Raw genomic sequence first — 124259 nt, 5'->3', positions numbered from 1 at the left:
TAACTCTTAGGGCCTAAGAGACCCCACGTGTGCGTTTGAGGGTTAAATTCTCATTTAGAAACAACATGGAAACATTGAAAAGTTGATAAACTGTATAATTTGCGTGGGAACCAAATATGTTTATTGAAAACGTGTGAACCAATTGATTTATTATACATTCTCACCAACATTGTTTTTGGTGTGTTTTGTCAATAAAGTGATCATAAGCTTATAAATATTTAAATCTTCAAACAACTTTCCTTCGATATTTTCAAAATCAATAACATTTGAACATAGAATTAGGAACAGCGAGTCCCTTATGGACATCGAAAATGTTTCAATACGGAACCATATCAAAGAAACAAACCAAAGTTATATATTTACGCAAATAGGATCAATAACAAAGTGATACCCGATATAAAGAACTTCAATATCCAACGAAATGAATGAAACAAATGTGATGTTATTTATTTATTAATTAAACAAACCAAAGGTTTATTTACGTTGATTAAGAATGTATAATTTGAGTTTTTGAATTAAAAATCGACAACAATTTCAAAATTATGGTGTTGGACAAAAAAGTGGAACAAAATTCGACAAACCTAGTCTGTAAACATGTGTGTACACTCTGGTTAATATATCGCTATATTTACTTAATTTGGCGAAGAAGCGTGTAATATGAGTATCCTCCATTGACAACCTTAAATGCAAAAAATCAAAACAATGTTTAATGTTTAGTCTTGACATTTGGTTGTCACATTTTTTAAAATAACCTTTTTAAATGTTTCGCGTGTCAATGTAACATTTGCAAAGCCTTTAAAGACGACAGGTTGTTGTGTAGTCATCATGATCATCGGCAGAATTCTTTGAATGTCAATTGGGAGCACATACCATTCACATTCAGAAATTGTTTCATCGATTGTTTCAAATTGATTAACAACTCTTTCGCCAAATTCACAATAAACGAATACCACAGTGAATGTCCAAAATATCAAGGTAAGCGGAAGAATTAGATCAATTAAATTTCCAGAGTTTCCAACCTACATTCAGTTTGGATAAAAATGTCGTTATATGTCCCTTTACTCATTAACTTTAAATGAAGTTTGAATTGAAACATTGTACTCCACCAATTCCATTTGAACGACCAAAATGACGAGTGTGCAGCTAATCGTCAAAATGCCCCAAAGCAGAACGAATGTGATTATATACTCATAAAAATTCGATATAACATTAACAATTCTGAAATCATCGAATGCAGACTTATAACACTTGAAAGGGAGTTCTAAACATATGTACACAACCTTTTCGCTTCCCAATGAAATTGAATAAATTCTACCAATTGTCTTTTGTAAGACACGCCTCCCTCTTGATTCTTGATACATTCATTTAAATTGTCGGAATATCCATTCAGATCGATGGCTAACGATACCAGTAGTTTAAATAATCCAATTGTTAAGCTCAAATGACAAACAGCAATATGCATATGATAATATATAATTGAAAATTGAATTGCCCAAAAGGCCAAAATATCCGAAAATTGATCTCCAATCGAATGGGAACCTTTAAAAATGCAGCGAATGAATTATGGAATATTTTAAAATTTCTTTTACTTCCACTCACCACATTGGAAAAGGTAAAATAAAGGCATCAGCAGCCAAATCGGTTGTAAAGTATACATAAAATGTCATGATGCAATTTGGCAATATTAAACCAGGTACTGTTACCTTGATCATGGAAAAATAAAATATTCCGGTCCATTTCTCCACGTTTTTAATTGCTTTAATGTAAATAACAGCTGACATTGGATTCTTTAAACCTAAAATACAAATTTTTAGCCATACCACATATATTTTGTTGCCAAAAAAATGGTACCCACGTTTTTCAATGATACTCTCAACATCTTCAATAAATTTGAAAATGTTTCGAATTAATTTCAGAAAAATTAAAAGTAAAAGGAATTCAGTACTGAATGCATAAAATGATTCAGTATATTCCATAACACTTTTTCCTCTAAAAGAAAAAAATAACGTACAGCAAATGCAGCCGAAACCGAGAAATGTCGAAATACAAATATTTTGCAAATTAAATGGGTTTCCTTCAAGAACTTGACTTGGGTAGATCCCCAAGGTTTGAAGTGGTTTTTTAATCAATTGAAATATTTTCATCGCATTTGGATTTTCACGTCACTTTCTGTATGCTTTCGAATGATGACTGATGAACAAATGCTTGAAATGCTCCATTTCAAATGCCCAGCTTGACATATCGAGAGATAATTATACTTTTTTGGATTCCCATTTAGAAACCATACGGAAACATCGAAGCTTTGACATAATTCTCATTTCACACAGGAACCAAATATGTTTATTGAAAACGTGTGAATCAATTGATTTATTATACATTCTCAGCACTATTTGAGGTGTGTTTTGTCAATAAACTTTATTGAATAAAGTGATCAAAATCTTATTAATATTTAAATCTTCAAACCTTCCTTCGATATTCTTAAAATCAATAAAAATCCAATTGAATCTAGAATTGAACACACGTTACATATTTTCCTATGCCAACTGTAAGTCCTTAATGGACATTGGACAATGAAAATGTTTCAATAGGGAACCATATCAAAGAGTAAATGAAACAAACTAGAGGTATACCTTTACGTAAATTAAAACAATACACACTGCAATTATATTCCATAAAAGACTGTATAAAATGCAAAACTGTAACACAACTAGCGCTACTATGGAGCAAAAGTATTTTTGACTAGTTGGCGGCAACTTAGTATAGATTACACTGAATTCGGTAATGGCGCTAGTTATATCGCATCATCCCCCGATAGCAATTGTCAAAAATATGACTTTTCTGCAAAACGTTGCCAGCGCCATCTGAGAAGCATGTGACAGCTGATATTTCAATGTTATTTCGATACAAAATGCGTAAACAAACCGACGAACGCACAGAAAAATTATTTTTATGTTGCTTCTGTGGCATAGTTATTAAGAAAAACAAAAATAATCTAGATCGCCATGAACGACTTCACGCGGATAAAGTCAAAAACTATAAATGTTGTGCAAAAAATTGTGAGTCAAAATTTACAAACAAAGAGAACTATTACGTGCATTGGCAGAAACAACATAGAAAAAGTGTGATACCGGACTGTTTAATTTTTTTTTATGAGAAACCAAAATTGAAAAAACGATTATTTAAAATGCGTGAGGCCAAAATAAAAATTAAAAATTGTGAAAAGCCAATTAGCTATGAAATCTTACAAGCTGTTGGCTTATTACAAAATGCTTGTGTTTAAATTGAAAATCAAATTTCAAAATGCTTGGAATCAAATCCATTTTATGGAGAATTAAAATAAACAGTGCTATAATATCTCCTTTAATGTTTAATTTCGATGTTAGCAGCTATTAGTTTTCACTATTTAAACAATTTGGACATATTTGGAATATTTATTGAATTTTACTCCTGAAACGCATCTAATGCATTAGATGCGTTTCAGGAGTAAACTTCAATTTGCGCCAGTTTGATTTAATTCTTAATTAATTGAAGCTTGATTCAATTCTTCAGGACGCAATGCGGAACAAAAGGAAATACTATGAGGAGACCACTGACTCTAGAACCTACATACCTTTGAAGAATTAAATATGATATGTATACATTGAGAAAATAAGTTTCCAAAAATTACGAACGAATGAACGTGTTCGTTGTTCGTCGTTCGTACGAACAATCCGAACAATTCATTTTCTACGAACGAACGAACGAACAAAAAGACCAAAAAAATATTCTACGAACGAACGAACGAACGTTCGTGGACAGCTATGGCCACAAGATAATTTGAGTTGAAAATCGACAAAAATGTCAAAATTATATCATTGGGTCGCTATATTTATTTAATTTGGCGAAGAATCGTGTAATATGAGTATCCTCCATTAACAACCTGATTGAATTCAAAAATTTAAAATACAGTTTAATGTTTAATCTCAACACTAAGTCATCACATTTTCAAAATAACCTTTTTGAATGTTTGGCGTGTCAATGTAGCATTTGCAAAACCTTTAAAGACGACAGGTTCTTGTGTGGTCATCATGATCATTGGCAGCATTCTTTGAATTTCAATTGGGAGTTCATACCATTCACTTTCAGGAATTGCGTTATCGATTACTTCAAATCGACCACAAACTTTTTCGCCAAATTCACAATAGATGAATTGCAACGCAAACGACCAAAACATTACAGTAAGCGGATGAATCAATCCCATTACATTTTCAGAGTTTCCAACCTACATTCGGTTTGAATCGACATTTAGTTAATGTATTTACAAAGCTTTTGGTCTAAGATGGTTTCTATATACTAAATTAACTTTGAATACTTAACCTGGGTTTGAAAGACAAGAAGTGTCGAAGAGATAGTGAAAATGCCCCAAAGTAAAGCAAAAGTTATTATGTATTCATACATATCCAAATAGCAGTGAACAAGTCTAAAATGATAGATGTAGTGGCATTGATAATATAAATTAACAAAATGTGAAATGTTATTACCTTTTCGTATCCCAATGAAATTGAATGAATTTCACCAATTGTCTCTTGTAAGACACTTCTCCCTCTTGTTTCTTGATGCTTGTATTCAAATTGTTCAATTGTCCATTCAGATCGATTGCCAGCGACATCAAAAGTTCACATGATCCAACTATCATACTCGCATTACAGACAGCTAACTGGGCCAAATAGGACAACATAGAAAATTGAATTGCTAAAGCGAAACAATATCCGGATGTTGATCGCCAATCGAAAGGGAACCTTCAAAAACACAGCAAGTGAATTATGGAATAATATAAAAATCCAATTACTTTCACTCACCACATTGGAAAAGGCAAACTAAAAGCATCCGCACCCAAATCGGTTGCAAAGTATAAATAAAATGTTTTGATGCAATTTATCAATATTAAACCAGGCACTGTTAACTTTACTAAGGCCAATTCCAAAATTTTAGTCCATTCTTCTACCTTTTCGTTTGCTTTAATGTAAATCATAGCCGATATAGGAGTTTTCGCACCTAATACACATAATTATTGTCATTCAATGATCTCATAAGGATTTTTGTTTTGAATTTCCCAAATATAATACTCACGCCTTTCAATTACACTCCCAAAATTCTCGATCACTCTAAACACTTTTGGGGTGAATTCTAAGAGAATCAAATTCATGAGAGATATAGAAATTGACATATAAAATGATTCACTGTATTCGCTCATGGTTTTTGCCTCGAAGAGCAAAAATAACGTAGAGCAAATACAACAGTAACCCAGTAATGACAAAATGCAAATATTTTTCAATTTAAATGGTCTTCCTTCAAGAGTTTCTCTTGGATAGATCCCCAAGTTTTGAAGTGGTTTTTTAATTAATTGAAAGATTTTCATGGCACTTGGGTTTTCACGTCACTTTGGGTATGCTTTCGAATAATGACTGATGATCGAATGCTTGAAATGTTCGCCTTCAAATGCACGGCTGACATATTGAAAGATAACATACGTATTTAACTTTTCACTTAAAAAGAACACGGAAACATCGATTGTTGATAAGCTGTATAATAATTTTCGTGAGAATCAAATATTATCTTATTAGCACTATTTGTGGTGTGTTTTGTCAATAAAGTTATTAAAATCTTATTAATATTTAAATCTTCAAGCCTTCCTTCGAAATTCTCAAAATCAATAATAATAGAATTGAATCTAGAATTGAACATATGTTACATATTGCTATGCCAACAATAATTTCTTTATGGACATTGGACAATGAAAATGTTTCAATACGGAACCATATCAAAGAGTAGATGAAACAAACTAAAAGGTAGGTATAATTAACTAACATATGTTACATAAAGATTGAGACTAAATCAAACGACCACCATAGGCAATCCGAAAACAAATTTAAAGTACACTCAACCGGCCATTGTCTTCGATTTTACGCAGTATGTATCGAACCTTCAAAATCATGCTTTGGCAGATCGATTTTTCGATTTCTTTCAACTTTTGCTTAATCCTACCAACTAATGGTTGCTCGCTTTTGGCTTCCCAGCCCTTCTCGTACACCTTACGTTTGAGAGTCGACCAGAAATCTTCGATTGGACGTGCCTGTGGAATGATTGGTGGGTTGTTCGGTACAAATGGTATATTTAGATCAGTGAGCTGATTCAATGTTTTTTTCGCATAATGACTGCTTGCAAGATCAGGCCAAAACATTATTTCGTCTCGGGCGTGATAGATTTCAATAAATCGCTTCAGTTGCGGCAAGCATCGATCGATATAAATGTCTGCATTGATGGCTTTGGCTCTTTGTGGCCGAAGCACTGGCGTTGAAGCACCTTTCGATGAGATAGCCATAGCCAACCATACCAACACCTTCGGCTCAAATTTTGACTTACCGGCAAATTTAACATTGTCTGGTGTTGCTTCAATGTTGTCAGTGTAATAGCCATCATTTCCACTCAGTTCATGGTGTGAGAAGGTGAAGTAAGATTCATCATCCAAAATGATGAAATGCCCATTTGAAAAATGTTTGTCACGAAGTGCACGGCAACATTTTGGTATTATTTCGAGTTGTCTCGGTGTGTATTTTGGTGCTCGCTTACGTTTTCGATAAAAAACGTTGTTTTTCTTCAAATTGCGATGAATTGTAACATTGGAGACACCAAATTTCCGCGATAATCGACGTATTGATTGATCAACCTGTTTTTGACACTTGTCAGCAGACTTTTCGTTGTCCGAACACTTACTTAGTTTGGATGGACGACCCGGGACCCAAAACAGTTTGAGGCAGACTTGCGCAAATCCAATTTGTACGCCATCGCGAATGGAAATTTTTCTGCAAATTGTGTTTGACAGTAGTAGGAGTCCCGTTAAGTTTCCTATGTGCATTGGTTGACATTTTTATTTTTGTTTATGTAGCGCAATGTAACGCCTGAATTTAGTCTTAATCTTTAAGTAACATATGTTATTATAATTCATGTGCCAACGCATCTGTCAAACATCTGAGCAACACTGACATATAAATCAATAGCAAATTATACAAGTTCTGTATAGTGTATCTGTATAGAATACGTAAAATGTTAAAAATCCTACAGATTCTGACGCAAATGAGAGATATGAAGGACGTCCAAGGAAATGAATAAAACAAAAAATGTGGTTTCATTGAATAATTTGTATTTATTATTGCTTTTAAAATAGTACAATGTTTGTCAACTGGTATTCAATAATGTACAGCGTCACTTCTGGTAATTTACTAGAGATGTGTGTCTCTAATACAACTACTGCGTTTATCACAATTGCATGAATGATCGTGCCAATTGGGCTCTGTAAACATTGAATTCCAACACAATGTCTACTGTTTTCTCGAGTTCCGATAATAGTATCTGCTGAAGTTCATCCATTGTCTCAAAAATGTTTTGCATCGAAGCAAGAGACATAATCTGCATTTTTGGGAGTATCAATTTTATGTATTCAGCCCTTTCTGTATTTACTACATTCATTTGATTAATTAATCTGCTGCATATATCATTATAATCTTGGTTCATACCAGTTATCATATCTTCAGTAATCCTACTTATATAACTATTGTTGATGGTTTTACCGCGAAAAGATTCAAGTAATTGATCATAGCTTAATTCTTCCTCATCGTCGTCCGAATCTATTTCTTCAATAGTTGGCTCATTCAAAATTGAACTACGAATTTCATTGAACATTCCAGAGATTTGTCTGCAATTTCCAAGAAAAGTGTTGGGAACTGGAAGCGCAGCATGTCTTCTTGAAGAACCGACCGGATTATCGGCAAATTCTATCAATCTATCTTCAATTTTTTTACAACGGGGTCGCTTTATGTTATTAGGCACCATGTTAGAGTCAATTTGAAAAACAATGTGCAAATTATCTGTTTCATTATGTCCTCGATTACCCCGCAGAGATTCAATTTTTGTTTGCAAGATGTTCAAAAATGTTGTGAACGCTGGATCAGACGGCGCACCATTGGTCAAATCGAACTGGAAATAAAACACATCATTAAAAGTTCACTATTCGACTAATACTTTTTACCTGATCGAAAATTATCACCAACAATAATGGGAAAATTAAGAAGAACTTCATCACTATAGAAATTAGCTTACGTGCCGAAATTCAAGTTTGTGAAATAATAGTTTTCAGTTATTAAAACACGGGGTTTTATACACATTTTCGCTTTATTTCTTTAATATTTATCTACTCTTTCAAATTATAAATGTGGTTATCATTTATGACAATACACGTGTTTGAAAAGTAAATACAACCAATTTATTTGTTTCTATTCCAGATGTTTCATACATAGCTGTCCAAGAACGTTCGTTCGTAGAAAATGAGTTGTTCGGATTGTTCGTACGAACAACGAACACGTTCGTTCGTTCGTAATTTATGGAAATTTATCTTCTCAATGTACACAAATATTGCGATAATAACTTTAAATCGATTTTTCCCACTTTTCCGACGGAAAATCGTGAAAAATAAACAAAATGTACACATTTGAAAGTTATCGTGTTAACAAATTTTTGCGTACAGGATACGCACATACATTCGGACATTGAAAAAACGCAAGATTCGTGTTCCCTGACTCCGAAAACACATTTTTGATGGGTGTTAATTTTTCGACCGATTCCAATACTTTACCTCACACACTAGGTGTGTGCGGAAAAGTAAAATTGCTCTGTACTATTCCATTACTGATAGGTTTTATCTAGGGGGCATTCACGTGGAATGGGATTAGACTTTTAGTGTAAAGATTCGAGAAACTGCAATGAAATAGCAACGTCTGTGAATGGATTCGCGTGGAATAGCGAAACAGTGCATGGAATAGGAAAAATAGTTTCGATTTCACATTTGTCTTTTTGGATTAGTAATTTATATAGAGGATTTGGAATTTATTCTTTGGTGTCTCCTCCCTAGGGTTTAACAACGTAACTTTTATCCTATTGTGGTACTCGTTTTGTAACTGTTTTTCAAAAACAGTTTCGACGTCAATTTTTTTCTGAATCTTGCCAATTGTTAACTGTGTTCCCTGGTCTGAAACAATTTCTTGAGGCGTTCCAAAACGAACGAAAATTGATGTTAGTATGTTGATTGTTTTACTTAATGTTATTGATGTGGTTTTAATCACTTCTATCCATTTTGAATATGCGTCAACAACGATGAGAAAATAGAAGTTCCGAAATGGATCAGCTAAATCGATGTGTAACCTTTCCCAAGGTTCAGATGGAATCGGCCATGAACGCAGTTCAGTTTTTCGATGTGCCTTTCCAGATAAAGCACAATTTGAATAATGGTCGATATTTGCCCAATAAACGTATGAACGAGCAATATTCACGATAATTCACTTCGACGGCGATAAAATTGAGAAAAAATGTTGTTGTCAATTGTAGAATATGATGATCATTGATCAATTGTTCGAAATCAGTTCAATTAATGTTTGAAGAAATTTATCTTTCGAATATTCGTCACAAAGTTGATTGTAGTTCACTGGTATTTATTCAATGTTTCGATTGATTATTGCCAAAATTTCTTCTTCCAAGTATATTGAAGCAATTGTAAACAAATCATTTTGAAGTTTTTGTTGGTTTATTAATCTCGATAGTTCATCAACGTATGCGAATGATTCTGTGTTGACATAGTTGATTGTGAAATCATATCCCAACAGGATAATGGCCCAACGAAGTAAACGATTTGCCGTGTGGATTGGTATGCCCTTTTTGTTATCAAAAATTGATAATATTGGTTTATGACCGGTTTGTAGAATAAAAAAATATTGTCTTTTCGACACACAGAGTAGCTCACAAATACTCAGAAATACTACTTATTTATTTGTATGAGCGATATTAGGTATGTTCAGCCATAGATTTGTAGTTTGTTATAAGTTTGTACAAACTTTGTAATGAGTAGGGTGGAGCGATTGATCTTTTTTCATCGAATACAACGTGGACATGCATCATATGAGAGAGGACATCAATACAAACAACTTTTGTTCTACGACTTTGAACCCGGACGAACCTCCGTTCGCCCCGGTCCATTTTCATATCCCATGTGATTCCCCTCTAGATCGTTATTTTTTAGGGTCTACACGCCATTGGATCGCATTTTTATGGCCTTAAATCGATTCCCCAATTGTGTGAACCAATTCCATAAATATTCATTTTCGTCAATACTATTTGTGGTATGTTTTCTCAATTAGACATTAACATTTTTAATTTGGACATTGAAATCGTGTATTATTGTAACAAAAACAATCATGTGTAGACCGATTATACCTTTCCAACTCACCCATACGTATAAACAAATAATATTGTTTAAATTTTCAAATATCAACAAGAATTTCCTTCGATATTCTCACAATCAATAACAAATATAATTGAACCAAAAATTTGAAGCTTGCCAATTTAATTGGACACAAGTTTCGTATTGAACACATAGGAAGAAAGATAGAAGACTTCAAAAATATGGTTTCTTTAAATAATTTGTATATTTATTATTTTTTTTGAAGTAAAATGTATGTCAATTGTACTCTGTGCTTATTACAATTGCATGAATGACTTTGCCAATTGAGCTCTGTAAGCATTAAATTCATTTAGAATTGCTACTGTGTTCTCGAGTGCCGTTATCAATCTCTGCTGAGGTTCTTTCAATGTTACAATAATACTTTGCATCGATGCATGAGTCAAAATCTGCATTTTTGGTATTGCCAAATTTATATATTCACGTCTTAACGCGCTTGCTACATTCATTTTAGCAATCAATCTGCTGGTTATATCATTATATCTATGTCTTATATCATTTATCATTCGGTCAGTAATTCTTCTTATATAACTTTTATTGATGGTTTTTACGCGAAAATTTTGGAGTAATTGATCATAATCTAAGTCATCATATCCTTCATACCAAATAACTGCATCAGCAGTTGGCTCGATTAAAATTGTACTAGCAATATCGGTGAAATATTCAGACATTTTTTGGCAATGAATAAGAAAACTATTGGAGTTTGGGTCTGCGGTAAATCTTCTTCTCGAACTCATCATGTTATCGGCAAAATCTGCAAGTCTACCTTCTATTTCAACACAACGTGGTCGTCGTATGTGATTTGGTACCAGGTTTGAGTCAATTTTAAAAAATTTGGACAAGTTGTTTGTTTTACGATGTCCTTTGTTACCCAGTAGAGCTCTCACTTTTGTATTCAAGATGTTCAAAAATGTTGTGAACGCTGGATCATCCGGTTCGCTATTGGTCAAATCAAACTGAAAATAAAATACAGGATTGAAAGTTCTTTTTGTAACTATTCGACTCATTCTTTTTACCTTAGCGAAAATTGTCACCGACAGTAATATGAAAGTTAAGTAACCCTTCATCGCATGTGGAAAGAGAAATTCGCTTACCGTCAAAGATCTGAAATAATAATTTTTCATTTTCCAAAACACAGGTTTTTTATACCATTTACCTATTTGTTGATTATTATGATCATATTTTCTTTGTGATACTTGATAATGCGCGTGTAATAAAAGTCAATACAATAGTTAGAAAAACAAATTCAGCAAATATAACAGGTAATAATTAATTATATTCCAGATGTTTCATATACATGGGGCCATTCACGGCATTCTACTTCAGTTAGTTTTTGCTTGTATTTTACTTTTCCGCACACCCACTGTGTGCAGTAAAGTATTGCAATCAGCCCAAAAGAAGCGATAAGATTACTGCGTGAAATCATAAAAAAATAAAATTCACGTATAGTTGGCGCTACATTCTATGTAATAAGCGTATACTTTCCACTTAGTCCGTTGCAACGGAAAACAAGTTTGCATAGAATGCAGGGCCAACTATATGTGAATTTTATTTTTTATCGTTTTAGGCAATAAATCTATGGTTTTCTTATGGCTTCTTTTTTTTTTCTTCTCTGAGTCTTTACGCCGTTTGAAAGGCTTGAAAAATCTTTTTAACTAGCTTAACCTTAGACATGTCTCTCGGGTCAAATTGACCCAAGGTATATTCTTTTGCAAATTAAACATACAAAAAATAAAAAATATAATCAAATATCGTTTTTTGTATGTATTGGACCTTTATCTTTGTAAACACAGTGAAAGTATTACAAATATGTGACATATGTGTATGGGCGGCCGATATGTAAATGGCCGACCGGCCACTCTTTATTATTCACCAATGACACCATGACAATTTTGCATTTTATAAGCACAAACAGACGCCAATTGATAGTTTATTCCAAGGCCATTCCAACGATATTCAAATACCAACTGTAAGTCAAGGGGTTGAGCCTCAGTGGCTGTAGAAAAATTGACCATTATTCAAAATTGAAAGGCCGGCCACGGCCAAAATGGCGGCAGGATCAAAAAGTCGTAGAACAAAAAATGTTTAGCTTATCTTGTACTATAATCCCTGAAAGTTTGAAAAAGATCGGACTCAACTAAGTTTTGCGCATATGTAAAAATACACATGTGATACATAAAAGTATGTACATATGCGATGCATATACTTATGTGAATATGTGATACTTGAAGTATTAATGTATATTAATTGTATAATAAGACGGGATTAAGTTGTAAACACCACAGATGGGTCTAAGGTTACTAAAATAAGCAACTACCACCGTGCGGAAAAGTTCGTCTTACTCCCGTAAGACTTTTTAGTTTTGCTTATAATAAATTCTATTAATTATTTTCGTTATTACTATTGCAAAACTTATTCAATTTATACAATTTTACAATTTTGTTTGCAACAAAAATAAAAAGGAACTTACATCCGTAAGTCTAACTTTTCCACACTGTTTCCAAATTTCTTCCTTTACCGAACTGGTACTGCAGTACTAATTAAGTACTAATTATACTCAATTGTTTTGAAATCTCTTCAAACTTTCAGAATGTTAGCTTTTTGTGAAAAAAATACCGTCTGCAAATTTTTCACATGATAACGATATCATACAGGCATTGAAAAGTCCAACAAAAATTATTTGTATCGCAAAACTTATATCAGATTCAGTTTTCTCATGAATTCATATTTACGGTAAAAGATAGGTAATAAATGCATTTTGTGGATCACAGTGCGGAAAAGTTCATCTTACGGATGTAAGACATTTTATTACTTTTCCGCACACACCTAGTGTGTAAGTTAAAGTATTGGAATCGGTCGAAAAATTAACACCCATCAAAAATGTGTTTTCTGGGTGTTTTTGGGGCCAGGGAACACGAATCTAGCGGTTTTTCGATGTCCGAATGTATGTGCGTACCCTGTACGCTGTACGCTGTACCCTGTACGCTGTACGCAAAAATTTGTTAACACGATAACTTTCAAACAAGAAAAGTAATTCAAAATCTGACTTCACAGGATGATTGGGGGTGCCGAGGAATAGAAACCATTAGATTTTGAGCGACTTTGGTTGACAGAGTGAAGTGTCATGTCTGGTGTGATGCCCATGGCCATCTATGGAAAAAATTCAATTTTTCTTCCAAAAGTGATATTTAATGTATACTTAAACACTCAAAAATGTGTATAGGGGGGTTTTTGGGTACGAGAAAACCGAATATGACCTTAGTTTTGCGATACAAATAATTTTCGACACACTTTTCATACAAAAATTTCAAAAAATTTGGATTTTTGTATGGAAGCCATGCCTGTATGATATCGTAATGAGATGAAACTTTGCACAGGTTATTTTTATCACACAAAAATGCCATTCCGAGAGTTTGAAGACATTTCAACGCATATTAGGGGTACTTCCCGAACAAAATTTTGGATTTTTTGTTCAAAAACGAAATTTTGTATGGGAAGTACCCTTAATATGTATTGAAATTTCTTCAAACTATCAGAATGTTAACTTTTTGTGAAAAAAAAAACCTCTGCAAATTTTCACATGATTACGATATCATATAGGCATGGCTGCGATATAAAAATTCCCATTTTTAGTAGTTTTTGTATGAAAAGTGCTTCGAAAATTATTTGTATCGTAAAACTAATGTCAGATTCAGTTTTCTCGTGAATTCTTTGAGTGAAAGATTTGTAATAAATAAGATCTCTAATACAGTAGCTTTTTTATATGAAATCTCTCATACTAACGCCTTCACTTTATCTTTTGGCGAACTAAACAGAATAAAGTTTAATATAAAAGTAAAGTCTCCATCAGGATATTTTATACAGCCGGTGTCAAGATCAATAAAACTGTTAATAGAATCTGCCATTTTTACGCAATTTTGCGATGTGATTGCGAGATTAAGAATATAAATAAAATAAATGAACGGAATAAACCAACTTAACAGAACAAAATAATTCGCACGAGTGTATGACAAGTATGTAAGAGAACAATAACATTACGTTTTGTATCTATCTGTCAAATGTCACACTCACACTTATGAGTTTACGTATGGAGATTTTAACAATATCATTTCTACAAGATCTACAAACTCTACACCCGAGGCTTTTTAAGTTAAATTAAAACGCATATAAATTTATTTTTTTTTTAATAGAAATTATCTAATGCTAATTGTGCTAACTTCATTTTCAAAACAAAAAAATGAAACAATTTATTAATTTATTTTTCAACAATTTTTGGAATAACATATGCGCTCATTCTCAAACTTGTGAAATAATATCCCATTCTATATATAGATGGCACTGTCTATACGAAGTTCGGCAAACAAAGCATTACGCTTATTGAGCGCATTTCACCTCTTTAATAAATGCATGTTGTGGATCACAGTGCGGAAAAGTTCATCTTACGGATGTAAGACATTTTATTTAGATATGTTATTGATCTGTATGTTATTTAAACTATTGAATTTGGACATGAAGAGATGCTTGAATTCTGTTCTAGTTCTTATATAATTCAGAGGATGCCAATTAATTATATTGATGCAAGCAGAGACTATTACTCAGATCAATGTATGTGGAGCCGGAGGAGCAAAGTATTTTAAATTATGAATACACATATATTGCGCTAAGAAACAGGATGCAAGACATATTTCAAAATAAAAATGAAATCCCTTCCTTCATATCTTCCAATCCTTTCCCGACACTCTTTATTTCATTGTTTAATGGAAAAATACCAAAAATTAAGGTCAGTTATCATCGATCGAAAACAACTGCATTCTATTTATATAATATCTTAAATTAAAGTAATATGATAGCAAGTGCACATTTGAATTCTAATCGATTTTTATTTGGTTAATGTGATTTTAATGTCGTTTAGCCAAAAACGTGTATCAACTTGTGAATAATCACAAAACGAAATTACATTTTAAATCGATAAAATTGCCTAAACTCCACGTTACTGTTCATTAGCATTCAAATATGTTGAATTATTTTCAGTTGTGATTTGCGTACCAATCTAGGGGTAAACACAACGAAAATTCAAAATTCAAATCTTCGCAAATCCTAAGTCCCATTCTCAATCACTTTCAATTCGAATTTGTCAAAAAAAACATTCAAATTCAAATCTTTGCAAATTAATTCGTATCTTCATGAATCTTCTTCCAAAATCATATTTAAATATTTTAAATCTTGTGTCTGACCCCTTGGCAGTAATTACTGCATTACAAAAGAAAATGTCGATATTTTTCTATAAATATAATAGCTGAATAAGCATTTCCATGAAATGCATTCAATGCAAATTTAGTTGGATCAGTCATCATTCGAAAGCCTATTCAAAGTGACGTACAATCAAAGCATCATGAAAATCTTTCAACTGATTAACAAACCACTAAAAATCATAAGCATTTGTCCAACTCAAACTCTTGAGGAGAGTCCATTTAATTTGAAAAATATTTCTATTGTGATATTACTCGGAAATTGTGGCATTTTCGCCATTTTATTTCTTTTGTTCGAGGCAAAAACCTTGAGAGAATACAGTGAATCATTTTATGTGTCAGCTACTTTATTCACTCTTATGTTAGTTTATGTGGAATTAATTCGGCGAATTTTTAAAATGATTGCGGATTTTGAAATTGTGATTGGAAAACGTGAGTTCTAGTCCTGACAATAAAATCAAAATGAAATCATTGTGTGATTTAGGTCTGGAAACTCCAACATCAGCTATGATTTACATTAACGCGAACGAAAAGGTGGAGAAATGGACCGAGATAATAAACATTGTGTTTGTCAAGTTGACGTTGCCTAGTGTAATGTTGCCAAAATTGATAATATCATTTTTCTTATATTTTACAACTGATTTGGGGGTTGAGTCATTCAGTTTACCGTTTCCAATGTGGCAAGTTCAAAAATTACGTTTCGTTAAATTTAGAACGTATTTCAATTTTTCAAATTTTCGAAAGTCAGTTATTTTCACACTGTATTTTTGCCCCCGGGCGCGTGGTTCTGTCAAAATGACACTTGGCTTCCGAACTTTTAAGAAACTGAATCACTTTGAAGTTTTTACATAATTCATTGTTTTATATTAAAAGGTTCCCCTTCGATTGGAGATCAATTCATGGATATTTTTTTGCTTTCATAATTCAATTTTTGATGTTTTACTATTTGATGTATATTTCTGCCTGTAATATGAGTTTTCTAGTTGGATCATGTGAAATATTGATATCGCTGACCGTCGATCTGAAAGGGCAATTAAACGTTTTAAATGAAAGCATCAAGAATTCAGATGGAGACGTGGATTACAAGAAACAATTCGTGGATTTCATCCAATTTCATTGCGATGCGAAGAGGTGACGTACATATTTCGAAACCCATTTCATATGTTATTAAATTCGATATTCAGTATCTGTAAATCTATTATTTCAGACTCGTTTATGAGGTTTCGAATATGTATAAATTATCAATGACATTTGTTCTAATTTGGAGTATTTCCACAATTTGTTGTACACTTTTTATCTTTCAAATGGAATTGGTAAAGTTTAAACATTTATAATTTGTATTAACTAACTAAAAGTGTGTTCGAATGGAATATAGAACAAGAACTCTGGAAATTTATTGGAATTGATTCATCCACTTACGTTAATGTTTTGGTCATTTGCTGTGCAATTCATCTATTGTGAATTTATCGAGAGAGTTTGTGGTCGATTTGCAGCAATTGATGACACAATTTCTGAAAGCGAATGGTATGCACTCCCAATTGAAATTCAAAAAATGCTACCAATGATCATGATGGCCACACAACAACCCGTTGCCCTCAAAGGGTTCGCTAATCATATTTTAACTCGTGAAACATATAAGAAGGTAATTTTGTACATGTGATGACCAAATATTGAGATTCAACATTAAACTGTATTTTAAATTTTTGAATTCAATCGCTAGGTTGTCAATGGAGGATACTCATATTACACGCTTCTTCGCCAAATTAAATAAATGTATCGCTTATTGACCCGAGTGAACACTGAACACGCATCATAATTTTGAAATTTTTGTGAATTTTCACTTCAAAAAATGTCTTCACTAAATATTTTCACTCGGAAAGTGATTCGTTTTATATTCAATGGGCACCTTTAATCTACAATTGATTGGTGTCATTCAAAGCATATAGTAACATAAGAAATTGCTCGTAATTATTGTTATCAGAGTATTTCTCAGCGCTGCTGCCATTCACAGCATATTAAAATATCTTGCTGAGAATGCGTCGTCCGTCCCATGCGAACGTACGTAGCAGTTTATACATCACAGCGAACAAGAATGAATGCATTGTTCTCTTCACGATTATGTGACTCAAAACATCTAAACGATTGAATAGAGAACAATGTTGTTCGCTGTGATGTATAAACTGCTACGTACCTTCGCATGCGACGGACGACGCATTCTCAGCAAGATATTTTAATATGCTCTGGATGGCAGCAGCGCTGAGCAATACTCTGATTGTTATTAACACATGCACACTTTATAAATATTTTTAATTAGTCAAGACACCGTCCAAATGCAACTATTATCAAAGATTGTGAGCCCTATTCTTTTCTGTACTTTACTCATGCACAACGAAGACTAGATAAAAAAAATGAAAAAAAGAAAAAAACTTGAAAAAAATGAGACACGTTACACAATACACACACCCAATTGTAGAGGTCTGAATATTTTATTGTTACTTTTTTGGATAATGATATGTTTCGTTATCATTAGATAACTTTATTAGTATCTTTTACTAGATTTTTGGATATTTTATTGATCTGTATCTTATTTACACTATTGAATTTGTTGAATAAATGCACATAAAAACCATTCCATCTGATGTTTTTTAAACAAACGACATGAAAAGATGTCCAAACGGTGGACATGAAAAGATGCTTGAATTCTGTTTTATTTCTTATATAATTCAGAGTATGCCAATTAATTTTATTGATGCAAGCAGAGATTGTTACTGAGAGCCGGATATGTGGAGCAATAAATGGAAACTCATTCGATCGTTTGAGTGTTTTGGGAAAATTCCTAAATGTCCGTCGAATTTCCGAACAAAATAAATGTCCGTCCATCCGGACAGTCAATATTGTCAGTGGCAGTGTCAAAGAAAGGAGTACGTCCTTTTATTGACTAATTATTGCTGCCCTTGGAGTACAGCTAAATCATGATGACTTTTTAAAATACAAAACATAATTTCTTTTACCTTGTATTCTATCACACCAGTTACTTTATACATTGTGTTATACACAAACTGTGTGCGAAAAAGTAAAAACATACATAGACCAAGTTTATCAGCTGCAAACAGTCAGCGGTAAGTTATCAGAGATAACACTATACAGTATGTTTCATTATAGAGAGAGGTTGATTTTTTATAAAAAACCCAAGAGTTTTACAAAATTATTTTATATACATTTTATTTAGTATCTAAGCTACGGCGCCAAAAATTAATATTTAATCCATTCTTCTTCTTTCTCGATCACAAGGGCACATCTGTTGGGCATACTTTTGCTCAAATTTTCAGCATATTCACGTTGAAAACATTTCCACTGGCGCTAAATGAATGAACTGAGCTGCTTCAAATTGCGGTGTGTTTTACCACGAAGCCTTGCCTTAATAAAATCCCAAACATTTTCGATCGGATTGCAATCGGGTGACTGTGGCGGCCACTCCATTTGTTTTATGTCATTTTCCTCTTTCCAAGCGGAGCAGAGACGACTTTTGTGTTTTGGATCATTATCTTTTAGTAGAAGCCAATTCGAATTGCCGTTGCCATAGAACTTCTTAGCGGTGGGTAACAGTGTCGATGAGTAATGTTGGTTGATCCTCACGGCGTTTGCAAGGCCCGTGAATACGGTCAACCTTCCAAAACCAGCTTCACAGAAGCAACCATAAGCATGCACCTTTTTCGGATACTTTACCGAGCGAACGACCATTCTCTTTTCGGCTCTAGACTAGGCATGGGTAGTGCTATTCACCAGCCAAAAGAATGGCTCGTCAGTGTATATAACTTCTCTCCAATCTCTTGTTGAATTTTGCTTTGCCCAGTCAATGCGTTTTTCTTCTAGTTTTCTGTCAAAAGTGATTTCTTCAATTTACTGCGATAACGAACACCGGCAACATCTAATTTTTTCTTGATTGTGGAGCGCGAGACGTCTTTTTCAAGATGGCATAGCCGTTCAACACCTTGGCTCAACGAAATACCTGGATTTTCGTCGAACAACATAACTATTGGCTTATCTTGCTCTGGCGAGGAGACTCGGTTTGGCTTAACATTGGGCTGATCGTTCACATTTTTTTCATGCTTATACTGCTGGATTCACTTTGTTACGAACCTGAAATTTATTGATGGAATTTTATTAATAAATAATTATTTTATTTTATACACGTCCGTCGTGTTGAACGATTTATTAGAGAAGAAAGTATTTTACTTGGCATTGCTTTGCAATGTCTTTGCCAAAGTGACACTAATGACATTTCATACAATGTTTAATTTGCATCTCACAAGATGATGTTCTTAGTTAATGTGTTCACCAAGCTAACTCATTGAATATAAATAATCATATTTCAACATTCCCACTTAATCAATGGGTTACAATATTAAAAAAAATAAACTTCGCTTTGTATTTAATTATATCAGTTCAAAAAATTGAATTTACCATTAACTACTTTAAATAATTTAAACCCATCTCAATGGTACAAAATTCGTGTTTGTTAAAAGGAACAGCCTTTGTGAGATTATCTGCTATCATTTTATCAGTTATAACTTTACAAATTTTAATCTTTTCATTACGTATGAGATCTCTAACAAAATGATGCCGAATGTCAATGTGCTTTGTCCGTGCACTGTATGCTCCGTTTTGTGCCAAGTCTATCGCTCCTTTGTTGTCGCAATAAATTTGAAAATTTGGTTTTCTTTCTCCCAAGACCTCGTACTTCAATTGATCAAACCAAATTGCTTCTTGGCACGCTGCTGTTAGTGCCATGTATTCCGATTCTGCCGTGCTCAGTGCTACTGTTCGCTGTTTCTTTGATGACCAAGATATAGCGCCTCCTTTCCATAAGAAAACGTAACCTGTGCATGATCTACGATCTTCGAAACTTGATGCCCAATCAGCATCCGAATATGCACACATTTCCCCATATTTACCATCTCTGGCAAATGTTAACTTGCAGTTCAATGTACCCTTTATATAACGTAGTATACGCTTCACTGCCTTCCAATGTGCTTGGCCAGGGTTTTGGTTAAATTGGCTCACATTGGTTACGCTGAATGAAAGGTCTGGTCGTGTACACTGTGCCAAATGTAGTATACTTCCCACTGCACCACGATACGGTATTATTTCCATTTGTCTTAGCTCATTTTCCGTGGTTGGCGACATTTTACTACTCAATTTTTGATTTGGATCGCTTGGCAATTTTACTGGGTCGCAGTCAAACATATTAAATCGCCGCAATATTTCTTCTGCATACTTTCGTTGATCCAAACTCAAAATACCTTTCTGACGATCGTATTTAATGCGTATGTTCAGAACCTCCGATGCAGTTCCCAAGTCCTTCATTTTGAAGTGTTTTGTTAGTGTTGATTTTAATTGAATTTTCCATTCATTGTTGTTATGAAAAATCAACATATCGTCAACGTATACTGCTACAATTATTATTGAATTGTCTGATCGTCGAACATAAATACATGAGTCGGTTTTACATCGTGTGAAACCAGCTTTTTCCAAAACGTCGTTCAGTTTTAAATTCCATTGTCGACTTGCTTGCTTTAAACCATAGATCGATTTTCGTAATTTGCAAACACGTCCGCTATCATCGTCATAGCCCTCAGGTTGTTGCATGTATATTGCCTCCTTTATTTCACCATGCAAGAATGCAGTCACAACATCCATTTGGTCGATGTTTAAATTCATTTTAACTGCTATTGCCATTAACATTCGAATAGAAGAATACCTGACAACTGGTGAAAACGTTTCTTCATAGTCAATTCCAGGGCGTTGACTACAACCTTTTGCCACCAATCGGCCTTTGTAACGTACAATTTTACCATTTGAGTCTCTTTTTAATTTAAAGACCCATTTATTTCGAATTGGTTTTGCACAGTCAGGTAAATGTACCAAGTCCCATGTGCGATTTTCAATCAATGATTGGTATTCCTCGTTCATGGCCTCTTTCCAATGAATTTTATCTCGTCCATTCAGCGCCTCATCGACTGTTGATGGTTCTCCATTTAATCCTGCTTCCGCCAAACATGCCGCATCATATCGTTCAACTGGTCTATGTTGTCTCTGCGATCGACGTACTATCTGCTCTTCATTTTCGTTGATTGTTGTGTCTTCCAATCTACTATCATCACTTGCATAGTCCATTCTTGGTGGTACAAACGTATCATCCTCTACAACGTCTTCAAAATCAGTCGAACTATCAAGTGTAATTTCATTTATAACAGCATTGTCAGGGCCATGCTGTATGCCCAAATCTCCAAGTTCGACTAGATCATGCAATTCATTTGCAACATTGTCTTGGCCATGTTGCACGCCATTCGATACATTTTCAACAATTGTTGTATCGTTATCATCGACGTCACCATTTTCAATTACAGACTCATTTTCATCTGTAAAATACCTAAAATCTTGGTTATCATTATTTAAGTTCAAAATGTTGTTACCATTTTCGAAGAATGTGACATCTCTGCAAACTGTTACTTTGTTGGTCTTTGGATCCATTAAACGATATCCTTTTTGATTTTCGCTGTAGCCAACAAATAACATTTCCTTCGAATTGGCTTCAAATCCACGTCGTTTCTCCTTGGGTATCATCGCCATTGCCATCGAACCAAAAACTCTAAAATGACTGACATCCGGTTTCTTTCCAGTCCAAATTTCGATTGGTGATTTATCGCCCAAGACTGTTGAGGTTGTGTGATTCTTTATGTAGGCCGCCGTATTCATCGCTTCAGCCCAATATTTTTCCGGTAACTTGGCATCATGCAACATGCATTTGGTTCGTTCTTTCAATGTTCGTATAGTTCGCTCTGCTAAACCATTTTGTTGTGGTGTGTATACCACCGACGTTTCATGATGAATTCCATGCCTATCAAGATAATGCTCAAAATGCTTCGAAACAAATTCTGTACCATTGTCACTTCTAAAAGCCTTGATGTGAAATCCAGTTTGATTCTCAACAAGTCTTTTGAATGAGCAAAATCTTTCAAAAGCTTCATTCTTGTGTTTTAGCATATATACAAACGTTTTTCGACTAAAGTCATCAACGATTACCAGGCAAAACTTATTGCCACCAATAGAACTACATTCTATTTTTCCAGCCAAATCCGCATGCACTACTTCCAATAGTTGCTTGGCTCTTGATCCTGCTTTGGGAAAAGGTTTTCGTACTTGTTTACCCTTACAACATGCAACACATGCATATTTACGGTCATTTTCAACGAATGAAATACCATTTACACCACCATTCCGCATTTTTATCAAATAAGATGGATTAATATGACCCATTCTTCTATGCCATATTTCCATTGTGTTGTTCGATCCAATACTTGCCAAAGCCATGCCGCCTATACCATCCAAACGATACAATCCATTCACCAATGATCCCGTTGCTAGCACTACTCCATCCGAGTCCTGAATCACACAACCTCTGGAAGTAAAAATAACTAATTTTTCTTTAGCAGTAAGTTCACTTACGGAAAGCAAATTGGCTGTCAATCTTGGTACACAAAGTACGTTCTGAATCTCCACAATCGATTGTTTTCCATTTAGATTCGCCTTAAAATCAACCATTCCACTGCATTCAACTTCCATCAGCTCATCATTTGCTGCACGTATCGGTGATATATCGTCATTCCGTGATTCCTTTATCCAATCGCTTCTCATTGTCATATGTCTTGTCGCTCCTGAATCAACAAACCAATCATTTCTATCGAATTTACCGCTCAAAAATACCGCACTGAATGCCACAGACGAACTGTTATTTTTATCAGTATTTTTGTTGGGTCTTTGCCCAAATTTATCAGCCGATTTCTTGGTTTTCTCAGGGCAATTAATTGACTTATGACCTTTTCGTCTACAAGAGTAACAAATCAATCCATTTTTACCCCGAAATGAGCCACGATTCTTTGCGAAAAGTGCCCTATCATCGTTTGTTGTACTACTTGCCGATGTTTCCTGTAACAGTTTGGTTTTAACACTGTCACTTGAAAGTTTCTTATCGGTACTTTCCATTGCCATTATCATTGGCAAATAATCATCGGTCAATCCGGCTAGTAAAAATATTGCCAGCCATTCATCTGGCACCTCAAAACCAACATCAATTAGTTTTTGAGACGTAGAAATGATTTCACTTACATAGACATCCATCGACGCACATTTTTCCAATTTTGTGTTGACTATTTTGCGCATCAATGTGACTTTTCTCACTGCGCCTTTGTCTTCAAAAGTTGTTTGTAAATTATTCCACATTTCTTTTAATGTCTTTGCTGATTTGATGTGCACAATATTTGTTTTGTCGATACTCAATGCGATTGCTGCCTTTGCCTTGGCATTCTTTTTCTCACACGTTTCATCTCCCGTTATACATTTCGATAAATCCTCTAATGCCAAGTAATTTTCCATTGAAAATTTCCACGAAGAATAATTTTCTCGCCCACGCAACTTTTCAATTGATGCTAAAATTGACGATGCCATCGATGTTTCTGGATTATATGTATCAATCGTTTGTGTTATTTTGTTGCTGGTCTTTGCAATGAGCTTTGGCGGTGTGGTTTTGTTCGATTTACTCATGTAAATGCATATACCGTCGGAATGAAATCTAACCTCACTTTCGAACGAATCAAAGTGAACAATTTATCAAAAAAAAATGCCACGACAAAAACACGGAATTTTAAATTATTTTGCTTCTCTTAAATAAATTAATTATTTATGGGTGATCTGGGCCCATAACCTGAAATTTATTGATGGAATTTTATTAATAAATAATTATTTTATTTTATACACGTCCGTCGTGTTGAACGATTTATTAGAGAAGAAAGTATTTTACTTGGCATTGCTTTGCAATGTCTTTGCCAAAGTGACACTAATGACATTTCATACAATGTTTAATTTGCATCTCACAAGATGATGTTCTTAGTTAATGTGTTCACCAAGCTAACTCATTGAATATAAATAATCATATTTCAACAGAACCTCCTAGACTTTTTAATGTATTTAGCAGTCGATGCAATCGACATTCTTTGTCCTTTTGGATGCAAATGCAAAAAAACGGCTTCAAACCGTGAATGAAAATGTTCGGAATTAATGTTTTCGTTGCACAACAAACACTGTACTGATTTGAAAGCTGTCAATGTTAATTGGCGTAGTAGCTTAGAGTCTCATCTTGCAACACCAGAAATATTTTTAAGATATTTGAAATTTGTGGTAGTTTAATCAACCTCTCTCTATAATGAAACATACTGTACATTATTACAAAAAGAAATTCTTCTAAAAAAGCACTTTATTTCACATGTTGAATCGAAATTTGCTTTATTTGCTTATTTGTTTCTTTATTTTGGTTGAAGCAGCTAAAAACGAGAAAGCTAAGCCACAACCAGAAAATAAGTCGTTGTATCAAAAAGGCAAGGATGTAATAAGCAACATTTTATGTACGCCAACATTTGAGGAAATTCAAAAACGTCACGACGGTAAAGTAATGACAAACGAAGATTTTGATAAAATTACTGACAAAATCCATCACAATTTGTATTAGTACCAATCCTATGGAAGTCTAGCGAATGTCTGAATTAAAGTGCAACAATTTATCATTGCTGTATCAATTTCACAAATGACTCATTTTATTTGTAAAAATACAATTAAATTAAATAAATACAAGGTTATGAACAAACCATTCGAATTACAGCAATGTTTTTTTCCCTTCCTGAAAACACATCTCTTTCACGCGCTTACATCGGAAATATTTGTTTTGCGCGCAGAAAATTATTTTGATAATTTTATGGTTTACACGTGCCTTGATAGAAAAATGGTAAAAAACGTCCAGAGGTGGTTTTTTCACTCTTATAGTGCTCGCACAGAGTAGACTTTGAAAATATAGGCATTGTGTACGAGCACTGCCAGAGTGAAAATATCAGCTCTGAATACGTCAATTGACATCGAACGAACTCTATTTAAAATTATGCACATTACAGAGACTGTTGCTCAGAGCAGAACTCTGAGGAGGAGTAGCTCTGAGGAGCAAGAGCAGGCTGAGGAGCAGTGCTCCTCCTCAGTGAGGAGCAAAAATAAAATTTATTCATTTTAATTATAATTTTAATAATAGCACTGCTCCTCAGCCTGCTCTTGCTCCTCAGAGCTACTCTTCCTCAGAGTTCTGCTCTAAACAACAGTCTCTGTGCACATATAAATGATTGTAGTGCAAAACAAACAATCCAAAAAGGTAATGAATAAATACTGAAATTATGAATATTTATCGTATTATTTTTCACCAAAATATCAAATATATTTGATTGCCCGAGAATGAAAGCGAGACTTCTATTCACAACTTATTGAAATGTAACACCACCATACACTTTCATTCTCGGACATTGATTTAAATCTTTGTAATTATTGCATGAATCAAGTATGACACTACAATATAAAAGCTTGTTTCATTTTTCATTTTATGTACGTTGTTGCATTCGAATTTAAATTTCGAAACATGAGATAAAATGAGCTGGTTGATTTGTTCATCTGTAAAAGTGTAAAATGACATGTTTTACCACATCTTTAATAAAACAAAGAAAACAATTACCCAAATGAATTTCTCCAGATTGCAACCGATAAAATGAAATCCACTTAAGACAATATTGCGTTGAGAACGGGCCAGAATAAATGGTATATGCTTTTGAAGATTGGCTGGAAACTGGTACCAATTTGAATTGTACAAGGTGGCGCCTGTTGATAAGCCGCCCGTTGAAATCAATGTAGCTCCATAGCACAAAGCATACGGCCACAGTAGCGAGACAATTACGCAAAGAAAATCATACATAATCATCAAGTCCAAACTGCCGATTGTCTTAAATTAGTTGAAAAATCGATTTTTAGCAGCGAAATATTCAAAATCGATTTTTGTTTCTACGTAAGAACTTGACGTTCAAAAACAAGGTCCATTCAGATACTCTATGGCAACTATTCGAAATCTCGAAATCTACTTACATGTTCCATTTGATATAAAGCTGATGCGAAAAATACAATGTTCAATGAGAGCATCCAAAATATTACGCCACTGCATACATCGCCGAATAGCTCTGAAATTCTGAAACGAATATTTCAAATTTATTGATTTTTCGGCCGGAATTGATCCTCTGAGGAGAAGAAATGGTGAGAAAGAGGAGATTTCTTCATTTTCCTTTTCTCCGTTCCTCCTACACAGAGAAACAATCCCTGATTTTTTGTCAAATGTTGAATTTCAAAACATACTCGAAACTCTTCGAATGTAACTCAACGATCTCCTTCAACCGCCATACGAAATGTTTGACTTGACTCCCTTTATTCTGCTCAATGTCCAAACTAAGCGACTGAATCAATGCATTAAAATGATCACACATGGCCACAATATAATAAGCAACAGCTACAAAATATGTAACCGAACATGTTGTAGTAAAAGAATAGGTGAATGCAACCTATAATATATACAACAATAAATAACAATATAACAACAATTTATAACAATACATAGCATTGAATTAACCAGAAAAGACACCATCCATTTATCGTCGAGGTATCAAATGGCATGTATAAACTATATGGTAAGAGCCATGTGGCCGTATCAAAATTTCCCAATGACATGCAGAAAATGGCATAAAGTAATGCCGCTGCGAACAACACCGCTGCCATCGATAAATATCCAACCGATATGAACTGCGTTAATTTTCGGCATTTTTCTTCGGTTTTGGTATAAATTAGCATTTCGGTCGCTTTGACATCTGAACGATGAAAAATGCTTAATAATTTAAAAATTAAATAATTGGAAACCATTCAAAATTACCTCGATTAATGAATGCCTGAAGTAACTTGAAGAGTCGTTTGACTTGCGACATTTTCCGTCCGATGCTTATGTATGATCCAATGCACTGCAAACTTGCACACATCAATAGAATCGCTCTCAATGCCAATGTTAAGTGATTCAGGTGTTGATATGCGTAAATTAAACTGCCCAATAGCATGGGACCGACCAGTCCAAATACCACTGCATAATTGCTGGTAAAATGCCAAAATTCATTTACTTCGTCGGTTTGTCGATCCGAACAAATTCCCAACGATGTTAGATAATACTGATTGAATTTTAAAACTTTCATCTTTTTAGGGGGTTCTCTCACGATGGAAAATTCCTAGCAAATTGAAAGATTTTTTCACGATTCTATCTCACCTTCTATCCAAATCTGTCCCTTTTTTCGTTTTTTTTTTGCTCTTCACATTTTTGGCGAAAATCCCTGGCAAAACGGAAGAATTTTTCTCGAAGAAAAAAGTGAAGAGCAAAAAAAGGTCCTTATTTTCAAAATTATTCAGGGTTTCTAAAAATATTTAAGAGGGGGGTCATCCGAACCCTAGGAACCCTCGTCATCACCTATGATTTTTTCTGCAATTTTTTTTTAAATTTTTCAAAGAATCATTTACCAAAAATTATTCACTACTCAAGCAATCACGAGGGAACCCAAATCGGCGCTTCGAAGCTCGTAAAAATTAAACGTTCTTACACAAAAAATGAAAGGATTCTAATCATAAATTTCACTTTCAAGCTGAATAAATAAAGTAATTTCCAGTGGAGTCACCCGAAACCATAGAGACACCACATTTCAAACACAAAAGTTTATGATAAACAAATTTTCAGAGTTTTTGTTAATGATAACTAAACGATATTTGTGGTTTAAATCATACGCCTATTCATTGATTCGGCGGTGTTTTGATGGGGATGCCGCTTTTGAACGAGTTATTGAGCACATATTGAATACTAGTTAAAATTCTGGTGCGACATAAGTTTTCTTATAAATCCGACGAAGTCGAGCTTTTCTAAATTTCATTCGTGATAATTAAATGGTTCTGCATTCGAATTTTAAAACAAAACTTTAAACATATTTCGGTCAAAATTCATTTTAATCTAGTTAAAAAGGCGTCACGGCAATGAAATTCTATTAATCAATAACGATTTGTTTGAATGCAGTTTTCAATTTGGATACTTCCTCACGATACTTACTTTCTGACGAAATTCAAAAAATACGAATTGAAATTACCAAAAAAGAAAAACCAAAGGGAAGACTCAAATCCGATCATTATGATGAAACAAATTTGGGCCGGAACAAGCCACATCATTGGTACCACATCATTGGTATAAGCCAACCTTTCCTCTATTCAAAAAATGAAGTAAATGAATTCGTTTCATTCGATATTTCGTTCAAAATCAGCATACCTTTAAAATTCCGCATATTGATAAAAAAAGCATCACACAATTAATCACTGAAATTGCAATTTGAACTCATTATTTGTGAAATTAACGAAAAATTAACTTTTACGCGAAAATAGTTTTTCTTTAATTTGATAAACTTACGAGGCACATAGATAAAAGATAAACCATTCTATAGAATCCCATATTGCTAGTATAAAATATGAAGTTCCATAAAAAAATCCAAAACAAGAACAGAAACACGTTAATACACAATGCCATCGTTCGTGTCATTGTTATTTAATTATTGTTTGATGTGTTCTTCGAATGATAATTTCTTCTAATATTAATGGACGCCTCACAGGTTTTTATTTTGAAAATGAATAAGTAGTTCAGTAAAATATCATCAGTATTGTTCGCATGCTTTTTTCGTTTAACTTTTTCAATTTTTTACTTTTTTCGCAGCAATGTATAAATACTAGATTGATACAAAACTTACCTTTAACCGCAATGTGTATGTAAGCATTTCGGTGTTTGCGTTTTGAATACAATCTCGAACGAGATTAATGTGCGCAATCTACCGCAAATCAGTTAAATCATATATTGTTGACGCGTAAATATGGTTTAACATCATCAAATTTCGAACGCTGAAGAGATAACGTAGTTATAGTTATGTGAGCAATGCTGCAGCTATTTATAGACAAAAAAAAACATAAGGAGGCTTACGTTTCTAATCGTTCAATGGTTTTCAAACAAAAAATGGCAAATAATTTACATATGTTAAGATTGTATCTCACGTTGTAAGTCTCAAAACAATAATTTCGGTCGGAATTTCCGTAAACTCAATTCCAAAAATATTCAAAACGATTCAATCACGTCAAACTAATTTAATATAAATTTGTGAGCTATCATCGCCGACCTACATTATATTCCATAAAAATTGGACATTTGTCACGTCCATAACACATTCAAGTTCAGGTATTTTGTTGACTGAAGTATCAAAGATGTATGTTTAACTAAGAGAAGCACGTTTGAAATTATTCTCTGTTTTCGAGACACATGCAAGATTACAGGTGAATCTTAGCAGCGATATGTGCCAATAATGGAATCAGTTCTATTCTGACCCTCAAACTGAGTGGTGCTTTGTTATTTTTTGAGCATTTCCATTTGCAATTTTTAACTATCACTACGGACTTACAGGTGTATTTTTTCCATATAAAATATTTCCAGATCAATATTTGAAACTTGTTTACGAGTTTAAAAGTAGAAAATTTTGATTTTGAATTGTTTGATTTAACCTCATCTTTAAACAGTGATTGTTGTGAAAAAAATTCTCACCCAAAACATTGAGTAATAATCTGAAGTGAGGAGGTGATTGTACAAGAAAATGAAGATCATTGCGTGGCTTTTGTTATTTGGAGTCTTGTCGTGTGATTTTACAACGTACGGATATGATTATTTGGGTATGTCCCGATTGCAATGACTGTTTTGTCTTTTCGTCTCGAATGATCTTATAGGCACCGCGGTGCATGCATTTTTATCGTATTTTTCGTGCCAAAAACATTTCTGCAAATTATTCATCGAATAATTCCGAAATTAATTTCAGTAAATTGATCGAACATTATTGAATATCAACTCTCTTTTTATTTCAAAAATTTGTTCTAAGTGAAAATTAATGGAATTTAAACTGAAATCGGAGAAAATTCAAATTGTAGAAGATTAAATGTCTCATTTTCTTCCAGCGGAAGTTGAACTTTATTCGGATGAGGTGACTCAATACACTATCACCACTAGCGACGGTACAAGTGAAGAACTCTCAGGTGATTTATGCACTTGTAGCACTTCGGGATGTGAAAATTCTGTGATTTTCTGATTTTTGCTAAACCAATTTCAATTTTTTTAAAAATTAACACAATTTTTCGTTACACAAACATTTATTTGGAAAATCTTTGCATTCTTCATTTCATACTTTGGAATTTCCATTTCAATTGATTTTTTTGTTAAATTCCCCTTTGTGATAGATACAACTGCATTGGAACCATCAATTACATCTGAAACACCGACAACAGGGGATGGTAATACAAGCACCACAGATGACGAATATATACTACTACCTTCGCCTCCGTCTTCATTTGCCAAAGGTTCAAAAGGATTAAGAAAATGCCATTCCACCGAGTTCACTTGCGCTAGCGGCGATTGCATACCGGTATAGTACCATTTTCGATAAATTGTCGACGATTTTTAATTATTTTTTTTTATTTCGTAAATTTCAGTTGCGTTGGCGGTGTGATTTATGGAATGGTAAGTCGAAGTATTCGATTTTCCCCAAAAATCATACATTCTATAATTGCTTTTTTTTTTCAAGATTGTCGAGATGGAAGTGATGAAATGTATTGCACGGATTTGGGTTCAACAACAGAGGAAATTGAAATTTCTTCAATTCAAGAGGTGATTCAACAAAGTACCGAAAATGGAAACGATTACACAATCGACTCAGGTATTTTTCGCTTTAAATTTTGCTATTGAAAATTGATGACATGAAAAACCGGCTCTGTATGAAATTGATGAAAGACAACGTCATATTGAGACGATTTCGTATTATGCTTCAAAACATCAGACAAACAAATAGTAATTGATGGTTTTCCACACAGATATTTCACAGGAAATTGAATGGAGTACAGTAAGTTCTTCTGATGAATTGAGTTCAACAACAGATGAAATTGAAGAAAGTGCCATCGATTCCACCACGTCGTTTTTTGACGATGAAGATAGCGCCAGTACAACAGACTCATCGATCATTACGGGCGAGACAAGTATTATTTTTTTAATCGCATTTTTTTTTATCTTAAGAGCTGATTTTGACCTGTTATGGATTTGAACCACTTTTTCTATTTTAATGTATTTTTGCAGATGAAAAGTGCCTTGGCGACCAGTTCGATTGTGTACCTCTCTCGCATTTCCTATGGCCCCGACATTGTATACCGGTAGAGTATTAAAACGTGGAACTTATCAAAAAGATTCGTTCAAATTTCACTTTGAAACCAAATTAAATATTATATTTCCCATTTCAGTTAGCTTGGCGTTGTGACGGATATGTCGGTAAGTCAAATGATGCCCATTTTTCCAACAATCTAATTTTCCAATTAAACTTTAAACCGATTCTTTTTATTTTATCAAGATTGTGTAGATGGACATGATGAACTAAACTGTAATCATGAGACGACAACAGAAGCAGTAGTCCAAAGTGTAGCCGTATCCGAAAATAATTTAAAAATCTCGACTCCAAATCCGCCGTCGTTTTCACTGCCAATGTTGACATTCGCCAAAGACCTCTACACCGTCGCCGAAGGCACTGATTTCACATTATTTTGTAACGTTTACGGAAGCTATGACGGAAATATTATCTGGCAAAAAAAGTACGGCGATGGTTTTGCATCGAATGTGGAAACATTTGCAAATGTTTTGAGAATTTACAATGCTCAACCAGAGAATCAAGGTGTTTATGAGTGCAGAATCGAATCAAATGGACTGATTTCAATGGCGAGTACGATTGTCAATGTAAAATGTAATCATGCTTAACTTTTTTTTATTTTTTTTATTATTATTGATCAAAACGTATTTTTACAGTGTATTCCGCACCAGTGATCGAAATCCACCCAACCGAACCGCAAGTGGTGCAAGTCGGTGAATTTGTTTTGCTCAAGTGTCGCATAGTATCCAATGGTAATTCGCCGTCGATTTTGAAATGGACACGTCTTGATGGAGCACCACTTTCAAATCGAGTCATTGAGATAGGTAATGGTACGATTTTAATATCCAACATAACCGCTACCGAAGCTACTGATTATGCATGCATAGCATCCAACATTTTGGGCGAAACAAGCCAATCAGTGTCAATAATTGTCAAAAAAGCAGTGTTAAATGTCACCATTTTGCCGAATGTACAATGGATTTTCGCATCACAAGGCGATAAATTGGAATTATTCTGTTCAGCCGACGAAGCGTCACCATTCAGCAGCGCACAATGGAATGTACCAAATCCGTTGAATTCGCATTACTACGTTTCATCGGGATATGCTGTATTCCAGAAGTATAACATCAATTACACAGATGCTGGAATATACATTTGTTCTGTGTTGGACAATGAACATGGACACAGTCAAAAAGAAATTATCGTTCGATTTCCATCTGATTAGATTATCACACAGAAATGTTGACCGGAAAAATGAAATGAATTACTCACATAATTGTTGATAGACATTTTAGATATTTTTGAGTTGATTGTACATATATACAGTTTATTTAGTGAAGCAATTTGAATAAATTTGGCTTAGAAATTGATGCAAAGAAAATATTTTCGGGTTCGTTTTATTATTTCAAGATCAATTGAGGAAAAAACAGGCGTAAAGCGCTGACAGAGCAGTTCTTGGCACAAGAGAAGGACGGGAACTCACTGGTGCCCGTGCTTATAGCAAATAATTTTTCATGTGCCGCAACTGAATATAAGGAAGAGTGACATCTACAAGAAAAGTGCCCACATATCCACGGTGCCTTCAACAGCTCTGGACGCAGAAACGTCTTATACGACTTTTGATGTAGAGCTTTTTGTTTTAATAATTTTAACAAAGGAATTTTGATTCTTTGGCGATTCAATCATTTTGACGAATATTTCGGAAGGTCGAGTTGACGAATATGCTTCCTTTTGATTTTTTCACACAAATCGAGCCAAGGTTCTTTTCTGATAGAGAATAAAACAAATAAATAATTGCGGCTCTCACCAAGCGCGCTTTTAGTGAATGACGTAGGTGATGATTTCATTTTCTGCTTTCCAGCGAAACATTAATAAATTTGCAAATAGATATTCAAAGTTCGGATAAAAATTCAGTAAATTAGTCACGTTTTCAACATTCAATGCAATGCAATATTCGTCGTCAATGCCAAGGTTATAAAAAAGAATAATGTTCATAAAAACAACATTTATTAGCAAATTTCATCTGAGTTGAAGTTAAAACAGCACATTCAAAGCCACTTTTTGCGACGCCAATTCATAGTTCAAGAAATAGTAGTTGCGATCAGTGTCACTCGTTCAGTCTTCAAATTGGTGTTGTGCTGGCGCCAACGAAATTTTACATACAAAATACCAGTGTCATTCAAAAAAAAATTTGCAAGCTTTTTTGACGAAAATGAATTTCATTCTGCGGATATTGTATGTTGGCACCATTTTAAATGGTCTTCAAGCTGAAAAACCTGATTCATATGAATACGATTCTACTACTTTGAACGACTATGGCAGTGGTTCCGAGATTTCATCCAGTATCTCAGGTACGGCTTATAATTTAGAACAAAAGGCACCTTTTCACGACTTTGTGCTCTTTTTGTTTTTTGTGATCTTCTTCAATTTTGATCACACTTTTGAAATGATACTTTTTGTCAGATTCATCGGAAACGACTGACTACTATATATCGACATCTGCTGATGACATTTTTACAAGGGTCTCCTACATTGAACACTTTTTGAGTTTCCTTTTTCCCGATTTCCGTTAAGTGAATTTTCAGATCTCAAGTGAAAATCCAAAAAAATACTTGCGCAGTAATTCGTGTATTTTCACTTGAGGAACCATTAATGCTGCATTAAAAATGTAATTTCACACTATTTTTCAGGTAGAAAATGCGATACCAACGAATTTGCGTGTAAAAATGGAATGTGTATACCGGTACAGTATAACCTCATGATGGCTTCAAAGCAACGGTGCTAATATTGTGTTTATTTATTGTTTGAAATCCAGTCATTTTGGCGATGTGATAATTTTTCTGATTGTTCGGATAAAAGCGATGAATCGAATTGTGCCAAAGTGACTACTTTAATGCCTGATGATAGCACAACCGAAGCTTTACCAAATACAAATGGACACACAACTGAATCAGGTCTTTTTTCATTTATCTACTTAAAAATGAAGGACTTTGCAAATTGTAATTTATAAATTTTTCCACGCAGATGAGAGTGATGAACCTTTTACACGTTCGAATGACATGAACAAAGAGCCACATAGCTGAACAATGAATTTTTATCGAATTTGAGCTTGACAATTTTTCGAATCCTTTATGCAACTACTAAAATGATATAAAAAAAGTCGTAGAAATTTGTTTATTATATGAAGTAATGCACAAAAATCAATAAATCTAGTTTGTTTAGCTGAAAAAACTATTGTTTTAAACTTGATTTTAAGTCTCCTTAGTACAGGTTGACTATCAATAATTAAGCTTTTAAAAGGAAACGTCATGTTGTATAAGTGTGCAGTTAGTGCGAATTAAAATTCAATTTTTATTTGTATGCAAGATAGTAGATTATTTAGAAAATAAACAATTCAACTGTGGCTTAACATTTACACAATAAACAATACACACAAACACCAAAAACAGCACAGCTTGTACCAACAATAGTATAAGCCTTAAAATTGCATTTGATGAAACATAGCTAAGCTTTTTCCTCTCTATATTTATTTCTGGTTTAGTGAATCGATTGATTCGATGGTAATACTGCTTATAGTTTCTGCTTTGATCGGAACCACAACGTTTTTATTTCTCGAACGCCAAACAGTCCAAAATAATCGAAGTGTCAAGAAATAAATGAATTCCACTATGCTCAGCAGCGATATTCCCAAAAGCAAACCGCCACAAATGGCCAGAATATCTGTAAAAGTATACGTTTCTGTTCGTTGCAGTGTGGTAACTTGATCATCAGCAAAAAATATGACAAAAGATGAATGCTGTATTCTGTAAGAAGGATATTTAGGGGTATAAATGTCAACCAGTTTATATTAAAGCTATGAAATTTGGCATTACAGGGGGAGGAAAAATTTTTAAGCCTGATATAGAAACACACATTGTATTTTTAAATGACTATATTTATTATTCAAAGTAGTCTCCATGAACACGAATGACACTTTCATATCGATGCTTCAATGCTTCAATTCCTCCTTCAAACCACTCGGCATCTTTGTCCTCCCATACGTTGAAAATATCGTTCGATATCTCTTCTTCGGACTCATATTGCTTCCCCTTTAGATATCTTTTGGTGTTTGGGAACAGGAAATAGTCGCTGGGTGCCAGATCTGGAGAATACGGTGGATGGTGGAGTTGTTCGAACCCACATTCCCTGATGGCAGCTTGTGCAAGCAATGATTTGTGAGGCGGTGCATTGTCATGCAAAAGAAGAACTTTTCGAGTGAGCAAACCAGGACGCTTTTCTCTGATCGCTTTACGCAATCTATGCATTTGTTGAGCATAATAATAGCCCGTGACTGTGGTATTCTTTGGAAGGAATTCAACCAATAATATGCCTTTGGCATCCCAGAATACAGAGGCCATTACTGTGTTTGTGGCAATTTGTTTGCGTGGCACTTTCGATGCTGGTTCACCACGTTTGTGCCATTCCATCGTCTGTGATTTGAGCTCTGGATCATAGTAGTGGATCCAGGAATCGTCGCCAGGCACTATTCGCTCAAATGTGTCCGTTTCATTCCATTCCAACAACTCGAGAAACTCGTGTGCAGCAGCAATTCGTTCTTCTTTTTGTGATTTGTTCAACGTTCTTGGAATCCATCGTGAGCAAACCTTTCTCATGTGCAATTTTTCATGAAGTATGTTGTAAATACTCTTCTCTGAGATGTCAAACATTGCTGCTAACACTTTCTTGCTCATTCGAGGATTTTCGTGCACGTGATGTTCAAATTTTTGCACTACAACTGAAGCTGTTGCTTCAATTGGTCGACCTGTATGAGGATCATCTTACAATGATTCTCTACCCCACTTGAATTGTTTTGCCCATAGTTTTACTGTGGCATACGATGGGGCAAGGACCCCATAAACAGCACGCAAGCGATCATTGATATCCTTTGGTGTCACACCTTCTTTTGTGAGAAACTTAATCACCGCATCGAGGTTACTTGGTATGCAATGCTGTTGAAAACAAACGACGACAGATATCAACTCAATTTTTTTCTGCAATACTATTGACAGTTCGTACTTCAATTACAGCACAAGAACAATTTGTATCTAGTGCCGTCTATATGTCAGGCTTAAAAATTTTTCCTCCCCCTGTAATACCATTTAGTCAACCTTCACCGAATCGCACTATTTTATATGTGTGCCTATAGTATATAGGACTCTTTCAAAAAAAAATCGTGTTTTCGCCTTTTTCACGAAAAATTGGCAACCAGTGGCTACAATACACATGTAAAATAGAACGAATTAGAGAAGTTAGATGTGCCTTAAATTTGATTTTCATTACGTAGTACTGCGTGTAGATTCCGACGAGATAAAATCGTTTCGATCGATTTGGGTTTCATACTTAATATGAAATATGCACGATGGTAAACAATTGCATTTATCACGAAACATTTTGGTGGATTGATCATTCAAAAAATTTTCTCTAAACAATTTTCTTTTAACACTTCGATAACATCCAATATTGTACAGTCCACAAATTTTTATATGTTTACCCCCTAAAAATAGAAATCAACTTTTTTGTAATTCAACCATAATTGCAATGTGAATGCAGGACAGAAAAATCCTTCGCAAACATACTTGGAGCGGAAAATTTCACCCAACCGCATATTGTTCGTGTATAATTGGCGAGACACTCTGCTTCGCAATTATTTTGGGTGTTTAATTTGAAGAAATGCAATTGACGTTACGAATTGAAGAAATATTGGCGTTTTGTCGGTGTATAGTGGCGAAGTTTTTAATCGAAATATATGAATGCTCCAATGGCATTATTTCCAAATGGCGTGAAAATGATTTTCGTGTTTCACCGGGCATGGTCAAATTCACTTTGGTTCCTTGAGGGTTCAAGCTGGATAGCTAGTGCATAAATATTTAAAATCGATTGTGTGAAGTACTAAGCCCATCCGCAATGTAGCTCCTTGAGATGACAAAACAACATGCGTTGCGGATATTGGTTTTGTATGCTGAATTCATTTTCATAGCCATTTTCCAAACTCCATTCCGATCTAGATTCCGATACATTTCGAAATTCGTTCAAAGTCATCATTTTAGGGACTATGCTGAGAAATGAGTAATAAATAAAAATCACTTACTTTTCAGTGTACATGTCATTGAACTCAAATGAAATCCATTGAAAACAAAGCAAAGTCCATCATCAGTGATAACTGGGGCCAGCAGTGAATCACATCCAGTAGCCAATCGACCCCAAGAACACTCAACATTGCTATAGCTCATGCTTGGTGCAATATCTTCAATTATTTGATAAATTGAACTATTCGTAAATGGATGTTTCATTGGAGGTAAATGAAAAACGTTGCTTAGACATGTATGGAACAGTGTCTCATATCGCAACAACCTAGGCAAAGTTCATAAATATGGAAAAAAATATAACTGAGTCTTCATTTTCAAGCAAAAATATTAATTTCATACTCAATGCCTTTCAATTTTTTTGACAAAAAAGAGTGATTATTGTGGTGTACATTCAATTTCTTATTGCGAACTTTTGATTTCGGACAAATCGTCACTGGTATCGCTGACAATGGTACGTCTTTTTCTGTAAAACCCAATGTAACTGGACTATCATGCCACTGCATCCAGATGTTGTGAATTGAAACACCACACAGCAAAAGTGATAAAGTTAAGGCGAAAATCCACAACACTCTGAATCAAAATTGATAAACATAGCCTGAATGATCAAATATTTATTATGGCGATGGTATTTATTATCGCTCCAATGGCGATGTGGTTCGGTGATATATCCAACGACAGCAGTACATTTGCTTTTGTTACAGTATTCGATCAAAAGCTTAAGCATTTTATGTGAACTTTTTTGGATTTTTTTGCCGAGAACAATTTAATTTACACACACAATTACTCAATCTCAACTCAGATTAGATTAGATTAGATTTATTGACAATTTGCTGTCAAAACTAACGTGGTTGAAGCGAAAATGTGTCTTTTATAGCCATGGATTTCCATTAGTTTTATGATTCCATTATCGTTCCACCTCTGATGCTATGCAGACATGCTATTGGTTACCCTCACAAGACGGCAAAAATTACATCGACTCAAAAATCGTTGCTAATCGAAAATAATATGAAAATAAAAATGGAAAAAAATCGATATTGAAAGACATTGAAAATTCGAACGTCAATCTGATTCGGTGCGCAGTTATTTTTTGCAATATATTATTTAGACAACATAAATGCAATCGTGTAAAATATACAGTTTACATAATAGATGCATTTTGTTAATAAAAAACAACACTGTAAGTAGTGCACAGCCAGTTAAACCACGATTCAGTGTAATGCTTATAGATTCAGTCATCATTTCGAATTCTGACGTTGGAAGGCTTCTTTCGAAACATAAAATAATAAAATGACATTAGTTGTGGTCGACGAAAATTGGTGTTTGCGGCATGCCTACTACAATTGCCTTCAGTGCAATGCACCAGCATTTGACACCTTTAACACCGAACCAAATGTGCAGAGACCTTGTCGTCGATGCAACGCAAACATCTACCCATATCAGGATGTGAGTAAAAATTCGTCGATTTTGAATACATTTTCTGTCTGTTTTCGGTTACAATCCGGCCACTGCAAGTTTTTTTTATTACTATTTTACATTTCTAGTTGTACTTTACGGAAAGCCAAGGAATTCCACAAAGATGGTAGAACTTTTTGCTGTTTTGTGGCCGAACTTTTTTCGATGTGTCACGTTATGCATTAAAAATAGAATAAAAAGAGACTTTGCCGTCAAACATTGAAAAATGATAAATATATTTGCATTCATTAATAAAACTAGCACTTTGATTTCATTTTTAGAACATCTTCTCCACAATGATCATGATATTTGCAAAAAGTCCGCTTTAGATTTATGATTTTTTCAATTTACTGAATAGATACAATTGTTTGTTTAAATAAACAATTGACGGTTTTGCTGAATTGGTTGCTTAAATATAAATCTGAAATACAAACAGTTGATCGTTTATTCAAGATGTGTTCAATTTTTCAGTTCAGCTATTATTCGATTCGATATAAAAGACATTATCGTGTTTGATAAAACTTCAGTCAAGTATCGAGATCGGCATTCACTCAATCAGATTCGATTTGAAATTTTGAAGGACAGAAAAATGTATCCATTTGAGGGAACATGGAAATCCTTTACATGTGTAAAATGACAAACAACGCAGTGCTTCTTGGATACACAGAACTTCCGGCGGAGAAGTTGCCATAATTGCTTTGAATGCAATATCACTGTTCCACCACGTAATGATGTAAGTAATGTTTAAAACACTATGAATAAATTATTTCAATTTATTAAAGAAATTATCGTTTTGTTGTATTTCGTTGTAATTTCTTAGTTGCCATCCAGTCAACAATAAAAGATGGAAAATATTCACCATTCCGCAGCAGCATTTGACGTGCGATGAAAAATATTTGCTGAAAATAAAACAAATTCATTATTCCCTTTGTTATTTTCAATACTGAATACAGATTTAATTGAATTTAATTGAATTTCAAACTTTATAAACGATAAATCGGATCATTAAACAAATAGCTGCAATGTTAATTTAAATTTTACTAAACAAAAACAATTTTTGGGTAAAACAAACAAATTTATGGTTTCGCTGAATTGGCTTAAGTTACTTGAATGTAAATCCAAGAAAGAACAGATAATGGCTTCAGTTACTTTGTATGAACGAATAATGGCGTTATTCCAATAGATATAAAAGACATTGTCGCACTTAGTAAAAGTCAAATATCGACATCGGCATTCATTCAATCACATTCGATTTGAAATTTTGAAGGAATAAAGAAAAAAGACACAAAAATGTATCCCGTTTCTGCCCCTCATTGGCATGCCTACTACAAATGTCCACAGTGCAAAGCAACACATCATTGTGTTAATAACGAGCCAAATCACAGTAAATTTTGCTATCGATGTAATATCATTATTAAACCATATCAAGAGGTAAGTAGAAATTTTAATCAGAGATTGTTCCATTCAAGAGGAGCTAAATAAGGAGGAGGATAGCATTGAGTGGGATCCTCAAGCTTGGAGTGGTTTTTAACCAAAAATGATTTTTTGGTTAAAGATTTTCCCCGAGTGCTCTCCTTTTTCTCACCTTTTCTTGTCTCCATTGTTCTGATTTTAAAGAATCCGTAGTGTATTAAAGAGTTTTTTTTTAGACAATATTGTATACAGATTAACGTGAAGCAAAAAGTTATTGTTGTCACACAATCGAAATAGCGTGCTATTTAGTCTCATTTCAAATCAATAGTCAGCTCAATATATTGTCTGTTTTCTTAATCTAATAGCAATAATTATTGTTTTCTTTTATTTTATTCCAATTTCTTAGCGACGGTTCATGGGACTCTTGGGATGGAGATCTGAAGCTTGATAATACACGTAGCAAGAGGACCTAGAATGACTGCAATGTACTTTTCTCAACGCGCCTCATACCTTTTCAAGCGTAATTTCAAATTGGATGTTTTTTTTTGTCTTAAAGATACTTTATACAGAGGAGGATGTACTAACCATAATTTATTAGACAGAGATGGATGTAGAACAAATTTGAATTTTTTTCATAACTTTTTTCAGTGACCGTTTCGTACATACGTAATACCTAGCGTAATACATAATGTATTTGATGTTTAGAACAAAACGATAATTTCCTTTTTAATAGTAAAGCCAAAACGGTCCTAGTTTTATTATTCAATTATTGTTTTGTTCTATTTCGTTCTAATTTTTCTAACCAATAAAATAAGAAGCATAAAATTCCGCCGTAGAATTTGATGTGCCACGAAAAATATTTGCTGAAAATTCTTAAGTAATAATAGATAGTGGTCTTTAATTAGTAATAAGACATTAGATCAAATCGCTATCATGTGTCAATTATATGAATCATCATTGTAATCATTTCAAACTTTATAAACGATAAATCGAATCCACAAACAAATGGCTGCAATGTTAATTTAAATTTTACTAAACAAAAACAATTTTTGTTTAAAAAAAAAAACAAATTTATGGTTTCGCTGAATTGGCTTAAGTTACTTGAATGTAAATCAAAAATAATATAAACAATTTGTCCGAAAGAACAGATAATGGCTTCAATTACTTTGTTCATTCTAGAAGTGTTCAGTTTTTGCAGTTCAGCTATGATTCCATTAGGTATAAGAAAACATTGTCGTGTTCATTACAAGTCTGAACTGATCAAGTATCGACATCCATTCAATCACATTCGATTTGAAATTTTGAAATAGCAAAGAAAAAAGACACAAAAATGTATTCACTTTCTGTAGCTCGTTGGCATGCCTACTACAGATGTCCACGGTGCGAAGAAACTTATGACTGTATTAATACCGAGCCAAATCACAGTAGATTTTGCTATCGATGTAATATCATTTTTCAACCATACAGAGATGTATGTAGAAATTTTAATCAGAGATTGTTCCATTGAAGAGGAGGAATGGCGAGGAGGCAAATGAGGACAGCGCTGAGCGAGATTCTCAATTTTGTAGTAGTTTTCAACCAAAACTGATTTTATGACTATAGATTTTCCCCCGGCGCTTCCGTTTTACTCATTTTTCATCACCATTCTTCCTTCTAAGAGGAAAAATCTCTTATTTCAACGAATCCACAGTGTTTTAAAGGATTTTTTTTATCTAATACGAATAATTATCGTTTTCATTTAATTTATTTCAATTTTTCAGCTATCGATAGTGGTTTTATTGGCATGAGGACCGCATAATAATAAAAAAGAGAAAATATTCAACATTCAGACGCAACTTTTTTAATTTATTTTGAAGGATATGTGATGAAAATTAAATAAATTCATTTCCACTGCCTTTTTCAATATTGAATAAAGTCTCTAATGTATTATCACTAATTAAAGAACCATGCCTATTATTATTTAATAATACAAGCGGCAACAGGCCTCAAAATGACTTCAATGCACTTTTCACAACGTTTTTCATGGCTTTTCGACTGTAATTGAATGTTTTTTTTTGTCTTGAAGACACTTTATACAGAGAAGGGCGTACTTACCTTTATTTATTAGACAGAGATGGAAAAAACTTGAATTTTTATTGGTGAATTTTTTCAGATACCTTTTCATACAAACATAATGTATATGATGTTTCACGAAAAGAAATCGACTTTCCGCTTTTAGATTCAAAATGTCGAAAAAATACGATTTATTCCAAAACCCATTCAAGAAATTGGCAAGTACTTACTATGGATGTGCATCAAAATTCCACATAAAATCAAGTTTAGCCAGAAAAATCTGGATTTTTTTTTGAAATAATAGTTTTAGAAATTAAAACGCTCGAATATACGCAGCCATTCAAAAATACATTAAATATACATTCGATGGTTTATTCAGTATGGAAAATAACAAAGGAAATAATGAATTTGTTTTATTTTCAGCAAATATTTTTCATCGCACGTCAAATGCTGTTGCGGAATGGTGAATATGGACATTCTTTTATTTGTTACTGGGTGGCAACTAAGAAATTAGAACGAAATACAAAAAATACGATAATTTCTCTTATATATTGAAATGATCTATTCTATTGTTTAAACAATACTTACATCATTACGTGGTGTGAGAATGATATTGCATTCAAAGCAATTATGGCAACTTCTCCGCCGGAAGTTCTGTGTATCCAAGTAGCACTGCGTTGTTTCGCATTTTATACATGTAAAGTATTTCCAAACTTTTTTATCGTTATTCATTTTTCTGTCCTTCAAAATATCAAATCGAATGTGATTGAATGTGATTGAATGCGATGTCTATGCTTGACTGAGGTTTTATCAAAGCGACAAAATCTTTTATATCGAATTGAATAATAGCTGAACTGAAAAAATTGAACACTTCTGAAATAAACGAAGTAATTGAAGCCAATCCGTTTTGTCGGAAGAACTGTTTATATTATTATTTTTGATTTTCATTCAGCAAAACCATATAAAATTTGTTTATATTGAATTTATTTATAAAATTTAAGTGAAAAAAATTATCATTTTGCATGCCATGCCATTATATTTGTTTTATGATTCGATTAACCTAGACGGTGTCAATTTACAAATTTTGAAATGTTTACAATGTGGATTTATATGAATAATCGACACATGAATATTATGAGTCATAGTTTATGATTAACAGGCGTCAAAAAATCGATTAAAATTGGATAAAATTATTTGTGTGTATTTTGAATGAATTTTTACTATTGGTGAAGCTAGACATTTTCGCTTAAAAATAAGCACTTGCAATTATTGAAGGGAATCTATGAACATTTTTTTTTCTTTTGGAAAAATATACACAGTGTCATGCGCTAACGCACATTCATCTTCGTGCCATTCGGTGAGAACAGCATTCAATCTAGTAGCCATTGCTTTTTCGACAATATCAATACAGCGCGTGCATTACAGAACAAACACAACGAAAAAGCAATGGCTACTTCAATGCTGCTCTCACTGAACGGAACAAAGAAGAATTCTAGATTTACTTCGCGCTTATTTTTAATCGCGAATGTATTTCACGGGTTGTTGGTGCATGAGAAAAGGCGATAGATTGTCCATGAAAACTTTACTTGGAATCGAACCATCCAAAGGTACCATCATAGTCTCGAGAGCAACGATTTGAATAGCGACCATTTGAGTAGCTCCGACTTGGATATCTCCGGCTTGACAACTTACTAAAAAACTGCTTGCGTACAACATTATTTGCTCGGCGCCTACGTGAATATAAAATAAAGAATTTTAGTTACATGACATTTTCTCAAAAATAGCTCTCGTTGCACTCACCGTAGCATATAATCAGGTATTCGGGAAATGTTTCGCATTTTGCCGAGAACTTTCTTCGCTTCATCGAGTTTTCTCTTTATGTTCATTGCCTTGTCCATTTTTCGTTGTATTTCCAACATTTCTGTGCAGATATGCGTTGAAACCAATGTTTGTTGGTACACACAAAATTTGATTGCACGTAGAAAATCTCCCATCATTGACATTTTCTTGAAATAAAATTGATAGTGTTTTGGTATTTTCCTATTGATCTCCAAGAATTTTGAGTTTCGATGACATTTGGCACAGGTGTTTCTTTTCGTCGCTCGACAATAATGGTACAAAATGTGACAACAATTTGTAAAATAATATTTGTACTGGGCGTATATAGTTCGTGTCTTGGAACAATTTTGCTTCGTGAAAACAACAATTGCAGAAGAATACTTGCGAATTTTGATGAATTGATAAGAAAGACATTTTCGAATGATTCAGAATAGTCTATAAAACCGATAATTTTGTATTTAAATTGATGATATTTCGAAGGACACAATGAAAATGACGACAACGAAGAAACCCGAACAAATACAATCACGTCAGACGTTTCTCTCGCTCTAGTTCTCTGTCTTTATCACTCTTCCTCTCTCTCTTCGCTTCACATTCGAAGCTGTGCCATTCTACTACACACTGTGTATGTGTGTGCAATCGTCTCTTGTGTACGACATCAACGTGAATGTTCGACTAACTTTCCAATCGATTTGATTAAGATACATCAAGACATTTGCGATAAGCAATTTGTTGTTTGTTTGTGATACCTTCAAAAAACCAGAAGTCACTATGAACGGAAGAAAGTTCAATGTAAACATTGAATTGTTTTTCAAACATTTTTTTTATTTCATGAATGAGTCATCGTTTGACTAAACTTTTTGTGATCATTTTGAGTTCCAATGTCAACTACGAATGGAATTACAATTCAAATGTTGCTGAAACTTAATGTTTTTTCCCCATACATTGAATCGTCATTGATGTTTCGATTCAGGTCATATCGGTTGGTGCGTTCTCCTCCGTGGTGATCATATCGTTGCGGTGGTGGCATTTCGAATCGTGGACGTTGTGTTGGCTTTAATTGATCATGTCGTTGTGGTGGTGGCATTTCAAATCGAAGGCGTTGTGTTGGCTTCAATCGATTGTTTCGTTGCGATAGTCCAGCTGGCATTTCTTGTTTATCTCGTTGCGGTGGCTGATGTTTTTGTTGATTTCGTTCCCGTTTGCGCCTAAAATTTTCAATTTTTTTAAAAATATTTTTTGATGAACAATGAAGCACTTTCTGCACTTTTCTTTAGAAACTCACTTTTTGAATTCATTTTTATCTTTACGAAATTCAACAATGATGACTCGAATGTTATCCTTTTTCTTTTTTGCGATCTGCATCTTTCGAACCTTCTCCTCGATTTCTTTGGCCTTCTTCTTCGCTTTAGCGATCTTTTGTTTAAAATACGGGATCATTTTTAAAAATTTCAATTTTGTCAAACGAAAGTTTGAGTGTTGAAACTTCAACGCGTTTTCCAATGGTTCCGTTGTAAAGATTCCAAATAACTTTCGGTACCGTTCTGGCATTGTGCGTGAAATTTCTATGAAATGAACTTTTTCGTTGCAGACCATACATTTGCCACCATTTTTATCCCGACATTTTTCACACAACACATGATAACACGCAGCCAAATATATTTTTCGCCGGTTTGTCGGTTCGTTGAACAATTTTGCTTCAAAAATACAATTGTTGCAGAACACAACGGGGTGTTCGATTTTCATTGACATTGCGAAAATGGCTGATGGATTGGGAATAAAAAACTAAATATCTTCACAACAAGAAATGGAAAGATAAACTGTGACTTACATTTGTTGTGCTATTCAAATGCTCAATTGACGTTGCAATTTGATGTGGGCATTTATTTTCAATGTTTCGATTAACAATTTCAACTGGATGTCGATGAAATTGAAAGAAAAGTCTCGAATGGTTGCAACAGCAATGCTTCTTGGTGCACAGTTTATACTTGAATGACAATGGCTTCGATTGGAATGGATGTTTGACAGATTACACTCCGTGAATAAGACATTTAAGTGTCAATGTTAAGTTGAATGTAAGTGTTTGTAGTTGGCAACTTGAGTGATGAGCAAGAAAGAAATCTATATTTAATATTGTCACTTTATTAAAATAACTGTTGAAACACTTTGAATACTGACAATGTAACATATATGCACAAATTCAACAACTCAAAAAAAAATTCTGTGAAAATGTCATTTTGGAACATAACCAAGCGTGTGTTAGCGTGCTGGAAAATCTGTGCATCGTGTATGTTGTTTGGTAGGGATTTAAGTTTCATTTTTTGCTTTGTATTTTTTCCTGCATTTGCGACTCGATCGATCCGAGGGCAATTCTGCATATGGTTGGTCGTTCAAATGGAATGACCACATTTCTCGAATGCCAAATGGTCCAAAACAATTGAAATGTTGCAAAGTAAATCATTTCCACGATGCTCAGCAACGATAGCCCCAAAAATAAACCCAACAAACCGCCACCAATCGCCATAATATCCGTAGTACTGTATCTTTCTGTACGCTGCAGAGTGCTTACTTGATCACTGACGAAAAATATGTTTAAATGTGACTTCTCTGTGCTGTGGAATAATGCAAAAAAATGTTAGTGAATTTGAAGACTGAATTCATGTTGATTTTCATTACTCATTGCTTTTTAATCTTCCACCCTTCATAGTCGTCGGGTTGAATTTCCTTCGGTCGATGTCAGCATCATACTTAATCTGTACGCATGAGGGTAGACAATTACATTTATCACGAAACTCTTTAATGGTTTCATTTTGAAAATAATCGTCTCCAAATAATTGCAACTGCACAGGAGAACAACAAAGGTAGTCTATTCCTCCGCAGATTTTTGTATGTTCATCTCCTGGAAAATAAAAAAAACGCTTTTTGTCTTTTTGTATTTGAGCTGTTGGGACGGAAGGGTTATTTCAAAAATAAAGGACCGAATAGTACATTTTTAAAATTAAAATGTTGAAACTTTTATGTTTATGTAGCGTGAAATTTGAAATTCCGGATGTCAGAGAGAGGTAAACCTCATGTTCTACCTGGACTCTCCGCACATTACTGTTCTAAATGAAATTTGATATTTAAATTTATTCATTCAGACATACTTGGCATTGAAAATGTTACGCATCCACACTGAATTAGAGTAAAATTGGCCAGACATTCGGTTTCGCAATTATATTGTGTGTATAATTTGAAGAATCGCAACTGACGTTCCGAATTGAAGAAGCATTGTCGTTGATTTGGTGAATAGTGACGTAGTCCTTCGGATGTTGTAATCATTTTCGGTTTAATCATGATGTCCGATTGCTCTGACGTTAAAATGTCAAAATAGCAAGTTAATGGCTTTGGTGTTTCGCCTGGCATAGTCAAGGCCACTTGAAATCCTTGATCGAATTCAGAGCAAAAGTTATTAATATCGTTGATAATTGATACCAAATGCATTTCCAATCCTCCAATTTCCTTATTTGGAATAAAAACACGACGCGGATATTCATTTTCTGAGTATCTATTTTCATATCCATTGTCCAAGCTCCATTGTGACACATTTGGGAATTTGTTAACGGTCATCATTTCGGGGGCCATGCTGAGAAATGAGTAATAAGTAATGAAGTGAAGAACAGAAGAGATGATAAATAAAAATCACTCACTTTTCAGTGTACATTTCATGCGAGTTGAATCCGTTATATTGAAAGCAAAGTCCCATTTCAGTGATAACTGTGGACATATTTTTCCCACAATCCTTTAAATTCACAAAACGACCCGTATAACATAGAACCACTGTGTCATACAGCTGTGGTGACATATCATCAATAATTTTATAAATTGAGTCATTTATAAATTTATTTTTCAGAAAAAAATATGATATTCGTAGTTCTGTTGGGCATATGTAGTGCAGTATTTCATATCGCATTAACCTACACAACATTTGTAAATTATTATTTTATAAATGATTCCGTGAGAATGAAAGAGGGAAAAATATAATATACTGATAAAGGTTGATATTTATTTGAAATTCGTACTCAATGTATGAAGATTCTTTTGGTCCCTTGAAGTTATCAATCACACGAAAATCGTAATCAAATTTCTCCTTGCGAAATTTGGTCAGCGGGCAGATAGTGATTTGGGGAAATGGAATATCTGAAATGAATTTATCGCTTTCTGCGTTGGTCACAGTTACTGGATTATGGCGCCAATGTATCCAGACATTTCGGATCGAGATACTGCACAGGAAAAGTGATAAAATGACAGCGACAGTCCACCATAATCTATTCAAAAGTGATTTTATGGGTAAAATCATTCGTGTCGAAACTTATGAAAATTATAGAATATGAAGACCAATAATGTGCGAGAGCGAGATAAATTTCTCAGGATGATTTCAATTTTTTTCGGAAAATCCCTAGCAAATCGGAAGATTTTTTTCTAAATTTCGAAAAACCCAAGCAAATTCGAATAATTTGGAAATAACAGGAGGGTAAAGCCCTCCCCTCCCCTCGTATATTACTGATGAAGACTTATACCTTTCGCTCCAATGTCGATCTCTTTCGGCAATATATCGAACCCCGTGAATACTGTTATTACAGAATATATACACCATGAATACTAAATATCCTTAATATAAATAATATTAATATATTTGATACCTGCTGTTATTGCAGAATTCGATTAAATGTTTACGCATCTTCATTTTTTCAAATATTTATTAATATTTTTGACAGTTATTCAAGTAAATTTATGTGAAAAAAGTTATTTAAAAAAAGATTTCGGCGCAGAGCGTTTGATATGGGTGCTATGATCCAGGAAAGCTTCAAATATACTAATTGAAATACCAAAATGTCGACATCTAATTAACTTGATTATTTTTTAATTGAAAAGCTCTTGCATGACTTCATCATGCAATTGTTTGAAACCATAAATATTGTAAGATAATGAAATACAAATTGGTGAGTGGATTGTAATATTTTCCACAGTTTATGGTTGAAATAAAATTGAATTGAACCTTGCCCAATGTTCAATTCAATTAGCCTAATTGAAAATGTCAAACAACACCTTATAAAACACAAGTGGCTTTAACGAATTCCAATTTCAATCACAATAAAAAAATTGAAAATTTCGAAGGCGAACACCTTTTTGACTCTTCATTTTTTTCCCGGTGTTCATAAACTTAAAATCTCCGCCCTCCCTCTACTTATTTCTCTTCATTCATTTCCACTTCATCCCTCGAGTATAACGAGCAGACCATGTACTGAGCATGGATAAATATCCGAGATCTTTTCTGAGAATCGGATATTTAACGCAGCAGTCCATGCATTATTACCTTGGGGTTACCCACGAACTCGATACTAGAAAAACTAGAACATATTAGAAAGATGTCAAATGTACTTGTTATATGGCGTTTTACTAGAAATATTAGAAAAAATTAGCACAATAGCACATATTAGAATCCGTGGTTTCCCCCTCGATTATTACTCTTTCTAAACGAAGTGTGTGTAAGACTCGAATTCGCTTGTGTATCTTAAATACATTTCGTTTGAAGGGGTAATAACCCAATAACGTCGATCTGTGACGTTCAAACACACACTCACATAAACGAAGAAAACCATGAGTGAGTGTGTAATCATGAGCAATCTATGCTGAGTGTATGGTCTGATTACGGGTAATATGACCCGATAGGTTGGATGGTGAATCTGTTAATAGTTGGTCGTTTGAACGGAATGACAACATTATTCTTTTTCGAACGCCAAAAGCTCAAAAACAATCGAATTGTTGCAAAGTAAACGAATTCCACGATGCTCAGCAACGACATCCCCAAAAATAGTTCAAGCAAACCCCCACCAATTGCTATAATGTCCGTAAAAGTGTAGGATTCAGAGCGTACTAGGGTAGAAACTTGATAATCAACAAAAAATATGTTTAAAAGTGACACCTGGGCGCTGTAAAATAATTGAAATAAAGAGGCTTACGTACGCAAGCTAACTTTTCCGCATGGAACCGAAATTTTGGGAATAAACTGAAATTATGGTCTATGTATGGTTACAGTAACTTGAATCAACGTGAAAACTTGTGAATATTATTTTCTTATCAAAATAAATAATCACACCAAGTTTAAAGAAATTTCAATCAAAAAAATAGCCTGTTCAAAGTTTCACATCATTACGGTACCACAAAGGCAAGTCTTTCATACAAAAATGAAATGTTTTGTGGATTTTTGTATGAAAAGTCTGTGAAAAATTGATTGCATCTTAAAACTAACATCAGATTCAGGTTTCTCGTGCCAAAAAATCCCCCACTACACATTCTTTCAGCGTTCAAATTGAAATAATAAATTATTTTAAGGCATTTTTCTCATAAGTGCCTCTTCAGAGTCTAAGTTTTACACCGGTCAATCAATGTCGTTGAAAATTTGACTAGATCTATTCCTCGTAATGCCCAATCATCCCGTTAAGTCAGATTTTGAATTTCATGTCTGAGCACGAAACCATCGTGTCACCAAAATGGTTGAAAAATGATCAAAAAAGTAAAATGTATGGATTGTGGGTACTTCATTCGGACCAAAAAAAATTACACCGGTCAACAGATATTGATCAAAAACTAATCAGCACGTCTCCTAGTAGTCCCAAATCATCCTGCAAAGTCAGAATTTGAATTGAGTTTTTGGAAGAAGATTTATCGAGTTAACAAATTTTGGCAACACGCCACAGGACACAGGACACAGGACACAGGTCACAGGTCACAGGACACAGGACACATCACACACAGCGACGCACATTAATATGCACCAAAATCATCTCCAATCGTGTTTTCTACATTAAATATGCATAGAAAACATGTTTTTGGATGACTTTAATTTTTTGGCCTAATACAATACCTTTCCTACACTAGGTGTGCAGAAAAGTAAAATCTATTGTCAAGTTCAAAAGGTTAGTATCATTTTCATTACTTAGTTGAATTTGGTAGCCAGCTAAGGGATTGCACTGCCTGCATTGACCGGTCAAATTTGGTGCGATCGATTTCGGCGGCGTATTTTATGAAATAATCGCAAGCTGGTAAGCAGTTGCAGCTATCACGAAATTATTTAATGGAGTAATTTTTTGAATCATCTTCTTCAAACAATTTCATTTCGGCATTTTGATAGCACTCAACTTTCGCTGCTCCACAGATTATTGTGTGTTCATCTCCTAAAGAAATAAATGGAGAGTTTAGCCATTGAAAGTAAATTTCAGGTGTTTCATAATCGTACTTGGCATCGAAAATTTCACGCATCCGCACATCGTTCGAGTAAAATTAATTACACACTCTTCTTCGCAATTATTCTGGGTATAGAATTGAAAGAAATGCAATCGACGTTCAGAATTGAAAAAGCATTTCCTTTCACTCGATGAATACCGGCGTATTCCCTTTGATGTGGTATACATTTTCGGTTTGATATCAATATATCCGTTCTTTCCGAAGATAAAATTTGAAAGTTACGAGTCATTGCTTTTGGTATTTCACCTGGCATAGTCAAGGATACGTCAAAACCTTGGACGACTCCAGCGCACAAATAGTTGAAATCGTCTGAATAAAACTGCATCGATATAAATAATGCTGCTCTTCCTTCATTTGCCGCAAAGACACGAAACGGATAGTGATTTTGAACGGTGTTTTCATTTGAATACAATCCTTTTTAGTATACATCTTCTAAACTCCATTGTGACACATTTCGATTGGAATTCACTATCATCAATTCAGGGGCCATGCTTCAGCATGGTACAAGTCATGGAAAGAACAGAAAGAGACAAAAAACAGAGGGCGATTGTGAAAAGAGACTTAGAATAGAAGATTGATCAATACTTTTCGGTGTACATTTCATGTGAGTTGAATCCGTTGAATTGAAAACAAAGTCCATCCTCTGTGATAACAGAGGTCATGTATTCATAACATGGAAACTCTCTTGAATGAAACTCACAATGAAACAGTGTCGAATTCATATCTGGTGCCATGTCATCAATGATTTTATAAATTGAACTATTTGCATATTGTCTGTGCGTAAAAGGCTTTAGAAAATCTCGCCGTTGACAAATATTGAGCAATGCATCTAATCGCATTAGCCTAGAAAATATTTAAAAATATGTATTATTTTTAATTATTTTTCGTATTACGGTAAAAATGTGCATACTCAATGTCTGATAAAATTTCTGGTGTTTTTCTATAACTCTCGTACGAATCATTGGTGAAATTCAATTTTCCCTTGAGGAATTTTGTGCGTGGGCAAATTGTCACGGTGGGACAGCCGAAATAGGTTCGTCTTTTTCTGTGAAACCCACAGTAACTGGACTATCGCGCCATTGTATCCACACCTTTCCAATCGAATAACCACACACCATAAGTGACAAACTGAAGACCAAAATCCACCATAATCTATTTCAAAATCGATAAACAAAAATGATCAAAATCATTTATTGAATCTATTCTCTTGATTGTCCTTATAAATTCGGGATGTATACCTCTCGGTCCAATGTCTTTCTTTCGCGGTGATATATCCAATGCCAGCAATACATTTGCTTTTATTGCAAAATTTCACGAAATGATCACGCATCTTCGCAAAAATAATATAAAATATGATTTGTTTGTGTTTTTGTTAATTTTTCATTAAATCAAAACCAGAGAGTATATGTGTACAAAATATAGAGCGTTTGATACCTTCGAACGTTCCAGATATTGGATTATTGGATTATTGGATTAAACGGGGAGTTATTCACTTCGATGCTCAAGTTTCGTAACTTATTGCATGACGACCCGACTTGTGCTGTCACTCGATTGCTTGGAGAATGCTTCCCACGGTGTGGCCCACTTTATAGCAGCCATGTAACTAGCCTCCGTACAGGGCCAGTGACCAGGGCTTTCTTCTCAAGTCAATTGTCGTGACAGTCACAAGTATTCCATTCATTCCTAGATGGCGTTGGGCTCTTCTTATTTCAATGGAGGAATGCACATATCGCTGGTTTACCGGTATATTCACCAGAGATGTCGCACTACCTTTTTACGGTTGACGTATTGGATATTTGACATATCCAAGACACCAACCTAACGTAAAGGCACTCCATTTTACGTGTGTCTATGCTGAACCCATTATTCTTTGTGCACACACACGGGACCGACGGCTTTAAGTGCCCTCCGAAGCACTCCACTAGCCCGAAACCCGGCCAAATCTATTCCGCATAAAACCACTGATAATTCCTGAGCGAATCACGGTGGAAAAATACCGGACCAAATTTGACCGAGAATCGAACTCGTGTCCTCACGCTCACAAACCTGGCACGCTAACCACTAGTCTATGGCTGAGTTAGATATACTAACCGAAATAAAATAATTCCCACCAATTTAAACAGTGGATTTTATTGCCGAATCTTATTGGTGCAATAATCAAACAAAATATACGTGTTACCAATGTAATTCGAGTGACTAATAATTAAAGTAAGGCGCATTTTCCATGAGGAATTTCGACAAATAAATTGATTAGATCTTCTGGATATCCATCAGAATCGGCCACTCAACGTTCGTGATATATTTATGTATGCATTTATATTTTAAATACGTTTCTAGTTTTATCTAATCGATTGCTTAATACTGAAACTGATTTATTGCCAGAGATTATGTTATTTGGTTGTTTTATACAAAACGATGCCTAATAAAAAACGAATGAAATATCCATTCGAACATAAAATAATTTTATTCAAATATCGATTCTGTTGTCATTGAATATCTCGAAAAAAATAATAATATTTTTCAAGGAAATTTTTCGGTATTTTCTTCAAATTTTAATTGAAACCCAAATGGTTGAATTGCGGACTTACACGGAGTATGAACGGAGCTGTGCGGAGATAGACGAGAATTGTATTAAGAATATGCGTACGCATAGTAACCATTGCGCGCACACTAATTTACTTTCATCCGATTTACTCTCATCCGTTGTATGCTGTTTTCGTCTATCTCCGCACAGCTCCGCTCATACTCCGTGTATGTCTGCAATTTAACCATTTGGGAAGTATAGTAAGCACTTCCGGAGCGAGCGGAGGCCGGTTTGTATGCTTTCAAAAAATTCGAAGTCAACAGAAATTTTTCGGTAGTTAAGGCAAATCCTTATTTTACGCTCTGATTCAAATCCAAATTTGAACAAATAATTTGATGAAAATTGAAATTATTGCCATTTTTTGCTACAAATTACCTTAACTATTTTACACACGATGCTATTTCATAAATACCCCTATAATTTAGCATATGTGTGAGTGTCACTGTTTGCTAGTTGCTTTGGTAGATAATGTAAAGTTTTAGAATGCGGAAAAACTGGACGATACCATTATGCACAAGAAAATGACAGTTCGCACATAGTATTGTCGTTGTTAAACTGATATGCGACTCCACTTGACACGACAAACACAATGACACGACAAACGTGTAATTAGTCATCTGTGTGAGCGTCAGTGGTCTTTAGATGCATTTGAAAAGGATCAGTCTCTCGTGTGCATTTGAGTGTGAAACATAGACAAACGCAGTGAAAAACTATTATTTTGTTAAAATTATTTGAATTTTTTGGTGAATTCAACTCAATCAATTCTTGTGCTCGTTAAAAATGGCATTATCCGAAGAACGTCCAGCAAAACGTCAACGATTGGAAAGCGAAACCATCAACACCGGGAAATTAATTGAAGAGAATAAATTACCGGCAACAACAATCGGAAATTTGTACCTAAATGAGAGGTCAGCCGATGTGTATTTTGTGTGCGGAGAGGAGAAAAAGCGTATACCAGCACATAAATGCATTTTATCAAATGCAAGCAGTGCATTCGATGATATGTTTTATGGAGAGGCGGCAGTAAAGGGCGACGTCAAATTGGCATCAACATCTCCTGAAGCATTTAAGGATTTTCTGATGTTGTTCTATTTGAAACAAGTGAATATTCGCACTATACATCTGCCGGAAATTATTGGTCTAATGAAGAAATTTGGTCTAAACCGTGTGTTGTATGACTTGAACATACCAGCCGCAAATGACTCTCCAAGTCACATATTGAATGCACTTAATGACGATTGCATTCGAGCCATCTTGCAAAAAATTACGCATCCTCGTGACTATCTGAATGTGGCTGAAACATGTCTTTGGTTTCAACAAAGTGCAAAAACGGCCTTTCCATCTAAATTGGAAATGTTACGAATTTGTAATGTAACTGATCCGATTACGTTAGATCTAACACGCGCAAAGAAATTTTTAAAACATTTTGGACCATCAGTGAAATCAATCGACTTCAAGCCTGAACATGGCAATGAAAATGATACTTTAAATTTGATTTCGGATTTGTGTGGCAAAACGTTAATTGAATTGAAGATTAGTAATACCAGTGAGACTTTAGATTTTAACACACGTTCACCATTTGATGCTCTTGAAAAATTGACCATGGCTGATTGTACTATCTCTAATTTTAATTTGCATTCACAATTAAAATGCTTGGATTTACAAAGAATAAATTGCAATCCAACGGAAATCATTCAACATTTTCCGAAGTTAGAAGAAGCCAATGTCACTTTAGACATCAACCATGATTATTCTATTGATTTTGTAAGATTAAATCCACAGCTGCAATCATTCAAAATTACTGCCACTCATTTAGTCCATCTACCCAATCTCGAAATTATTGTAAGTCTTGTGCCAAACCTCGTTAGTTTTACATTTGAAGGCTGTGTATTTAATCAAAGGAATTATGAAAATCTATTGAATTTGAGTCGATTCCACAATTTGAAACGTTTACATTTTTTAACTTATTACTGTAAGGAAGTAACTATTCTCAATAGGTGTTTAGATTCTTTAGCTGAAAATAATGTTCAACTTGAAGAACTACTAATTTGTAGATATCCCATAGATGAAGTAACAAGTATAACAAAATTTCAATTTTTGAAAAAGTTATGTATTGATATTCTTTTAGAGGAGAATAAATTGATCCACCTTGTTAAAAATTTACCGAATCTCGAAGAAATTCGAGTTAGGTACAGTTCTGGGACAAAATTAACTGAGAACACTCTAAGCGAAATTGTTGCACTTGGAAATAGTTTGAAAAAGTTAACATTTTCAGTGGATATGCTTATCGAAAAGAATGATTTCGAATGGATTTTGGCTTTGATTAAAGGTCGTGTGAATGTTCAAATAAAATGTAAAGAATGTAAAGTTTCAAAAGGTCGTTTAGACGCTAATCGTAAATGGTTGAAAATTGTATATGGTTATTGTGCTCGTTTAAATTGTTTTTAAATAAACTTTGAAATTATTAGAATGAATCAAGAAAAGAAATGCCTAGCACCCTACAATTAAGTATATTCTTTCCTTTTATTATTCTTTATTTCCTTTACTTTATTATTATCTTGAATTATAAACAAAATGGTGCCATTTTCATTTCCAAATTCAATTTCTTTTATATTCTGAATCAAATAATTGAAATATTTACTGTATTTTCATCAAAAACAAATTCTATCACTGAATAAAGAAAGTTAATTTTTTGTGTTTTTTTAGATGTTTGGCAATCTCTTTCGTGTGAATGTCGCAATCGAGTTTATTAACTGCAATTATAAAAATCGAAAGAAAAATTAAAATAAAGTGATAAAAAAGTTGTATTATTCAAACGTGTTTTATTGAATGAAAGCATGAGTAAATTAAAACATTAAAATGATTAGACTCTGAATTCAGATCAGCTTCCGGCAGATGCCGATGCAACAGCTTGCGAACCGGCATTAAAGCTTGATGGCAGGTGAGCTTGATACGAATAGCAACCAGGTTGTTCTGTAGCTTTGGGGACACCAGAAACAATTTGAATCATCTTTCCTGTGCTACTTGAAGCTTGGCTACCGCGAAGGCTACCGCTTCCAGTTGCGATCGATGCTTGACCAGCTTGATTCTTCAATTCATTTGCTGTATTTGAAACTTGTCCCGATGTTGGATCAGGCACACCACTAATTTTGTCTGAATCCTGTTTTTAGCACTTCTTTTGGCTTGGCCAGCACCACCACTTAAGTTGATTTAGCCAGCCACTCTCCATAATCGTCGGGTGGAATTTCTTTCGATCGATGTCAGCATCATATTTAATCTGAATTGATAATAATAATTAGTAGCTATAATTATAGATTACATGATGGCAAAATTAAGTACCTGATTACATGAAGGTGCTATCCATTTCGATTTTTTGATAAGCCAACATATTATTTAATAAAATCTTCATTATCCATTTCGATAAATTGATAGAGAACTTACAAATGTAAACATGTAATGTATTTAAATACGTTTCTAGTTTTGTCTAATCGATTGCTTAATACTCAAACTGATTTATTGCCAGAGATTATGTTATTTGGTTGAAATATTGCATCCAGTGGAAATGATTCTAACCACTAAATTCAAGTTTTATACAAAGCTGTGCTTAATAAAAAAACGAATGAAATATCCAATCGATAATAAAATAATTTTTATCCAAATATCGATTCTGTCGTTCTTGAATTAGAAACAATCAATGCTACAACCATAAATTGTACTTTTGTAACTGCTACATTTTTGAAAAAAAAAGGAATTAAATGTTCAAAAGTTTTCCAAACTTCTGAAAAAGAGATTTTCCTATGAAGGTAAAATATTAATCCTGCGAAAACAAATCCTGTTTACCCATCCAGCTTCAATATCACTCTCATAATTTGTTCTGAAAGAAATTTTGAATGAACAAAAAACTCCTTCGATTTCAATTTTTATTCTAAAAAAAAAAATTGCAAATTAGTATAATTTCGATTATTTTATTAGCTTGCAAAAAAATGATACAAAACCATGAATTGTGTTGAGTAACTGTGTAGACATTTACAAGTATGACTAACTTATTCGCTAGAGTGTTTCATGTAAACCGAATGAATTTTGTTCATAATTTTTTATTAGCTTAAATAAGTGCCCGAAAGCATGAATAAAACAAACAAAAAATTCGCTAAATGTCTTATACTTCTAGAGTTATTTGATAACCGGCCTTTTGTATTGCATCGATTTGTTAGACCGACAAAAAACTCATATGGTAAATTCCATTCTGCCAGTATCAAACTATGGCTGTTATTGTTCGTTCAAATGTCACTTACTTTCTACAGAATTCGTATCAAAACTGTATATAAATTGGACTATGTTAGATTGATATGCTTTACAGTTAATACATTTTTGCTTGTATTCGATTTTCAGGAGTTCACGGGCTTGTTCTCAAAAAATTGATTTCAAAAATGTTGAATTTATTCAGAAACCTTATTTTTTTTAATTTCAGAAACTATTTTCGAAAATAATGCACAAATTCGGGCCTATTCAAATACAATACGGGTAACATAATTGGAAAAAAATCTTGTCAATATTTCCAGATTTTGATGTAGACAAAAAACACGAATTGAACCAATTGAAATTTTGGAAATTAAAAACCATAAATCATTTCCGATTTTTTTTCCTTTTTAAATTTATTTAATTTGTTTTTCATTAAATTTCTCGATCCGAATCGTACTCCACAATTTCAAAATTGATCCTTCAATAATTTCAACCATTTTCTGCAAGTTTTCTAGCGATAAGCGCAAAATCTCCTCGAAAACAAAATAATTCGATTAAAAAATTGACTACAATATTCAAATTGCACATATTTCCGCCGGTTAAAAAAATGTTGTGCTCCGATTTAACTATTTCATCAAATATATTGTTCGAATTAAGGCCATCGATGTCAGTTGCTGATTTTTCTTGTATTTTATTCTTCTTTAGCTTAATCTACTGGACTTTACTGTGGAAAGTTAGAGAAAAGGTTTAAAACGGGACGGATTTTGTGCAACATTTAAATCGTCGTACAAAAGTGTTGGAATTTGAAAATTGACATCATTATTGGAATGAATCAAATGGGAAAAAAATCAATTGTGCTAAATATTCTCTTATTTGAATAGAGTTAGTAAATTAATACTGATATTATAAATCATAGCCAGATAAGAAACAAACAAAAAATCGTTTTTTCAATCCGAATTCTAAATGAAACTTCTGCACATGAAGTTTCCTATCGAAACCTGTTTCGGATTTCAATGTTCAAATCTCAATCATAATTCGCGATATTTAGCAACTGAACAGCTTATTCAGTGACTTAGGTCGTTCTACATACTATATATATAAATCGAATAAATAAATTGTGTGTGTGTTTTTTGTGGTACAAAAGAATAGGTCATTTTCTTTTTTACATGCTCTTCGTTTTACGATGTAGTGTGGCTTGTCGTTCGTGTTCGATTTTAAAATCTTCAACGGTTAGATTGAGTCGCATTATATGGTGCATAATGAAATCTTCGGTGAGGTACTTGGCTGGTGGTGAACGTAGCGCGGCTATCGTTTCACACATTCCATTACAGGATTTTCGCACCTTTGCCGATCCCAAACATGCTCCAAGTATTACCAGAGCCACTTTGAACACAACTTTTATGCCCTCGCACAAAAAACAATCCCAAATTCGTAGCAATGTATCCCATGGCAACGTTCGAGTCATGGCGCAAAGAAACCAATCGGTCATCTGGAAATAATTAGAATGGATTTTAGAATTCGAATACAAGAACTCTTGGCGGAGAAAAGTAAAGAGATTTACATATAGGAACGGTTCAACGTTGTGCTTCTCCAAGTGACGATGCACAGCCGGTGACGTCTTCTTCAGTAAAGCATGCAACATGTTCGCATCTCGTCGAAGCATTTCCATTCCAGGCGTGAAATAGTCAGCTAAATACCTAAAGCAATAAACACAGAACGGATTACTAAGATACTCGGTACATACTACAGTACTACTACTTTAAAAAAAAAATTGAAGAAAAAAACGATCTGTTTTGATTAAACTTTTTTTTCTCGAAAAATTCTTATCTCAAAAATTCCAAAGTGGACACGAACCGATCCGTGCGATAAGAATATATATATACTCACTTATCACAAACGCTGACAAAACACCAGAACGCCTGTTCGGCAGGCATGTGCATTAGAAGAAAAGCAGCGATAGGTGCTTGTGCTTGACAGTAGCCAACTTTTGGATTGAGCACAGAATATGCTTTAAGAACATTGAACAGCTCTTTTTGGCCCGGTTTTTCTTCATCGACAAACATTTCATGGTTGGGGAATGTTCTGTGTTGGTCTTTCTTGATGTCATCCATGATGTGCTCATTGCCCGGCTCTTTTAGCAATTGTTCGTATAGATCGGGATTTTTTTCGTGTAATAAATAAGCGCCAGATAGATAAAACCATGCTCGCGGCCTTACTGATTGGGGAATGCCTGCAAAATAAGTACCAGATTTAGTGAAATTGTTCATTCTAATCTCCTTTCACTTCATTCAGTTTCGATCCAATTTTTTTCAGGATTTTTTTTTTTTGATTTTTTTTCGCCTAAATCGACTAAATCGTGCTTTTTGTTAATTTAAAAAAAATAATATGAAAATATGAGGGAAAAAAATTACGAATGCCGGAACATTTCCCGATTTTTTTTTTTTTTTCAAAAAATGGAAAATTCGGGAAATCTTCTCGCAAAAATTCTCGAATTTTCGGAAAAACATTCGTTAAAAAAAAGATTTTCAAAAAATATTTCAGCATTCGTTTTTTTTAGATGAAAAAATTAACAAAAAACCAAAAAAATCAAGAAAAAAATTGAGAAAGAACCAAAATTTGCTTTAAATAATAATTGCTTTTCGAAGCATTTCCAAATAAATATGTGTACCTTTGCGACATCGTTCTCGAACTTTTTTATAATTTTTCGCCATATAATCTTTCCAATTTTGTATCATGTGCAACCATTTCTTTTCGCGTGCGACAATTTGTGCCGGTGATAAAACCTCTTTTGGTTTATCATTAAATTGAAAACCACCATAGAATCCATGACGATCCGGACAACTAGATATCGCACTCACTGACGAACATAACGAAATGTTATCTGCGGTTTTTTGTATTTGATTTACTGGTTCGGTGGGTTTTGTTTCTGATGTGGCTGTCGCCATCGTTCTGTAATTAAAATAAACATATATACAAACATTAAAGTAAATGCATGACAAATTCGAGGAAATAAAACGCTAAATTGACGAAATCACAATATTGAGATTTAATGCTGACCATGCACGCTCATAAAAAATCCATCTAAATGTAAACAAATCGTTTGATTTTTTGGTGATCGATTGAATAAATCACGCACATTCGAGAGATACAAAGTGAATAATCGGATGAGTGAGAAAGAGAGGTAGAATAATCTGAAACAAACGTAATCGTGCACGCTTCAAATGGGGGCGACTAGAACGTATTGACTTAAATACGGGTTACAGCTATTATTATTTGAAAAAGTAAAGGCGGAACATTTCACTAATATGTGAATCTAAACATGACGTTGATAAAACGATACATCGAGCTTACGCTGTTTCTCTCTGTCACTTATTCATTGGTATCTTCATTCATTCCGTGTATCTCTGTTTACTGTAAATAGAACACATGAAATGCTGTTGAATATAGATATTGGCGGTGGGTGGAAAGAGCGCGCGCCCATTCAATCAAATTTATTGTTTTATGCTGTTTTTTTTTCGTCGTCATATATACATTCATCGTCGACATTCCATGTTAGTTTTTTATTCGGGCTAAAATCTTATCAAGTACACAATAAACAATGACGACATATGAAATATGAATAGAGCAGAGTGTTGACAGCGAAAATAAGAAGTTCTATGAGTCGACCCGATTTAAAACAATTCGTCAGATCAACAAGCGCTCGCGCGCACAAACCAAAACTAAATGCAAATTGAGAACGACGATGACGGCGAAGGCGACGAATGTGCAATTGAAAAAATTGCGCAAATCGACTAATTGAAATTGTTGTGGTTTTGGGATATTGGGTTGCGCGTTGAATTTCAATGAACATGATGATCGCTTCGGCAGCAACCGAAATCCAAAAATATACCTATACTCACTCTAAATTTGGACGTCAAATCGGTTGCGACCAATGTATTTCCATAGATGATTGTTGTAATTGAATCCTAAGTCGCGACAACACTGGCAATTACTCTTGTTGCCAGTCACTTTTTTTTGCTGCTGCTTCGATTTTCGTTGTTTTTGCTGTTTGACTTGTGAACTGGTTTGACTGCACTAAAACGCACTTTATATAAGTGAATCAAAATATGCGACAATGAATGATGACGTCAAATCAATCAATAATTAATGCGTTTTCAACTGAATTTGTAAAGGCCATCGCACGTTTAAAATCCAATCAGCAAATTGCAAAACAATTTCACACACTCGAAAGATAACAAACGATTATTCTCTGATGTTTGCTTTGTTTGTCGTTTTTATGTCGGGTGTGATTCGAATAATCAGAATACCAAGTTTTCCAATAGATAAACACACAAACTTTGGTTTTTATTTCTCCAATTCACATTTGCACTGCACAAAATTTCAGTCACGAATTTAGAGAGAAGAAAAAATATGTGAAGATAATATAACAAATACGCGCACATATAGAGAGTAAGTAATTACAACTAAATGTTATACGATCTATATGGACGACGACGGTAGAGATGGAATCACATTTAATACAATACATTATGACTTCGATGGCTGTGTGTGTGTGCGTTTGTGTATTAATGCTTGCGTCGCTCTCTATATGTATACGATGTGCGAGAGTATTTGTGTCACAATAACTACGCGCGAACGCATTAACTTTCATTTTGACAGTTCGACAACGGTGGCGCCTTGAACCATACCACTTTTTCCATGTGGCCAAACTACGCGAAACACTTTTATTTACTAAATATTGTGAACAGGTGCATACTCTACTGTTTGCAAAACAAAAACATACAAGGCGCCTATTTGACTCAAACGAGATTTTACGGAAAGTTTTCGTTTTGTTAACGGGTTGCTTTGTTGGTTTTTTGTAAATATTTCTTTGGAAATCGCTAAAAAAACACTTCCATTCATCTGAAAAAATGTAAATTCTTCAAATTTATAGCCAGATATCGACCAAATTCCCGATTTTGCTTCGAAAAATTTCGATTTTCCCTAAAAAAATCACATTCTTCTATAGTATATTCTTTTTCGCAACATTTCTTTCTAATTCTGAGATTTTTCTACAATTCTGGTAAAAAAAATATTTATCTTGTGCAGAATGAGCCGAATTAGATATTTTCTTAAAAAAAAACCCGATTTTCTCTTCAAAATAGCGAAATTTCAAAAAAATCATCAAAAAGTACCCATTTTCTCGGTAAAACTTCTCGTCCAAACAACAATTATCAAATGTTTTTACTATTTAAAACTCTCTCTCCGCATGAAATCGATGCAGATTAGAGTATTTTTTTAGACTTTTCAGAGAAAACCAAATTGGGTGAATGATTTTTTAAGGGAGAGCATGTCTTTCATATTGTCCTTGTTGGTTCAAAAGGTGAGTATACGTTTTTGTTCCCGATTTTTCACTTCGACAGGAAGAGAAAGCAGAATTTTACTACAATTTGGTTGAAGAAAGTATGTTAATTTGGTGCAAGACACCAGCAATTCTTATCATTGACGCAAATAATCGTCGGACAATTTCGTTCTCATCAAAACATCATCTCTTTCTCTCTTTATCGCGAACGGAAAAAATACTTTTATTTGAGATTATGAAAAAATCGGCTCATTTCTTCGTCAAAATTCTTAAACACACTAAACGCCTAAAAAATGACTTCTGATTGCAAAAAAACCATGCAATTGAATCGTAGTGTTTTGAAATATGACATTTATGCATTGCAAAACGCATACACACTCGAACGCATCGTGTTTGTAAAATTCTTATTAGTTGTACGTGTATGTTTGTGTATTTATGTTCGTTCGACAATTGTGTATGTATAACAAATTTACGTAATTTTCATTCACCGATCAGATCCATAGAAATAAAAAAAAATTGTGTACAATAAGTGTATTGTATATGAGTGGGACTAATGTATATGCCAGAATTTAACGGACTCGATCTCAAAAAAAAAAAAACTCACCGCAACGAAAACATTCCAAGCAAAAGTAGTTAAATGTTGTTGAATAAAAGCGAAGTTGAGATCGAAATGTGGTGCAAAACTAAGGCGTTGGTAACCAATTGCATATATGTACCGAGTTCAATGAAATTTCCTCGAGTTTGATTGAACAGAAAATAAAACAAAAAATCCTTCAAAAAGTGACAAAAGTCAAATCAACGATAACCCGTATCAAAAAAACGTTGTATATTTGCATATAATATCTATAGATTGTTTTGTACGTTGTGCGCGTTGTGAAACATTGACATATCAGTCAATAGCATTGCGACCGATGGGACGACCCAATGCACATCGAGATTGCGAGATACACAACGCAACAAACATACAACTACGTTACTAGTCGCTTGCGTTCGATGCTATGAACGTGTGTACATGTGTGTGTGTGATTGTCATTAATAGTTTGTGAAGCAGCAGTGTACAAACAGAGCGCACACACATAGAAGGCCATCGAATGTAAAGTGGAGTTGGGTATGTTGAATGCGAACGAAACGTTCGAATTAGTGCGAAATATGGCGCTCTCGTCGTCGACGTCGAAAAATATGAAATCGATGAGAACACTGGCTTAAGTGAGTGTGTACATTGAAAGCTACATAACAAATGCAGCTAGCAGTCAAACATATACAAATGCTCTACACTTGAGCCAATGGAATAAAAAAAAAAGTTATAGTTCCAATCGAATTTCGATTATTTTCCGTGCAATACACAGTGAATGATGTATTTAAGTTGAATAAAAATTCCATAAAAAATTAAATGGAGGTGACAACATAAAATCATAATATAAAAATCGAGCTGAAGAGAGGAAAAAAAAGACACACAAACGTTGTGGTTGTACTTCTTCCAGAGTGTTTGCAAGAGGGAGAGAGTGTCAGTCAAAAATCGATGCAAGTGAAGTGAACGAAAAAAGAGAGCGAGAACGAAATCACACACAAATTTCACAACACACAAGTGCACTATCGAGTCATTCAAAGTGAATATTTATTTAGAAAAAGAAAAAGAAAAATGAGCCAAGAATTCATCAACCGAGTGGCAAAAATGCAATCATAAAATTTGAACGAAGAAAAATAATATGTAAAACGGTGCAAGAAAGTGAGAGATAGAGAGAACAAAAAATGATGAAAAAAAATCAGAAATAAATTGAAACATTCATAGAGCAAAAGAAGTAAATGCTAAACAATGGATGAAAATAATAAGAAACGAAAACGTACCAATTGTGTTTAAATACAAGACAAGACAGAGATAGAGATAGATACAGTGCGCTCTCTGTGTTGGATGTGTGTTGTTGTTGTTATTTTTTTTGTTGCTCTTCTGTTGAAATAAAGTAAAACTAATGTGGTTCTGGTTGGCTGATACACACGGCTTCTTCTAGCAATATTCACCGAAAAAAATATATATATTAAAACACCGAGTGTGTGTGTACATTGTTTGTGTGTTGAGTCGATTGTATTTTGTTCAGCAATAAGTTGTTTTTTTTTTACTCGCTTGGCTTTCTCATATTTTACGCGAACAATTCGTGCCTCTTGCCTTTGTACACCTTGTTGTTTGTGTTGTTGTTGTTTTTTTTTGCGTCATTGTTGTTGTCGGTGAGTATATTTTCTTTAAATTTAGGTTCCATAACAGAACCAAACACATAAAAAAAGAAATCATATGATGCTGTTGTTTTTGCTGCTACTGTTGCTCTGAATGCTCCAACTGTGTACTGTGTGCGTGTGTACCGTTGCTTTTCTTTTTCTTCTCTCGGCATTTTCTCGTCTATTTCTCATGGCCCCGAAAAATAAATAATCAAAATAAATCCAGTCGAAAATATCACCAACGACAGCCGATGCATTTTCTCGATTTTGTGCATGCGAGAGACAGAGCGTGTGTGGAGATAAAAGTCAGATTATTATTAGTTTTTTTTTTCTCTAGCAGCGAAAGGGAATTTATTATTGAGTGTGAGCTACATTGAATTTGTGTAATAAACTCATGCTGTGCTCGCACTTTGCTTTGCAATTTCAACCTCCTCCTCCCCGCAACATTTTAATTAAATTCTGCTACGCATCGAGCTAAAACAAAAAATCGACTGCAGCCGGCTGCGGGTTAAGTGAGAGTGAAACGACCGAAGATTGAGAAAAAGATTGGCGGGCCCAAGTGAGATTGAGTGAAGTGGAGATATTGAGACGCTTGGACTGAGTTTGATTCGAATAAAAAGCGATTGCCAACAACATAGATCGATGTAAACAGTGTGAGATCGAAATCGTGGTGATTTAACTCCGGCATATTTTAGTGGATCTGTCGATTTAGCTGACAAAGTATCGGCGACTCGATTTATTTTATATTATAACATTTCGTCTTGCACACGTAAAATGCGAGACTGCGTTAATGGTCGCAACACGGTAAAATCTAATCAAATTGCGAAAAGAAAGAGAGAGAGAGACAGAGAAAGAGGGAAAGTTAGAGAGAGAAGGAGAGATAGAAAGGGAGATGGTGAGCGCAGGAAACTCGATTATAATCGATTCGGCCAGAGGGTAGGGACGGATTTTGACACGAAACCAGTACAAGTCAATTATGCTTTACTTGGCTTTTTCTCACCGCATATTGTCATTGTTCGTTGTTTTTGTCGTCGTTGTTGTCATTATTGCATTTCAACGACTTAGTCTCTCTATATTTATTCATTTCATTTATTATTTACGGACCGTGTATTTCAAAAAAACCGTCATACAATTCGCCATGCAAATATAAATTGAAAAGGCGGCAGAAAAGAAATTAATTGAATCGGTGTGTGTTGTTTTGTTTTGCTCAAAAAAGCATTCGATCACGACATTGCAAATGGGGAAATTTTACATATTACTTTGTACCGAAATCAAAAAAACAAAAATTTGTGTGTTTATTTTAAAGTTGCGTGCAGCATCGATCACAAGCAGCGTTTTTTATGAGCCATGAGTTTTGCAAGCGCCTCTATTCATTACATGTTTAATCAGAGGCATCGAACGTTTTAAAACAGGCAACCTTTTTAGGAAAAAAACAAAAACTCATTTATTATTATTATCCGTTTTTCTCTCTTTCTCTCTCACTCTGGGAAACAGATAGCAGATTATCTGACTTAATGTATGACAGAGATACAGATTTACTGATTATGGGTAACTGATGCTTAACTTGGCATTGGTGTTCAATCAACGCTGTTGATTTCATAGATTTTCACGACAATGAATTTAGTTTTGTGCGTGCCGATTTGAATTTAGATCAACAACTGTTTTTTTCATTGAACACCGATCAATGTCGAACCGCACAGTTTGAGTTAGATTTTTTTTCTTCGGATTTTCAATTGGATTTTGGAAAATTTGCACCAAAATTTAGAATTAGAAAACAAAGTAGTTAAAATTCCAAACAGATTGAAACATTGTTGAACTCAATTTGAAGTGTTGAACATTCAAATTCGATAGAAATTGTTGTTTCTCAAACTATTCACATTTCAACAGTAGAGAACTGGTTCAATTCAGTGTTTAATTCATGCATTGAAATCGAGTGCCACAATATCTTGGAGCGTCTTTTCATGTAATTCGTCTTTTATATATCTCTTTCTCAACCACACCTTCCCTCTCTGTCTATTTCTCTCTTACCTTCTCCCTCCTTCTCTGTTTCTTCCTCTAAATCATTCCGTCTATCTCCGTGCTCTGTTTTTGTAATCAAAATTCGTGCATTCATGCGTGCAAAAAGAAATATCTTCCTCTCTCTCGCTTCTTCATCGGCCAAATCTTTGTTGCGGTCATAAAAAACCACTCCGACGAAACAAAAAAAAACCGTAATACAATATGTTCCGTTCCAAAAATGGGTGTTATAAAATTGCATATGGATACAATGTTGCGTGTTGTTGTTGTTTGTTTTTTCGATTCTGAAAAATAAAATTTTCTCAAGTCATTTCAAATGGTCAAATAAATCCATAAATATTTTACAGAGTTGCAACACCTATGTTGTAATATCCAACTGACACACTCAATATTTACATGAACACATTGCTTCGAAGCCCATTCAATGCAACCGGGGTATAGAAGAAAAAAAAGCCGTTCTCGTATATCGGCGGAGAAAAGAAAGAAAAACACATAAGTTCATACATTCCCGGAAGAAAAGGAATAACCAAATCTATCGGTCATTGGCTTCGCTTGATTTCAAAACGGTGTCAAAAAAAAGAGTTTCCTATAAAAATAGACAGACGAACATAATTGTTATTTTTCAGTATTTAAACAGTGATTTTGTTCGTGAAGCGGCTATTTTTAGTGGATTCCGTTAACACAGTATGTGATTAAATAATGTTTAGCCACATTAATTATGGCGTGAACAAGAATTTGCCGTATTTAAAATCAATTTATGTCGATTGAATGCGCAAAAATTCTTGTTGTTCAATATTATTTTGTTTCGTTTTGCTAGAACGACTAATAACTGCCATTGTTTTGTCAGCGTGATAAATCGTGATAATTGTTATTGCACAATAAAATTTAATCACTTGGAACGAAGACACGATTTTGGTGTCATTCGAATGTCGCTTTTTGTGGATATCGGTGTTCTTCTTAGTTGCACGCCATGCCGAGCAGTTTTGTTTAAAGTGAAGAGAGGACAGAGAAAGGAGGACAATGGGAGAAGGAAGGAGAGGAGGAAAGAGAAAGAGAGAGCGAGATAGAAAGAGAGATAGAGTGAGAGCAATAGAAAATGTGCTCATTTAAAGTCATAAAATGCACGGAATTAATACATGGTCAAACATATATTGACACATTAATTTAAAATTAGAGCTGGTGCTGGATTTGATTGAAAGTCATTTCAAATGAGTAATACATGGTTGTGTGCAAGAAGTATAAATCGATTAATCGCTTCAAACTAACTGAAAATATGACGTGATTTTAAGCGAATAAATCGTACATTTCAAATAAAGTGCTTTTTAAAAGCAAACTTGCAACTGAAAATTCCAATCCAGAAGCTAACTGTTCAGTTGCTGCTGGATATTCACCACACAAGTCCACACCATTTCTGTTCACGGAGTACTATCTATACGAAAAAAAAGATCATAGAAGACTGGTGCCAGTTGTTACATAAGACCATTCGTGAATATATTCTATATTATCTATCAGCAATGGGTCAGATAGCACTTCAAGCATAGCGCTACTTGAAAATGACTATATAAAGTGCAATTATTTACCGAACATATTCGTGTTGATTTCTATTTCGTTTTTTTTTCTGTATTTCATAATTGAGCCGATTGTGATAAGATAAATGGAGCAATAAGCAATGCACTTACTAAATATCTGAAACTGTCACTTTATTTATAACAATTCGTTCATTTAGACGGTATTCATTAACACGTTTCTGTTTATTTAAAATTGAATTTTTTTATTGAATTTATTTCAGGCTCCATAAGTTGTGAATTCAACAGTTTGGATGAGTTAACAAAGCCCAAGACAAAAACATAAGAGAGCAAAATAAACAAACACCTAGCAAGAGTGCGAGAAGGAGATTTGACGGAGAGTGAGAGAGAGAGAGGCGAAATACTCAAAGCAAAACCGTCGTTTATCGCTGAGTGCGTGACGACGAAATGTCGCACGGTGCTGGTGGTGCTGGTACAACGACCGAATTTCGTGAATATCAGTGGGCCTATAGCGTAATGGATTCGTCGCGTGTATCGACCTGTCTCATATCGATGCTACTCATTGTCTATGGCAGTTTTCGTAGTTTAAACATGGAACAAGAGCAACGTGAACGCGAAAAGAAGCGACAAAACGACAGCACAAATAATTTACTAACCGGTGAACCAGTGCCGCAGGAACAAAGTATGTAACACAAATAGTGCAATGCACACATTGAATAAACCGAATAACTTTTGTTGTTGTTGTTGTTTCACAGATAAATTTGCCACATTGGACACAATGCATGCTCTTTGTCTTCCACTTGGTGCGTCTGTATCGTTGTTGGTGATGTTTTTCTTTTTTGATTCGATGCAAATGTTATTTGCCGTTTGCACAGCAATCATTGCAACCGTAGCTCTAGCATTCTTACTCCTTCCCATGTGTCAGTATATCATACGGCCATGTTCCGATGGTAATCGAATATCATTTGGATTTTGTGGACGATTTACAGCTGCCGAACTATTTAGCTTTTCATTGGCTGTATCAATAGTATGCATTTGGGTACTGACCGGACATTGGCTACTCATGGACGGTATGTATTAATCCGTATCATCTATACATAGTAATCTCCTTTCATCAAATCTACCTTTGATACCTATCGTTGCCATTTAATTTTCACTCTATCGCAAACCAAAGTTTCTTTTTATCTCAAAATTCAATTTTTTCGGTTGGATCACGTTTTCCACAAATCACTAATCGATTTTTTGTGTGTCTCTTTTTTATAGCCATGGGAATGGGATTATGCGTTGCATTCATTGCATTCGTTCGTTTACCAAGCCTAAAAGTATCGACACTACTGCTGACTGGACTACTGCTATATGATGTGTTTTGGGTATTTTTCTCATCGTACATCTTTAGCACAAATGGTAAACAATTTCGTTTAAAAACTTCACCTTTTTCAATGAAATCTAATCGAATAAATTGTTTTTTACAGTTATGGTAAAAGTAGCAACACGGCCCGCAGAAAATCCAGTCGGTATAGTGGCACGCAAGCTGAATTTAGGCGCTTATGTCAAGGATACACCAAAATTAAATTTACCAGGTTCCTTTCTTTTAAAATGATTAACATTTTTTGATATATGTAAGAAAAACGGCTAATGACTTTGTAATTTAATAGGAAAACTGGTGTTTCCAAGCATACACAACAGTGGACATTTTTCGATGCTGGGCTTGGGTGATATTGTAATGCCTGGTTTACTGTTGTGCTTCGTACTGCGATATGATGCATACAAAAAATCACAAGGCACACTGGCCGATGTCGGCGTACCAGTGCCCAAAGGGGTCGGCTCAAAGTTGACCTATTTTCATTGTTCACTATTAGGGTAAGTTTTATACAAAACAATTCTTTCGATAAAAATGTGAGAAAATGCTATTTCTTAGTATTTTGACACAAATTATGGGCATTTTTTGAATTATGACCATTTTTGTGGAGACCACGTACCACAGGAAACTTATTTTCGATCATTTTCAATGCAATGCGAATAAAAAACCAAAATTCGAGACTTACAGAGCCCAAAATAGTCACTAAATTAGCAAGAGAATGTTTAAAGAGTTTACTAAAATGTTGTTTTCATTTCTTTGCAGATATTTTCTTGGCTTACTAACAGCAACTGTTAGTAGTGAAGTATTTAAAGCCGCTCAACCAGCATTATTGTACCTGGTGCCGTTTACACTATTACCATTGCTAACGATGGCTTATTTAAAGGTGGGAATAATTACAAATTATTCAAGCAATTTTTGAATGAAACTAATTTGTTGTTCTATTTCTTTGTCCACAGGGGGATTTACGGCGAATGTGGAGCGAACCATTTATTATTCAACAATCGTCAAAACAGTTAGAAGTCTGAGTAATTTTAAGTGGAATTTCTGTTTAGCAAAAAAAAATGAAGTGAAAACAATATGAGAGATGTAGGAGTAGCAAGAAGTGATTAAACAAAACAAAAGGAAAAATAATAATAATAATAATTGAGTGAATGCGAGGAGAGAAGGAAAAAAAAACAAAAACAAAAGATATAACTGTATATTTAGCTCCAGTGCACGTTTTTAGGCTAATTCGTAATCTTAAAATGTATGTTATATGGTCACCATCAGCATTACACCAACAACATTTCTCACACAAAACTCACTTATTTACACTCATCAAGCAGAAGAACAATTCACTTTTAAAAAAATCATAATCGTATCAAGCAAACGATCAAAATGGCAAATCATTCATACTCCCGTTTCATTTCATCGGAGCGCTGATCTATTTTACGGATTTCATTTTTTACCAATCGATCAAACACCATGACATCATTCGCCACCTCTTTTTAAAACAAATTTAATTTGTGATCCAAAAATGCTTTTTACATCGAATTGCATTTTTTTTTATTTTGCTAGAGATTTTGTATTCATCAAACAGTTTTTTAAGAGGATATTCAATTATGTGATTAGATTTTTTTTTCAAATCATGTACATTTAATTCGTAGATCCATTTAGAGAATATTTTTTTTTTTGTTAGAAGAGATATTTTTTTACTTTTCCGCACATCTACTGAAATTGGTTAGAATACATAAAGAGATCGCCAGAACTGTTATGGGCACCGGTGACGTGAGGGTACTAGTAAGTGCTTGCACTGATTCCATATCATTTTTCAAGTGAATGGAAGAAATAGCAGCATCCACAAGAAAAGTGCTCGCAACTCCGTGGTGCTTATACAACTCTGGCGATCAAGAAAAAAATTCGATTTGCTTGAGGGATTTACATTACCAGTATGTACATTTTAGAATTATCGACTTTGATTCTAAATGAAAAATATCTCGCAATCCTTATCTGCTAAAAATTTTATAAAAATTTACTTACAATTTGAAAGAATGTACCGAATTATTTCTAAAATTAATCGAATTTCATTAATTACGATTTCCAAGCATGTGTTATTTGAAAAATGTTAAAAATTTCTTTAAAAAAATATGAAACACGAAATATCATAGAATACATACAAAGAAGTGTTTTTAATTTAATTTTTTTACATTTCAAGCAAAAATTCCAAGTGTGACAAAATGTTCAGAAAATTCTTTTCAAATATTCAAAACCAAAAAAAAATGTCTAAAGTGCACAGAAAATCAATCGAAATTCCGACAAATTTTAAACGTACGCAAATTTATGAAGTGAAAAAGAATTTTAAAAAATCCAAAGAATTCAAAATCCGAAAGATTCCATGAAATTTGTAGGGCTGGACAGGTATCGTAAACATAGAGTGACAAAGATCCTATGGATGCTATGGCACTGGTCCGTATTACTTTTAAATTGAATCTTGATCATTTCTCTCCGACGCACTAAAATCGCCGTTCAGCCAAAAATGAGATGTTTTAAGTGATAAATCATAAATGAAAACGCCCACACAAACTGAAGTCGAAGTATATTTCAGTCGTAATTGCAATAAAATATCAACTCATCATTTTACCCACACACACACAAACACCCATACAAACACCGTAACAACTAAAATGATTAAACAAACAAGTAATTAGCTTAATGTGTATTTGAATTAAACGTTATATATATGATAAAAAATATATACCTATATTTTTACTGGATTACACACACACACACGCTCGCTACTCATCTATAACTCTCCTTCAACTAATGACCATTTTGATGTGACATTTTCATAATTCCATCCCTTAAACTTTTTTGTTTTGAAATTATTTTTTTTTATGAATTTCTATTTGTTTTTTTTTTATTGTATTAATTTAATAACAAATTTCTGTGTGAAAACAAAATAATATGAAAGAGTATTTATATTTGTTATATTTCGACCATTTTGTTCCTTGTCCAATTTGATATTTCCTATCCCGGAGAAAGCCGAACCTTTTGATCCGTTCGATCTAGTACACTCTCTATTTTACAAATGTATTTTAAGCGGAGAAACAACCATACGGAAGGAAAATCATAATACATTAATTTCATTATACAATATTTAATATAATTATATACATTTAGTTTTGAAAATGACGAAAAAATCACAATTTTTATTCAACAGATCGAGCGATCGAGCGTCTATTTGTTGCAAGCAAATTCATTGAATTCAAATAAGATATATTTTTGGAGAGAATCGCTTATTAATCGTAGAGTTGGAAGACGTGATCGACGGGATAGATGACATCGATAACTACATTCTAAAAAAAATGTTACTTTTTCGCGCTAACAAACGAATATGTGTTCTCCCATATTACCTCAAATTGATATGAATGCAATTTTTTTAAATCAAGAGGTGAAATTTATTCTAAAAAAATATTTCCGAAATGAAAATATAAAAAAATGACTTGAAAATTGTATCCCGAATAAAAAAAATCTTTGAATTCCTTGAATTTGTATGAAATCAATAAGATTGCCGTGTGCCGGTGATCTGTTTGAATGTAATTTTTTTTATTAATTAATAAAAATTCGAACAAATTTGAGAAAAAGAAACGAATATTTTCTAGATTAAATTTACTTCAATTATTTTCTAAAGAAAAACTCAAATCGAAACAAGAAAAAATGCATTAAATTTTAAATTTCTGCAATAAATGTGTTGACAAATTGAATGACAAATTGTGAAAGAAAATTACAAAAACAATACACGCCAATAAAGCGACAACTGAAATAAATATTTGTTATGAGTTTTACTTGGGATAGGGATTTTTCAGAATGGAAAGGTAAGTCTTGTCTTCATATGGAAGATGTCTTCAGAAAAATTGTCAATTACTCAAAGACTGTGGATTTTAGTTTTATTTGCACATATTTCCTTTAATTTCCTTTAAATTGTGACATTTTTTGTGTCAAGAGTACAAAAATTGCATATAAAAACATTTATTCGATACACGTTGATTTCAGCATTATTGTCAGATTGGTATTATTTCCACACGATGATTATTTGTTGAATTGAATTATGTACGCCCATTATATTTTGAAATGGTTGTCAGTCTTATTTTCTTCAGTTGAGTTCTATATGTAGAATTTTGGTCCAAGTGCTCGAATGTTACAAAGTTCCGTATAGTATGTGATGAGTTGTGCAATCGGTTCAGAAAATGCGCGATTTTGGTTTTTCGTCAAAAAACTTTCACATCTCTCAATCACCATCATTAAATGTTTTCGATCACGAAATACTGTACCTTGAAATAATTCTCCGAAATTTCGATCCGTTATTATTTCAAAAATATCTTGCATGTTATTTCCTAAGCCTTGACATCGAATACAATTGCAGATGCCACCATAGACAGGATTTTCCAGTAGCATGCGTCGTCGTGTTGAAGTTGGTTCCATTAAAATATTTAGAATTGAAATCTCCAATTTTTCACCCCTTTTCACTGGTCGGTGAGTGTAGAAAACGGCATGCCCATTCAGGTCAATCATCGATACATTTGGTGCACATGAATGTTTAAAATATTTCATCATGAGTGACGTTGACATGCACAATTCACTATCGCCACTGACTATTTTCCGAGCTGCATTCCGATGTGAAACTAAACAATGGTGCATGATTAAATGCATTAAAAATCGTCGATTTTTTTCTTTTTGATACGATTTGAATTGTGCATATGTTAAAACCGTACTGAATGCGGCGAATGCCGAAATAAAGAACTCTTGTGTATTAAGATACGATGGAAGAATTGGTTGTTTAAGGTATGCTCGATATATTGATTTGGTGTCCATTAAATGGTCAGGTAACTCTTCTGGATCTTCTCTGAGAGTTGTCTCTACGAATCCAATCAGTTCAGACGGCTTCTTAAACATAGCGACAACTTGCATAATTAATCGAACCTCAAACATAACGGTACCTAAGGGGAGAATCACAAAAGAAAAGAATTAATTTAAAATAATCGACAAATAATCGGGAAACATAACGGTACCGTTCAACTTTTTATCCTTCGAGTATGTGTGACGGCATTCAAAAAAATGTCCCCAATAATCGTAGCATTCGTCGGAACAAAACATAGCCGCCGTACACATTGGACATGGACGTAAATTGCACTGTGTTTTAAGACATACAAAACATCGCAAACCAAAACGATCACATACATAAGTTGACACAGCTTTTTCTAATACAATCGTTTTGCCGATGTCAATGTGTTCATTTGCATACAGCGCATACGTTCCCGTTTCATCGCGACCAAACCGAATTACATTTGCCATACATGGGAAAATGGGATCGCATTCGAAACTCAGCTTTGTACCAAAATCATCTCGTTGGATGCCTTTTATCATCATTTTCTGGCAATCTATCTTTCGATTTTTCAATTTCCAATGAAAATTTTCTGGGTAGCCACTTTTTATGGCCATCTCAATATCGGCTAGACATTCCTCGTACATTTCCAATTGATAAAAACACGCCGATCGATTGGCATACGCAAGTCCTAAATAAAAATACAATTGGTTTTTTAATCTTTTTTTTTTTTAAATAATTGGTGGTAATTCATACCAAGGTTTTTCGAATCATAACGGGCATAGCATAGCGATTCGTTGTATTTTTCCATTGCCGCATACCTAAGGGGAGAATCACAAAAGAAAAGAATAAAATTTAAAATAATCGATAAGTAATCGGAAAATAATCGGAAACATATTAATGAAAAAATTGCCGCATACCAATCCAATTGTGTGAACAGCGCGTTTCCCTCTTCACGAAATTTTATTGACTTTTCTTCATTCTTGCTTGGGATATAATCTACAAAGTAATCGCAAAATGAACGATTATACTTATAGTGGGGAAAGACTTCCTTCAACCAGTCACCGGCCATCATAGCAAACGCATCCACGTACAATGCGTCTGGGTGATCTGTTTCTTTGTACCACAACATCTCGACCGATTTCGCTCTCACAAATCAATTTTCCTTGATTAGTATAAAAGCATTCATTATTAACCAACTTTGAAATGTTGCATGAAGAATGTACTCACTCAATTATAATTGTGTGTCCAATTTACGTTGACTTAAACAAAATGATAAATCGATATACAATAACATCCAAATTGAAGGGAATCGATCATTAATATTAAACAATTTTTTTTTTATTTACACTCTTATTATCTATTTGAACAAACGATTCATCGTCAAAAACGGCACATTTTTTTCATGCTTGACAGTGCAGTCGTAGAAAATAGCTCGGTTAACATTAAAGCTAACTTCATCTGTCATAAATTTCGTAATATTGTCAATCAGTTTTAGAACAGTCTAGTTCTTTCATCTAAATCTGAAATTGGAATTCGTTTTTATGCCATATGAAGTTTTATTCCGTTACAAATTGATTTGCTTCCAAAAAGAATGTCATTGTATTATATTCCAGTGTATTTCGTTCAATACATCACATTTCCAAAAATCTCTCAAATCGTAGATTCCAATCAATTAAGTGTATGCGTGTGAAAAATTCACTTGTCAATATTCTCGCGCCACACTCTTACGTTCGTATTCCTTCTTATGCAAACAGCATCATGTGTTCTATCGAAATTGTATATGTGTATGTGATAGCATGCTGCAAGTTGTCACCCTTTCTCTTGCCATTCCATCGAAAGTGTTTCGTTGAAGCAGTCGTTTGTTATACAGCATTCAGCATCATTATTTGATCATCATTCCGTTATTTTCCGTGTAAAAACCTCAAATTTACAAAATAATTTAAAAACCGAGAATTTTTAATAGATAAATTGATTGAATTTTTCAAAATATTTGACAATTACAAACAATTTGTTCAGTTTAAAATTGTGCTCGTAAAAATTGGGTAAGTATTTGTATTTTGTACAATTTTTTTTTGTATCGAAGGCAAACGCTCAGAACATACTTTTGGAATGTTGTTGAAAAAAAAAGTGAGCACGAAAGGTTCATGAAAATAACATTAGTGTGAATAGTTTGTGTTTTACTGGGGAAATAGTGTTATAATTAGTGCTTTCCTTGTTTAATCAAAACAATTAGTCATTATATAGAAAGAGTAGGAAGATTAGAAATAAACAGTGGAAACAGAAAAAGAGAGAAACAATAGAAAGGTGTTGATTGTCATCACTTTGTGCATCAAAAAATCTCTGTCACTGTGCCTGTAAAAATATTTCGTGAATTTTCCCGCCAAAAGTTGTTCAATTTTTGTCTATCAAGTTGGAAATTGAACAAAAAAATCTATGCTATCGACCATTAAAAAGTCTGCCTAAGTTTTTTCTGCTATAAAACATATATTGTATTATGATCTGTGACTTTTCTTGGCATCAAACTCCACTCGATGCAGTATTTCATTCCCAAATTACGTCATCTCGTGTTACAATGAATAAAGTTCGGTTCCATACATAATGGGCACACCACATAAACCCGATTTTGTTTATTTTACTTGTGCTCTTGAAACACCATAAATTCGGCGACACATTTTTTGTTTATATTTCTAGCGTATCGAATCGATACTCAGAATTCGTATAGGGAAAGAGATTCTTATGGCTCATTAAAACACAAAAGTTTCTCAGTTCTCAAGAAAACATAATGAATATTTTTGAGTCGCACAGATTGTCTTTGGTTCTCTTTTGTTTATTGTATGGCGCAAGATTGACACAATTAAGGCGAATGTTAAATGTCAATTGAATATTTTTGTTTTGTTGATTTTCCTGAATAAATAAATGTGTCCATTTTAATCATTTTTGTTCGTTCACAGAAGAATGAGCCAAATTATTTCGACTGATTTTCTCAAATCGTTTGCAATGTAAGAATTCAAATCTAAGTTCTTTTGCTGTAACATCCAACTTTAACGGATTAATCTATTTTTGTAGGGCCTTGCAAAAAATGCATGATCCACTAATTTTGCTGGAAAGTTCATTGCATGAAGTACAAAAATCGATGCTTGAATTGCAAGAATTGTTGTGGCAACAATTGGACAAAGAGCCAAATGTTGCGAATGTTCATCAATTGTCGCCAAGTTCAACAAGTCAAGAAAACGCGGACGTTAAGGAAAATGGTGACATACCAATGAACGTGGTTGCTACGAATGGGTATGACGAACAAAATGGTCAAGACACCGATCGAAGCAGTTCCAGCGATACAAATGTGAACAGAAAGCGTAAACCAAACACTGAATTTTTGAAAAATTCAAAAGCCAAGCACTGTCGTCGACACACCATTCATTCGAGACGGAACGATTTGGGTAAGAAAATTGATTGAATAATTGAACATTTTTTTTCTTTAACAATTTCTTAATTTAAACAATTGTGTTAGATGAAGAAAACCATACTTCACCGCCACCACCACCACCACCATCTCCGGAGACAAGCGCAACCGATTGCGAAAATTCAACCACCGCGAAAAGTTTTCAACCACCGCGAAAAGTTCGTCGAAATTATTCATTGGCATTCGGTTCGCCGATCGAAGCTCAACAGATCGAACGAAAAAACACCAATCTTAACATGTACATCAAAAATCCATTTTACGAAACATTGTGCATCTATTGCAATACTCATCATAAATATTTGGTGGCGCATTATGTCAAAAATCATCGCGACCATGAAGTACCGATATCTCGACTATCACCAAAACTGTCACAACGTCTACGGGCCCAAACCGACAATTTCCAAATGGAAAGCAATAAAATTGAAGGATTTTGCTTTTTCTGCGACCGAACCAGGTCGATGCCAAAAGGTAAATATAAAAAAATAGTTAAAAGTGTTTCAATCATCATTTTAATATTTCCAATTTGGCAATAGGTCATTGGGCGAGCCATTTTACGCTACATACTGGTGAAAATTTATTCACCTGCGTCACTTGTCATGGAACATTCAAACGACACAATGATCATAAAAATTGTTCCGGCACTGTGGTGAATGGTTTCGAATTGAATGCATCGAACGGTTCATTGATGGCATACATGTGTAAATCATGTAATTACATCCAAATCCATTTGTCGTCGATGGAAAAACACTTGACCGTTCAACATGGTTTCGAATCGCCGGCAGACCATTACGAAAGGCTAACATTGATACCAGACCTTTCGCCAGTCAATTCAGTGGTGTCGGAAAAATACGGGTTTTCCACCCAACTCTTTAAGTGCACCATCTGTACCGAAATATTTACAACATCCGATGAATTTCGGACACATTTTGATGGCAAGCATAATGAAGTCAAACAATATGATTGTTTCTGCGGTGAAATAATCAACAAAGGTGATGGTGGTCAGGATTATGCGACGGGTAAGTCATTACTCATTAATTATCAACTTTCATTTTCATTATATGTTTACGATTATTTTAAATTAATTCTATTTTTTCTTTTTCTCCCCTTAGGTAAGTCGGTAACCGCTCATGCTTTGATGCACAGCACAGATTTGCATCAATGTAGCATATGCCATGGTGTTTATTTGAAAAAAAGTTACGTACGTAATCATATTTTAACCGAACATCCGAACAGCGAAATTATATATCAGCACGCTCATCGCAACAATGATAAAGTTGCCATCTCCGAAACAATTGTGCACAAATTTAAATGCAACGTTTGTAAGGACCAAACTGGCGGCACGTTCAGTAACATTTTGAATCATTTCAAAGATAAACATCCAAACGAACAGGTTGATACGTCGGCAATCATATCCAAGAAACAAACCGAACAGAATTTAACCAACAAACAGAAGAATAGCACCACAAAGTATACAAATGGCATTCATTTCCATGTTCAATTTGGAGAGCATGCAGGACAAGATCCTTAAGACATCCATAAATTTATCGTTTCGATTCATTAAAATTTGATTCAGTGAGGATAAAAAATACGACGCTTCGGCTTGGCTCAATCCCGGGTCACTAGTTGGCGGTTATTTTGTTGAGAAAAACTTTCTTGAAAGAAAAAACTTTGGAATACCTTTTTTATTCTCACATCATTTTTTATGATTCATTTTTTTCAAACATTTTTCACAACATTTTATTAATATTAAGATGTTTTATTGAATTGAATTCAATTTTTTTGACACTGAAAACACATAGTATTTTTGATTAAGGTCAAAAAACTTTTTTAATGACGTTTATAATTCATTTTGAATTTTTACTTTTCCTTTTTTAAAGGAAAGGTTTTCTTTTACTTTTAAAATAATTATTTCTTAATTACTAAGGAATTAATTAAATAATTAACTTTAATTTTATATCAATTTTATGAAAAAATCTAAAAAACCAAGAAAATGAAAAAAAGAGATGGAATTTGGTAACAAGTCACCGGTTTTATAAATTGGTAACAAATCATCTTAAAATAAATTCAAATAACTTCAGAAAAAACACAAAATATGCAGCTGACAATTAAAAAAAAACCACTTTTCTCTTAAGAAATGTTAGATAACAAATAGATCCGTTAAATCAGCAATTCCAAGCATTAAGATAAATATGGACTTGTCCATAACCACTTTTATAGTTACTTAAGAATTCGATTATTGAAACACACACTTAACTTTAGATTGTTGAAAAATATTTTTATTAACCAGTTTTTAAAAAAATAAAATCTGAACATTGAGTGGCATTTTTTATAGTTGGTATAAAAGATGTGTTGGGGTGTAAAAAGATTTGTTTAAAAATGGTGCTCAATAATTTTTGGACTTTTAATCATAGGTTCGTACTACTTATAATGAAAATTTTGTGGAAGAATCACTTCATTGAACCGAATTCAGAATATTTTTTTATCAACATATCTAGCTTGATAACATCCAGTCACCAATGTCTTACAATATTTCAGAACATAGTTTCCATCAGAGTAAGTTGTTTAATTTTACAATAGTCATGAGTGCCTTCACATTGTGTAAAGATTTATTTAATTCCCACTATCAATAACTTATAAATAATGACAATAAGTCATTAATAAAATGGTTCGATGGAAATAAAAGTCGCTTTTAGAAACGGGGAACCAATGTCTATTGTTACTAGCTGATAAGAAGTGGCCTTTGATTCGGTAATTAGTAACGAGTGGCGGGAATTTACGAATATAAATCGGTAATGAATTTTTGATCGCTTCGGCAATTTTTTAAGATTTTGATGGTTCTCTCAGAGATTGTCGCCGAAGAGATATTTTTCAACAAAAATTTCTTATCAGGTATAGTCATTCGTCTGAAATCGACCATCCCAACTTTTGTCCTCATATCGATTGATTTCTTATCTTATCAACGATCACACCATATCCGCCGCTCACATACATCTAATTGAAACCTGTGTTTAATGTTTGCCAATTGCACACATCACAATTTTATTGGAGTAATTTTTAGTCGTTATTGAATTTTAATGTTTAAACGTTGTTTGAAAATTGACAGAACTGTCAAAACTATTGAAAATTGTTTGAATTTGAAACATTTCAACTTCCAGTTGTCGTTTTCATAACCTAAGTTTTTTCAGTACGACTTAAAGATTTGAATGATAAGGCTGTTTCAACAATATCACTTTGTAATTCGTTTCTTGGGATTCCTCACCAAAACAGTTTAACAATGAATCGATTTCATATCCCCGGTCGATTTCAATGTAAACTTTTGTGGATTTTGATTATTGTAATTTTAAGTAGTATTTGCTTGCATTAGTGTCGAATATGATTATGATAATGTTATGTTATTTATTTTCAATCCGTGTTATAAGCACCAGAACGATTCGACACAATCACCCGCAATCACCATTCAATTTTCATATTCTTGATGCAGAAAAACAAACATTGAACAACTCAAGAAATTTGACAATATTTACTTTCGAAATATGAACTTGTGGCGATATTCAATGGACACTCCGATTAAGGAATGGGCCAAAATGTCCGACCATTTTAGAGCGTTGACTTTGTATAAATTTGGCGGTTTATATATGGATTCGGATGTGATCGTACAGAAAAGTCTCGATGATTTGGGCGATGAAGATTTTGTCGGCGATGATTGGGACGATGTAGTTAATGACGGTGCACATGAATAATTACGGTGTTGAACGTCTAGTGTCTGGTAGATACTTGGAATTAAGTCGAAACACGACGAAAGTTTGTAAATAAAACACGATTTTTTTTCACATTGGGAAATGAACGTCATTCCTTCGCGTATTACTTATCGACCTTCCAAGCATTCAAATTGCACAGTTTGCTCAGATTTTTGACATCGTGGGTAAGTTACGAAAACACAAAATATATATAGTGTATATATGCTTCTTCTTTATTCTCATTTTCCATCTGTTTGCAATGAATTGAAGCAGCCTTTGTCAAAATATATGCAAACGGATGAAAAGGTGAATAAAGAATAATATGCAAAGCATGAAGCGTATACACACATACTTTCTTCGTGTCTGTGCTTTGTTTCGTGTTTTCGTAACTGACGCACACTGTCAAAACCCAAGGTGAACAATTCAATTTGAGTGATTAGGTTATGTCATCTAATCAAAAATGATATTGCTGGCACGAACAAATGCAATTGTGTATCGTATAAATGGAGATATAAATTGATTGTGAAACACCTGTGCATGTATAACTGTGATCGTCATTTTTATTTAACGCTTTTTTTTATTGAATTCGTGTTCAATTTTTCTTTATGTTATCTTGTAATCAATTTTGTGTTAAAATTTATTGAGACGAATTCATGGGACTATTGTTCGGACACTCTTTTCACTCACATATTGTTGGTTTCGGTTGTCATTCAATTCAATACAAAAATGGGCTTGCTTTTGGATAAATCGGCTCCATATGCCGATAGGCATCGCCAATCATTTTTCCGTCGATTTGAATACTTCAAATTGGGTACAAAACAGGTTTCCGTTCGATATGGACGCATATTCTTCATGATTTTATTCATTATTTTGGTTTATTGGATTTTCATGAGTTTGTTTAGTGATGACAAAACTACAAATTGCTACAAATATCCATTTGATGGTGCCATTTCTTCGGCATTGAGTTCAATTACCTATTTCAAAGACATTTTGGATGCAAAGAAACAGCCAACGTCCGGAAAGGCGATATTCTTCCATGAAACATCGTGTCATCCAAATGGAATTGCCAAATTGAACGCAAAGTAAGTTAAATGAGTCATAATTTCAACTTGGCATTTTCACATTGGACTGATTTTTCAAATTCGAATTTTGTCGCTATTTTTAAACATTTCCGAAATTTTTAATTAGAATATTTATTTCAACCTTTTTATTTCCAGGCAAGCGTGTGCCATTGAGTCAGCCGCACATTTGAATCCAAATCGCGATATTTTTGTCATATTTGCTTCACCGGTTGGCATAAATGACTATGAAAATCTGCCACCATACATCGATATGCTGTGGAAATATGAAAACATTCATTTTCGAAACATTGATTTATGGCGATATTCGAAGGACACTCCGGGCGAAGCATGGATCAACACCAATAAGCTCTTTCAATCAAACTACTTATATGAACACATGTCCGACTATTTAAGAGTACTGACGTTGTACAAATTTGGCGGGTTTTACTTGGACTTGGACGTAGTTGTGCAAAAGAACTTTGACGATTTGGGCGAAGATTTTGTCGTCGATGATTGGAGTACAGTGCTTGCAACCAGCATTATGCATTTGAATAATGACGGCATCGGATGGGAAATTGCAACCGAATATTTAGAGTAATTTATTTGTTCAGAATTTTAAATAAGTTCGCAATCAATTTCTTGTTCAATTTAATGATGCTTTTTGATTTTCTCGATCCAGGCGATTGACGAAAAATTTCGATGGTAATGTTTTCATTGCAAATGGACCGAAGATACTTACACAAACGTGTGCGGATATTTGTGATACCGAGCAACGATCGCTGTGGACACGCGAAAAATGTGTTGGGTTAGACTTGAAACGCAAGCAACAATTCCATCCAATTCAATGGCGAGATTACATGATGTATTTTGATGTTGATAAATTGAACAAAACACTGGAACTGTCGAAGAATTCAACGATGATCCACGTTTGGAATGATCGAAGCAGTCATATATCGAACAAAGTTGGAACAAATAACGCATATCAAGTGATTGCCGCAAAGAATTGCCCATCGGTTTATGCAAGCAGCGAATATTTTTGATTTGATTGATCCAAAGAACTTTAAAATCTTACAGAATCTTTGTCAACAAAACTTATAGGTATACTTTTCTATTAGCAAAGAATGTGACAACGTTTAGGAGTTATTCGATTTTATAGTACAAAAAAAAGACAATTATGACTTGAATCTATCTAAATATACACATCTCGATTTGAAAAGAATATATTTTAGAATTAAGGAAGGCTGAAAGAGATCAATAAAAATTTACCCCAAAGCAATGGTTGGTCTTTTTTTATGTGCATATGTCCACTGTCCAGTGTTCATTGAATTTTCAACAGTATGCAGTATAGAAAGGAAACATGAAAAAACTAGCCAAACACCATTTTTTTACTACCTTGAAAACGCTTGAAAAAGTCAATTACATATAGCGCAATTAATAAAACACGATTTTTTCAGTATTTTCGTCATTCAAGCCTTTTATTGAATAAGGGGTCCTTTTTATGGACCGCTAAAAAAATAAAAAACGAAAAAACTGAAAAAATCGTGTTTTATTTACAAACATTCGTGAATTGCTCCTCAGAACAATTCGGCACTCTTATAAACAAATGGGCAATTCTTTTCGGCGATCACTTGGTATGCATTATTCGTTCCTATTTTATTCCATATTGGGGTGCTTTTATCGTTCCACACGTGAATCAAGGTCGACCTTTTGGTTAATTCCAGTGCCTTTGTCAAGTCAATAGGTTCAAAGTACATCATAAAATCCGACCGTGAAACTGGATAAAATGACTCTTTGGGTTGCAATTTGAGTCCATCACATCGACCTCTTGTCCATAAGGTGGACATGTTTGTTGCTGATATTACAATGGAACTACTTGAAGATATTTGCCATCAAGTGAGTATCTTATTTATAAAGTGATTGTAATCTTTTATTAATCATTTATTTATTGTATTTTCTAGGTATTGGATTTATATCAACCGAATCAAAATAGTGTTGAGAGTCCACCACAACAGCCAGCGAGTAAAGCAAGTCCACTGACAACAAAACGCATTCCAAGCTCACCAATGATTAAAAAATCACCAAACACGGCTCCAGCACAGCCACCGCTACCATCTTGTGTCAAACCGGCCAATCCGGTTGTGGTGCCACCAGTACAAACGGTTGACAATTCATTGGATAATCAACCAATTCCGAAATTAATCACAACGAACGAAAATGCCCACTATTCGTATGCATCAACGTATGTTTATTATCAAGCAAATTGACACGTTTTTCTAAATTGAACTCTCGCATTTTGTTTAGCTTTCTTTGCATGCAAACCGAATTTGGTGCGATTAATGTCCGGCCGTATGGTTTTTTTGTTCACTTTTGTACTGTTTTCCTTCTTTGCGACGATGTGTGTTTCGATCAGCAAGTAATAAACCTTTTTTGAGCAACCGGAGTAGCAGAGAGTAATTTTTAAAGACTACTTGCTTATTTACTAGCTGCTCGTATTGCTCCAAAAAAAGCAAAATAAAAAAATTGACAAAAAATGCTAGCTTTGACAAAACATGTTGTGTGTTTTCTGTTTATTATTATTTTAATTTTTCATCTTCTCATAAAATCGCTTTATATTTTATTAGATTTATCATAATTGCTGCTTTTTTTGGAGCAATGCGAGCAGCAGCAGCAAACTAAATACAGACATACTCGAGCAAGCATTCGTTTTTGTGCTTGCTTCCAGGTCCGTTTCGATGTGAACCATTGTTTGTATTGCTGTACAAAAACTATGTTGTCCTTATAAACGTCAAAATGGCGTATCTGTGTATACGTCAACAACACTTCAATATCAATTGTCAACACAAACAGCGTAACACACGTGTTATTCTTTTTTTGTGATTAAGTTTAATTACTTTCGTTTGAAAATACATACATATGTTACACACAATTAAAAAGAAAGTGTACAATTTTTGGCAGTGCACACATTTTCATTAACCAACCAGTCTTGTTCGTTTTTTTTATTTCTTCTTTAAAAAAAAGTGAAGAACACAACGAAAAACGGAATCAACATGCCCCGTTTTAGTGACGAACAAATGTTAAAATGTGTTGTTTTGTCGAATTTCCCACCAAATTTCGACGAAAGTGCGGTGATCGATATTATTCATAAATATGTAGATAAAAAAGACATTGAATTTGTATATGTGCCAATGAATCCATACAAACGACGTGCTTTTTTAATCGCAGTACACACCGAAGCGAAAACAGAAATTATGGCAAAGGTTCGTGGAAAAAAAGTGTCAGTTCATTTGAACAATGAACATTCGAGGTACACAATCAATGCAAATGCATATGAAGAGGATAGATGTTTTAAAACCACTATCGATCGTCGTATTCAATTGCCGTCGAACTTCGAAATGACCAATATATACATCAGCCGCATACACAGTGTGAATAAAGTTTATGTACAATTAAAACACCGGTATGACATTTTTGTTCCGTATCAATTGGAAAAGCTCCAAAATACCAAATTCGAAACACCGCTTCGTTCGCCAGGTATACTTCGTTCATTCATTCATTTATTTTTTCTATAATTGTTTAATAGATTTACGTGTATTTTAATTAAATCCAGACAATTTTTGTTTTTTTAACCGAATATACCTTATTTATAGAAGAAATTTGTTTTGGTTTTTCTTTTTTTCTGTATAGACGTTAACCATTTGGTGGTTGTTCGCAACAGAAATGGTCAGTTTTATCGCGCCAAAGTGGTGGCCAAGTATTATGATCAACAATATTTGGTTTTTCTAGTCGACACTGGTTTTTTTGTTGAAACGGATGTTTCACATTTATTCAGTTGGAGCGCGGTTTGCAATCGCTACCCATTCCAAGCGATTTTGTGTAGCGTCGATGGTATGGAGGATGTTTCAGGCGAGAGAGGATCCCTCATTCGAAACCATCTACGGGAATCGACGAAAAAAAAGACATATCGATGTGTTTTTCTGTAAGTCTATTTGTATTTATAATGATATTGATTGTATACATTTTCACAACGTTATCAAACAACCTTTCATATTATTTTCGTTTTTTTTCTTCTTCTTTTCTTGCTTACATAGCAAACAAACCGAAGATGACGTTATCGTCTCGATTGATGGTTACAATTCGATTCCACCATGGATAAAAGAGAGACAAATTCCCATCGGCAGAGTTAATGGGATTGGGGTCAATGTCAACGAAATCGGGTCGATGTATATTATCGAAGTCGTGAAAATCGACCATCATGAAAACCAATACTCCGAAAACATAGTGAACGAATCCAAAATAGCTGCACAAATTGCTCGTAACTATACACTACGTGTCAATAATTTGAGTGAAACTAATACCAAATTCAAGGTGCTAATGAACAGTATCTTGATGAAGTTCGATGGGAACGGCTGTGGTCTTGCATTGACAGTTGCATACCATTCAGCTATATTCAAGCGGGCGGTAGATTCAGCTAAATGTTTTACCGGCGAGGTGAGTCTTACTGGCCGAGTGAGTAGAATAGATGGCCTCATTGGGAAACTATCGGCAGCTTTGGATAATGACATGAAGACATTCTTTATACCAATCGATAATTTGGTTGGTTTCAAATTTAACATCGATCCGCGTCTGCTTGAAATTAAAACAGTTTCATCTGTTCCCGAAGTGCTCGATATGGCTTTTTCGATCAGTCATTAAGCAACCAGTTCTATTAAAAAATACACACATACACACATGAATTAAATTTAAATCTGAATTTTTTTTATTACTTTTTTCCAGTCTATGTATTTCGGATGGATATCCATCCGAGATATTTTAGAATATCTGGATATTTAACGCAACTGCACAGAGCCAGAGCTGTGTGCGTCGCACATATAATCTACGGTATGTCGCTACACATAAAATACAGACACAGTGTGACTGTGTACTGCGGCACTTGATACACATATACGTCGCGACATACCGTTGCGTTGAATATCCAGATATTCTAAAATATCTCGGATGGATATCCATCCGAAATACATAGACTGCTTTTTTCTCTTCCTCTTTATAATCTATTAATTAAGTATAATTAAGACGTATATTTTAAAAGTAAAAAAAAAAATTTAAATTTATATAATAAATGAAATGAAATTCGAACTTAAACCTATTTGTAGCTTTTTTTCATGGAAACTAAGACTTTGTTTATGTTTTTTCAATCGTTCTTGTGCTATACGCCGTTTGCATTCAATTTCTTCGGCCGTGCATTTTTTTGTTGTATTTTTCATTCGTGTTTGATGCAATCTTTCAATTGCAATTCGTCTTTTTTCGGCTATTTCAATCTGACTGCAAGTGATAATATTCTTTGTTGTTTTCTTTTTCTTGTTGACGTATGTCTTTTGATTTTTCCATTTGATAACAATGTGATTCCATAAGGTGTGATCTTCCATTTTGCAAATATCGGTGAAAATGTTTGTCAATAATCGTGGTCCATTTGTTATCAAAATCTGTCCTTCGAAATGTTCCATCAATTTCCTAAAACAATAGTGATACAGTCAAAAAAATGTGTGCAAATCCAAATCGAGTGTTTCGACTTTACTCCAAGTATCGACCAGACACTTGACGTCCAACACCGTAATTATTCAAGTGCATAACACCGTCATTAACTACATCGTCCCAATCATCGCCGACAAAATCTTCATCGCCCAAATCATAGAGACTTTTCTGTACGATCACATCCGAATCTATATAAAAACCGCCGAATTTATACAAAGTCAACGCTCTAAAATGATCGGACAGGTACTCATTCGAATAGTAAGTGCGAAAGGGTTGAGTGGTTTTGGCCCATTCTTCAATCGGAGCCACAAGTTCATATTTCGAAAGTAAATATTGTCATATTCCTTGAGTTGTTCAATGAACGGAGGCCAATGTGGATAGTCTCTTATGCCAACTGGTGACGCAAATATAACGAATACATCACGGTTTGGATTCCAACGTGCTGCCGACTCAATGACACAGGCTTGTCTACAACAAAACAATGAAGAATGTTCTTTTTTCCAGAAACTAAGAAAACAATTGGAATAACAATACAAACTTTGCATTCAATTCGGCAATACCATCCGCATTGCACGATGTTTCGACGTGGAAAAAGATTGATTTGCCGGGCAATGGTTGTTTTTCTGCATCAAGAATATCAGGGAAATTGAATAGTGATTGCGGCGAATCGTTCGGATGCTTATAACACGGAATTTGTACTTGTTCACTTAATCTAGAAGATATCAATGCACGTAAATATATAAAACATATAACTATGATAAATAACACTAAAAAAAGTTTTCGTTGAAATCGTCCGAAAATGTGATAAATGCTTAAATTCATAGTTAGTTCGGTTTGGAATTGACAATTCGAATTTTTTTTCATCCAAAGCTAAATGCACGGAATAAATATACTAAATATAACTTTTATGTAATTCCAATGAAAATGTGCGCTGGGTGACAACAACACGTATTGTTGAACACATTTCGATCGAATGACTCCATAAGTATCTGGAGTGACTTTGATCAATTCAATGAATTCGTAAGTTAAGGGCGTCCTTCCGCCTATCAGAAAACCCTACCAAATAGAATCCCTTTTCTTGTCAACACCCTATTGCAAAAAGGAGAACAAAGAAAAATGGGTTTTCCCATCTAAACTTTACAAATGTTTCGAATGGGTGACTTCTTGAATGGTTTTGAAGCTTATTGATAACTTATCAATGATGAGAAACGTACCGAATGAAAACGTGAGCTTCAGATCCGAAGGATGTAACTTGGAACTTTACCGCGGTTTGAAGGGTGGTAATTATCAACATTTAAATTGACATTCCGTTCATTCCGCTTTCATTGGATACCTTAGCTCTGTGACAACTCACGATTGATTTTGAGTTAGGGGGCTAGCTTGGTGTCTCTGTCATGGCGCTGCGTCGTTACACCTGGTTAAATAATTCCTGCCCAATTGTAACTTAAATCCTACTAAAATATTGACGTATACGCTTATCTACAATCAATCGGTGGTAGAGCCTACACGACGACAATTGACGACGCAATATGTGTCGATCTCCCATTACTATTATGAATTTATTTAGACTAATTTTGTTTACATAGCACAATTGTATTGAGTATTCAAATGTGAATTCCATCCCAAATTTGAAATATTCAAGTAAAAATGTTGAAACATTTCGATTTTTTTCCTGTATAAAAGTATCTTCTTTAAAAAGTCATTGAATCCACTTGCCATGTTAAACTTGTTTCTCATTTGGGAGAATGTTTATTATCATGATATTGACATTATGTGATATGATATGCTGAAATTTTTTTCTGAATAAATATTGATTAAATAAAATCGAAGTTGCGTTTTATTTGTTATCATTATTACTTTTCGACATACACCCAGTGTGTGAGGTAAAGTATTGGAATCGGTCGAAAAATTAACACCCATCAAAAATGTATTTTCTGGGTGTTTTTGGGGTCAGGGAACACGAATCAGTCGTTTTTCAGAAAAGTAATTCAAAATCTGACTTCACAGGATGATTGGGGGTGCCGAGGAATAAAAACCATTAGATTTTGAGCGACTTTGGTTGATAGAGTGAAGTGTCATGTCTGGTGTGATGCCCATGGCCATCCATGGGAAAAATTCAATAACACTCAAAAATATGTATTAGGGGGTTTTTTGGTACGAGAAAACCGAATATGACATTAGTTTTATTATCTCGAACAAAATGTTGGATTTTTTTTATCAAAAACGAAAATTTTGTATGGAAGGTACCACTCAATTGTATTAAAATTTCTTCAAACTTTCAGAATGTTAGCTTTTTGTCAAAAAATACCCTGTGCAAAGTTTCACGTCATTACGATATCATACAGGCATTGAAAAGTCTATCAAAAATTATTTGTATCGCAAAACTTATATCAGATTCAGTTTTCTCATGAATTCATATTTACGGTAAAAGATACGTAATAAATGCATGTTGTGGATCACAGTGCGGAAAAGTTCATCTTACGGATGTAAGACATTTTATTATTTTATTTTGTCAATAAACATGAGTCATGAGTCATGATATTTTTTCACAGAGCAATTGAGTGGCAATAATCTTCACAAAACACATGTTTAAAAAAAATACCCGTCAATATTTGTAGCTGATGTTTTTTCATGGCATCTTTGGTAAAAGAAAACAAAATTTTTCAAAAAATGTTTTTTTCGGTCGATTAAAAAATTTAACATCCATCAACACTTCCGACCATTTCATTCTATTCAAAATATAAACCTCCAAAATATCAACAGCTTCCTGAAGCGGTTTGTTCAATGTCTTGAACTTTTGTTTTACTTCATTAATTGCCGAAAGTAATACATCGACTCTCTCCGGCTCATATTCTTCGGTTTTAAACTTTCCAATGAATTTGCCTGTAACTGTTGCGTAGAGTGCATTTTCGGCAGCCAAATAATCCTTCCTGATTGCCATTACGGATGCTATTTTCTCCTTCAATTCATTGAATGCGGTATTATGGCTCTGACTCATACCGGGTAATGCTTCATAAATTGTTTGAAGGTGTTTTGGTTTGATTGATTTGGTATTGCTAAATTTGTTTAACGCTTTTAAGTAACCGTCTGTATCGTTGGCTTTTGGTTCATTTAGAAATGTATTGAAAATAAAAATATGACGCTGGCAAACCGATCTATGATTTATGTTAAGATCTCTGATATAATCGCTCAACACGGAGCGAAATGTTTGATAGGGACTGGTACTGGGGATGTGAGCCAATATTTTTGTACGATTGAAAAAGACGTTGGCATTTGGATCACCGTTTACCCAGTAAAATGAATCATTTGAACCATCGTTTATAATATGACTAGAAAGTTTGAAGAGTGGTTTCAATGCTTGATCCCAATCTTTGGACGCGTCGACTATCTTTAGTTTTGGTATCAATTTATCCAATAATGTTGTAAAGGCTGGACTATCAGCTGCGATTTTAACACATCTTATCAACGTAAACTGATGACAAAAGATCAATTAATCTTTTTTACTTTTTTTTTTATATATTTGAAGTCACTTTGTTTCTTTTACCTGATCAAATATTGCCACGAATGACAAGAATAAAAGCACCTTCATTATTTTTCGTTGAGAAATTTTACGTACCAATTTTACTGAAACGTACTAAATGTAGTGAGTGTTGTCAGGTCCTTTTATACGTAGGTTCTATCTCGAAAATATTGCCAAATATTCAGTCAATAAATATTTTTGCAATAAAAAATAAAAAACAGAAGAATTTTGAGAGCTATTTCGAAACTGTAAACAAGTTTATAATTTACGTGGAACACATTTTTATGAAACTAAACGAAACAATATACATTAGGGTGTTTCCCATATCTGTAAATAGAAAAATGGTATTTATTAATTTAAAGTAGGCAAAATTCTATGTTAGTTAATGGCATTTATACAACGAAGCGATTGATGTTAGCACTTCCCGAAGCAAAAAACTGTTTTCAAAATCTAATGATACTTACAATGGAAAAACGCTCTGTTTGTACTCCCGCACAGCCATCTCAACCAAATGGGAAATGACTTTTTTTGTGCATAACTAACCCACATATTCGGGATAGCAGTTACGTAACAAATGTTACTTATGATTTATTTTATTTTATTGTATGGTATTGTGATGATTAGTTGGCTGCTATTCGAACTCGGGCTCGGATATGTCCACGTCGTTATCGTCGTCGAAGACGGCGGCATCGGCGTTGATTTGATTCCAATATCGGTTGATTGCAGCAGGTATTGGAAGTCAAAGCAATGTCCATAGTCCTGATCAATCGAAAAAATGAATCTTTTTTTGCGATCATTCAATCACATTGTGTATCAATATCCTTACCTTTCAGTAGAATGTTCTTAGCAGCCACGACGTCACGATGCCAAGTCACGGTGCATTCGAGGTCTAATTGCCATTTTTTGTAGTAAGGTTTTACTCTTGACATTAGCTCCTCTTCTATTTCAAATGCTCCGTTCAATGTGCGTTGTAACTGTCGATATGTAGATGTATCTGTCTTGCCAAACTTAGACACAATTTTGGTTGGCAGCAGTGTTATGGCGTTGGGTATGCACCGACACATCTTGAATTTGGCCGATTTGGGTTGGTTTTGGAATCGGCACATACATCTTGCGTCTGTTTGAGATGTTCCCCATTCGTCCACCGGCACGACAACAATGTATGGTCGCTTCTTATATGCCTGCATCAGTTTGCGCACACCCGGACACCGCACGTGTTTCTTTATTTTTATCGAGCAATCAGGTGGTACTTCGCCATCAGCACCATGGAATAACAGAGTCGGTTCCTTATTGGTGATCTTGTTCACAAATCCGTCGATAACTTTGTTGCTCCCAATGTATTTGTCTAAGGCGAGTCTAGTGTACTTTGCAGTCGAGTAAGCTTCGATTCCATGTTTGGTCATCTTAACTCGATGTTTAATATAGCTCAGCCACTGTGAACCTTTTGGTGATGGCATGATTGCGTACAGCTCACGATTCTCTCGATCCTGTCTTTCTTTTTCGATGAAATTTTTCGTGAATCGCTTCGCTTTTGCGTTCCGTACGTTTTGATGTGTCTCCCAATGGAACTGCTTGCTCTTTTTAACAAAGTTGATCTGCGAATAAATCGAAAAAAAAAAAACAAAAATAATTAGTGAACTTAAACACAATGTGCATCATTGTATTTTAGTATACTACACATACTTCTTTGCAAGTATCGATTTCATGTATTGTTGTGGTATTCCAGTTCCGCATGCCTGAATCTGTACCTCCCAATCTTTTGAATCTGCCCGCCTTCAACATGTCAATGATGTCCAATCGACTGGTGCCCGATTGTGTGTTGCTGGTCTCCTTCTTTTTGGTGGAATACTGCAGAGACACAGCAATTCCATCGCTGTTTATCGAAAAGTCAAATTTCTTTTTGCGGCGGACAAACCACCGAATTTTACGCATATAAAAATACTGATTCCATATGTAATCTTTATTCTCGTTGAAAACCTTTTGTGAAATATTTTTGTCACTTGGTTTTCCGTCTTCAGTTAACTGTTTCGGAATCAATTTTTGAGAAGACAAGATCTGATACATACTCGAACAGTCGATTTTGAAATGCGTACGCCGAAAATCACACATCGGAACTACCACCAAATTGCGAATGCACGGTAGATATTCCAAATCGTCGAGCATTTGTTTTCGTTTGATGATCCACTGTCGTTTCTTACCCTTCGGTCTTCTGCGCTTTCTCTTTTTGCGTTTCTTCGGTGGCTCTTGATGTGCTCGCAGCAAATTAAATTCTTCTATCTCGCCTAGGGGCTTTTATGTATATGAATATACGAAATATTCACATAATATTCACAATATACACGTCTTATTCATCATATATACGGCATAAATCTCTAGTGAATATTTCGTATTTTCTACTGTATGTTGTGAATATTCACAGTAAGCGACACAGGAACGAAGAAAGTCCGCACTAAAGAGAATGACAAAATATGTATATTTCATATATACAGGAAATATTCACGAAATATTCATCAAATTTATGCAATTATACACATTTATTTGTGTATATTCTTTATATACATACAATATTCATTGAATATTCAGCATTATGTTTCAATATTTACTGAAATCGTAGTATTCATTTTAACATAAAAGCCCCTGGTATCTCGCGTTGCATAGATAGATACATCGGCACAGCTTTGAACCAATTTTTTGAATTGGTCGTGAGATCATGTAGGTCGATTTCCGGGAACACATTCAACTTATTGACGATGTCATACAAAACTCCGCACCGATAAAGTTTATTTGGGTCACTAGCTGGCACTTTGATGACCTTTTTCAATGAAACAAGGGAAATAGAATAAATTCATTTTTAAAAAAATATGTCAACGAGTCAAAAAAAAACCATTGTAAGCTTAAGCAATATGAACCATTGAAAACTCAGTTCTTTTCATGATTTGAATAAACATTTTCAACATACCTTTTCCTTGAGAATGAGTTTCACCACACAGTCGATGTCACTTGGCAGGTATTTCTCATCAATGGCTTCATTTGTGTTCATCTGAAACACTTTCATCTTCAGATATTGGGTTATGTGTTTATCCGAATGTGTTTGCGAATTGGTGACATTGTTGTCTATGTATTGATTGCATAGATGTTTGAGGCCATTACCGAAATCTTTGTTGCTAGGCCAATCAAAGCGATGGACCTCATCAAGACCTTCCACAATTGCCTTGAATTCTGGATCGATTGGTGGAATTTCTTTTGCTGGTCCACGGGGTTTCCGTTTAGTCTTTGATGGTTGCTCTGGCTCCGGCTTTGGCTCTGGCTTTGGCTTCGGCTTTGGTGTTTTTTTCGGCTTCGGCTTCGGTAGTAAATTAATTTACAATTGTGAATTACAATGGAATGAAAAGAGAGAAAAAAATCAGTTAAAATGGATGCGAAAATAAAATGAATTTTGAATTGAAATCAATATATTAATTAAAATAGAACTGTAAAATCCATGTTATCCATAGTTGATTTTAGAGTATAATTACATTTTATGGGTTGTGCTTTGCTAGCACTTGACTAAAACATGTGTTGATCTTTTCTTCCCCGCTATTGGCAAAGAAGCTGAAGTCACCATTGTTGATGCCTACGTTCATATGCCTTTTGCACCTCTAATAAGAACAGCAACGAACCCAAATTGCAAATCATTGTAGCCTGTAGACTTAGATCAGTTATTTTGCCGATCAGTTCCTGCTGGTATGGCGGCCGAATTATTGATTTTAGTGCACATTTGATCGTCGTTATCTCATCTTTCTTTTCTCCCTCAGCTGGTAGAGACGGCTTGTAACGATTTGCCATTTTTCTATTGAAAAAAACACACACATTCGATTTAGTTTAAAAACGAATATTATTGAATTGGCGATATTTAGACATTTTCATTGATCCATATCGAGATTTTTTTATAGAAATTTACGAATGAATAAATCTCCTGCACAAATATGCACACACGCACACACATGTTTTAAATTCAATTTTTTCGAGCGACAACAGAACAAGAATCCATCTCCTTTTTTGGTACACACACAAAATGATGCAGCACACAAAAATGACAAAAATCTTCGGATTGATAACAATGGCAGTGATTTAGAGAAGAAAACAATGTAACGCATACTATTGAGTATTCAGATTCAATTTGAGCCCAAACAATAACTGTTTCTCTTCTCTGAACAATGGAACCAATTCAAAATGGGTATCACCGCTTGAAATGAATTTCACCACCTCACGCAACAGAATTATGTACTGCAGAATAATTGTGAAATTCATTACTTTTTTCATGAAATGATACTATATGTTCAACGTTAAATAATTATTAGACTACTTAAATATATTTCACGTTATAGATGGCTTATATTACGCGCTATGAAATAAAAATCAATTTCACAATAAGATCAAGAGGACTGCACGTAAGCACGTAATTCAATTTTTGATTTTTCATTAAAAATAATATTTTTATTGATGAATTAACCAATATTTTTCACGGTAATAAAATGATTAAGTTTACTCACACTGGTGACTTGAATTCAACAATTTGTCAATCGATTGATCAAGTGTGGAAAGTTCGGATCAAATCGATACAAAATGCACGTATATCGAAAATAATGTGTTCTCGGTATGAATGAAGCGGCGTTTATGACATTTCGAAAACCAAGAAATGATCGTCAAATGTCATAAGGCTCGGTTCACTTCAATAATACTAATTCAATATTAAGACCTTAGACAATTTTTGCTTTAAAGAGTTTTTTGCTTCGGGAAGTGTCAATATCAATCGGTGCTTTACATTAATGGTACGACTTAAAACAGAATTTTATGCTCTTTAAATTGAAAAATACCATTTTTTAAACTATAGATATGGGAAACACTCTAATATACATAATTTACACACTTTTAAAGCGAAAAACAAAAACTTGAATATACGATATTTTTCCAAAACCCAGACTCAGACAATATATTTAGCTGTCGTCATCTGGATATTACAGCTCATCTGGATATCGTCAGCAGATGATACGAAGTGAAAACAATAGAAGTGATTGTTATAGGTATATAAGCTTGTTATAAACTGGTATTACTATAACAATCACTTCTATTGTTTTCACTTCGCATCATCTGCTGACGGCATCCAGATGAGCTGAAATATCCAGTTGACAGCAGCTAAATATATTGTCTGCCCAGACTACATTTATTTCGAAGTTTTTCGTTCTAAAATATAATTTCGCTTCCATACGCCCAAAACACTCTAGAGAATTTCTCCAATTTGACTCCAATAAACGGTGCGCCTCCTGTGACAGTTGACAATGATCTTGATTACCCAAAAAGCATATTTAGCCAAATCCATACACCATTTATTCTAACTTTCCCTTGATTTAATTTAATTTTCTTAAATTGGCCGAAAACCGTAGATTTTTCAAACAATATTGATTCCAATTCAGGAATAGGGTGCTACATTTTTGGTAGATTTTGAAAAATTACATTTACTACAGTGCAATCTTACAAAAATATATCCACAATGTGGATTCCACATAATTCTAAATAATTCAAGCAGAGTATCCTGATTTGCTGCTGCTCAGCATATTACTGAGAGCTGAGAAATGCTGAGCTCGTGCGGCTAACGCATATGAAACGGATGCACGATACATATTCCCCTTTCGCTTCGTATGTGCTGCCGTTGACGCTATTGCCGGTACAATGGTAACACATCCGTTTCGTATGCGTTAGACGTACACTTTCAGAATATATGAAAGACTGAGAGCAAAAACAGCACGTCGCATCTCATCTCTTGCTTTCACTTACGTAAGCAAAATAACGAGGGATGCGACGTGATGTTTTTCTCGCAGCTTCTCATATGTCGGTCGCAACACAATTTCAAACTCAACTGGTTACTAAGTTTTGAGTTTTGAATTGAACGTCCAATCAACTGTTTATAACCGTTTAAACGGGGAGAATGCATGTGTGCGTGCCATCCGTTTCGTATGCGTTAGCCGCACGAGTTCAGCATTTCTCAGCTCTCAGCTATATGCTGAGCAGCAGCAAATCAAGATGCTCTGAATTCAAGCTGCTCAAAAGTGGCAATGGATTTCAATGTTAAGTGATGAATTACGATGGACAGTCAGGGGCGTCCACAGTGGGGGCAGGGGGCAGTTGCCCCCCACTAAAGAAGAAATGTCCTTTTGAAGAAGGAAAGTTATTCGAATTTGCTAGGGATTTTCACCAAAAAAGTGAAGACATTTTTTTTGCTCAACAACTTTAGAAATGGAAAAAATCTTTGAAATTGCTAAGGTTTTTCGAGAGAAAATTCTTTCGATTTTCTAGGGTTTTCGATTGACTGATTGACCCCCTTAAATTTTTTCCGAGCCCATGTATGATTTGTACCGCATTAATTATTGATTAATTTATTATTATTAATACATTAAATTGTAAAACATCTTCAAGATTACAATGATTGTAATACAATCAAATGTATGACATTATCACTGAGAAATTCGTAGCCGGGAAGTGCCAGAACCAGACTGGTTGGCATCTCCAGAGCATTAATTAATTTGAAATATTGCAAAATAGCTGTCGATTCACAAAAAAACACCGAATATTTTGTAATTAAAGTTGAATTATGAAAATCATCAAATCAAATTTTGCTCATTTCTCAATTTCATTTAAGCCCAATATCCAATGTCTATGCCCAATAATAAGTTAAAAACTCTGTGACATATAATGAATTCTACTTTACAGCACAAAATCACATATTTCGCAAAGTCTTGAATTGGACACTTTTGGTTCACTCCTGTTTAGTTTAAAAAAATAAATAAAGGGCGAGCCAGGGAGGAACGTATTTTTTTACATTTGTTTACATAATGACCATGTAGTGAGAGCCATTAAGCAATATTTTTGCTATTTGCTCTTTATCTGCCAAAGATAGCAAAGTTTGGCATTACGTTGCGACCATTTACGAATGTAAGCATAGCCCAAGCGATTTGACGTCGATCTATTGATATATTGGTGAATTGCATATTTCGAAATATTTACGATAAAACTGCGGCTATATCGTGTTATTTACATGGCAAACCTCGTTAATTAAAAATAACTCATACTATCTAGCAATCTTATCATCGATTCTGAATACACCTTTTGTCAACACGCAAACGTAATGGTTATTTTCACTTTCGATCAAAGGTAATTCTTCAATGCTGTACACAAAACCATTTTGCTCACACATTAACCAAGTGACTTTCACCGAGAGTCAAAAGATCCAATCAATCGCCAATGAGCCGAAAGTATTTCATCGAGATGAATCATAGACAAGCGCACTTCGTCGCTTATTTTCGTCGCAAATTGTTACTCATTTTATTGTGCGTATTTATATTGTGTATTTTCATGAGTGCACTTATTTTCAACAATAATAATAACAATTTCAATAAAATTCCGTGTTACAAATATTCAAAGTTGGTTTCAAACAATGTCGCACAAAATGCGATAACATATTTTGTGGACATTTTGGATGCAGAAAAACAGCCGAAAATTGGTAAGGCGATTTTTTTCCATGAAACATCATGCAATCCAACCGGCAGTGCCAAGTTGAATGCCAAGTATGTCTGGTGATAGTTTATCGTTTAAAATGATGGTTGATTGATTGTTTTTTTTATCGTTTTTCTAGACAAGCATGTGCGATTGAGTCAGCCGCACGTTTGAATCCAAATCGCGATATTTTTGTCATATTTGCTTCACCGGTTGGCATAAATTACCATGAAAATCTGCCACCATACATCGACACACTATGGAAATATGAAAATATTCATTTTCGAAACATGAATTTATGGCAATATTCAATGGACACTCCCGTCGAAGATTGGAGCAAAACCAATAAGCTTTTTCAATCAAAGTACTTATATGAGCATATGTCCGACTACTTGAGAGTACTGACGTTGTACAAATTTGGCGGGTTTTATTTGGACTTGGATGTAGTTGTGCAAAAGAACTTTGACGATTTGGGCGAAGATTTTGTCGTCGATGATTGGGACACAGTGCTTGCAACCAGCATTATGCATTTGAATAATGACGGCATCGGATGGGAAATTGCAACCGAATATTTAGAGTAATTTATTTGTTTAGAATTTTAAATAAGTTTGCAATCAATTTTTTGTTCAATTTAATGATGCTTTTTAATTTTCTCGATACAGGCAATTGACGAAAAATTTCAATGGCAGTAATTTCATCGGAAATGGACCGAAGATACTTACACAAACGTGTGCGGATATTTGTAATACCGATCAACGGTCGCTGTGGACGAGGCGAACTTGTGATGGCTTAGAGTTGAAACGCAAAGAAAACTTCCATCCAATTAAATGGCGAGATTATATGATGTATTTTGATGTTGATAAATTGAACGAAACACTGGAATTGTCGATGAATTCAACGATAATTCACGTTTGGAACGATCGCAGCAGTCGTATATGGAACAAAGTTGGAACAAATAACGCATATCAAGTGATTGCCGCAAAGAATTGCCCATCGGTTTATGCAAGCAGCGAATATTTTTGAAATGAAATCAAAATTCCATTGCGCTTTTTCATCAAACTGCAACCATCAACGAACGTACTGCGATATTATCATGTTTATTATCATTTGACTCTTTATTTATTTATTTTCGAACGTATAAATCATCGAATAATGAGTCATTCTTACAACTGATTAATTGAAATAAATTGTAAATGTGCTCCACCAAAATGTATCCATTTTTAATGTTTATTGAGCTGTTTTAGTTGTTGATCTCAATTGTGAGATAAAAGAAATGATATAAAATCGAATGATTGCACAATATATGTTTAATTAAGTTTTTGAACAAAGAGCACAAGAATCATGTTTAGCACATCAGCATTCAGGACAGAAGAAACTTGGATATCATCTTATTTGTGCGGTTTGTGTGGTTATCGCTATACTTGGACAAATGAAAAGCTGAATAAACGTCGTATATGTACAACTTGCCGAACCTATAATCTTCCATATATTCAAGTAAGAAAATACATTTCATTGGTTATCGTCAAATACTTTAAATACGAGGGTCACTATTTAAGTTTTTTCAAAAACATATATAAGACAATGGGGTTTCATCGAAAATGGTTTTATTGTTTTTCAAAATATTCGCCATGATGATCAATACACTTTTGCATTCGCTCGAACCATTTGTCATAGCATTCATGCCACTCCGAAAGTGATATCTCCAAAACGTGTGTTTTGAACGCATCAACTGCTTCTTCGGGCGATGAAAATCGTTGACCACGCAGTTTATTCTTCACGCTCGGGAATAAAAAGAAATCGTTGGGTGCCAAATCAGGACTGTACGGCGGATGACCCATTAAATCGATCTTTTGACCGGTCAAATAATCGACTGTTTGATGAGATGTGTGAGAGCTCGCATTATCATGATGAAGAATTATTTTGCGACGGCGGTTGTTTTTTCTTATTTCATCAAACACTTCGGGCAAACAAATGGTGGTGTACCAATCAGAATTGACGGTCTTACGAGGCCTCTAGTGGAACTGTTGCCACATGACCACTTATCGCGAAAAAACAGGCGACCATTTGCTTCGCAACACTTCGAGCTCGAACAACTTTTGTTGGGTTATCTTCACTTTGAAAGACCCATACAGTCGACTGCTGTTTAGTTTCGGGCTCATACGCGTAGATCCATGATTCGTCACCAGTGACGATAAAATACACGGATTTTGAAACACCACGATTGAATTTCTTGAGCATTTGTTTACACCAATCGACACGAGCCTTTTTTTGAGCGATTGTCAAATTATGTGGTATCCAACGAGAGCAAATCTTTCTGACAGCTAAATGTTCATGTAAAATCTTAAATACGCTGGTCGCACTAATGCCCAGGGATGCCTCAATCTCGTGATATGTTACATGACGATCTTCCATTATCATATTTCTGACAGCATCGATGTTTTCTGGTACAACAACTGATTTTGGACGACCTTCGCGGAACTCGTCGATGAGCGATTGGCGACCGCGCTTGAATTCGTTGTACCAATTATAAATTGTCCGAAGACTTGGTACTTCATCGCCAAAGGCCAAATGAAGTTGATCAAAACACGGTTGTTGTGATACACCCAATCGAAAGTGGAAAAAAATAATCGCTCGAAAATTTTCACGAGTAAAATTCATTTTTTGGCTGAGACGCAATTTACATGTTACGGTAAACAATACAAATAACGATCGAATGACAAAACGTTCTGAGAACGTTTATGCTACAAAATGTTAAACTTAACGAATATGACAATGGTTTGCATCGGGCAATACTAAAACATACATATTGAAGAAACTTAAATAGTCGCCTACGTACAAAAAAAGTGCTCAAAGTGAGAGTTTTCAATCGATTTAGAACAGTATTGGGTTGAAGAATACACAAAAGTGATGAAATTCTTTTTGAATTAAGCATAATTTAAGCACATTTTTCGAAAATTTATTTATATCGCATGAATTTTTCAGATACCATTATATTGAGGATGTCGTTTGAATGGAAACATACAATGATGTCAGATGACTAAGCATTAAAATTTGTTGTTTTGCCAATTTGTAACAAAATAAAAACAATTTAAGCATCCGCCAATACACTTTTTTATTCGATTTGTTTGCGAAAAATAGGATTCTGAGGTGAAAAAAGAAGCAAATATTGTATGTTGAACATAAAGTTTGAATACTAGACTGACCCCTAAAACACAAAAGTTAACATTTTGTCGGTCTTGCCCCGATTAGACATTTTTCCAAGTCTTTTTGATACAACATTTTTCTCGAAAACATTCCAAATGCATAATTTTAAAAATTACTTGTACGCAAAATACATATTTGGTAAATATTTGTCATGGTGTCTAAAGTCGGCATGTCATAGACTATTTTCATTGAATGAATGCAATGAGTAAAAAATGTGATGGACTTTGTATGATTTGTTTTGGTGAAGTGCCCTTTTACTCTTTACATTTTGGCCCAAACAAGATAGGGAATACTTGTTTTTTGTGATCATCAAGAGTTGTATCTATAAAGTTATAAAAATGAGTCTGGAATTCTCAGTGAGGTCGTTCTCCATTAGCCTTGAATCTGTTCTTGATGTGAGCAACGGTTTTTTTGCAAAAAATGTCCCGTGTGCAAAAAAGTGACTGATCGTCGATCTTTGCACTATTAATCGAACGAGTTTCTCTCGACCAAAAACCATACCAAATCGAAATAATTTCTCCTACTCCAAAACTTGATGACTTAAAAAAAGTCTTCACTTTTCAATTGACTTGGACTCCTGGCCAAGAGCTATGTGACCGACTAGTCAGTTAGCTAATTTAATAGGACGTTGCCGAAAACTAACTCGAATCAACTTCAATCACATCTAACGTACGTCACAATTATTCGTCTGTTTAAAATCATATAAATACTTTTTAAACAGTTAGCAAATTCATTTTCAGTTGGTTTCAGCCAGCCAGCTCACTTTTTTGCACACGGGATATGTTGTCTTGTGTCTAATAAAATGTTAAAGACGCGTTGCCAATAAAACGATGAGACAATATATCTTCCAGACAACAATTATATCTCGATAATAAAGAAATAATTTGATAAAATAAAAGATCTCTTTCTAAAATGTATGAAAGGAGCAATACCAAAATCCTTTTTTATTCATTCTCTTTTCAGCTATAAAAGTGTGTTAAATATCATTAATTTCATTTATTTTATCAACTCACACATTATTTACCATTAGACTGGTCCCCAAAACACAAAAGTTCGAATTTTGTCGGTGGCATTATCATTCAATTTTATTAAATAATCTTCAAGTTATACGAAGCATTCAAATGGGTATATACCAAACCTTTGGTACCACACATTCAATTTTGATCAAAACATCGAAAATTTTGAATGGAAATGTGTTTTATTTTCATCCAGATCGATTGAAACTTCTCCAGTAGTAAGTTTATTGTCAAAAATGATGACTACCGTTCATTTTGAGTCGATGTGGTTGTGCAAAGTTGTATTTATATTAACCAAAAACTTCATTTTTCAAGAAATTCACATAATGATTTACCGAGCTTTTGCGGCACCATGTAGCGATGAGCTATCGGCATGAAACTTTACACACTTTATCTACATACCATATGGAAAAATATCCAACGGGGCAAATCACTTAAAAATTACTTACTTATTATTATTGATTGTTTTACGATTATTTGTCGATTATTTTAAATTAATTCTTTTCTTTTGTGATTCTCCCCTTAGGTAAGACCGAAAAATAAGAACTTTTGTGTTTTGGGGGCTAGTCTATTGAATACTGAACGAATTACCTGGAATTGTTTTATTTTGACAAATTCTACACATCAATTTGTTTGCCACCATGTGTGCCGAATACAATTTAAATAAATTGTAAGGTTGACGCATGTTGACAGAGAAAACATTTGTCTAAATTAAATTGCACTCGACTCATTTTTAATCATTCGGTTTTGATCAAATCCATTTTAGATAAATGATACGCCCAGCGCGCATTCACGTTTAATTGACAACAAGATTTTGCATAAGTTCGAATCAATTTGTAACTGTCCGTTCTGAAACAATCTATTAAAATTATTCGGAATATAATTGTCTAGAGTATAAAATCACTGAGAAACGTAACATGAAGACGATGATAAATTTATACATTTTAACACTTTGTTCGGTATGTATTGTGGCCGATATAATATGGACCCAAAAAAAAATCGACAGATTTCCCTGTATACCTTGTGGCGAAGATACAGAGCAAGGACCATTTCCATATTATGTTTCAATCCGACGCAATTTTTGGCATCAAGATTATCACTGGTGTGGCGGAGCGATTATAAGCGATCGCTTCGTTTTGACCACTGCACATTGCACAGAATATTCTAGTGCAATTGATCTACTAGGAATTATTGGAACTGTGAAAAGTTACGATGATGGTGTATATATTAGATTTTCACATATCATCAATCATCCAGCATACGATAATAAAGGTGAAGCAAAGAATGATATTTCAATACTGTGTACAGCCGAACAAATTATTTTCTCAAATAACATTCAACCAATTGCACTACCAACCAACGATGCCATCGACAAGAGGAAAATGTTTATAGTTTCTGGTTTGGGCTCAGTAAGTGTTTGCAAAATTATTGAAAAATTATTTTCTTTCTCGTCCACATAAATCCAATTGAATTTGCAATGTGGACAATCGATACGAATAGATTTATGAAATGCAAAAATAGCTTGAGTTAATCGATAATAGTCAATATTTTTTTATGTAGCCAGGGCGATTCAGGAGGTCCATTGGTTGGTCATAATGGTGAATTGATTGGCGCTGTATCATGGGTGGCACCAGTGAGTAGTTTTTAATGAAGCTGTATAAAAACTTTATTTAAGTGCAATTACTTTCATAATGGTCTATTAGCTGCTATGAAGTTTTTCTGAACTAAAGTGAATGTAAGTCTTCTGATTCAATTTCGATTATTTTACAGTGTGCACTAGGAATTCCAGATGTTTTTGCTAGTGTCTATCAGTCCGTCAGTTGGATTCAAAGCGAAATGAAAAAACTCAATTAAAAACAAGCAATCATCAAAACTAAAAGAGAACCAACATTTCGATGTAGCTTACTTAAGCGCGTACACAACGTAAAAGCAATGTAAATCTTGAGAAACTCCGGCAATCGGGAATAAAAACTTCACATTGGGTGAAGTGATGAATAAATATGTATTTTTTTTTTAAATATGAGGAATAATCTGTTCAATAATAGATCTTCAATTCTTCTGCGATAAGATTTGACCAAATTGAAGGTTAACAATGTTAACTTAACATTCAAAAGTGGTTCTTCATCGTTTGGTTTGTTTTAGCACCGTTAAATCTCAATCAATAAGTGTATTGTTTTTCTTTTTTTGAAAAATGCATCAGTTTTTCGGTATTCTAGTCGAAGAATTGTTTAGGTGTCCAAATCGCATAAATAATTTCTACTTTTGTCTGTAAACGGAAGAAAAAACTGATTAAATTCTTCATCAACTTGACTGATGGTTTTGCTCAAAGTTCTCACGATATTTATACGATTTTGGGACTAAAATCGATTACGTATTGAACCCATTTTGTTCAATATTTTCATCTAACACCATTTGAGCAAATATTTTCGTGTTTTTGGTTCTAATTCGATTGTTGATTCTTTTGATTCGTATACAATTTCATTTATATCCCTTGTGGAAAAAATGACTGACTGACTATGAATTAAGTCAATTTTAATCACTTTTATTCGGTTAAAATTACCAATAGATGATTGAAATCGACTATAGTCGGTTATGTTTCAGAGTTAACTAAAAGTGATTATAGTCAACATAGTTGACAAAAGTCAATTTCATATACTCATAGTTAACCGTAGTTAACTATGATCACAATCGACATTTCTCAACTCAAATTACACGAAGACGCATATAGTCACTTATAGTTAACTTAAACTGGCCGAAATATCAGCCATTTTTGTCCCAAATTAGCCAATTTTTAGTCAACTATGAAGTCGAAATATTTCCACAAGGGATTGATTTAAATACATCAACAAAAATCTGCTACCATATCATCTATGCTGTGGAAATATGAAAATGTTCATTTTCACCACATGAATTTCGGTCAAATTCCATATTGCGAATGCACTCCACTAAAATAAAAACATATGTTTGAAAACCCCTCTGGACGAAATGCCCGGAATTGCTTTATTGTGACAAATTCTACGACGGAGGAAACATTTGTTCAAATAAAATTTTAATTCATGATTTAAAATATTCCGAAATTGCACCGGATTTATTTTTAATCAGTCGACTTCAATCAAATTCATTTCGAGAACAAGATTTTGCATATCTTCGAATCTATTTGTGTCTGACCTTCCAAAGTCGAGATTCAATAGCAAACATAGAACATATTGAATTTTTTTACAAAAAATAACCTCCTGCGGAATTGTTCGTCAATTACAGATTATTTGTACAGACATTTTGTAAATAAAATTCTGCGTCAAAATCTTTTTATTATTCAATAAGAAGATATGAAGACGTGGAATTGAGTCGGTCCACAAATGCCTGCAATCATTCGATTTCTTTTTTATTTGGATACGTGTCTGAAGGTCAGAACAAAAATAACTTGGAATTTTTTTAAAAAATCTTTCGACGATGGACACGACTCCAAATTGAAGAAAACACCTGTTTTTAACGAATGCTCACTACGTCCAATTTGAAATTATATTATTGCAATTTTATTTGAAAGCATATATGCATCTACGTTCCCAAAAAACCCTATAGGAAGAAATCTTAGAAGCGGCTGAAGATTGACCTATGCTCCCTTTTAAAATTTAAAACGAAAGAGAAAATGAAATAAACACCGGTTATTTGTACAAATGATTGATAAATCAATGGCGAATGATGTAAAGAAGATTGATTTCCAAATTCATTAGAACAAACCGGTTTCTGATCGAAATGAAAACAAAATATTTCATCATTTTCTCAAGAAGCTCAAAATGTCAGCATATTTTAGAGTCTTTAACAGAGCTGTTATTAGCACCGGAGAAGTGTGGGTATTAATGAGTTTCCACACTTATTCAATAATATTGAATTTCCTAATATTAGGGTGGGTCAGTTGCTTCATTTTCGTGAAATACACCGATATATATGATATAAACACAAACAAGTTTTGTTCTACGACTTTGAACCAATGTGAACCACCGTTTGGTCCGACACATTTTTGCGTTCAACCATACACCCCTTTCAGACTTAACTTTTTCATATTATTTACACTTTACAGTGACTTAAAATGAATGCAAATCATCAGGACCTAGCCACTGTTGAAGTTTGGAGCTCTTTTTGGATGTAAATAAAATATAAAGTGAATAAAGCACCATTTCATTCAAAATGGTTCTTTTGTTGACCAAAAATGAAAACGTAGCTATCAAAGTACCTCATATATCCAAAAAATATTTTGCGGTGATTTTATAAAAAACCATTTCACAAAAATCGTAGGACAAAAGCTGTTCGTATTGATGTTTTCGACCGCATACCGCATGTCCCCGGTGTATTCCATGAAATAGATCAATCGACGAGTGCCGCACCTCAATACAAAAAAAGAGCAGCATTTATAACAAAACCACCCGCACCTCCGCCGTGTCTACAACAGCTCTGACGTTTTATTAATCATGTTAATTCGTATTTTGCATGGAATCAAAAAAGTAAAAATTCTCAGACTTATTTAAAAATAAAATCAAAACAAAACCATGATTGGTGAGGTCAGAATTTAAGACAGGCTTATCTTTACTCGATCATTGAAATGAAGACAGTTATTCGTTATAAATTCATTTGAATAATCTGTAAAATACAGTAAAACGACGAATGAACGAACAAAAAGTATACAAGAAAATGATCGTGTCAAGTGTATTTCCATATAAAATGACTCATTTCTACAAGAACTTCGTTCGCGTTTGTTTTACGGTGAGAATACTGCTGAATAAGCGCCATTTTACTGTAAACACATTCATTCGAATAAACAGAAAATTCGTGAATAAAGAATTCACTTGCATCGACGTTTATTGTTTGTTCTGTCATAAAATTGTATCGCAGAATATACCAGCTCTACTAATTCAACTGGTGGAGAAATTTCAAAACTGTACTCCTATTACACATACAGACGTCATTGGTGTGTGTTTGTGTTGAAAAGTTCTCATTAAATACCCAAATGAATAATAAATTTGGTTCATTTTTATCAAAGAAACAACGCAGCGTAGTATCGTCGAGAGAAACAAAAATTATCGTATACATGTTAGACTCACATCGGAATATAGTCCGTGATAAAAGACTCCATGCTAATTTATTCCCATACATTTTGAACAACACAAAAACTCGTTTCGTTAATATTTTTTTTTTTTTTTTGTGTTTGATGTCAGTATGAGTAAGTATGTGCTAGCGATAAGTTGACAATGTTTTTGTTATGATAATTTGGCAGCAATCACAAAAATTTTTTTTGTTTCAATTCTCGTTTAAGTTTTTCGCATCGGCAAAATGACTGCACATCGTTCACATTATTTACGTTATTTACTATTGCTGGCAATCGTTTTGGTAATTATCATTACCATATTTACGGATTCAAGTGTTTTGAAGAAAACGGAATACACTCCGAATGAAACGGATGATTTCACACCGAAACCACAACGCTTTGAAAATATTAGTGATTGTTATAAGTCACCGGGGAATAAAGACAATGGAATTCGGTATTTTGATGACATTTTGGACGCAAAAATACAACCGAAACCAGGCAAAACAATTTTTTTTCATCAGACAACATGCTCGAAAACCGGCATCGTTAAATTGAACGCAAAGTAAGTGATTTTTTTTTAATTTTAACAAAATCATTGAATTACAATGAATGCCATGACCGTCAATGTAAAAAAAAGCATGGATAAGTCAGCCTCCGAGACACCACAGTTGATTTACATTGAAAAGTCAACAATTTTTGATTAATTTGGAATTCATGATATTCGGTGATACATTTTAACCTTAAAAACGTCACAAAATACCTGGCTGACTAGAGTGTCAATTTTTTGTTCCAAATCCGGCCGATTTTCAACGAAAATTCAATAATTATTTGAAATAAAAATAACTTTTATTTCAGAGAGGCGTGTGCAGTAGAGTCGGCCGCCCGTCATAATCCCGATCGTGATATATTTGTGATATTTGCTAGTCCAGTTGGTGTCATTGAAACAAAAAAAGAGTTACCACAATTCTACAATAAACTTCAAGTGTATTCGAATATACACGTACGAAATATGAACATATGGCGTTACTCCTCTGATACACCAATTTCTAGTTGGTTAACATCCAGCAAACTATTTGATTCGATGTTTTTATACGAACATATGAGCGATATCGTCAGAGCGATGACACTATACAGATACGGTGGCTATCACATGGATTTGGATGTGATTGTGCAGAAAAATATTGACGAATTGGGTGAGAATTTCATCGGAGACGACTGGGCGACAGTGATAAACGGTGCGGTTATGCATTTAAACAATCATGGCGTTGGGAGGGAAATCAGTCAAAGATTTTTTGGGTAACTTTTTTTATTAATTTGACCAAACACAATCAGACCCTAACAACCAAATTACTCGTGTTCAGTTGTTGTCGTTGTTTGTTGATAAGCGTTACAAAACGGAAGTTGTTTTTAAAATTTTCGAATGTCAAATGTAGTATTTTGGTGTGCTGTTGGTGAACATCATCTTGCGATGGCAACAACTGTTTCGAGATAAGATCTAAAAAATAGTCGTTTCCTCATTAGATTTACACAAAAATAAATGCAAAAATGATTATTTTCTTTAAATTTCAGTGAGATAATGAAAAATTTCAATGGCGATTCTTTCATTGGAAATGGGCCACAAATGTTGACACATATACTTGAAGAGATTTGCTCAACACCGAATCGAACGTTATGGACACCAAATCGTTGTCAAGGTGCTAAAATCCAACCGAAAGAGACATTTTATCCAATTTCATGGTCAAATTACACGCTTTACTTTGAACCAGAGGATTTGAACAAAGCGCTTAAATTATGCGAAAATTCAACGGTGATACATGTGTGGAACGATCGTAGCAAAGATATTTGGAATAAAGTTGGTATCGAAAATGCGTATCAAGTGATTGCCGCGAAGAATTGCCCATTGGTTTATTATGACAGCGAGATTTTTTAGAGGCTCTACTGAAGAAGACCTGCGAAGAGAGATAGCGAGTGAGAGTTAAAAAGAATGGGAAAAAGTAAGAGGGGAATCTAGTGATAACGAGACTGTGACACAGCCTGCTTGCGTGATTTATTTAAATTTTAAGTACAGTTGAGAAAAAAAAATAAACGAAAATAGTCATATGAAGATATAAGTGTAAAGAATATATCTCAAATTTTTTCGTTAAACAGATTTGTGAAGAAAACCGATAAAATAAACTAACCAAAAATCCACGGAAATGACTGTGAACTGATTATAAATTGTTGTTTTGTTTGTTGTCGATGCAGATAAGAAAACTTGAACCATTTGAAAACCAAACAATTTGAAAAACAAATCTTATAAGAAAATCTTAATGTGAACCACATGTGAAAGTAGTGCTGCCGATCACCACTGATTGTCAAAATACTCGTTAGTAGCTGTTGAATATGCAAATGAACTTTGAATTGGCGAACATTGATTTTCTATTAGTGTAATCTTATGCTTTGTAATTTGATATTTTGTTTGTAAAATAGCTCGAGCTAAGGTCTGTTCGCCAAATTCTTTACAAAAATTGGATTAAAAATAGTCACAAATTTCACAAGCACTTGAAATCACACGAAATTCAACGGTTTTGCTTCATTAAATGACTCGTTTGGTCATGTGTCGTGTTTCGACGGATTGGTTTTGTTCAAATTGCATTAGATACGGTTCCGATTACTCGTTGAAGCAAGTGGTGTCACAGCAATTTGTCGATTTTGACGCAGTCTCCAGAAAAGCCGAAGTGTGGCGTAAAAAATCAGTTCAATGATGCTTAATGCGCATGAATAATCCAAGCAAACCACGACAAACAGCCAAAGAATCCACAATTGTATACGTTTCAATAATTTTGTCTGTCTTCATCAAATCCTTTTCAAATGCGAAACCAACAAGTGTTGCATGCCTACTAAACTCGAAAAGATTGAATTTGAAAATGATACTTACTGATATGTGAATTAACCATCTTACTATTTCCATTTTCTTCCACGTTCATTATAGTCCCATGAATTAATTGGACTCCGATTAAAACGCGCTTTATATTTGATAAATGTACAAGTTAGCATACAATTGCATCCATTACGAAAGACCCGTCCGTTCAATGGGGTTTGCAGTTTCTTTTGTGCTGCTTCTAAGCACTGTATCCTTGCTGTTCCACAAATTTTTGTACTCATCTCTCCTATGATATAAATATGAAATTCATAACAATAAAATTTCACGCATCTACACAAATTCTTGGTAAAATTTGCCAAACACTCCTCTTCACAATTGATTTGTGTGTATATTTTTAAGAAATACAATTGACGCTCCGAAGAGCTATACGAGTAGAAACATTTTCGTTGTGACGGCTTGAAATTACGTAATTTTTCAGTAGTTATGGTTATCTCGGGTACAATATGAATCGAATTAACATGGGAAAGGGGCAATCGAAAATATTTTCTTGATGTTTGTAATGCTTCGCCAGGTGTTGATAAAGTTACTTTAAATCCTTGACTGAATACACCACTGCAATGATGCTCACTCTCATGGATAATTTCCATCATTAGATTGGTGTGAATACCCATTCTGTAGACTCCAGTATGATGAAGCATTCGGATTTTGATTCACAATCATCATATCCGATGTCATTCTCTTGACAAACAATATTATTGAAATCAGAACTTTCGCATAGATTTACATAAAACTTACATTTCCGTATAAATTTCATGAGAGTTTAAAGCGTTAAAAGTGAAACATAGACCTTCATCAGTTAAAATTGGAACGATTCGTGAAACATTTGTTTTTTCAATTACACATAAATATCGAATCCGAAATGCTCGGTGCAATATCTTGAATAATTTTATAAATTGATTGGTTCGTAAAATGCCTTTCGATGTGACAATAGTGGACAAACATGAGCCAAAGTATTGAATTTCAATTCACTAAAATGACAAATCGAAGAATTTGCAATAAATTTTGTTGTTGCTACCAGACATTATATTGTGATATTTTCAGTCATATGAATCAGCTCAGCCTAAATTGAGTGAAAACAATAGAAGTGATTGTTATGGCTATAATAACACTTCCATTCTTACAAACAACATAACAATCACTTTTATTGTTTTCACTCCATTTCAGCTCCTGACGATATTTGGCTGAGCTGATTCACATGACTGAAAATATCACAATATAATGTCTGGTTGCTACTGAATGATAATGATGTTAATAATAATTTCAAGCCAATTCAATCTGTGTTAAAAACAATTGTCAATTTGAATAATTGGCAATTTAACAATTGAAATAAATTATTGATTTAAACATAGACTGAATTGGCTTTTAAGTATACTCCATGCTTGTTAAATTGGTTCACGACGTCAACGCTGCTGTTATATCACATTTATGTTTTCGACTTTTAATTTCCGGACAAATGGTAACCTTATCCTGAATAAACCGACCCATTCCCCGATATTCCCACATTTTTGGCCAATGTGTGCATATCGATTTTCTTTCTTTCCATTTTCATTTTGTACTGAATATCGTTACATGCAGCCATACAATTACATTCGTCACGAAACAACTGTCCATTGTTTGCAGCGCCGCAAATGTTTGTTATCATGTCTCCTACAAAACATATCTATCGTCAAATAATAATTATTTTAGAAGATTGCATACTTGGTTGTGAAAATTTCATGCATTCACATTGCTGCTTTGTGAAATTCGCCAAACATTCCTCTTTGCAATTCACTTTCGAATACATTTTGAAGAAAGTAACACTGACCTTGTTTTGTTTTATAATTTCGAAGGCCCGCCGAAATATTGGATACTATGGATTCAACAGCAATAAGAACCTCCTCGGGAGGTTGTATATAAATATGCTGTGAATTTTCCAATGACACATCGCCGGGTGTATTCAATTCAATTGTAAATCCTTGAAGTGTTCCATCACAAACAAACTTGTAATCTCGTTCATTCATCGAACGAATTAAATTGAGCGCATATTTTCGACCTGAATCAGGCACACGATGTGGATATTCATATTTATATATACCACTAAAATAGCCAGTTTCCACATTCCAACGATATCATTCGATTGTTTTTAATCGCACGCATTCTCGGCGCCATTTTAAAAGTCGATTTATTCAATTATTAATCGAGGAAATCAATTTCACAGTAATCAGATCAAATCAAAAAGGGCTGCAGGTCGTGTGAAGTAAATCCATTAAAAGCTACACAAACACCATTGCGAGTAAAAACTGGACTCATGTGCTCGGAACAAGCAATATTTTTCTGTAGCCATTTGCATTCGTGCACTACATAATCGCGAGTGGGTGCCACCTTTTTAATTATATCATAAATTGATTCATTCACAAAATTATCGTCATCGTCAGTGAATTTTACATATTCATGCAACAGGGGACATACGTGCATAAGTGCAGAGGCGTGCGCTTTTCTATATGATCAACATTTATTGTTGTTAATATTATTTCCATTCAAATCCAATAATCCAATAATCCATTTCCATTCAAATGAATACGATAAATTCCTAGACAATTTTTGTTCGAACTTTGATGATATTGTACAGTATTTTTATCTGAATACAAGTTGTTACAGTTGGAAATGGAATTGTCGAAACGTGTGCCACATCGTCAGCTTTGAAATACACGGGATTCTTATTCCAATCCAACCAAACATCGCGAATCATTGAACCACACAACAACAACGAAACACTGAAGCCAATTATTCACCAAAACCTGTGTTGGATTTAATGACGATTTCTAATTAAAATCTTAATAATAATTGATTACTACAATTTTCTCTGCTTAAGTGCTTATCAATAAAATTCATTCTAAATTGGATCGAATTCATATAGTAACGTCGAAACTAACTAGTTTGGAAGAATCCTATTGAAATAGTCATATTTTGTCATAGCTTTTGAGGCAAAAGAGTAGCTCCGACAGTTTTTTGGAACATTTTTTTTTTCTTTTTGAATCACAAAATTTCAACTTTCACTTGGATACTTTATGTTGCTAGTAAAAAACGTACGTACCGTTCACTTTTGTGTAACAATCGTTCAGTGAAATAGCGAACGCCGTGGATGTTTGAATTTTTACAAAATTTTTAGAAAATAACGGAAAAATCCAATTGAATGGAATGATCATGTTTACTTTCATTATCCCTATAAAATCCTCCATCCAATATACCTTATGTAATGAATGAAATATATTACGACCGCCAGTTTTATTGAGCTTACACGATGTTAACGTCAACTTACTGCTTTACGAACTTTAAACTGCAGAGTTATTTTGAATTTTCTTGAGAAAATTCATGGCTGAATTCATGATATATGGCGTATGGTAACTTTTTGCAAGAAAATCGATCTAATGAATAAATCTCTTTTTTCACTTGGAAATTTTCAAAATTGTCTACTCTGAATGATTGATGAATCCAATTTAATAACAATATTCAATTTTTTTACTTATTTTATATTGCATTGTGACTCAACGTCAATGTGTCTATTGCACTAGCTATTACACGTAGGTTTGCACTCTATTAAATTATTATTTTTATTTTATTACTTTTGCGCACACCCATTGTGCGCAGTAAAATATTTTTGCCTTGAGTTCATGAAAATGATTTTAAGGCACACTCGAAACATTTCCACGCTTTTCTATTACCATTGGTTCTCACGTTTGCAAATCCCTCTAAGATCCAGTCGAAAATTGATTGGGAGCATCTCCAGCCGAAAAAATCCAAAGGAATTGAAAACAAAAATAGTCTACAAAAATCCTGGCAAAAAATTCCACTACGATCAAAAAGGCGAAATTCGGTCAAAAAACCCTAACGAATTGAATGATTTTGTAAAAATTTGATCCCACGATGATGCCCACTGAACCTATGTCTATTACCATATAGAAGTCATGTACAACAATTCAAAATAAATTTCCCGCTTTATTATTTATTTAATACAAAACACAAATGATCGCAATGATTCGATTTTAAATTACTAAAAAAAATGACAAAATAAATTTACTTTAAAACACATTTAATTTATTATTATGATTAAAACTTCATTCAATACATGATTTAAAAAAAACCTCTCCATTGCTTATTAAAATGTATCAAACAAATTGATGTGTTTATTCTCAAAAACCGATTCGAGCAACATAATCGGTAAGCATAAAGTACATCATTCACAATCTAATAAGAATGCAATTGTGTTTTGAACAGTCCAATAAAATGCACATTTATTAAAAGAACCAATAAAAATGTTATATATAGCAGCTGCATATTTCCAACACTCGCATTCAATTCGTTTAGCGTTTGTTTTGTTTTGGTTTCGTGAATGTTTTTGTATTATATTCACAACATTCGTGTGCATGATGCGCACTGCCTCTCTCATACGCGCGCACTATCTCTCCGTATCTCCGTTTCGATGCGGTACCCTGACGCTAGCGGCACACACCAACCATAGAACGTCGAATGACCGTACCGAAGAGAGTGTATATGTATGTATTATGCTCACACACGTACACATTCGTTCGCTCTCAGAGAGTTTGCGTCGATGAAAATAATCAAACATGTCTGCCGCCCTAAAGTGAGTTGTTTTGTTTTGATTCTTTCGGTGTGTGTTATTTTCTCTCTCTCAATATTGTGTCTTTGGTAGAACGAATAAAGAATTATCACTCAACTGCACAATCAAATAATTTTTTTTTTTTTTGAAGTGACGACGAACAATTTTATTTTATCTCGGTGTGTAAATTCAAATTAATATTTAGAAAAATGTGTGTGGACAAAATTTAGTGTATGTGAATTGATGCGAGGTACGCTAACAAAAAATATACAAAATTTTATTTATTCGATGACAAAGTGTGTGACATAAAAATATTATCACGGCTTGAATGATTGACGCAGTTTCATGGATCATTTGAACAGTGACGATAAAATCGACATAAACACCCGAAAAAAATTGATTTGAACGAGAAAAAGGTAGCGACCATATATATTTTAGGCGCAATTTTGTTGTTGTTGTTTCCGTTCTTCCTTGTTTTCTTCTTCCTTCTTCGTATTCTTTTCATTCATTCGAAGAAATTGCACCGTGAATGAATACAAAGTGAAGAAAACATTTTCATAAACACGATACGGTCAGTGCGATTTTTTTTTGCTTCTTCTTCTTCTCTCGCCGTGCATTGATTGGTCGTAAATTTAGTTTTATGGTCTCGTGTGTGACGACAATTTAATACATTGGTGCTGTGTGTCCACAATATTGTTATTCAATGCTACGCACGTGTTAGTGTACATAACGTGAATTGTGTGTGCCTTTTTTGTTGCTGCTCATTTCGTGTGTGCGTGTGAGTACGTCGCGAATAATGTTGTTGCCATTATCATGTGTGAGCAAAAGAGAGTGGATGAGAATGAGTGTGTGCGTGTGTGAGCAAAGAATGAGCGTAAAATTGTGTGCGGCGAATTTTATTATTTGTTTTTTGACGATGCCGGAACTATTTTAATGGCAAAATCTGACCTTTTATAGAAAAATCGTGTCTTTTTTTTATTTACATCTTGCACACACGGTCTTTTTGTGCATAAACAGAGGAGAAGCAGAGAGTAAATGGAAGAGAGAGAGAGAGAGAGAGAGAGAGAGAGTGAGAGAGAGTGAGAGTAGTCAAAGCGACTCATTTTGAGACCGGTGTTTTATCACTTGCGTTTTGTGCTTGTGTCACAGTGTAGCAAATGCATACACAGAGAAATTGTGATATTTTGATTGTATGTACCAGCTACACGCTGTGCCCGATTTTCAATGTATTATATATCGCACGTACGAAACTTTTTTTCTTCATTTTTTGCTCATTGTGTATGACATTTCTAAAATAGGAGTAAGGAATTCATCATCGTGAAAGGCACATCAGGAAATTGAAATTTCGAGCACAAAGACCATTTTTCGACGAAAAAAAGAGAGCCAGGACTGAAATTGAGTGCGGCGAAATTGGAAATTTTTCTTGTTGTTATTGATATTTGTGATGGCAATAGCCAATAACACAACAACAACATCTGGTGGTATATATGGATGGTCGGAATTGTGAGTATGATGTACTGTAGTAGAAAACACCCTTTTTTCTACGTTTCATTCTTCGTATTTCTGTGTGAAAATTCGTTTTTTTTGCCAAATTTTTAATATTTTGTTGCATATTTCAGTTGTGAACGTCATGCCCGGGCGGCTGCAGCCGATTTTGCCAAATCCTGTGTACATTACATCAACACAAATTTACCGGGCAACGTTCAAATATCTGCATCGCACACGGATTTTATGAAACGTTTTATCGAATGTTTTTCGGAGCATTTTGAAACAGAATTCTCCCGGCGAAGGTTATCACATCAAAAACCGAATGGCACAGTGAACAGCATTGATGAAGATGCTGAACGGATTGATCATGTGGATGCACCAAAACCAAGCAAACCATTCTTTCGACGATTGTCATTCAAGGGACTTAAAAAAGGAAAGGTATGCCGCAATTCATTCATTTATTTCATTCATTGAAAGGGGAAAAATGGTCAACGTTAAAATGACGATGACCATTCATGACGATCAAAACACAAACCATCTACATCAAATAGCACAATATTATACATACACACTGGAGGCTATTGGTTTTTGTTTTTCTCTCTTCCTTTTTTTCCCTCTCTCGTTCTCTTCGCGTCTTCTACGAATCTAGAGTTTTGTGTTGTTGCAGGCATTGTTCCATAAACATCATTCGGAAGATAGTGATGCGTCGGGCAGTCGACCGGGAAAGACTAAACTCTCAAATATTGTCGTTGAATGCCGGAAAGTCGGAGAAGTTGTTGTACTCACACAAGAAAGTCTTGATCAACCATCGGAAAATCAAAAATGGGAAAAATGTAAATTGGCCCTTGTTAAAACGGCCGGTGGTTATTTACTCGAATTTTACTCTCCGCCAAATGCCAAAAAGGTACTCATTACTAAATTGAAACACAGAATTTAACAAAAATTTATATAAAAATTGACCTACCTCAACGTTATACAATACCAATCGTGATTTTTTTTTTTTGATTTTTTTTAGCCGCGTAGTGGTGTATTTTGCTTTTTAATATCAGACGTTCGTGAAACAACAGCACTTGAAATGCCAAGCAGAGAAAATACGTTTGTTATAAAAGCTGATAATAATATGGAATATGTCATTGAAGCGACCAATTCGGATGATATGCGCAGTTGGCTTGCAACGATTCGATATTGTATGCGTAGTACACCAACTGTTCAAGTGCAAGGCGTCGAAACATTAACGGCGATGCCAAATTTAACAACGATTCCAGCATCACCACCAGCTCCAACCGCACCAGTCAACAGTGCTGAAGGTGATTCAGTTTTTTTTTATTCAACTCCGTGATTCTAATGGCCAGTCATAATGGACCCACTCAAAAAATAGATTGACTCTAGTTAATGTTTATATCTAATTTAACTGCTTTGCTAAAAAATAAAATAATATTTCTTCTGTAGGTGCGACCGGTGGTAGTACGATACATTTAAATGATACAACGACAACAACAACAACACCGTCGCCTAATAATTTGGTACAGCAATCGGAAACTATTGGCCGAAGTACGGGTGAACGAATATCGACATCGAGTAATTTTGAATTGACAGAAGGTGATTTGGAGTCGGTGCTTGAGGTGGATGCCGATTTGGCAGCGAATATGAGAGAATTTCCATGGTTTCACGGTACATTGGCCCGATCAGATGCCGCTAATCTTGTACTTCATGGTGGCATCACTGGTCATGGTGTGTTCCTAGTTCGACAGAGTGAGACGCGCAAAGGCGAATTTGTACTGACTTTTAATTTTCAAGGAAAAGCAAAGCATCTGCGATGCAGCTTAAATGATGGCGGTGAGTTTTTTTACAGATTTTACTTCAGGAATTTTCCAATTTTGAAGAAAAATGTCAATTTTTATTAAATTTAAATTTTGTGCTAGGAAAAATATTATTTTTAATTTTTTGAAAAAATTACCGTTTTTTCAACAAAAAATTTATTTAAAAAATTTGATATAGAAAAAAAATATTTTCTATACATTTTCCGAAGTAGTATAATTTTGTGATTTTTGATAGAAAATTATTTAACGTTTTTTATTAAATTATTATCCAACGAAAAATTGATTTAAAAAACTATTTTTTAAAGGATTTTTCAACAAAAAATTCTAATTTGAAAAAAATATTTTAAAAAAATTTCGAAATAATTTTTTAAAGACAAATTTAAATATTTTTTTAACAAATTTTCAAACTCAAGTTTCATTTTTCAATTTTTTTATGAATTTTAATAAGTTTTTTCAATTCCGAAATTTTTAAAAATAATTTTTCCCGAATTTCTTTATAAATTTATAAATATAAATTAAAGATCAGTACCGAACTCGAATTAATTTTATTCTAAAAAATGTTTCAGGTCAATGTCGTGTCCAACATTTATGGTATTTATTATTCCATCAAAACTCTAATTAGAAATTCGATAAAAAGAAACTAATTTTTCAATTTTTTCACGAATTTTAATAGGTTTCCATCAATACACGAAATGCTGGATCATTTTATGCAAAATCCCATACCATTAGAATCGGGTGGTTCGGCCGATGTAACGCTTACCAATTATGTGTACAATCAACAGACACCAAGACATGTGAGATAGCTTCAATCATTAGCAGCTTGCCGTCGTTTAAATGTCAGTGAATGCATTGCTTGCAACTTTTATTATTATTTTTTTTTTTTTTCATTTTTTTTCATATATTTTAATAATTTGATTTCTCTATTCCTGTGTCATTTCTATTTTTGTTTTTCGTTGCTGGTTTCTCTCATTTTGCACTCAGTTTATCATCACTCTTAATTTTTCTCGATATTTTGATATTTGTGATTCGATTTTTCAAAGCAAAAATCCGTTTTTATTTGAATGTGATTTATAATAACGAGTTTCGATGTAGTTTTAATGGATTTGATTGGAATCTAGTCGATAGAAAATTGAATGATTTCTGTGATTGAGTATCAACTTTCAAAAAAATGCTGACCACAGTCAAATATGACCATATATGGAATGCGATTTCAAGATCTATGCACGATTAGATTCTGCGGTCATTTTATTTACAAACATTTTTTTTTGGCTATATTCATTGTAGATTGTTTCCAAAATTTCGTTCAATTTAGTGCTGATATGTTTTGAGGCTTCCGGATGATTTAACCAGGAAAAAAAATAGTCAGAGCATAAACTTGGTGTAAATCGTTGGAACCTTGAAACCGGTTTTTAATTTTTAAACGCAACATTTATTGAAAATATTTGTTTTTCTTCTTCTTTTTTTGTTGTTGTGCAGCCGAATCAAGTAATCACATTGAATGCGAGCACACGAATTAAAACATGTGATTTAGAGTTGTCACACTTGCTGTTGAATCAATCGGCATCGTCGACAAATTTGTCAAATTCCAGCACACCGACAACCACAACAACTGGACCAAATCAGCAGCAACGTGGCAACGCAATCGATACAGAATCGGGACGTGCTGTTGATAATCAGTACAGTTTTGTCTGAACGAAATCGTCTTCTATATTTTTCGGTGCGAATCAAAAAAAAATTGTCAACGAAACATTTGGTTGTTCATTATTTAACGAAGAAAAATCTATTCAATTCACATATGGAAACATAAGCAACTAGTCCGTATTCATCTCCATGAGAGAGAGAGAGAGCCAGTCCAATGAAATAATAACGCACATATTCATGTTTGTTATATCTTATATACACATGGTTTCCCGATATCAATATAGTATAAATATGCAAACATTTCGGTTGTAAAATGTTGTTTTCTCCTCTTGTGTGTGTTTTTTTAGAAGAGGACTTATATCTTTTTTTAATGGAATTTATTTTTAAATATTTTTTTTTTTATTTTACTCAATCGATGGCTAGTTTAATCACACGTAATTTAATACATAATTTTTAAATCAAAAAACAACAACATTGACAAATTACAAATGCTACACATTTTTAGAAGCGACAAAGGAACATGATTAATTTAAAAATAAAAACTAAAAGATTGATATTCCTGTATTATATAATACGATAAATCTATATATATATATTAAATGTATTTTAACGCGTAACTATATATTTACCTACATTTATGGCGTACGTTTATTCATTAAGCTTGAAATAAGCAAACACAACTTTGATAGTCATATTTTATGCAAAGTAAACATTAATTCAAATACTATCTATGTATATTTCAAAAGAAAACGCAATTAAAACATTTTATACCAAAATTAATTATATGACGCTTTTTCTTTAAACTTGAAAACGCCTCATTTTACTAGATTTTTTGTTTTTTCCTCCAAATCACCTTTATTAAGTGAAATTTGATTTAATCTATCAACACATAAATCTTGTTAAAAATTTAGCGGTCGTCAATATTCGACTCAAAGGCAATTCTGCCAATTTTGTTGGGATATTTTCAAATTTGGTGGCAATTTTTTTAGAATTTTGACATGGTCAATAAAAAAATGTGGATAAATTTTCATAAATTCATATGTATGTTGGTATTGTGTCACTTGGGGGACTGGCGTCCTGGGTGATTTTTGCTCTTTAACTTTGTTGAAGATTTGAATGGCTTTAAAATTCACTCCAAATAGGTCCTCTTGGAGAGTTCCAAAAAACGATTCCAAGATGAAATGTACAAAGAGACAGAGAAGTAGAGATTGACACAAAGAGATAAAATCAGAGAGAGACAGAGAAAGGGAGAAGGCCATCGATACAATACAGTAAGTTTGGTTATATAAAAACAACAAGTAAGTACCAAAATTAACATGTTTGATTTTGGAATTTTATTCATTCATTTTTTGGAATTTTATGGTATAGCTTTTCACTAAACGTCCATTGGATCAGATTACCACCATTCAAAGAATGTATTTGAAATGACTTCTGTTCAAATTGGGGATATTTTGAAAGTAATCAGTAGTAGGAAAAGGCGGCTTCTGGCCCAACTTTTGCGTCAACCGCATGGTTGACGCAAGGCTGACGCAAGGGCCCTTGCGTCACCCATGCGGTAGTAGTGCCAGCGCG

The 124259-nt window shown here is 34.1% G+C and overlaps 20 protein-coding genes across 32 annotated transcripts; 10 read left to right on the top strand and 10 right to left on the bottom strand.

Annotated features, from left to right (window-relative positions):
- Positions 1-7160: 7160 nt before the first annotated feature.
- Positions 7161-8173, bottom strand: LOC116346183. Its single transcript, XM_031776121.1, has 2 exons — positions 8066-8173; positions 7161-8013 (listed from the first exon to the last, which is right to left on the bottom strand). Exons 1-2 carry the CDS (start codon positions 8114-8116, stop codon positions 7297-7299), a joined length of 768 nt encoding a protein of 255 aa, XP_031631981.1. The 5' UTR covers positions 8117-8173; the 3' UTR covers positions 7161-7296.
- Positions 8174-10487: 2314 nt separating this feature from the next.
- On the bottom strand, positions 10488-11424 carry LOC116346182. The gene is made up of 2 exons (XM_031776120.1): positions 11341-11424; positions 10488-11280 (listed from the first exon to the last, which is right to left on the bottom strand). Exons 1-2 carry the CDS (start codon positions 11389-11391, stop codon positions 10564-10566), a joined length of 768 nt encoding a protein of 255 aa, XP_031631980.1. The 5' UTR covers positions 11392-11424; the 3' UTR covers positions 10488-10563.
- Positions 11425-29913: 18489 nt separating this feature from the next.
- On the top strand, positions 29914-33156 carry LOC116346139. 2 transcript variants are annotated; one of them, XM_031776060.1, is made up of 11 exons: positions 29914-30004; positions 30118-30267; positions 30547-30624; positions 30826-31010; positions 31078-31105; positions 31170-31301; positions 31456-31617; positions 31715-31788; positions 31876-31903; positions 31983-32369; positions 32432-33156. In XM_031776060.1, the coding sequence occupies exons 2-11, from the start codon at positions 30192-30194 to the stop codon at positions 32998-33000; spliced, it is 1719 nt and encodes a 572-aa protein (XP_031631920.1). In that variant the 5' UTR covers positions 29914-30004; positions 30118-30191; the 3' UTR covers positions 33001-33156. The 2 variants fall into 2 exon arrangements, with proteins under 2 accessions (XP_031631920.1, XP_031631919.1); XM_031776059.1 differs by having other exon boundaries at positions 29914-30267.
- A 719-nt stretch (positions 33157-33875) lies between these two features.
- LOC116346200 (low-density lipoprotein receptor-related protein 8-like) lies at positions 33876-34959 on the top strand. 2 transcript variants are annotated; one of them, XM_031776139.1, is made up of 5 exons: positions 33876-34126; positions 34239-34343; positions 34466-34518; positions 34591-34729; positions 34800-34956. In XM_031776139.1, the coding sequence occupies exons 1-5, from the start codon at positions 33988-33990 to the stop codon at positions 34856-34858; spliced, it is 495 nt and encodes a 164-aa protein (XP_031631999.1). In that variant the 5' UTR covers positions 33876-33987; the 3' UTR covers positions 34859-34956. The 2 variants fall into 2 exon arrangements, with proteins under 2 accessions (XP_031631999.1, XP_031632000.1); XM_031776140.1 differs by lacking the exon at positions 34239-34343 and having other exon boundaries at positions 34800-34959.
- A 10604-nt stretch (positions 34960-45563) lies between these two features.
- On the bottom strand, positions 45564-46581 carry LOC116346126 (RING finger protein vilya). Its single transcript, XM_031776033.1, has 3 exons — positions 46488-46581; positions 45942-46419; positions 45564-45864 (listed from the first exon to the last, which is right to left on the bottom strand). The coding sequence occupies exons 2-3, from the start codon at positions 46406-46408 to the stop codon at positions 45564-45566; spliced, it is 768 nt and encodes a 255-aa protein (XP_031631893.1). The 5' UTR covers positions 46409-46419; positions 46488-46581.
- A 389-nt stretch (positions 46582-46970) lies between these two features.
- Positions 46971-53273, bottom strand: LOC116346125 (pickpocket protein 28-like). Its single transcript, XM_031776031.1, has 7 exons — positions 53182-53273; positions 52958-53095; positions 52644-52786; positions 48718-48874; positions 47803-48281; positions 47333-47450; positions 46971-47268 (listed from the first exon to the last, which is right to left on the bottom strand). The coding sequence occupies exons 1-7, from the start codon at positions 53271-53273 to the stop codon at positions 46971-46973; spliced, it is 1425 nt and encodes a 474-aa protein (XP_031631891.1).
- A 5199-nt stretch (positions 53274-58472) lies between these two features.
- On the bottom strand, positions 58473-63229 carry LOC116346189 (TBC1 domain family member whacked). The gene is made up of 5 exons (XM_031776128.1): positions 62666-63229; positions 61435-61715; positions 60654-60996; positions 60328-60463; positions 58473-60255 (listed from the first exon to the last, which is right to left on the bottom strand). Exons 2-5 carry the CDS (start codon positions 61709-61711, stop codon positions 59929-59931), a joined length of 1083 nt encoding a protein of 360 aa, XP_031631988.1. The 5' UTR covers positions 61712-61715; positions 62666-63229; the 3' UTR covers positions 58473-59928.
- A 2015-nt stretch (positions 63230-65244) lies between these two features.
- Positions 65245-72269, top strand: LOC116346134 (signal peptide peptidase-like 3). The gene is made up of 8 exons (XM_031776055.1): positions 65245-66327; positions 70121-70539; positions 70613-70927; positions 71121-71261; positions 71330-71437; positions 71513-71717; positions 71980-72100; positions 72174-72269. The coding sequence occupies exons 2-8, from the start codon at positions 70305-70307 to the stop codon at positions 72240-72242; spliced, it is 1194 nt and encodes a 397-aa protein (XP_031631915.1). The 5' UTR covers positions 65245-66327; positions 70121-70304; the 3' UTR covers positions 72243-72269.
- A 2886-nt stretch (positions 72270-75155) lies between these two features.
- LOC116346156 lies at positions 75156-77600 on the bottom strand. The gene is made up of 5 exons (XM_031776089.1): positions 77309-77600; positions 76999-77243; positions 76835-76899; positions 76266-76769; positions 75156-76193 (listed from the first exon to the last, which is right to left on the bottom strand). The coding sequence occupies exons 2-5, from the start codon at positions 77208-77210 to the stop codon at positions 75361-75363; spliced, it is 1614 nt and encodes a 537-aa protein (XP_031631949.1). The 5' UTR covers positions 77211-77243; positions 77309-77600; the 3' UTR covers positions 75156-75360.
- Positions 77601-77933: 333 nt separating this feature from the next.
- On the top strand, positions 77934-81372 carry LOC116346154. 2 transcript variants are annotated; one of them, XM_031776086.1, is made up of 6 exons: positions 77934-78123; positions 79036-79080; positions 79148-79518; positions 79590-80009; positions 80075-80557; positions 80651-81372. In XM_031776086.1, exons 2-6 carry the CDS (start codon positions 79037-79039, stop codon positions 81067-81069), a joined length of 1737 nt encoding a protein of 578 aa, XP_031631946.1. In that variant the 5' UTR covers positions 77934-78123; position 79036; the 3' UTR covers positions 81070-81372. The 2 variants fall into 2 exon arrangements, with proteins under 2 accessions (XP_031631946.1, XP_031631945.1); XM_031776085.1 differs by having other exon boundaries at positions 79033-79080.
- A 1436-nt stretch (positions 81373-82808) lies between these two features.
- Positions 82809-85615, top strand: LOC116346203 (lactosylceramide 4-alpha-galactosyltransferase-like). Its single transcript, XM_031776142.1, has 3 exons — positions 82809-84360; positions 84496-84933; positions 85019-85615. Exons 1-3 carry the CDS (start codon positions 83816-83818, stop codon positions 85377-85379), a joined length of 1344 nt encoding a protein of 447 aa, XP_031632002.1. The 5' UTR covers positions 82809-83815; the 3' UTR covers positions 85380-85615.
- Positions 85616-85798: 183 nt separating this feature from the next.
- Positions 85799-86785, top strand: LOC116346204 (cyclin-K-like). 2 transcript variants are annotated; one of them, XM_031776143.1, is made up of 3 exons: positions 85799-86232; positions 86298-86578; positions 86641-86785. In XM_031776143.1, the coding sequence occupies exons 1-3, from the start codon at positions 86182-86184 to the stop codon at positions 86768-86770; spliced, it is 462 nt and encodes a 153-aa protein (XP_031632003.1). In that variant the 5' UTR covers positions 85799-86181; the 3' UTR covers positions 86771-86785. The 2 variants fall into 2 exon arrangements, with proteins under 2 accessions (XP_031632003.1, XP_031632004.1); XM_031776144.1 differs by having other exon boundaries at positions 86298-86785.
- Positions 86786-87191: 406 nt separating this feature from the next.
- On the top strand, positions 87192-89120 carry LOC116346175. Its single transcript, XM_031776111.1, has 3 exons — positions 87192-87870; positions 88024-88315; positions 88428-89120. Exons 1-3 carry the CDS (start codon positions 87387-87389, stop codon positions 89029-89031), a joined length of 1380 nt encoding a protein of 459 aa, XP_031631971.1. The 5' UTR covers positions 87192-87386; the 3' UTR covers positions 89032-89120.
- Positions 89121-89303: 183 nt separating this feature from the next.
- Positions 89304-91489, bottom strand: LOC116346177. 3 transcript variants are annotated; one of them, XR_004201564.1, is made up of 4 exons: positions 91083-91489; positions 90407-90957; positions 89912-90336; positions 89304-89847 (listed from the first exon to the last, which is right to left on the bottom strand). XR_004201564.1 is itself a non-coding variant. In XM_031776114.1 (4 exons), the coding sequence occupies exons 1-3, from the start codon at positions 91160-91162 to the stop codon at positions 90087-90089; spliced, it is 504 nt and encodes a 167-aa protein (XP_031631974.1). In that variant the 5' UTR covers positions 91163-91489; the 3' UTR covers positions 89304-89847; positions 89912-90086. The 3 variants fall into 3 exon arrangements, 2 of the variants coding, with proteins under 2 accessions (XP_031631974.1, XP_031631973.1); XM_031776114.1 differs by having other exon boundaries at positions 90407-90580; XM_031776113.1 differs by lacking the exon at positions 91083-91489 and having other exon boundaries at positions 89304-90336; positions 90407-91073.
- Positions 91490-92324: 835 nt separating this feature from the next.
- On the bottom strand, positions 92325-93526 carry LOC116346176. The gene is made up of 2 exons (XM_031776112.1): positions 93413-93526; positions 92325-93340 (listed from the first exon to the last, which is right to left on the bottom strand). The coding sequence occupies exons 1-2, from the start codon at positions 93455-93457 to the stop codon at positions 92498-92500; spliced, it is 888 nt and encodes a 295-aa protein (XP_031631972.1). The 5' UTR covers positions 93458-93526; the 3' UTR covers positions 92325-92497.
- A 471-nt stretch (positions 93527-93997) lies between these two features.
- Positions 93998-98056, bottom strand: LOC116346144. Of its 3 annotated transcripts, none has more exons than XM_031776071.1 (7): positions 97921-98056; positions 96904-97217; positions 96348-96731; positions 96038-96200; positions 95072-95670; positions 94215-94983; positions 93998-94147 (listed from the first exon to the last, which is right to left on the bottom strand). In XM_031776071.1, exons 3-7 carry the CDS (start codon positions 96441-96443, stop codon positions 94128-94130), a joined length of 1647 nt encoding a protein of 548 aa, XP_031631931.1. In that variant the 5' UTR covers positions 96444-96731; positions 96904-97217; positions 97921-98056; the 3' UTR covers positions 93998-94127. The 3 variants fall into 3 exon arrangements, with proteins under 3 accessions (XP_031631931.1, XP_031631933.1, XP_031631932.1); XM_031776073.1 differs by lacking the exon at positions 97921-98056 and adding an exon at positions 97527-97755; XM_031776072.1 differs by lacking the exon at positions 96904-97217.
- Positions 98057-100668: 2612 nt separating this feature from the next.
- LOC116346148 (lactosylceramide 4-alpha-galactosyltransferase-like) lies at positions 100669-102114 on the top strand. The gene is made up of 3 exons (XM_031776077.1): positions 100669-100989; positions 101058-101495; positions 101581-102114. Exons 1-3 carry the CDS (start codon positions 100691-100693, stop codon positions 101939-101941), a joined length of 1098 nt encoding a protein of 365 aa, XP_031631937.1. The 5' UTR covers positions 100669-100690; the 3' UTR covers positions 101942-102114.
- A 7850-nt stretch (positions 102115-109964) lies between these two features.
- On the top strand, positions 109965-112431 carry LOC116346147 (lactosylceramide 4-alpha-galactosyltransferase-like). Its single transcript, XM_031776076.1, has 4 exons — positions 109965-110353; positions 110447-110780; positions 111074-111514; positions 111788-112431. Exons 1-4 carry the CDS (start codon positions 110350-110352, stop codon positions 112146-112148), a joined length of 1140 nt encoding a protein of 379 aa, XP_031631936.1. The 5' UTR covers positions 109965-110349; the 3' UTR covers positions 112149-112431.
- A 390-nt stretch (positions 112432-112821) lies between these two features.
- Positions 112822-113752, bottom strand: LOC116346150 (pickpocket protein 28-like). Its single transcript, XM_031776080.1, has 2 exons — positions 113160-113752; positions 112822-113097 (listed from the first exon to the last, which is right to left on the bottom strand). Exons 1-2 carry the CDS (start codon positions 113750-113752, stop codon positions 112956-112958), a joined length of 735 nt encoding a protein of 244 aa, XP_031631940.1. The 3' UTR covers positions 112822-112955.
- A 3980-nt stretch (positions 113753-117732) lies between these two features.
- LOC116346143 (SH2B adapter protein 1) lies at positions 117733-123467 on the top strand. Of its 5 annotated transcripts, none has more exons than XM_031776067.1 (9): positions 117733-117917; positions 119037-119241; positions 119358-119664; positions 119876-120130; positions 120242-120533; positions 120676-121062; positions 121613-121637; positions 121720-121840; positions 122523-123467. In XM_031776067.1, exons 2-9 carry the CDS (start codon positions 119183-119185, stop codon positions 122736-122738), a joined length of 1662 nt encoding a protein of 553 aa, XP_031631927.1. In that variant the 5' UTR covers positions 117733-117917; positions 119037-119182; the 3' UTR covers positions 122739-123467. The 5 variants fall into 5 exon arrangements, with proteins under 5 accessions (XP_031631927.1, XP_031631926.1, XP_031631928.1 ...); XM_031776066.1 differs by having other exon boundaries at positions 117733-117988; XM_031776068.1 differs by lacking the exon at positions 117733-117917 and adding an exon at positions 117924-118154 and having other exon boundaries at positions 119894-120130.
- The last annotated feature ends 792 nt before the right edge of the window (positions 123468-124259 follow it).

The sequence above is a fragment of the Contarinia nasturtii genome, unplaced genomic scaffold, assembly GCF_009176525.2.
Source record: "Contarinia nasturtii isolate CC-2019 unplaced genomic scaffold, AAFC_CNas_1.1 Cnas_scaffold_1435, whole genome shotgun sequence".
NCBI classification, from domain to species: domain Eukaryota; kingdom Metazoa; phylum Arthropoda; class Insecta; order Diptera; family Cecidomyiidae; genus Contarinia; species Contarinia nasturtii.
This window is presented reverse-complemented; position numbering and strand designations above follow the sequence as displayed.

Excerpts from the sequence above, each read along its gene's own strand:
- LOC116346183 (XM_031776121.1), bottom strand. The coding sequence starts at position 8,116 with ATGAAGTTCTTCTTAATTTTCCCATTATTGTTGGTGATAATTTTCGAT. Across the intron at positions 8,014-8,065 it reads TGGTGATAATTTTCGATCAG|TTCGATTTGACCAATGGTGC; the intron begins GTAAAAAGTATT and ends TTTTATTTCCAG.
- LOC116346182 (XM_031776120.1), bottom strand. The coding sequence starts at position 11,391 with ATGAAGGGTTACTTAACTTTCATATTACTGTCGGTGACAATTTTCGCT. Across the intron at positions 11,281-11,340 it reads CGGTGACAATTTTCGCTAAG|TTTGATTTGACCAATAGCGA; the intron begins GTAAAAAGAATG and ends TTTTATTTTCAG.
- LOC116346139 (XM_031776060.1), top strand. The coding sequence starts at position 30,192 with ATGAAGATCATTGCGTGGCTTTTGTTATTTGGAGTCTTGTCGTGTGAT. Across the intron at positions 31,618-31,714 it reads GATCATTACGGGCGAGACAA|ATGAAAAGTGCCTTGGCGAC; the intron begins GTATTATTTTTT and ends GTATTTTTGCAG. Across the intron at positions 31,904-31,982 it reads GCGTTGTGACGGATATGTCG|ATTGTGTAGATGGACATGAT; the intron begins GTAAGTCAAATG and ends TATTTTATCAAG.
- LOC116346200 (XM_031776139.1), top strand. The coding sequence starts at position 33,988 with ATGAATTTCATTCTGCGGATATTGTATGTTGGCACCATTTTAAATGGT. Across the intron at positions 34,127-34,238 it reads GATTTCATCCAGTATCTCAG|ATTCATCGGAAACGACTGAC; the intron begins GTACGGCTTATA and ends ACTTTTTGTCAG. Across the intron at positions 34,519-34,590 it reads AAAATGGAATGTGTATACCG|TCATTTTGGCGATGTGATAA; the intron begins GTACAGTATAAC and ends TTTGAAATCCAG.
- LOC116346126 (XM_031776033.1), bottom strand. The coding sequence starts at position 46,408 with ATGTCAATGAAAATCGAACACCCCGTTGTGTTCTGCAACAATTGTATT. Across the intron at positions 45,865-45,941 it reads GATAAAAATGAATTCAAAAA|GCGCAAACGGGAACGAAATC; the intron begins GTGAGTTTCTAA and ends TGAAAATTTTAG.
- LOC116346125 (XM_031776031.1), bottom strand. The coding sequence starts at position 53,273 with ATGCGTGATCATTTCGTGAAATTTTGCAATAAAAGCAAATGTATTGCT. Across the intron at positions 52,787-52,957 it reads CCTATTTCGGCTGTCCCACC|GCTAATGCGATTAGATGCAT; the intron begins GTGACAATTTGC and ends AATATTTTCTAG. Across the intron at positions 47,451-47,802 it reads CGTAACATTTTCAATGCCAA|AGTTTCGTGATAAATGTAAT; the intron begins GTATGTCTGAAT and ends AAACCATTAAAG.
- LOC116346189 (XM_031776128.1), bottom strand. The coding sequence starts at position 61,711 with ATGGCGACAGCCACATCAGAAACAAAACCCACCGAACCAGTAAATCAA. Across the intron at positions 60,464-60,653 it reads TTTGTCAGCGTTTGTGATAA|GTATTTAGCTGACTATTTCA; the intron begins GTGAGTATATAT and ends TTATTGCTTTAG. Across the intron at positions 60,256-60,327 it reads ACGTTGAACCGTTCCTATAT|ATGACCGATTGGTTTCTTTG; the intron begins GTAAATCTCTTT and ends AATTATTTCCAG.
- LOC116346134 (XM_031776055.1), top strand. The coding sequence starts at position 70,305 with ATGTCGCACGGTGCTGGTGGTGCTGGTACAACGACCGAATTTCGTGAA. Across the intron at positions 70,540-70,612 it reads ACCAGTGCCGCAGGAACAAA|ATAAATTTGCCACATTGGAC; the intron begins GTATGTAACACA and ends GTTGTTTCACAG. Across the intron at positions 71,438-71,512 it reads ACCAAAATTAAATTTACCAG|GAAAACTGGTGTTTCCAAGC; the intron begins GTTCCTTTCTTT and ends GTAATTTAATAG.
- LOC116346156 (XM_031776089.1), bottom strand. The coding sequence starts at position 77,210 with ATGTTGTGGTACAAAGAAACAGATCACCCAGACGCATTGTACGTGGAT. Across the intron at positions 76,770-76,834 it reads TTATGATTCGAAAAACCTTG|GACTTGCGTATGCCAATCGA; the intron begins GTATGAATTACC and ends ATTTTTATTTAG. Across the intron at positions 76,194-76,265 it reads GAAGGATAAAAAGTTGAACG|GTACCGTTATGTTTGAGGTT; the intron begins GTACCGTTATGT and ends TTCTCCCCTTAG.
- LOC116346154 (XM_031776086.1), top strand. The coding sequence starts at position 79,037 with ATGAGCCAAATTATTTCGACTGATTTTCTCAAATCGTTTGCAAT. Across the intron at positions 79,081-79,147 it reads TTTCTCAAATCGTTTGCAAT|GGCCTTGCAAAAAATGCATG; the intron begins GTAAGAATTCAA and ends CTATTTTTGTAG. Across the intron at positions 80,558-80,650 it reads TGGTCAGGATTATGCGACGG|GTAAGTCGGTAACCGCTCAT; the intron begins GTAAGTCATTAC and ends TTCTCCCCTTAG.
- LOC116346203 (XM_031776142.1), top strand. The coding sequence starts at position 83,816 with ATGTATAACTGTGATCGTCATTTTTATTTAACGCTTTTTTTTATTGAA. Across the intron at positions 84,361-84,495 it reads ATTGCCAAATTGAACGCAAA|GCAAGCGTGTGCCATTGAGT; the intron begins GTAAGTTAAATG and ends TTTTATTTCCAG. Across the intron at positions 84,934-85,018 it reads ATTGCAACCGAATATTTAGA|GCGATTGACGAAAAATTTCG; the intron begins GTAATTTATTTG and ends TTCTCGATCCAG.
- LOC116346204 (XM_031776143.1), top strand. The coding sequence starts at position 86,182 with ATGTTTGTTGCTGATATTACAATGGAACTACTTGAAGATATTTGCCAT. Across the intron at positions 86,233-86,297 it reads TTGAAGATATTTGCCATCAA|GTATTGGATTTATATCAACC; the intron begins GTGAGTATCTTA and ends TGTATTTTCTAG. Across the intron at positions 86,579-86,640 it reads CACTATTCGTATGCATCAAC|CTTTCTTTGCATGCAAACCG; the intron begins GTATGTTTATTA and ends CATTTTGTTTAG.
- LOC116346175 (XM_031776111.1), top strand. The coding sequence starts at position 87,387 with ATGCCCCGTTTTAGTGACGAACAAATGTTAAAATGTGTTGTTTTGTCG. Across the intron at positions 87,871-88,023 it reads AACACCGCTTCGTTCGCCAG|ACGTTAACCATTTGGTGGTT; the intron begins GTATACTTCGTT and ends TTTTCTGTATAG. Across the intron at positions 88,316-88,427 it reads ACATATCGATGTGTTTTTCT|CAAACAAACCGAAGATGACG; the intron begins GTAAGTCTATTT and ends TTGCTTACATAG.
- LOC116346177 (XM_031776113.1), bottom strand. The coding sequence starts at position 90,732 with ATGAAAAAAAATTCGAATTGTCAATTCCAAACCGAACTAACTATGAAT. Across the intron at positions 90,337-90,406 it reads ATTGCCGAATTGAATGCAAA|ACAAGCCTGTGTCATTGAGT; the intron begins GTTTGTATTGTT and ends GTTTTGTTGTAG.
- LOC116346176 (XM_031776112.1), bottom strand. The coding sequence starts at position 93,457 with ATGAAGGTGCTTTTATTCTTGTCATTCGTGGCAATATTTGATCAG. Across the intron at positions 93,341-93,412 it reads TCGTGGCAATATTTGATCAG|TTTACGTTGATAAGATGTGT; the intron begins GTAAAAGAAACA and ends TTTTGTCATCAG.
- LOC116346144 (XM_031776071.1), bottom strand. The coding sequence starts at position 96,443 with ATGAAAGTGTTTCAGATGAACACAAATGAAGCCATTGATGAGAAATAC. Across the intron at positions 95,671-96,037 it reads GATGTATCTATCTATGCAAC|GCGAGATAGAAGAATTTAAT; the intron begins GCGAGATACCAG and ends AAAAGCCCCTAG. Across the intron at positions 94,984-95,071 it reads AAATCGATACTTGCAAAGAA|ATCAACTTTGTTAAAAAGAG; the intron begins GTATGTGTAGTA and ends ATTTATTCGCAG.
- LOC116346148 (XM_031776077.1), top strand. The coding sequence starts at position 100,691 with ATGAATCATAGACAAGCGCACTTCGTCGCTTATTTTCGTCGCAAATTG. Across the intron at positions 100,990-101,057 it reads AGTGCCAAGTTGAATGCCAA|ACAAGCATGTGCGATTGAGT; the intron begins GTATGTCTGGTG and ends TCGTTTTTCTAG. Across the intron at positions 101,496-101,580 it reads ATTGCAACCGAATATTTAGA|GCAATTGACGAAAAATTTCA; the intron begins GTAATTTATTTG and ends TTCTCGATACAG.
- LOC116346147 (XM_031776076.1), top strand. Across the intron at positions 110,781-111,073 it reads ATCGTTAAATTGAACGCAAA|AGAGGCGTGTGCAGTAGAGT; the intron begins GTAAGTGATTTT and ends CTTTTATTTCAG. Across the intron at positions 111,515-111,787 it reads ATCAGTCAAAGATTTTTTGG|TGAGATAATGAAAAATTTCA; the intron begins GTAACTTTTTTT and ends TTTAAATTTCAG.
- LOC116346150 (XM_031776080.1), bottom strand. The coding sequence starts at position 113,752 with ATGGGTATTCACACCAATCTAATGATGGAAATTATCCATGAGAGTGAG. Across the intron at positions 113,098-113,159 it reads CGTGGAAGAAAATGGAAATA|TAGGCATGCAACACTTGTTG; the intron begins GTAAGATGGTTA and ends TTTCGAGTTTAG.
- LOC116346143 (XM_031776067.1), top strand. The coding sequence starts at position 119,183 with ATGGCAATAGCCAATAACACAACAACAACATCTGGTGGTATATATGGA. Across the intron at positions 119,665-119,875 it reads AGGGACTTAAAAAAGGAAAG|AGTTTTGTGTTGTTGCAGGC; the intron begins GTATGCCGCAAT and ends CTACGAATCTAG. Across the intron at positions 121,638-121,719 it reads TGTCGTGTCCAACATTTATG|GTTTCCATCAATACACGAAA; the intron begins GTATTTATTATT and ends GAATTTTAATAG.